Here is a 142635-nt window from a genome sequence, read left to right on the forward strand (position 1 = left end):
TGAAAGTATTTACTTATCTGTAAATGCTGCTTTGCATTACTTATAAACATTTTTTAAATAATTATATTTATTTCATTCTGAATGCCAGATGCATGATCTGAGTTTCCATTAAACAATGTGCTCAGTTTAGAAACCTGTGTGTAGATTTCCATGCTAGTATTTTTATTTATTTTTTTTGCCACCCTAGCCTTTTGATATTGCCGTGACATTTTATGCAAATGTTTGTGTTCCCCAGAGGATGAATTTTGACTTTTCATCATCAGGTTACTTTTGGTTTATGACCAAATACCTGCAAAAGTAATGACTTTCCCATGAGCCTTTGTGTTTACTGGCTGAACTCCCACCACCCCTCAGCTCTAAACTAAGATGGTGAACATGTTACACATTATTTCTGCTAAACAAGCCGCATTTTAGCATCGTCACTGTGAGTTTGGCGTGCTGGTGTTGGCATTTAGGTCAAAGCCTGTGGACACGATATAGGCCTGAAAAAGCAAAATGACACCAAATCAACGGTATAAAATGCTTTATTTATTTGTTGGAATGCGGAAGCAAAGTAGAAGTTTCTCATTCTTACACTACGATATTAAAAATAATTTAAATATATTACAAATCTTCAGCCTAAATTTGTGAGACCTAGTAGAGGACAGAAAGCTGGACAGTGGTCATCTATTTCAAATAAAACCAATTAAAAAAAATCATGTCTTTGAGCATTTTTAAGAACATTATCAAAAGGGTTTATGAGTGTGCCGTCTCTCTAGGTTTCTCCTTAATGCCGTTTGAACAGTCACTTTTACCTAAATGGCTCATTCTTCTGTGTAATTGTCTTAATGACCTCATGAGACATCCAGCATCATTAGCGTCATGTGCCGCTAACATTTGATTATTAAAATCAGAGAACATTTCGACAATCAGCAAAGTTTATATTTTATTCAGAAAAGGTGCCTCACTGTCACAGAAAGAGTTTGTTCTGTTGTTTGTTCTCTTGGAAACGTGCATTTTCTTTCACCTCTGCATTCTTAAGCATGCATGAGAGAGCAGGATCGTTGCCGCAGGGACTTAAATGTCTGATCTTTTGTGCTTTTTTAGCATTCAGTCTGGTCTGTAGTGTGTGTTTTTGTTTTTCAGAGGGAGATGTCTGAGCACACGTGGAGCTGTTGTCCTGGTTTCCACTTGGCGCTGCGTCGGCCGCCGTCTGTCCGTCTGTACGGCTGATTCCTTAAATCTGAAGTGGAGGACAAACAACAAACACACTGAGAAAAGACTGGTAATATCTGCCGGGGGGGGAAGGGCATTAGATTTTACTGGCACATTTATGTATGAGATAATCTGAGTCATGTCGTTGTCTTGGGAATCATTGAGATTCCCAAGACAACGTTTTAAGCTACAATTAGTTTGTGAAGAAAACTTTTATATAGACTACCTTTTAAAATGGATAATATAGCCAAAAGTATGTGGACACCCTTGTTGTGTCTTTTATTCAGTGCTGGAGGAAGTTTTCTTGCATTGAAAATGATACGTATCATCAGGAAAATGTATTTTAGATTATTATTACACTTAGTTCAAATAAAAGGAAAGCAGTAATGCCGGTCTGCACAGAGCTCAACCTCAACCCCATCCAACACCTTTAGGAGGAACTGGATTACTGGCTGTGAGCCAGACCTGATCACCAACATCACTGTTGGACCTCACTGATGCTCTTGTTGCTGAACGGGAGCAAATCCCTGCAGCAGTTTCAACATCTGGTGGAAAGGCTCCTCTAACTAATGCCCGTGGTTTTGGAAAGGCATACAGGTGTCCGTATACTTTTGGCCATGATTGTTTTCACCTGAGGATTTTACTTTCCTGGAACACGTTTGGTTCACAAATGTAGTTGGGCGTGACCAGCTAATGTCTGCATTTTCACTTACCAGAGACACCAGTTGAATGACACACTTTATTAGTTGGGTGGAGTTAAAGTGATTTTCACACAACAGCTTTGTTTGTTCATTTAAATGTATAAAACAACTTCAAAACCAAATAACGTCTGTAACATTTTCCCCATGTTTCTGTGTCTATGTGATTAACTGGGACAACATCTTTTGTAACTGGTCCAGCGTTGAGTGAGCCAGTGGCGGCTCTAGACCAATTTAATCGAGGGGGCCAGACGCTTTGTCAGAGGGGCCCATTCAATCCGGGACAAAAGAGACTAAGGCAATGTTCAAGCTTTCAAAATGTCTTGGTTAGTGTATATAATGTAATGTTTTAGTATGTTTCAGTAACAGGATCTTTTCAGTAACTCAGTTATAGTTTTATTAAATTACATTATACAAAAAAAAAACATTCCTGTTAACTTTAGCCAAGTTACATTACATTCTTTGTCATGATGTTAAAGTATAAGTATACCCAAAATTAAATACTTGATGGTAGGATGCATTATTAAATTGTTATGATAATAATTTACCCTTTAAGGAGGGGGAATTTCCAGCAACATCCAAAGGCTGTCCATGCAATGGAAACGTGGATTACAAGGACAAAATACTGTCTACAACGCCGCATTCAGTTTAATGTACATCTCGAGTCAATTAGATGTAACGTTGGGCGTGTTAAATAATAATCCGTGTGCTAGCTTGCTCTGCAAAAAATCCCGTTGATAAAACAATCCACGTTATATTTTTCATTTACTTTTTGTGAAGTCGAAAGTCCGCCTTCACCGTTGAACGAACGTGCGCTCCCGCGGCACGGGGAACTCTTTCTATCAGGGATAACTACCACGGCACGGCACCGGACAGTGGCGGTGTAGCGTCCTAAAGGATCCGACTAGTTGAGACACATTTGTTCCGCCTTTCGCATCGGCGCCGTATCGTCGCAAGGAAGATATATTACTATGATTATTGCAGACTTTTCGTTCAGAGGGGGGCCGTAGGGGGTCCAAGGTCTGTTACTGCCCTCTGTTGGCTCCAGCCCCACAAAGCCGCCACAGGAGTGAGCATGCTAAAGTGCTTGTTATGAAGAGTGTCTGCATTATAGAAAGGATCCCTACAAAGACCCTTTTTGGCCACTATATTGTTCTTGTCTAAACCACCAGACTCCCTCGGTAAAAACAGTAATTTTACCTTGTAGAATACTTGTCTACCGAGAGCAATGTAGAGACTGTCTCTGGTTAAACAAAAAGGATCTTACTCTTAAAAAAATGCATGGATCCTTTCTAAAATGACACTCTTAATAACAATCTGAGCCTGTCAGTGGCAAAAAACAAGCACTTTAGGGGGACGTACTTTGAAGGGTGCAATTGCCCGCTAGGATAACGTTGCAGCCCCGTCACTCGCTCTATACCACCGTCTTTACTAAGAACTCATTGTGTCTAAACACAACCAAACCTGAACTTTATCAGTGTCAAATCAGCAAAAGTTGCCGTTTAGTTTGAAGGACTTGTCGTTTTAAAATTAGTGAATCACATCCAGCTACTTTAATCACCTTTTTAAAAGCAGCGGACAGTTTAAATGAGCCGGAAAATGGTCTCTGGAGGAAACTCACAATGCACAAACACAGTAAACAACCTCCAAAATAATCTTTCAAGGGCAGAAAGTGTCTTTGAAATTAAAAGAAAACAACATCCATGCACTTTATTATTACGGTCTATAACAGGGAGGTCAAACATTTAAATCAGGTGTTTCATGTTCATGAATGCTTCAGCCTGTAATATGATGTTAACATGGTCAGCGAGCTTTATGAATAACTCCTATAATTGTTAGATCAGATATGAGATTTCCCCATAAAAGTTGAATACGTTGAAAGAGAGGAACAGCTGTTTGTTCAGTTCTCGGTTAGAAAATACAACATCAGAAGAGTCGAAGAGAAACACAGACCCACAGAGCGCCGAGGGATTTTAAGGAGTCACCTCGTCGCTGAAGACGGAGTCGCAGAAGAGACGAGAGGAGCGTTTGGCAGAACGAGCCGTGAAGGGCACGGACTTTAGAGCTGAAGACACCAGAGACACATCGGGGAGGGGAAGAGAGGAGGGACAAACGAGAGAGATAAGCCTTTTAAAGAAAGAAAAGGAGTGAAGAATTAAGAAGAAAAGTACAGAGCAAACAGGGTGAAATGTTTAGTAATGCAGAGAAATGAGGAAAAAAAAGAACACAGGTAATAAAATGCTTTCTTTTCAGGAGTAAGATGAGACGATTGATGTCATGCCTCTACACAGCCGGACGTCAGGATGTTGTTAGCCTAGCTTAGCATAAACACTGGAGGCAGAGGGAAACTGCTAGCCTGGCTCAGTCCAAAGTTTAACAATATGCTTGCTAGCACCTGTAAAGCTCACTGATTATGTTGTATTTTGATTGTTTAATCTTGTTCCTAAAGTTTTGTCGTCACAGCTAGGTTGCCAGGTTTGGTACCGTCATGCCCGACACCAAAACATATCTGGCAAGCTGAAGACGGATCCCAGATGATTCTATGGAAAAGCTCAGAGAAGCAGCTGTGTGGTTTACGTTAGCCCTCATCTTTAAAAAGCCTGTTCTCTAGTGAAAAATGACTGTTTGAAAACACATCAGAAACACATCAGAGAATCCTTCAATCTCCCCTTCGCGCTGCTTAAAGTAAGTTTTGGCCAAGTGTGGCCTCAGGGGACAGTCTAGAAAATGGCCTTTTTTATGCCAAAAATAGTTAATCTGCTTTCTGCATATTGCCAGTATAACAAAACATCATGTAAACTTCTGTATTGTTGCACTAAGCTTACTAAAAATGATTTTTAGCTTCCTCTATAGGCGTCTCAGACGAGTGTTTTTATAAACTGATATTCTCACATCTGGATTTTGGCAACTGGACTTTTAGAGAATAACGTTCAGAGAGGTTTTAGTTTGAAAATCATCCTTGGTGAGCTAAAACATTTAGAAAATCCCCGGGGGAAATTTCACCCTTGCTCCACGCAGTCAGTCCCGAATGGGGCGATGAAGCTGCTCTATAGTCGTATACGTATTCACATTTCCTCACTTTAACTAGTGCTAACTGTTCCACCGGTCTCCAGTGTCTACGCTAAGCTAGGCTAACCATGTCCTGACTCCACGCTGAACACAGACATTAGAGAGTTATCGACCTTCTCAGAAGAAATCAAAGTGCATGTTACCAAAATTTTGAACTTCACTTCAAGTCAGAAAACCAAATGAGGTGATCATTCTGTGGTCTAACAGACAGCACATCTGTCTCCGTGGTGTTGTGTACCTGTGATGATGTCCTCGATGGCTCCGTCCTTCCCCTCCCTCACCAGAGGAGACACCTGCCTCTTCTTCAGCTCGGCTATTAGATCCATCTGTGGCAGTTTGGACGTCACAGAAGCCTGAAACATCGAACGCGTCAGAGTTTGAATCAGACTTCCCTCTTGTCCCGCAGCCAACAACTGTGCTGTTGTTAAACAGGTACCTTTAAAACATAATTACAGCCTCTTGCATTGTATTTTGTGCGTTCTTCTAGTGAAGTCAGTTTATATTATTCACACGGCAACCTCTATCACGTCAGTGGGTAATAATTACATTCTACTCTGAGATCTGTGAATGCAGTGACATCTATGAAAGGAAGTCGAACAGGGCATGAAATACAAGCAGTCAGACGACAGACAGTTTTCTATCCAAATATAGTGCAACTTTTACCAGAATTTTTAGGAAATCTGCATCAGAAAATGAGAGTTTATGAAGTGTTTCTGTCATTTTATGTGGATATTAGTTGGTTTGTAGAGATAAACAGTGGGTTGAGCTGATTTTCCAATTAAATTCCAAGTAAATCATGACCGAAGAAGAGGGAGTAATCAGCTCCAAATGTAGAAAAACATGACGGAAATATGACATTTCTGTTCTGTTTCATGATGTGAGGAATGTAAGTCTCCTCGTCGTCATAAAAACAGGTGAATGCGAATTACCCGCACACACCCAGCTTAGCCAACATGTGATTAGCTTATTGTGATAATTTCTACAAACTCTCTTTTCACACTTACTGATCCCTCACTCAGTGTTTTTGTCCATACTGTTTTTATTTTGGGTAGGTAAGTGGTAGAGCAGCTCAGTCAGGTGAAGTTTTATGTTCCACTTTTCTTTGTTTTTGGATAGAAAATGGATCCTTTAAAAGAGTTTGAACACCCACAGGCCTTTGTCTTTATTGTTCCCTGCCTCCATTTGTACTTAAATTTAAGTGTATCAAACAACCTGGCCTTAAAAATACGTTTTATGTTAGAAACATGGGTTGTAAAACAGGCAAACTGTGAAACTATTACCCAAACTGTCTGCTGTAAACATCACCTTACTGTTTTATCTTAAATATTATAAATGTCAGTTTGTTTTCTTGAGTCTGTTTCTTGAGTTCCCAGATCTTAGTTAACCTGGTGAGCACAAACTTCTTATAACGGATAGAATTTGTGGACAAAACGTTCAAAATAAAGACCCAAGTTAAAATCCAGCAGGTGGTAGCTTTGGCGAGAATTAAAGCTTAAACTTATTTAGTTTTCCTGCCCAGCTTTACTCAGTAAGTCTACAAATACCTGTAGCTGCTATATTTTATTATACATTTTGTTACCTTGTTCCCCGTGACTTCAGGTTTAGGTGGCGTTGATGGGGCTTCACAGTTCAGGACGTGTTGTTTCTTCCTCTGCTCGTTCTCCTGCTCAGCTTGCTGTCAGAGAAAGTACTTTAATAGCATCTACATCTCTACATCTGAAGGTCAAATAATAATAAGCGTGGCATTAGCTGAAAGACTGATTGGGCTGTAAGTGTACAGTTAAAGCTGGATTTAGTTATCAGTGAAGCGGCTATCTGCGATGCCATGGATCAATAAAATGAGCGTTATCTGACCTTGTACGCTTTGATGAACCTGACAAAAACCGGGAAGAACACGGAGGGCGGCGTGGCTTTAGAGTTCTCTCCAAAGTACTCCACAGCGGAGTCATACGCATCCTGGAAGAGGGAAAAAACAGGCAAGACCCAAATAGCATCCATGTAAATATATATAAAGAAATATGTGCCGACTGTTTTCAAGACAGATTCAACATTAAAGGGTAACTTTGGTACTTTTTGGACCTTATTTTCCAATGTTTCTGCGATTAATTGAACATTTTTAAACATTTTTTTAAATGGGTCCCGTATTGACAGTGAAACAGGGCTGCAACGTAAACCGTGCACCCTTCAAAGTACTGACAGGCTCAGATTGTTGTTAGTGTCTGACAACATTATGGAAAGGATCCCTACAGAGAGAAACCTTTTTATTAAAGAGTAAGATCCTGTTGGTTTAACCAGAAACAGTCACTATATCGCTCTCATCAAGACCACCAGACTCTATTGATAAAAACAGCAATTTTACTTAGCAGATCCACGGTAGAGTTGCTGGTCTACCGCTGCCTCATGAGGTTAGTTTGTGTTATTGTTTGACCTGTTTTTTAAAAAAGGTTAATAATACCAAAGTTACATAATAATACAAACTAATATAACGATATAACAACTTTTCCTGGTTAAACAAAAAGGATCTTACTCTTTAAAAAACAAGTCTCTCTCGGTATGGATCCTTTCCACAATGTTGTCAGACACTTGTAAAAACACTCTGAGCCTGTCCAGATGGCAAAACCAAGCACTTTAGTGGTCGTGAGGATTATGTTTCAGCCCTGTTTCGCCAACTGCAGTGTGCTCACTCAATACTGGACCAATTTCTTTGCTCCAATCAGAAACATAGACACAAAAACATGAGAAAATACGTTTGAAAAATACCAAAGTTACCCTTTTAAGGTTTATTTTGGGGTAATTAAAGCTGACCTGGGCAGTTTTTCCATCAGCTGTAAGCGAGTGGAGCAGCTCGGTGTTGCTGCTGAGAAACGCCTGCAGCACAGGATTGTCTTTTTCGACAGAGAACTCCCTCCTGGTCACCTCCATGCCTCTCTCCAGAGCTCGCAGGTCCTGCAGGATGCTGTCAACAGAAACTACAAGACACAAACACGAGAGCGAGTTCAGTGTCATTTAAAAAGCAAGTTTGTGCTTGAATTTAGAAATCTTATCGCTGCTGTCTGTAACCTTGCTGAAGTCACACACCCACCATAGTTGACTTATAGTTTAAACAGCCATGTATTTTCCCCTTAGCAGTTTGTCCGGTCAGTGTTTGTCATATGCGCAACAACCACAGATCCCTCCAACAATGCTCATATAAATATGTTTGAAAAAGTCACGCTGGTAAAGTGACAGGTGTACAGTAATACTGCAAATGGATATACATTATGAGAAGAACAGGTTGTGGACAAGTCTGAACATACTACAGTGCGGTAGAAAATGTACAGTACCAGTAAGTATAGTGCAAGTAAAGCAGAAGTATAAGTGTTGTCTCTTCAGTTCTATTCAGTTTAAGTTATTGCAGTTGGGTTTTGGAAAGATTATAAACACATCACATATCATATATTTACGGACGACATCAGACTAAATTTTTTTTTTAAACCCAGTGAGCCTTTTGGATTTTCTAAACGCCCCCATGATTATGCAAAATATTGTTTCTCTCTTCTCTGCTGCCCGCTTCGAAATTTAGGTGTAATATTAGATCAAGCCGCATCATGTGACACCCACGTCAGGCAACTAACCAGATCTTTATTTTTACCAAATAAGAAATATCAGTAAATTGAGATCAGCTGAACTAGAGATGCTTGTACACGCATTTATTCTCATCACTTGTCACATGTCTGCCCTGGACCGTCTGCAGGTAATGCCACAAGGCTGCTAACTAGGGGGAATAGATCATCCCTATACTGATCCCTAACAGGTTTTAATTTTATCAACTTTTTGTCTTTATCTGTGCTTCTTTGTTAGTGTTGTTGTAAATGTGCTCACCCAACGCCGCCTTGTCCAGGAAGTGCAGCTCGGTGTAGAAGGCCTGGACGTCGCTGTATTTCTCCTGGACGATGCTGACGATGAAGTGCAGCAACGTCTGCTTGCGGTCTGTAGATTTGGTGTCTAACAGCTGGGGATAGCAAGCAGAAAACAATAATAAAAACAACAACAAAACATTCTTGGACATAAAAAATAAATAAAATACTAGTTAAGGACTCACCAAATCTAAACTCTGCAGGCGGAAGCCGTACGCTGCATCTCGTTTGCTGCTGTTCATGTAGTTTCCAAATGCTAAGATGATCTTTACATCAGAAACAAAGAGTTGGATTGTCAAGTTTACAAACAGTCCAAAGATGCCAAGTAACAAATAGTAGAACTGTTGTTTGTACATAGAAGAGCACAGCCCACATTTTTTCAAAAAGAACAAAACTTCCTACTTTCCTATCCCAAAATACTAACAAAAGGTTCCTTTCTAAAAGTATTTTCTACGTTGCTATAAAGGAGTGTAGTTCTTAAATCTTTAAAGAGCAATTAAACATAAAATGGACTTCAGTCTCATCTAAAAGACTTACCATGAAATGATAACGCGCCTGTCGTTACACTATAGTTATTTTTATGAAACATGTTTTCTTTCCTTACATGAGGAGAAATAACTGTTATTTAGATGTGATATGAACTCTCATGCTCACCACTGACTTTAAACACGGGTAAAATAATACTTTATTTTAAATGACTTGAAATTAAACGCAATTTTATCCCTCAGCTGACCTCCTAACTAATTTAGAGTTCAGATTCCTGTTAAAAGGGTTATTCAGCTTCAAGCCTGTGCAATTAACATCCAACTGTGCAGTTCTGCTCCACTAATGACTCCATATCCCACAGCACGGAGACATAATGTCAGAGGAAAAATCTTAAATTTAAGCCTTACTCAAACATCAGCCGGCACTCTATTGCACTTTATCCTTGGTACTGTTCTTACCTCAAGGATTTTCTTCAGCTTGCTCGAAGATTTGATCGACATCGAGGCAGCAATGAGGGCATTAAGTTGCTGTCAGAAAGAGTTGAACCCATTCAGATTATTATCAGAACCCAGACTTACATGTAGTTTGAAGCATATAACTGCAAAAATAGAGTCAGTTATGATGTTTTAAGGATGACGAGTAAATTAAGTATTGAGGTGTTACAATAATAATTTCCCTCCTAAAACAATCTTATCACAGGGCTACTTCCAGGAGGAGGTATACATCTCCTCTGCATAGTTTATAAGGGACTGGATGCCTCCTACCTCACTTCATCTCTAAAATACAGTTCAAGATAAATACTCCCATTAACCCCCCCCCCACACACACACACACACACACTTCCACCACCTCGTGAACTCACAGGCTGTATTAGCTGGACACTCTCGGGGAAATTGCCCATGAAGGTGAGAGTGCTGATCCGCTGGGGAAGCCGCGGGATCTTGCTGAAGCGCACCATGAAGCGGTCCTCCTCGCTGAGCTCGTCCAGGGGCCTGCCCTCACACTCGTAGTTGTGGATGAGCTTCATTTCATACTCTGTGGGGATGAAACGCTCCAGGAGCTCGAGAAAGTCCAGGCTCAGCGCTCTCTGGTTATACCTGTGGGGACGGCGGTGATTTTAACTGGAGGTATCTTGTGTGGAAGAATAAAGAAACAGTTTTATATCATTGGTACATACGTCTCTATTGCACAGCAGATGTCAGATGCAGCCATTCCCTCCTTGCGCAGGGTGATAGCCAGGTTTTTGGCCCTGTTGGGCTCCATTAGAGACACTTTACTGGGAGTCTTGTGGGCCAGTTTCATCTTGAGGGTCCCCAGCTCTACAGGAGTGGACTGGGCCTTGGTCTTGAACTGCTCCTCAAAAGCAGCCATGTTCAGCTCCTAAGAAAGGTCCGATGAGGAAATGGAGAGACATTTGCAGAGATGATGGATGTGGTTCATGGTTCGGGTGGTGCACTGAGAAAAAACCTTAGATAATAGACTTTTTTCACAGCAGACATTTTGGCTTGTCGCAGGTAGAAGTTGAAAGCAGAATGTGTTTCACCTTCACGGCAACAGCTTCTTCCCCCGAGCTGTCAGACTTTTGAACACTATGCTGCCGTCCACTGCATGAGCAACAATCACAGTACTTTGATGCTGCTAATATTTAAGTATACATATACGGTGTCAAATGCAAGATAAGGGTTGCACTATGCACTTTATAATGCTTCAGTCAGCTTAAACTGAACTGGAAATAATTGTTTTAGACCAGGGAGACATTTAAACACTAAATAAAGGATCAAATCATGGTTTTGGGTGTGTCGGGTTTTGGTTTCTAGTGTTTTCCTGTGTTTCCTTGTAGTTTTAGGGTTTCACTATTGTTTCTGGTCTTGTTTTACTACCTTTTATTTCATAACATTCTTCCTGGCATGTTTATTAGTTTTCCTTGTAGCCTATTAGGTGCGTTTGAGATGAGCTGCAGCTGACTGCAAGGCAGGTCAGACACGTTCTACCTGCGTGAGCTTACTGTGAGCTGAGATCAACGACTGATCTGATCAAAAGATGGTTCCAACTTTTCAGGTTTCTCTTGATTAGCTCATTAGTTGCACCTGAGTATGATTATGTTGTCAACACATCTTGTTTTGCCCATGGACTATGTCACTATTGTTTGTCACCTGCACAGCTAATTAAAACTCACTTAACTTAACTTACCTGCGCCAAGCTTGGCCCAAAACCCCCCCTCTGTTGTGTAGCTGGTAGCTAATTAAACTACTGTAGAACCGTAACTGTGTACCAATGTACTGCAAATTTACCTGCGTGACAGAAGTCAGTTTCATGTTTTTATTACAAGCAGGTTCTGAAGATGAAACAGATGCAGTATAAATATCTGCTATGGACCTATATTACATATACAATATATGAAGAAGAAACAGTTACTCAGACGTTCTCAAACTAATATTCAAATTAACAGAAAATATTTCTTCTGGAGACGTAAAATTGTTTATAAGGGACTCTATGCACCCTGAGTATGTTCCAGTGATTAGAAGAAAATGTAAATTTGTTCATTATAAGCCAAAATGGACAGATATTCAGAGTCCTGCTTATTGAAGAGATGTTTTGCAGTCCGTCTTTAGAAACATTCATAGTGTTTAGGGGATCTATAAAATGATGCGCTTCTTTATTATAACTGAACAGCCTGATTTTAGAAACGTTGCCTTTTTACCAAACATACATCTGTAAAGCCAATAAACAAACTCTTTGTCATGAAGACATAATAAATATTTAAATACATTTAGAGAATGACTCGACTGTGAGAAACAGAATGGATGTAGGAGAAGTTTAGTGCATTCAGTATGTGGTGGAAACAGGGACATCTAGAGGCAGACACTGGAAACACAAACTGGTCAAACCTCCAAGACTTGCTCGTCGTCCAGCTCGTTAAAGATGGTTCCTGCCACCTGGTTGGATTTTAGCGCCTGCCAGTTTAACAGCGGCATGCGGTACTTTGTTTGAATGGCCTTCTTTTTTTTACAGCCTGGAAGAAAGAATGAAAACAATGATATATCAACGTAGTCACCGTTTATACAAAACATTAATGATTTTGTTCTAATACAATCTAATGCAAAATCTCCTTGTCATTAGTCTTTAAAAAAATCTGTTTACACATCATGTAATAGTCACCTATTCTGCCTTCATGAACATGCTTTGTGTGTGTTGTTTTTTCCTTCACATGTAAAAAAGAAACTGTTAAATCTTCCTTTATGTAATTTTTTTCCTTAATGTTTTGGTGTCGGATACGTTTTAAAAGGAGAGTGGGAGGTGATGTTTAGGGTGGACCTCTAGAGTGCGACAGGTGAAGCGGTCGGACGTTTAGGGGGGACCTCCAGAGTGCGACAGGTGAAGCGGTCGGACGTTTAGGGGGGACCTCCAGAGTGCGACAGGTGAAGCGGTCGGACGTTTAGGGGGGACCTCCAGAGTGCGACAGGTGAAGCGGTCGGACGTTTAGGGGGGACCTCCAGAGTGCGACAGGTGAAGCGGTCGGACGTTTAGGGGGGACCTCCAGAGTGCGACAGGTGAAGCGGTCGGACGTTTAGGGGGGACCTCCAGAGTGCGACAGGTGAAGCGGTCGGACGTTTAGGGGGACCTCCAGAGTGCGACAGGTGAAGCGGTCGGACGTTTAGGGGGGACCTCCAGAGTGCGACAGGTGAAGCGGTCAAACGTTTAGGGGGGACCTCCAGAGTGCGACAGGTGAAGCGGTCGGACGTTTAGGGGGGACCTCCAGAGTGCGACAGGTGAAGCGGTCGGACGTTTAGGGGGGACCTCCAGAGTGCGACAGGTGAAGCGGTCGGACGTTTAGGGGGGACCTCCAGAGTGCGACAGGTGAAGCGGTCGGACGTTTAGGGGGGACCTCCAGAGTGCGACAGGTGAAGCGGTCAAACGTTTAGGGGGGACCTCCAGAGTGCGACAGGTGAAGCGGTCGGACGTTTAGGGGGGACCTCCAGAGTGCGACAGGTGAAGCGGTCGGACGTTTAGGGGGGACCTCCAGAGTGCGACAGGTGAAGCGGTCAAACGTTTAGGGGGGACCTCCAGAGTGCGACAAGTGAAGCGGTCGGACGTTTAGGGGGGACCTCCAGAGTGCGACAGGTGAAGCGGTCGGACGTTTAGGGGGGACCTCCAGAGTGCGACAGGTGAAGCGGTCGGACGTTTAGGGGGAACCTCCAGAGTGCGACAGGTGAAGCGGTCGGAAGTTTAGGGGGGGCCTCCAGAGTGCGACAGGTGAAGCGGTCGGAAGTTTAGGGGGGGCCTCCAGAGTGCGACAGGTGAAGCGGTCGGAAGTTTAGGGGGGGCCTCCAGAGTGCGACAGGTGAAGCGGTCGGACGTTTAGGGGGGACCTCCAGAGTGCGACAGGTGAAGCGGTCGGAAGTTTAGGGGGGGCCTCCAGAGTGCGACAAGTGAAGCGGTCGGACGTTTAGGCGGGAAATCTAGAGTGCGACAGGTCAATCGGTCGGACGTTTAGGGGGGGCCTCCAGAGTGCGACAGGTCAATCGGTCGGACGTTTAGGGGGGACCTCCAGAGTGCGACAGGTCAATCGGTCGGACTTTTAGGGGGGACCTCCAGAGTGCGACAGGTGAAGCGGTCGGACGTTTAGGGGGGACCTCCAGAGTGCGACAGGTGAAGCGGTCGGACGTTTAGGGGGGACCTCCAGAGTGCGACAGGTGAAGCGGTCGGACGTTTAGGGGGGACCTCCAGAGTGCGACAGGTGAAGCGGTCGGACTTTTAGGGGGGACCTCCAGAGTGCGACAGGTGAAGCGGTCGGACTTTTAGGGGGAACCTCCAGAGTGCGACAGGTGAAGCGGTCGGACGTTTAGGGGGAACCTCCAGAGTGCGACAGGTGAAGCGGTCGGAAGTTTAGGGGGGACCTCCAGAGTTCGACAGGTGAAGCGGTCGGACGTTTAGGGGGGACCTCCAGAGTTCGACAGGTGAAGCGGTCGGACGTTTAGGGGGGACCTCCAGAGTTCGACAGGTGAAGCGGTCGGACGTTTAGGGGGGACCTCCAGAGTTCGACAGGTGAAGCGGTCGGACGTTTAGGGGGGGCCTCTAGAGTGCGACAGGTGAAGCGGTCGGACGTTTAGGGGGGACCTCCAGAGTGCGACAGGTGAAGCGGTCGGACGTTTAGGGGGGACCTCCAGAGTGCGACAAGTGAAGCGGTCGGACGTTTAGGCGGGAAATCTAGAGTGCGACAGGTCAATCGGTCGGACGTTTAGGGGGGGCCTCCAGAGTGCGACAGGTGAAGCGGTCGGACGTTTAGGGGGGACCTCCAGAGTGCGACAGGTGAAGCGGTCGGACGTTTAGGGGGGACCTCCAGAGTGCGACAGGTGAAGCGGTCGGACGTTTAGGGGGGACCTCCAGAGTGCGACAGGTGAAGCGGTCGGACGTTTAGGGGGGACCTCCAGAGTGCGACAGGTGAAGCGGTCGGACGTTTAGGGGGGACCTCTAGAGTGCGACAGGTGAAGCGGTCGGACGTTTAGGGGGGACCTCCAGAGTGCGACAGGTGAAACGGTCGGACGTTTAGGGGGGACCTCTAGAGTGCGACAGATGAAGCAGTCGGACGTTTAGGGGGAAATCTATTATTTATTTATTCTATTTATCTCTAAATACACGTTGTTAAACTTTTTTGTTAATTTACATTTTTATTAAGTTTATACAGCTGCAGTTTGAGTGTTTATTGGGGTTATTTAGGTTTTGTTTAACTGAAGTAAGCAGGCCGCTGGCTGTAATCACCTCAGCAGGTATCAGATCCGCCCGTTATCTTATATTTTGCATAATGTACTTTTTCCATTGCTGTTTTGGTGTAAGGCGAATTGTTACAATCATTCCCTAATAAATACACTTTTTCATATTAACCCATTGATGAAAAGGCTAATATATCAATTTTTCAACATATTCTCATTAAATTAATCAATTTATGGTTATAGATATTTTTTCAATTCAATTTTATTTATTGTTCTAAGTTGTGATCAGTAGCAAACTTCCAAGAACCGTGGGTAAGATACGTGCATTTAGATTCTGCTCATCAGTTCCTAACTTTTTGCATATTTCAGTCACGCTCCCCATTGAACTGCAGACTTATGGACTTTACAGTTATACAAGTCCCCTCTCAAGGACAGGACTCCTTTCTCTTTAGCCATGAAGGGGAAGATGAGCGAGGAGGAAGAGGATGAAGATCACCAAGTGGTTGGAATCAGAACCGAGATAGGCCTACTATAAGAACCGGATTAAAATTAGTCAGACGCTGGAAAAAAGTCAACATGAATTTTTAGAAAATAAAATACCTGAAAGCTGTTTCCCCTGGTGGTCAAAAACGTTCATAACGTGACAGTTTCTAAATTAAAGTCACATAAAAGTGAGCCTGTAAAATGTCAATGCCTCATTAGCACTGACATGTTCCTGCTCTGATGTGGACTCACCTGAGCTCCCTTCAGTCCCGTCCCCTGATGGCTGGGTCGTACCACCTCCAGGAGGCAGCAGGGGCGGTGGAGCTGCTGGTGGAGGAGGAGGAGGAGGAACAGGGGGGGTTCTAGTTGAGCCTGGAGGTGGAGGAGGGGGAGGAGGTGGTGGAGGAAGAGCTTGCACTGTCGCCGCCTGCTGAGGACCCTCAGAGAGGTGAGGCTGAGGGTCTGAGGAGGGGGGAGGGGCCTTGTGGTCATTACCTGAATCTGCTTCTTTAACTGCCAGGGAAACAACGATACTGTTAGTTTTACATCTCGTCTCTGTACATTTATAAAACAAGACAAGTATTAATGTGATAATGCTTTAGGGGACCTTTATTTCCCAATAACTTCCTGATTAGTTCTTCGTTTCCTGAAGGAACTGCGTCTAAGAACTCACTTCGAACTCAAGTAAATATTTATTCATCATTCGCTGATTATTGGAAACTTTGTCCTTCATATTTGTTAAAAGACTCAAAGTTAGATGAAGTAAGTAAGTGTACAGTTTTGACTTTGACTTGAGCCAGATGACATAGTTCTTTGCAGGAAACTGAACTACTTTGAACTTTTCCCTGAGTGCACCACCTCTAAAGTGAACTGTGTTCAGTCTGAACCTTAACAAATAGACTGGGTCAGATTAAGTTGAATTAAACTCTTTGTCAGTAAATTCAATCTGTGGTTGGTGAGAATTTATAGACATTATGAGGCCACTTCATGAAAGTTAAGTTTGTCACCTTGAACCAATTTAATATATCCTTCGTATTATTATTATCACAAAATGTAGACACACTTTAGATCAGAGGTTCTTAACAATCTGCACTTTGAGACACATTTATTATTAAATCTGGTCCACAATTATTATTTCCAATTCAGATTTTTCCACAGTCTTTTATTTTAGAGCAATTATTTTCTAGCAAAGCTTGGCACTTGACACCAAAATGTCTTTTCTAATTTTTTCATGGAGTTTAAGGTGACGGCTTCCTGTCTCAAGTTGATTCTCTACAAAAATAAAATCTTAAACGTCATGACTCTTCCAGTGAGCTACATGAGAGAGGGAAGAGGAAAAGATAAGTTGCTCAGCTTCAGAGTGAATATTAGAGTTTTATTGTTAGAACTGCCTAACTTTATTATTATTATTAAATATTTACTACTACTAATAATTTGTATTTTTATTGCACCTTTCACAGGACGCTTTACACATAACAACAGAGACAGAACAACAAAAGGTAATTCAGTCTGGAGGTGTGACAATCTAACAGCTCTGACCTGTCTGTATCACGTGCTGGATGACGGGGACCACCTGAACCTCCAGGTGTCCAGAGGAGGAGCGCTCCATTCGGATCAGCCCCTGCTCCACCAGAGCCTGAACTTTGACCTCCAGCTCCCTCAGGGCCTGGGTGCATCGGTCCTTGTCTCTCTCTCGCTCTCTCTCCCGCTCACGTTCCAGCTCTCTCTCTCGTTCTCGCTGCTGCAGAAGAGTCACCTGGGAGCAGGACTCACGTAGACTCTCCTGCAATAGACACGCATATCGTCTTCAAATGTCACGCATAGAGGAAAACTACACTTTATTAAAACCTGGCTTTTATTCTTGGAGCTCTGGCCTCATCTGTTTACTAAAAGTCTGTCTCAAAACAATGCTCACATTCACGTATGTACATCAAAGCTTTTGCCTGCTGTAATAATTCTTCCTGTTTTTACTGGATGTTAAAACATAATTGTGTCAGCCCTGAGTAGTGTCTGCAGGTATTCTCTATTAGGCCGCAGACACCCCCCCCCCAACAACGTAAGGTAGGGCAGCCTGTAAGTAGCCTGAGATGCAAAAGACTGTGGTGGCAGGACAGTTGGAGGATCAGGTTTGGAGACTTTTGTAAGAAATTCAACCTGAAACACTGAAAGTAAGGCGGACATTACTGACGGACATGAAATTGCCCTTGGTCAATCAGACAGGTTGTAAACCAGCTGATAGTGTGATCAAATTAGCTATGACTTTATTTGTAGGTAAAGCTGGAAGTGAGATATGTTGCTAACGGCTGTGTGTGTGGTCAAAACTGAACCACAAGGTCAGAACCTGGGGGATCATCTTTTTTATGATATAATAGACACAACCGCTGGATGAAGCCATTAAAATAAAACCCCTCCCTTTAAGAAAATGAAATGTAAAGATGAAGGCCCAATCCCAGATACGTCCCCTCTAAGCCCTGAACCCTCACATACTTAACGGACGTCACTTGGTAAGTGATTGAGTGCAAGAGGCTGCAAGGAACGGGATAGCACTTTGCCACAAAATCAAAAAATTTTTGCAAGATTTGCAGGTTTACAAAGTGTAAAAAAAAAAAAAATCTCTGAAAACATTATTTTGTTTTTGAGTCTTCTTCAGAATTGCAACACACTTTTTTTCCCGATCATTTTTTCGGAGTTTAAAATTTGTCAGTGTTCTCCCAGTGCATTAGTTTGTTTTCCAGGTTTGAAACCTTGTAAATGGGGTTCTGAAAACTGGTGTGCGAATGTGTGAAAACAAGTTCTGACACTGCCCCTGCCTCCAGGCTTTATTTTTTCCTCCAGTTGCGAAGTTGCGGTGCAGCAGAACTCCCCAACACCTGTGAAAACTCTGATGTGTAAAACAGTATCAAGTAGCGCACACGTGATATTTGATCCTTGATACCATCGAGATAATAAAATCCTGTCTTTGTATAGTACTTACTGTAATCACATGCTTCATTTTCGCTCAGTCTGAATTTTAGAGCAGAGCTGCGTGACAACGCTGCCACAAATCATGTGAGTCGCAAGCTTGCAACTGTGTGGGCGTATCTCCACAAAGCTCTGAAAAAATAGTCTGAAATATGAGTGCAAATGTAATGTAAGAAAGTTTCGCCCTTTCGAACCTCAGTTTTCAGAGTTTCAGAACTTGTTTTCACACATTCGCACACCAGTTTTCAGAACCCCATTTAAAAGGTTTCAAACCTGGAAAACAAACTAATGCACTGGGAGAACACTGACAAATTTGAAACATCATAAAAAAAAAAGTGTTGCAATTCTGAAGAAGGAAAACTCAAGAACTTTTTCGATCTTGCAACACTTTTTTTTGTAAGATTTTGAGTGTTCAGACACTTCGTTTCAACCTTTCAGAACTTTATTTTCCGTTTTGAAACACGGCAGGATATTTATCCCGTACTATGTACCATCTTAACTCGAGGCAAAAAATAAATTCTAACAATTTTAACATCAGCGTTGGTTTCCATGCTTGTTTGTTTACTGTTCTTCTTCTTCTTCTTCTCTTTTAAGGCAGATTTGCCTTCCGCTTCCGGGCTTCCCATGGTAACCCCTGTGTTTCACGTCACTACGCTAGGAACTGTGGGAAATTCCCTCAGCTAAAGTCTGCAGAAATGCAGACTTATGAAAAGGGCTCAAAATGTCCGCGAGAGAGAGATCTCTCACGCACTTCACGTTTTGACAGTGGGACAGCCCAAAGCCCTCACGGACTTACCGGGAACGCGCCTCAACATCTGTGAGCCTGTGAGTCTGAGTGTGGACACTGGGATTGGGCCGAAGATGGCGTACTGTACCTTTAGGAGCTCCACTTCTTTTGTGGTCTGAATGAGCTGCTTCTCCAATTCTGAGATTTTCTCCATGGCCTCCCTCTCGCTCTCCTGAAGCTGGGTGCTCAGCTGACACAGAAGCACAACTTTCATTTATACTTTGTGATTATCTTCGTCTTTATCAGTGAGGGATTAAGTGAAAATACGCACTGTGAACATCTGCATGTATCTACCTGTGAGTTGTGCTCCTGCAGTTCCTCCATGTGTTCCAGCAGAGCGTTCTTGGTCTCCGCGTCCTCCAGCAGAGCGCCCACATCAAACACATTGTCCAGATAGGCCTGGATCTGCACCAGCAGTCTGTCGCTCTCTGTGAACTTCAACTTCTGCAAACGGAGGATATTTAAAAAATAATCGCTGTGATGCACAAGATGAATCTTGCATATTGTGCTCTTGATTCAACAGTGGATTCTTTAGGGTATAGTCAGTCTAAGCTGTACGATAAGGACAACAAGGGACTATATGTCAGTAGGGTCAAAGGTCAATCTTGCCTCAAGGTAGTCATCCAGCCCGTGATGAGTGAACTCATACTGGAGGAAGACTCTGAAGTTCATGTTTTCCACCGAGTGCACCACGATGTTGATGAACTGCATACAGGCCACCTGGTGGGCAGACAGAGTACGTTTCTTTTAGCTGCCGTTTGAAGACCTCGTCTACGAAGAGAAGTGTTTTCCCAAAGTGTGCAACTACAGGTGTGATTGTTGTGTTTGGTAAGGAAGATATGAGTCAGATCAGAGTGAGCTGAGCAGGATCCAGCAGTCGGTGCTTTTGATTAAGGAAAATAAACACTGAACTTGTTATTGTTGGATTCTCTAAAGGTTCTTTCTCCTTCCACGTAGAGCTGCAAAGATTAATCGATTAATTTGATGGACAGAAACTTAGTCGACAGCCCGTTTTGGAAAATCCATTTAGTGTTTTTGTAATAATATGAGAATAAGCTTCTTTTCATTGTCTTAACATTATTGCAAACCAAATATAGTTGGTTTTCAGTTGGTCGCACAAAAAAAAAGACAGCGGATGACGTCGCCTTGTGCTCTAGGAGCCTGCTATGCATTTTTCATTGTTTTCTTCTGTTTTATAGACCAGACTATTACGATTACAAAAATAACCTGTAGATGCATCGCTTCCTCCACGTCATTTGAGCAAACTAACTCTCTTTTGTAGCTTTAAGTTTACGCTGTATTTACTGTCTCATGATTGTTTTTGTTGACCTGACAGCTCGACTGCATTCAGTCATGTGTTTATAACATTAAATGCAAAACACAACAAGGACTCCACAGCTTTCCCCACAGACCACACGTGTGTTTACAGTTGTGATCTCGTGGGCTGAAGCAAAATTAGTTGAAGAAAACTGGGGAAAATGAAAAACTATTCAGCTGTATGCACTCACCCATTTTACATAACTGCACACAATCTGTTTAATTAATAGAGACATTTGTCAACAGCTCTAAGAGCTTTCTATTTCTATTATAGGACGGCATGATTGAAATTATTATATGTGAACATTTTTCACAGTAGCACTAATTATTTCCAGACAGCGATCAAACGTAGGTGTAAAATTTGTAAATATGCAACTAATCACATTATTTTACACAGTTTACATGGTTAAGAATTTATCTTGTGTAGCTCTATAACTAAAGAAAACTCCACAGACTCATCACTGTTGAGTTAACTGTTATTGCTTCCCCAAGGTATCGATCCCACTGATGCAGTATGCGTTAATACCTCTTACTAGTAGATCTCTTACTTTACTAACGTCAGTCGTTTTGAATAAAAGCGTTTGTAAAATTAGTAAATGTAAAAACTATCATCCTTTTTTCCCCACACGCCTGGTGCCAGTTTGGTCGGCGATGCGGGTGCGTTATGTTAATGTAGCCTGCAGCAGAGATGACCAGCAGGCTGCAGAGGTCTGGTGAACTCTACATTTCATTTTCACACTTTCACACTTTAACCCTGACCGACGAAGTGACATCACTTTAGGACATTTATCAGACTTCAGCTCCCTCTGGAGACACTATACTAATACTACTATGCAGCAGAACTCCCCAACACCTGTAAACACTCTGATGTGTAAAATACATAGTTGTCCTTAAGATTTTACTGCTGATTTATCAGCATCAGTATTGTCAGTATCAGATGACCAGGACCAGTATCAAGTGAAGCACACGTGATGTTTGATCCTTGATCCCATCGAGATATTAAAATCCTGTCTTTGCATAGTATTGCTCCACCTGTATTGGATGTTTGACTGAGAGATTGTTATTGTTTCAGCCTTCGCATATTCTGGACACACAGTCACACTTTACCATGAAGTCGATGTTGCTGTCTTCATTTTGGAAATACTCCATGAGCTTTTCAAATCGACTTCTCTCGCCACACACCTGAAACACGATAAAAAAAAGGAGTGAGAAAAATCATGAGATCACAGCAGGCAGCCGGCAGAGTGAAACTACGGATTATCAGGCTTTGTGATTCATTGCTGATGCGTTAAATCTGGGTGACGTCCTTTAAAAGAAGCTTCTGATGATAAATAAACTTGTATTTCTTTTTGCATCATGCTTTCTTCACACAGGGGGGCAGTGTGCTCACACAGAAACTATATTACAGCAATGCATCTATCTATCCATCTAGACTTTGTATTGTCCTGTTTCAGGTTCAGTCCAGTTCAGGGACAAACAGTAAATAATAACTAAAACCAGTGCTGCCTTCACATCCTGCAGGATCATTGCTATGTAACACACAGTCTACTGTGTTCTGCTTTCTGCAGGCAAACCGTTACATAAACAAGGCTTCAGTGTTTCCCCCGCACAGGGAAGAGAGCATGTTTGCGTGGTAGAAAAACTCAAATGATGATGCTAAATGTTGATTGTGCTTTTTAACTAACAGCTCAGCAGTTTTCTGGTCTCATCTGTTAGCAATATATGTCCATGTTTGCGGTCTTTTACTTTGCCTCCCCCCTTTTTGCCTGCTCATGTCTGCTTAATAATGCAGCAGCACGCCAACCTCACAGCCTGCACAACCCAAAACAATGCCCACGTTCTGCTACTGAGGGACACATAAGCCAGCTCCTGGCTCAGCGCCCGCCTGCCTCTACTTTACGGCCACGAGCAATCCACCGCTCTCTCCCTCTGGCACTCGCCCACACACATAGTGCCGTTGCTGCGGTACCAAAACAAGCAGCACTTACTGTGACACTCAAGTCAGCACTAATCAACCAGGTGAGGGGAGGGCCGAGGATTTAGTACCTACAAATAGTCAGTGTATTTTTATTTTATTTTTTACTTTACTGAGGCAACAAATCCCATTAAAAGCCAAAACTAAGGATGAATGTATCCACCAACAAGTGTTGGATTATAATGTGTGTTCTTCCTCTGTGCCATCGAGCTCCATTGTTGTCTAATTTTGTCCTATTTGAGTAACATTTGCTAAAAACTACAGAGAGCAGCTTTAAATGAAACTATATATTTGTGAGGTGTTTTTAAAGACTTGCAGCTGAAAGTCACAGGCACAGTAGGAAGGCCAGAAATATAAATGATAAAATAATACAAGCACAATATTGTGATGTCTTGTAGGGCAGGGAGAATATCAGTGTTTGTTGTTGTTTTCTTGGTCTGGTTTTGTGAATGGTTGTGGAGTGTATCGTTTTTTTATGATTTTAGGTTGTATCATGTAAATACCGTGTAGCTTCACTGAAGAAGTTTCAGAGAAACTAATAAATGAAATCGCAGACTTTTAATGTGTCTTAGCACAGGAATAGCACAGGAATTAACACCGCTGTCACATTAATTAGTGTTTTGGTGGTGGAGCTTCTTCAGCCGTTATTAATGTTCTTATTTACACCTGTGATTCACCGCCGATCAAAATATCTTCCATGAAAAATGCATATGTTCCCAAATTACATCTAAAATAATGAAATAGATGGATTAACAAAAATGTAAAAACTAATTGTGTTCATTTTTATTTAAATTATTCGTTTTTGTAAATCACTATCATGATGTGATAATATCATCACGATACAATAATATTTAAAGTTAATATTTTGTTTCTGTCTTATGTACTCGCCCTGGCTAAATCCACAATTTGAGAAAGATCCGACTAAAAATTACACACACTTAAATTCAAATAACAATGAGTGAAGTCAAACTGTCTTTAGTAAAAGACCATTAGAGCAGCCATTCAATCTAATTAAACTGTTAAGAAAGGTTTCTGAAATTGGATGGCGGCAGCTCTGGGCTATTGCAAGGAAATTAAAATAGTGGTCAAGATCCGAATCCAAAAGCAACTGTGGTCTAGCAGACAATGAAATCTCGCTGTAGCGCTTGTTGCAGGGCAGGTTTCTAACATCCTGGACCTTTACTAATAATAGACCCTCCTGGTTCAGGTTTAAGCTCCTTTCTGTCTGCGTTGTTGGAGCCACAAGAGGCGACCTGTTCGCAACAGTTGCTGCTTTCTCAGGCATAGATGAGAGAAGGCCGAGAGGTCGGAGGCAACGCAACAAGTGTTTCACATATTTACGCCTCTTCAGTCAGTTTAGTCTGGCGGTGGGGCAACTGGGCAGAGCAGCTGACGGGGGGTGGGAGGGGGGCAGGTGGGTCTGGGGTTCCCCTTAACCTGCTTTTAAATGCATTAAGGGGCCACTGGTATGCGGGTGCTGAAACATAAATATCTCCTCTATGTTAAGCACAAGACCAGTTTAAAATAATGTCTGTATGTGGGTTGAGTCATCCCTGCTGACGCTTGTAATATAGGTTGTGTTGGAGATTAACAGAGAACTTTAATCTTCCCTACAAGTGACAAGAAACGGAGGTTTTGCTCAAGGACGATTCTCGCTCTGCACTCCCGTGAGAGGCGAGGTGTTGCGCTACGACAACGGTGGAAAACCGAGTTGGAGAGAGGAGTTTGCAAGCAGCTCCTCTGCGTTCACAACAAACTCCTCTCCCTCGTTTCCACTGCCGTTTCCTGCAACAAGTCACCTCTCACGAGTTTTCAGAGCGAGACTTCAGTTTCGGTTTTACTCTGGGTCACTCGTGGGGATACTTTCCATGATGTTGGCAGGTTTTAGGTATAATAGCCTGAGCACTTTGTCATTTTGGCATCTACTGCACGGATTCAAACATGTTCTCCGCCTACGAGTCATTTCAGTGTGGAAAAAAGGCCCAGGTTTAAAAATACCGAAATTATCCTTTAAACAATACGTGTGTATTCTTGCAGCATAACCGGCTATAATCATTTCCAAGATGACAAACTATTTCAGTCAAATCTCTGACCAAGTGATCTTTCCTGATTAGATTAGTTTTAATCATCTGTCTTAAATCCATTAGTTTCCAATTTTAGACACTGAACTTGTTAGCAATTAGTTGCTTATTTCTACATCCAGCAATTACGGCGCAAAGTTATCATTTATTTGGTGTTTCTGACTCCAATATTCTCTCTCTTTAGCTCTGGTTCTGGTCTCAACCGACTCCTGAGGGAAATATCTGGCTCTCCGGCTGCTAAACGCTCCTCTACGTTCACCTGCTTCAGCTGCAGCCGACAATGTCACCATGAGATTAAACTAAAAAAACAAACAGTCAAGTTAAACAATGAGCTGAAACTCACTGTGCAGCTCTGTGAAGCTGCCAGGGAGCTGCAGATTCAGCTGGTAATTCTCTGCACGTTCATCAATACTTTTAACATTTTGTTCAGCTGCTTGTTTTTAGACATTTCCTGTTAACATTTTAGAACCAAAAATAGCTTCTTCAGAAAATCCAAATAAGTATAAGTGTTTTGGTATTGATGGAAAAACTTGGGTATCATCGTGGCAAAAATCCAAAGGGTGAGTTAACCTTCACTTAAACATCATGAACATCATCAACACCCTGATGGTGAGATCAGCAACCACCCAAACGCCTCCTCAGAACAGATGCAGATGCAGATAAACATGTCTGAACGTAGTTTAGAAGAAGTCTAAAGACCTCTTTGAAGTTGTCGAAGGCGGAGAGGATGATGTCATGGCCTCCTCTCACCAAACACACGGCCGCCAGCAGCTCCAGCACCAGCGCCTTGGTCCTGAGAAGCACAATGTTTACGTTTATTCTTTTATACGTGTTTTCTATCTGTCCATTAGATGTATTATGAGGGAAGTTTTAAAGTTCATGCTCCAAACCTCGGGTTTCTGTTGTTGAGGCTGAGCGTGATCTCGTTGACACAGCAGGGATGCTTCATCACCAGGTTGAATCCAGTCTGACAACACACATGAAAATTTTAATAAACTATAACAGGCTGCTTTAAAGGTCAAACAAAAAGTTTTATCTTTAAGCTTGACACAAGACTGGATGAAGCGTCTACAGAAAAGCTGACTAATCAGATTTAAAATAAACTTTATCCCTTCCTCTTGCTGTTATTTGACTGTTCCCGTCATTTAAAATTTAATTTAAGCCTTTTAGGTGTTTAATACTGGATTTAAAGTTAGATATGACAAATTATAAGACACTTACTTAAACCAATTCTAGTTATGAGATGAGTAAAGATTTAAAATTATAATAAGTGAGTCAAAATTTATTGTTCTCTTAATTATGATTTAGTATCTCTTGATTATGCTTTCATTTTGACAGAGTTAGATTTTTGCTTTGTTTTTCATAATCATGATTAAAAATTACAAATTCAGAATTTGTGTTACATAATTTTTACTCAAAGTCACATTTTTAACTAATAATTAAGACATAAATAATTCTTAATCAAAATTAGGAGACACTAAATCAAAATCCATAAAAACAATATTTTCCATATCTGACAAACATAAATGAATGAAATGCAATGACAAAACAAATATTTATGAGCTACACTATGACTTTGTGCTTTTACATACCTGATAGTTCATGATGGCACGTAAACACATGATGCACAGATGAACGTCATCCGTCTGGCTCACAGCTCGGGAGTTCCTCAGGGCTTTCCTGTTTTGGAGAGAGAGATGAAACGCTTCAGTTACAGCTTTGTCATCCCTACACCTGCACTAAAATATGCACAACATTAAACGCTTAGTAGATTTTGCACGTTATCTTTTTGTGTAGCAACTATGCGGCTCATACGTAATCCATAGATCAATCACTATTCCCCAGATTACAGCATATCACAGCAGTACACTGAAAAGTTTTAAATCAATGTAGATAAAACATGCACACAAACTGGAAACGCCCACTTCCTAAGGATAAGTTAGGGCACGTGTTGATCTACTTAAACATTTCTCACATTCACCTTTAAACAACACACGAGGCCAAGAAACCACGACAAGAATGCAGTCACTTCAGATCAGAACGCGTAGATGTCTGTGTGTGTTCACGTGCAGTCTGACATCTACACAATAGATGTTTCCACAGTGAACGTGCAGAAACGTCCATGAGTTCAGTGTTTGCTGTTAGTAAATTATTGTTTGACTGCTGTCAGTTCAGATATTAAAACCTCTAAAAATATGGCAATAACATGACGTGATGTGACAACAAAGGATCAACAAAAGTGTGTCAATATTGTCATATAAAATATAAATCTTACTTTTTTATAATTATAATTAAATATTTATAATATTTAATTATAATTGATTTAATTATTTAATGCACCACAGAGCGCCACAGGAAGTCATTCCTGCCATCAAACTCTATAACTCCTCCCTCCAAGTGTCACACGGACACTTAGTGAGTTTTAAACTGCACATTATTACCTGTTTGTGCAATAACACCTGCTTAATAACTTAATACTTTCTGCTGCTATTTATTCATTACTATTGTTCACCATAACAATTCCTTTAACTATGTAAATATTGTACATATCCACACTCCTTTATATTTTATTTTATATTTTTACTCTTACTTATTTATATTTCTTTATATACACCACTATCTTTATTTATATCCTTTTGTGCAGTGTGTGCAACTGTAACACAGAATTTTCCCTCAGGGATCAATAAAGTATTTCTGATTCTGAAATATTTTTAATATTTAATTATAATTGAATTAATTATTTAATTACTGTTATTAATTGGTGTTTCTTTTATGGCCTATTGTATGTACTTATAGTATTACAGTTTGTACACTATTATATTATATATACTATTATACTCTGATCTATATTGTTATTTTTCAGTATCTTCATATATTGAATTATATTTTTAAATTTACATTATATGAAAACAATGACTAAAAAGTGTGTTGATATTTTCAATATAAATAAATAGATAAAATAAATAAAGGTAATTATAATTTATTATTGTTATTTATTGGTGTGTATTATTTTATGACTATTCTATGTTTTTTATATATATACATACACACACACACACACATATATATACATATATACACACACATATATATATATATATATATTTAAACATTTTCAGTGTCTTGACATATTGTATTGTATTTTTATTTCATAATAGGGCAACAGGTTTAATATGCTTAGTTCACCATGGAAAATGAAATCTTATTCTCAATGTGACAAATAAAAATGTCTTTAAATTTTATTTTTTTTAACTTAAGACTGAAATAAAGATCAATTCAATTCAACCTACTTAAATAAAGGTTACAGGACATATATATATATATATATATATTATATGAGCCAGCACTTTGTTTGTTTGATCCAAGTGTATTTGGTTATCAACTGTTTGTTTGCACTCAATTTAATCTTAGCAGCAGCAAGGAAGCAGATATTTAACAGTCACACATGGATCTAATCTTCGCATGTCGTATTATTCTTTTATTAATAAAAAATTTATATCTTGATGGATCCGATCACTTTCTCACATCTCTCCCAAAGCACCCTTTATAACCTTTGCCTTATTAGCACATTATATCTGTACATGACACACATCTATATGTACAGTATGTGCAAACAAATAAATCTGCTGTCATTCTCAGCTGGCACATCACATGAAACCATCAAACACTCAGCAGTTTCATCTCTGACATCAGCCCACGCCGCCGCCGATTTAACGAAAGAGACACGCCACTTAAAGAATCCTGAATAGAATTCTACGGGGAAAGCCTGTCACACCAAATATGGCGATCATATGCACATATCCCACCTCTCCCGCCAAAATACTGCTTGAAAAGGTGCCAGATTTGCAATATGTGTTATAGAATAATAGGGGGGTTCCTATAAATATATATGGTAAATGCTGTCTGTATCCATAGTAATGAATTACATTTATATAGCGCCCACCTGGGTGATGCACGGCAGCCATTTAGCGCCAGAACGCTCACCACACATCAGTTTGAGGCAGAGAGGGAGGGAAACATTGAGCCATTTATTACGGGGGGTGATTAGATGGCCAGATGGTGAAAGCCAGGTTGGGAATTTTGATACCGGGGAACCCCCCACTCTTTGCGACAAGCGTGGTCTTTAATGACCACAATGAGTCAAGACTTCAGTTCAACGTCTCATGCGAAGGACGGCAGCTCTTACAGCAGAGTGTCCCCATCACTGCACTGGGGTCTTATTATTAGGACCAGAGGGGAGACTGCCCCCTACTGGCCCACCAACACCTCTTCCAACAGCAACTTAGTTTTCCCAGGAGGTCTCCCATCCAGGTACTGGCCAAGCGCAAACCTGCTGAGCTTAGGTCATCCAGCAGTAGCAGGGTTTACGTTGGTATGGCTGCTGGTTAGCATCAGTTAGCGTAGCATTTGTTCAATCGCTCCGGTGTGAGGAGCTCACTGCCTCACTGCACGGGCTTGTCGTGAAACCTTCTGCATGGGCTTTTTTCGTATCACCTCCGTCGAGTTTCCAAGCGAGCTGAGGCGATACTAAAATGTGACGTGAAGACACGGCAGACTGCTGACTGGTCAAGAGAGAATCGTCACTACTCACTGCATCATCATTGCGCGCGCAAGACAGAGGCCAGAAACAAAAAGATTTATATTTTACAGTTTTCATATGTTATTATTTCATCATCATGAGAAGTTTTGAGGTGAGAAATCAGCTGTGTAGATTTCAAATAATGTGCTTGAGGAGCTCCGCAAGTGGCCTGATCTCGTTACCAAGATGGCTGCCGAGTGGCGTGACTTGCCCGTATAAGGGCTGTGCCAACGCTCTCCATACCTTACTGTGAAGCCCTTGTTGGCCTTCGAGGCACTGTGAGAAGGCGAGTTGCTGGCACTTCTGCTCTGATTTTCCACCGCCTTGTCCGTAGTTTTGCATTTATCTGCGGGCAGCGTGCCATTGTCCAGAGTGTCCGCATCATACCTGCGAGTCACACAATCAAGAAGTTACTCAAACACAGCGGTAGCCTGTGGTGCTGTTCATGAGATAGTTTGATAAAGTGACGGGAAGTGGCTGCTGTGTGAAGGAGATAAGATGTCCATTGTTAAGACTCAACTGGTTCAGGAATGAGAAAGATTTTTGTTTTCAAGCTGATACCTACGTGACAGCACTATGGGCAAAGGACAGATAGTCCACGAGAACGTCTAAGCCTTGGTTCGCCTCGTTTAGAAACTCCTGAGCCCAGCTGCAAGGAGAAATAATGGGATTAACCACGTACGCTTCTCATACAAATCAATATGCAACTCACCAAGAATGTCACTTATTGTCAACCTATTTTTGGCATTGTGTTTATTTTATATTTGCATTTTTATCTACTTTGTACTACAACTCCTGCACAACAGTTTGATCTCATCTTAAAAAGGTATTTAAATTTAGTTCCACAGCTTTAAACAGTAACAAACACTAACATCTTAAGATTTCAAAATGACCCTTATTTACAAACTGAAGTGAGAACGTGTGCTTTCAGAGACACTTTTCTGTTACAACTTCAGTTTAAAATAATTGAAAAGGCAAAACTAATCCACAGGTTTAAGATAACACTCTAATTAATTGAATTCACATGCAGAAAAAACCCCCATTATAATTAAAATGCCCTTCAGAGTCTCGAATGCTTCAGTTAAACACTAGTTTAGTGAATATTATACACTGTACTGTCCAGTGATTATGTAGACGTTTGAGTTGTGTGTGATATAACCAGCTCCGTTCCTTCATCAATGGTTTGACAAAGGCTTTTTTCCCCTGGAGAGACTCACCCAATATAATTGGTCCTCAGGGAAATCTCCAACTCTCTCAGGATCTGAGTGGATTCCTGGACACGTCTCTTAAACTGATAAAACACGTGCAGGGAATTTAGAAAGCCAGTAAAATGCTTAATTACTCAGAAAATGTAAAAGACACCAGGGTACTGATTTGTAGCAAGGACTCAACAAGCATTCACATTAATTAGTGAAATACATCACATTCAAAAATATTATCTGATCTTCTGATTCTGAATCAGTCACATTCAGAAATGGATTAAATGAAGTGCAAATAAAAAAAAGTCTTGCCAAACCAAAATGTCAACATTGCTCATCATGTAAAGCTCAAATATTTACTGCTACACTTTTTTTAAATCTGCAAAGTGAAGCTAGAGTGACACAAGAGGGCAACTGAGTGGGAAAGTAGTGGAATAAGCCAAGTTAACAACATCTTGATTTATCTATTTATGCGTGTTTGTTGTTGTTTGCCTTTTGTTTTTTCAGTCATTATCATAAAACAATAATTCATGTCAATAAAACAAATCACAGTGTAAACGCAAACAACAAATAGTGACTGAGAAGGTTATATATGCCTATCCTATGTTCCTGGGAATTAAATCTATGCACCTCAAAGAAAAAGGAAATAAATAAATAAATATATATACACACAAACACACGTAAAAAACAAAGAACTTCATTATTCTCATTTGTACCCGTCGAAAAAAAATTCAATAAATAAAAAGCACATTTATAACCATTAAAAATATCATTAAAACTATTTTCTTGAACACCAAAAGAGAATTGCACATTTTTAATTTTACCCCTTCAATAGAAATACATCTTCTTTTACTCTCTTTGTTTGCTTTTTGAAAAGTAAACTTAAAGCTTTGATGTTTTGCTGTAATAGACAGCTCAGGAAAAGGAACAATGATCAAAAAGGTATACAGTTTTTTTTTAAAAACCCTTAAAAACATATTCATGGTGGTTTCAAATTCGTTTTCATCAGATGAGATCTGGCTACTAAAGTTGGATATTAAACAGTCCTTTACATCATTAACAGCGCAAGTAACTCCACAGGGAACCTTTAACATATCGCTCTAGTTGGCTGTCCATTTTGCAGCTACTGCAAAATATTATGTGGGGTTTCACATAGATTATATATTTATCTGGCATAATACTTAAATGTCAAAAAGTCAGTGCGTTTTGACGGTTACTTTGTGACAGAATTTGTCTCCAGTCTTTATCTAGCGAGCAGCTGTATGCCCTATCATCACTACAGCAGCCAAACAGACTACAGTAACTGTATCTGAACGTAATCTCTTGCAAATTGTTCTCTGCCACAAAAAGAATTTTATCAACTGCATTCTTAGGAAATACGGTGGTAAAAGGCCAAACAGAAACTCAACTTTAAACCGAGATGTGGGATGTGAGAGTGCTGAGCTTTACCTTTCGACTGACTCCTCCGTGATCCAGATAACTCTTCAGCTTCTCTAAATAAGCGGATGGTGGATTCTTCACTTGAAACCGCTCCTGAAGATGCACACACACACACACACACACACACACACACGCACACACCTCTAATTATATTTGATTGCTGTACTGCAGAGGGCAGAGCTCAGCCGGGGTTTCGCACAGGCAGTCTGATTACACAGCGTCTCTTATGCAAATGGGTTTAATGCTAACAAGTTTCCAGAAAAGCTTCTACTGTGATGCAGCACTTATATTCACACGCAGTCCAGCTGTGCCGGTCCCACTCACACACAGTTATTCAACACAGTACAGTATTTCATCAGCTCACAAGAATCACAGTGAAACTGTCTGGTTTACCATTAGAGGGGCGAGGCTCGGTCTGAAAATGACAGGTGTCCTCCTTCCTGCCTGTGGTTACTACAGTGACGTGCAATATTAATGAGCTTCCTTGTGTGTGTGTTTGTTTGTGAGGACTGGGGTGGTTTATTAGGTCTGGTATCCACATTGCATCAGTATGCATAGTGGCCTACACTGCTTATACTGTATGTCCACTGCCCATAAAACATTTATTGGCTTATTTTTGCATGATGATAGATGGATATGTAGGGTAGGAGCGCTACAAATAGATAGAAGTGAGGGCCGTGTTGTTGAAAAACATCAAAATCCGGATTGCAGACCCACCTGGTCACAGATCAGGTCCCACTTCTTCTCGTTGTCATACTGACTGAGGATCTTCACCTTGTCTGGAGGAAGGTTCATCGTGTTCTGAAAACAGAAAAGAAGACAATGCAAGGCAAGCCTCAAGACTTGAGTAAAGAAAGCTGCCTGCTTGTGGTCAGGAAGTGTGTAAAAGGGATATTCAGATGTACTGCAATATTTTCTATTATTAAAAGGAATAAAAAAGGTCTTTGGAAATACAGCCGAGATGCTGCTTCAGCCTTCAAGCCTCTGAGTGGGCGCGATAGTTTAGCACTGAGAGAACTGACCGTCAGTGTCTTGTTAAGGCCAGCTGTTATTAGCATCTAAACTGAATAGTGTGGATATTTGCAGGTATGTTTTCAGTTGTTTAATGTGGTTCAGTAAGCTAAATGACTAATAGGCTATCTGCAAACTGCCGTTAGCAGAGCGCGGTTTTCCTTCAGAGTTCAGGCCCTCTATCTTTGACAAACTGATCACAGTTAGTGTGCCTTCACAAATCTCAGCTCTTATCTGTACCTATGCAGCCAAACCTTTATTCTCATTATTATTTGTGGCAGGATTAGTTTCGTGTTAACGTAAACTCTCATGTTCTTCTCAAGCTAAACAGACCCAGTCCTAGAAACAACAAACACGGGGCCCCCTTTGACACTTCACCACTATGGAGCCTTCTTCAATAATGCATGGCAGCAATGCGAATGATTTCTTTGTCACTCGGACGGACATTTTCATCCTCTTTCTAGTCACTCGACCAGCACTGAGTCACTCTGTGAGTCAGAGGTCTTTGTTTGGGCCTTATGGGAGCGTCGCTGCTCATCAGTGGTGTTAATGTCTGTTGTCACAACACAATAACAAGCGTGTTGCTAATCATGCACCGGCTTCTCCTGAGCACAGATAAGGAACACTACAAAGTACAAATGTTGCTTCGTGTGCTTTTTCTCTAACTGTAAAGTCAGTATTTGTTTTGAAAAACCCAAGCTGATGCTGCACTTTGATAAGAAACCATGCAAGCAAACCGATCAGCCTTGAAACTCGAACTGATCAACAACAAGTTTGCTTGGGGATGAAACACAACAGAGTGTAAAATCTCCCTGCTGTCGGTGGTATTCTTAAAGTCCTGATGAAAGATCACACACGCCACATCCATACACCACATTTAACATCCGTTAATGCACCGGTGGTGTCCCATATAATAACCAGATTCCAGCACAGACAGCTGCACTAATTATAACCCCCTACACATATGAAACTGGGCTACAGGAGATGACACGCAGCCAGCTCTCTCCTCACTTTGCTCAAATGCTACATATCCTCTTCATATCTGATCAGTTTCTCCTATTTTGTCCGCCCTCACGCCTCCTGCTCTCCTGTTAGTTGCTGAAACTGTGCAACTTGAAGCGTCCATCACGAGGCCAGTAAGAATCATCAACACTGACTCAGTCTGCTGAGGAATGTCCAGCAGCGGTTACTTAGTGGCGATTTGCTGCGTGCTTTGCCTCCGGGCCTCAGAGCTCAGACATAAGCCCCGGCTGCACCACATAATGGCAGCAAAACGCCTCAATCTTTATAACATGTTTGGAGATGTACAGATACTCATTTTGTTCATTCCCGAGGTCAAAGCTGAGGCTGTTTGAAAACTAAAAGACATGGAAAGCTGTTGTGTGGACATTGTGTGCGTCACGCTGAAAAACAGGGGCACGGCAAATTCCAAATAGCACAGTAAATCAATGTTGTTGTGTGGCTGGATGTGAATCTGATAAATCAGCCCTGATGAATGGAGCTGGTGGGTCAATACATGCTGGTTTTATTTGGCCTGCTGGATCAGTATTAAACAATAAACTGAAAGAGAAAAACAACCCATGTTTACTCTGGTATCACCCACTTTGAACCCGGGAGAAGAGAAATCTCTCAGCAATTGCGTTTGGGTCCCATCACCAACACAAAGAAGATGATTGAGAAAAGTTTTAAATATAACTGTAAACAATAATGATGACTGTCAAGTTTATAATAATACAAAAATATAAAGCATATTTAAGGTGCATCAGAATCAAAACAATAGCACCTAACCTTTGTCTTGGACCGTCTGTCAAGTCTTCAGGGTTTAATCAACAATATAGATCAAGAATGATATATTTATATATTGCATCTATCGCTGTGACAAGAAACACTCACTATGTTTGATGAAAAACAGCGTCTCAGTCATAGTCTGTCCACCAGAGAGCATCCACAAGTTAATTTTTCAACTGAAAACTATGTGTCTTGGTCACAATCATAAAAGAAAGTTAAACTCCCAGTTATTGATATCATCATTGACCTTAAGACTCCAGCGCCAGTCAGGCGTAAATGTCTTGTTTTCGCTTCCTCTGCTTGCACTTTTAATCATCTCTTATCAGTCAGATAACAGAGATACAATCATGACATAATCTGTTGTGGACACGTCATAACGTGTTTCTCATGTTTAGTCACATTGAGTACATAACCTAACTGATCAGTATGTGTCATTTACGTAGTAAATCAGTTATCCTGATCCGATTCTATTAATTAAATCTGTCTTGTAGAGATGCGTGCTTGTGTGCTATTACCCCATACACACAACAACAGAAACTAGCACACTTGTACACATCACAGAAGCACAAACAGTAAGATTTAGTTGCAGTTTAAAAATCATCTGTCTCTTCATTAGTGACACTACAGCAATGCAGACATCTGACATGCTATTTTTTGAGTGTTAGCTGCTTGATTTGTGTTCAGGTTTGTCTTAAAAGCTCCATATTATGCCAATTCTCAGGTTCATACTTTTATTTTGGGTGTCTACTAGAAAATGTTTACATGCTTTAACGTTCAAAAATCACATTATTTTCCCAGTGCTTCAGCAAGACAAGACAAGGCCTCACTGATCACTGTACAAACGCACAACTTTATAACTTTTTTCACTGGTTTTGGTGAAACTGGATCATATTTTAGAGAAAATATATTTTCTGATGTTCTGTGGCTGCTGATAACAGCAGCTAAATGTAACAGTACCTAGTGGCTAAAGTAACTGCTAACAAGAAGTAAAGCTATCTATCCGTCAGATTCAGTTGAGTTGAGTTAGAGCAGCCGGAGGACATAAAGTGATAACCAAAAAATATCCAGCTCTAGCTAGATGGAACGACCGCTTGGTGTTGTGTAGGACGGTGGGCCTGAGAGTGGTGTAATCAGTATGTGTTCAGTTGGCGGGGACACTGAACACACATGTACTGAAAGTCTGAGCAGGAGAAAGAGAGAGAGGAGAGGAGTTTTTACACATATATTTAGGTTGAAAAAAACATGAAAAAGTGCATTTTGAATAATATGGGACTGATAACACTTTGTTTATCACTTAATCATTTCAGACATTTTGAGATTCTTCTGCAGTAAGTATTGTAAAATCAATAATAACACTTTGAAGCAGGCCGAATGTTTAGTAAAACTTACCTGCTTGTGCCAAAGCCTAAAAGGGAAAGAGTATTTGGCCTGACAGGAGGAAATAGTGCATTTGTTGGGATTAATTTGTGCTCTGATGATTATTTCCGACTTATCCAACAACATCAAAAGGACAGTTTCGCTACGTTTCTGTGCAAAGAGCCAGAATATTTAGTTTGCTAAGAGAAAAGGTAAGCTATTAATGTCAAAACACAGTGCTACCATTGTTGTGCATATTAGAACAACTGAACAAACAAAGCACTTGGCCAAGAGGAGTGCACGTCACCATCTAATCAGATTATCACCTCGTTCACTGTCGTATACTCTACTGTGTTGGGATCAGCAGGGAGTTATGTAAAAACCAAAAATTCTAATTTGAATGAGTTTCAGTTTCATCTCTAGCTTGCTGATGGCTGCGTATCCTTCGTGGATCATTTTAAACACACTGAGGCACGTTAAGTGTGAAAGCATGTGGCCGTTTTTGTCGCACTCAAAATTTCACTCTCTCCATGGCAACCTGCACAATTGCCTCAGTGTTTTCTGGACTTAAATCCCTCTAATGTTGCTGCAACTGTGCTGATCAAAGTGGCATTACAAAGTAAAATGAGTGACCTTCACACCTGCCATTAACATGTATGCTAAGTGACTGGACAGTCACCAGACAGGAGGTCAATTTCAACTAAACAACACAGATGTGATGCGGTTCTAATTCGTGTAAGAGCAACACTGGAAACAGTCGTGAATTCAAGAATATGAGGCTCAAACTGGCAGCCGGAAGGAAGCAAGACAATGTGTTGAATTCAGCAGACAGAAGTGGGACATTTTTGTCTCTGAATGATGCATGGTGATGCATTCCTGAATTCCCAAATGTGCTGACTATCCCAAAAAGATGGATCAATGGAATTATCATGCTCACAGAAACAAGCTGCGTTTGCAGCAGTGGCTGAATAATTACTGCTAAATCCTTTTTCTCCTTCCTTTCCCTCCTTTTCTCCTGACTTGTACATGGCTGTGTCTGTTCTTGATGTAATCTGATTCCACTGTATCACATGTAACCACATTAAAAACACGAGTTTCAGAATCAGTGCAGTTGTTTGACAGGAAATCATTTGGAGTAGTTGTCCACCTTGATTATGATTTCGCACCACTACTAAATGCGGGAATCTATATTTCAAAACAGCAAGATATTTAGGACTAGAGAGTGAGCAACACACTATTTGGACAAAAGTACTAAAACTATTTAGACACCTGGAACCCAGCACCCCATTCATCCAAATAAAGGTTTCTCACCAGGTGCATATGCAAAATGTTTTTCAGGCTTCTGCATTTTTGGGCCAATAGAGCCTGTGCTTTCATTCTCTGGCTTCTCTGTTTCAGTTTCAATTTTAAAACACTTTATCTGTCCCTGAGGGGCACTTTCAGAGAACCGTAGATTAGTACAATTTATATTTAAGGTACATTTATCACAGTCCAGTACGGTTCTCTGCACACATGGTATGAATTTTTTTTTTCTGATATGGCTATTTGGATTTTATAATTCTATCAGGCATCAAATTCTCATAAAACATTTCCAGGAGTTTGCGATGCTTATGTATAAATCTTTTTACAGCAGTTTATTTTTAATGATTGTGTCTTTCTGGTTTAGTATGTGTCACATGTTCTGTAGTTCTGACTGTGGCCCACTACAACAACCCAGGTCTGTTCCTAGAGGCTTGGGTCCCATCATGCTAAAAGGTGTTGGCTGGTTAGGGATCTGTGCGGGTCAGTCAAGTCAACACCAAACTAGGAAAAACATTTCTTTATGGACCTACGGACAGGGATGTCCACCAACTTTCAGCCATGAAGTGTAATATATTATAAGAGGAGCTGATGTTGAGGTGCAAAGAACAATCTTCGACAAAAATCAATGATAAAACTAGTTGCCAACTTAAAGGAGTCAAGTGAAAAGTAACAACATCAGGGATGGCAACACCTGCAAGACCTGAAACCTCCAAAGTGTAAAATCATTTCACTCATCAGCCAAAAATGTTGTGTACAGTAACATTTGCCAAGCAGACCTGGACATACCCCATCTTTCCTGGTATTAAAATGTGATCTGTTTCCAGATATGTTGCCCAGCTATTAAACGATCTCGTCTTGCCTTTGTGTCCTCTCCTGGTATTTTAAATGCGTTCTTGTTATCCACACTGAGATTGGATCTCTATCCTCTCAACCTGCATGTTTGGAGGACAGAGATCCAATGTAATTAGGGATTTGTTATTTGTTCACTCTTGTCCTCTTGCGAGCTGACGTGCAAGCTACTCTGTCACTAGATAAATAATATGCAGCTACACAGATGAAATAACTGTCTGTAGAAACCTGTTCGGTCCATGACAGGAGTTTCTGTTGCTACAATAAAAACGTTCATTAAAAGATGTATTTCTGAATGCCTAAAAATAATATCAAACTAAATTTAAAAGCTGAGGCACTGAGTCATTGTGCTATTCGTAATCTGAATGTCGACTTTTCGTTTAAATAGTCGAGAGATCATTCGACATAATAGTCGTCCTATGCTGATGTGTATGGCAGCCTGCAGTAGAACAAGAAATCCAAGACAGGTCACTCTGTACACAAGAGACAGAAATGTAATCCTGCCAAACAATGTCGAAAGAAATTAAATGTGTTTTAATGTCAGGTGTAAAAGTGTAAGTCAGGATGCAGCTCTACTATTCTGTTCATTTGGACAATGGTGACCATCAGTCTGACAACTTCTCCTGAAGTTTCTTTTTTCCATCTTTCTTCCTCTGTCTCAGTCTGTACACAGATCTATAGAGGCGCATTTACAATTCTACCCACTGCCGCATTCCCTGTTGGGAAATATGCAAAGTGTTATGTAAAACATTGAGGGAAAACACAGTGCTACACGTAAAACCTAGATGTGACTGAAACCTTTGAACACTGTCATTATCAGAGTCACTGTGTAGATTTCTGTTGCTTTGATATGGATTCTGTCAGTCTGAAAACACTGCAGACGGCACTGTAATATGCTCACAAAGAAACCCCCTGACCTATATCCTTATATCACATGCAAATGTGTAAATGTGGCTCTCTGCCATTATCCACACCTGTGAGGGACGTCTGACACTTTCTCTCCCTCTTGTCCCTTTGAGCCTCTGCAGAATCAGAGCAGTGACAGTTTGCAGCATCCCTGCAGCCGGCTGGTTTGTATGCAGACGGAGTATCTTCTCCACTTAGCACAGGACATTTGCTATGCAAACTCAGCAGAAGAAAGGAGGCGACTGGATGAGGAGTGTTGGTGGGAGAAATGATCTATATTTGGTGGGATATAATGGTGATGAAGCAAAAAGCTTGCTGTTAGCACCAACAGAATGCGTTCAGCGCAGGGTGGGGAGGAGAATCTATTTCAGCTGCAGCAGAGTTTGCACATGAAAGGCTGCATGTGGCTGCACATTCATACAAACACACACTACTGCACCTACACACACGCTCAGGAGGAAAAGCCTGCAGCAGTTGGCGCAAGACGTTAAGTCATTGCAGTGGTCATCCCACGACCTGACTACATCCTACAGACATGAATCCTTCCACTGCAATACAGATTGAATCTACTCTGTGTACAATATAGATATTGTGTATTGGTCGACCGATACGGGTTTTTCAATATTCCATTATTCCATGCAGAGTACAATCTGATTTACATGTTATCTTAGCCACTAACCTGTTTTTATAGATGAAAATTCTATTAATTAATGAAATAGAAAAAATATTATGCTGTAGATTTTAGAACTTGGGTATGGTGATTCCACTGTCTCATTCTCTGCATTATAACAGTATATATTGAACACATGATGGTTTTAGATTAGATTTGGTGTCATTCAGAATGGGAGGAACTTTTTCATCACCTTCCTAAAACTCAGAAGGGGGAGCGCCAACATGGTTCCACAGCAGCCATGTTGACAAGGCTGCCTGCAGATGTGTCCGCAGACATTTTATTTTTTTACATCAACCTTCCCCGTGGGTGCAGGTATCGGCCCCTGTGTCCAATTAATCTGTCTATCACTACTCTGTGAGTAAACCCTTCATGCAAAACAGTTCAAGTTATGAGACGAGATGTAACAAATGCAAAATTGTTTATGACTTATTCAATGTGGCCTCTTTGACTAATGACACAGTTTCACGTATAATGTGAACAGACAGGCTGTGTTTCAAACTAGAATTAGACATTTGGTCTGTGGCTGCTTTTCATGGTTCCCGTAGTTCTAATGACGGGAAATCTTAACACAATTAAATTTCACACAATGTTCTTCCAGCTGGTTTTCTCAGGTTGGAGTGGAAGAGCGTGACTGGCCTTAACAGAGCCCTGACCCTCAACACATGCTACACCTTCGGGATGAACTGGATCGCTGACTGTGAGCCAGTCCTGATCACCCAACATAAGTGTTGGACCTCGCACATGTTCTTGTGTCTGTTATAGCAGCAGATGACCGCCCATGGTTTTTGAATGAGATCTTCAACTACCACCTATGGGTGTCCACATACTTTTGGCCACAAAGTGTTATTCAGCTCTGGATGACAAACCCATGCAAATAAAGGATTAATCAAATGACTCAACAAATCTCTAAACTGCGCATGATGTGTCACTTTTCCAAGGTAGCGCTGAAGGTCTACTGTAAAGCAGACGTTTTTCTACGAATGGGCGCCTGTATCGTTTGTCTTGTGCATGAGTGATCCGACACACATTCCTACCAATGCTTGCACACTATTCCACTAATCTACAGGTGGCTGTAACAATATATGCAGCAATACACCAACAAAGTCAGGGAGGAAGAAGACTACAAGCAAGTAAACATAGATGCTAGATGTAAATTACTTCTAAAAAAAAAAAAAAGCATGTTTTGTGAGGAACAAAATTTATTCAGCAACACGTGTTTTGAGTAACAATGGCTGTTAACATGACTGTGACTGAGTACAATCATGTAGCGAATGGAAAGAGGTGTCACCCCACTTGGATTCGCACACAGGTCTAAACATGCAACCAAACAGTGAGCCGTGTGACGGAGTACTGTCTGCCATACCAACAGGTGGGTAGACTGCTCTGTCTCTTTGCTACAATGACTTGTTTGTTTACCAGAATGATCGTCTGGAGAGAAGTGCTGAATAAAACAGTGAGATGCGGATCAGTATGTTCAGTTCCTAATTGTGCATCATTTTAACACTGTAAACTGAGAACATGAACATCTCGGTCACGTCTTTGATACAGCTGCGGCGACTTTGTGGCTTTTAATGACCTGATATGAAGGATACGTTTTACAGTTACACACAAGAGCATTTCTCAGATTTCTCGGACTATTCAAAACAGTTTTTGCATGAAATTAAAGACAATTTCAATAAAATAAAAGCATTTTTCCAACCAATTTCATACCTGAAAGTGTGGCCTTACCTTACTGTCTATTTTTTAAGGGGAATTTTTGTTTTCCCTTCTTCCCAACAAGTGAATGTTTCGCACATGAAAGATAAGATGTAGGGAGATAAAAAAGTATGTAAGTCAGTGTGAAACATTTCTACAGTCCCTTCTCCAACATGCTGTTAAACTGCGATTCAATTCCCATCGCCTACATTTTTAAGTTGAATTGATTTGAACATAATCTTAAGAATCAAGTTTAATTAAAACCAGTACATCTGATTCTGCAGATTTACTGAGTTGTCCTCTAAATATCAAAGAAATCAGCTGTCAAGTTTCGGAGATATCTTTTTGACAGGGAAACAAACATTAGCTCGTCAGCAGAGATAATTAGAGGTTTGGTTCTGTCCTAACAGGAAGTGATTTATGCTCATTGATTGAACTTCCTCATGGAAGGGAGCAGCATCTATCAGGGCTTTAATTGATTACCATTCACCTTCAAGAGGGTAAGAGGGAGGCTGTTTTTCTATAAGTATGCTCACTGACAATAAGCCTCAGGTCTGTTTGTTAGTTCATGTTTCATGGCATCACAGATCAGCCTAACATGTCGTCACATTTCATCGTGCAGCTCAGACACTGTGACAATAATGCTCAGAGAAGAACGACAGAAGGAATGCAGTAAATCATACAGCAAGTCGCCCGGCTACATGTTGTACATAGCTGCGTTTTTCCATTTGTCTCTGCCTTGTTTTGTCACCACATAGGCATGAGCTCAGTTTGTCACTGACCATGTTGTAACATCTCAGTGAAGGAAGTAATGGAGAGACAATCGAGTTATGGTGGAGGAACGCTGGTTGTTGATGATTTTGTCACTGTGGCTTTGAGTCCGAGTTGTGGGGAAGACCATAATATTTTTTTTTTGGTTTGGTTATATATATTGGTTAATATATTTTATATTACAGAAATCTGAAGCCGTTTTCACAGCAAAAGTGTAATTTACAAAAAAAAAAAACAACACAAGTACAACCATAGTTCACTTAGGCCACTCAGCTAAAGAAAATACTATCTCCAGTTACATGACATGGTCAAAAGTATGTGGACAACTGGAAAGTACACCCATATGTGATTGGAAGTCATATACCAAAACACTGAGCATGAATCTGCTGCTATAACAGCCTCCACTGTTCTTTCAGACACAAGAGCATTACTGAGATTGGACATAATAAACTATCAAAGCAGCAGAAGTAAAAGATCAGATGCATATACGTAGGACTTTCTATGAGTGGGTGGTTGTTTCCTGCTAATGGTTTCACGCTACTCCACTGATCTACAGGTGGCAGTAACGCGGCAAGAAATGCAGCTAAAGCAGTGAAGAAAAGACTTCTTGCTAGTGAATTTGAATGCAAACAACGCAGGGTTCAAACTTTTGAAAACAATCAGACTTGTAATTGTTTTATGAGGAACGAAATGCATTGAATGTGTTTGTTAGATCTTAAGGATTCACCCACAATGTGCCTTGGTGAGTAACAATGACTGTAAACATAACTTTTGTTTACAGTAAAACTCCACAGAGCCCCTTTCAGCACACTACTCTACTGCACTTGTGTCAATATACAGAGCATTTAGTGCCTTTAACGTGTATCGACACTAAAATAGTCGCAAAGGATATGTAACAGTAATCGAAGGCAATGACAAACCATGTTGTCCTGCCAACAGTGGCGTCAGAAAAGACTCGTTTCTTTATTTTCTAGTTTAACTAAATTTGGAGGACCTGTCGTTGGGTGATCAGGTCTGGCTCACAGTTGGTGTTAAGGTCTATCTCGAAAGTGCTGGATGAGGTTCAGGTCAGGGATCTGTGCAGACTAGTGAATTTCTTCCACACAAAACTGGAAAAACATTTCCTTATGGATCTGCCTTTGAGCACGGAGGTTTTTTCATGTTGTTAGTAGGAAAGAGACAAACTCAAACTGTTGACACACAAGTTGGAAGCACACTATTGTCTCAAATATCACTGTATGCTGCGGCATTAGGGATTTCTCTAGTTTGGGACCAAAAAGTATGTCATCAGGGGTGTCCACATACTTTTGGCCATATAGAGCGTGAATCTTTGTAACATAATATTCTCTAAAAGGTAATCCAACTCTTAAAAAAAAGAGTGATTATTTATATACAGGATGCTCTAAGTTACATTTGAAGCTGTGAAAATGTAAAGTTTAGTTGCACCTTTTATTAACTTGTAAACAGATCTGCCCCCCCCCTCCCCCCGCCTCCCTTCCATCATCATTCATCCTCCAGCAGACCATGCAGTGAGCCTAATGCTGCAGTAAGCTCCAGTATAAAGGACCTCTTATGTATCTTTCTACAGTGGCATTGTGTACCTGGTACTGTGATAAGCTTGTCCTGAGGACGTGCACATTTCCAACATATTCCAAATTCTTTGCCTTGTGCATTTTGCTTCTGTGTAAAAGCTGACATGTGGCCTGACCTGCTGCAACTCACCAGCACTGCACTGAAGCGTTGCTCCAGCTCTTCTTCAGGTGGCATCGGGAGTTTTAGCCCCACAGTTCGTTTCTGGGAGCCTGTGGAGCCTGGAGGGGCAGACACCGTCCTGCTCTCCTTCCCCTGGGGTACCTCCATGCTTCCTGCTGCATTCCCCATGATTGGATATCTGATAGATCCAAGAAATACACATGCAAAAAAAAAAAAAAAAAAAAACTGCTCCGGGAAATCTGCCTCAGCTAAAAACAGTGCTAAAAAGGTCAGGAATTGAAAAAGTATTCTGTATCTAGTTATTCAAAGCTAAGTGAGAGGCTCTGTGAGGCACTGGCCTGTGACCTTTTGTTATTTCCATGACCCCAGTCTGTTCATGCTGAAGTAGCACTCATAACACGTCCATATTCTCAAACACAGCGAAAAGCAGCGGGATTAAATCCACCCCTGCCTCTCAATAAGATCCTGATGCACTATGAAACCCTAGAAAGAGGGAAGGGGATATCTTGAGAGTGCAAGGCAGAGTGACAGCTGAGCGAGTGAAAGAGAAAAGGGGAGGAGGAAAGAGTTCGGAGCCTGTAGCTCTGCACACAGGAGGAGGCTGCAGTAAGAAGAAAAAATTAAAACAAGAAGAATAACAAAAGAAAGGTTTCACTTCTGTGTTTCCCTCTGGACAGGTGAGGCGAAAACTCTGGAGGAAACTACTCCAAAAGCTGCAGTGCTCCCAGGTAATGAGACTTAGTTGGGCTTGCAGGTAGTCTATGGAAGCCCTCCATCTGCTGTTGGATTCTGGGAGTCTCTGGGCCTTTGATCTCCATTTCTAGAGGAAAGCGAGGAAAAGAGGGAAAGGCAGAGATCCAGCAGGCAGCCGCTCTGTCTATCCGAAAAGAGACAGAAGGCAGCAGAGGAATCAGCTCTAACAGCGCAGAGCACAGAGATCTGAGCTCTCTGGGTCCTAATGCCTCCATGTACGAGAAGGCACATATTCCTTCAGCCAGCTACAGAAATCTATAGCTGACAACTTTCTGACACAAACTGAGCAATATGTTCATATGCTAAACCAGGAATTAAAAAAGGTTAAATATGTTTCTATATTTTTCTTATTCTCAACAAATCCTATAAAATCACTAACACCAACGATCCAAAGCCATCTTCTGAGCACTAAATGGGTATTAAAACTGAAATAGTTCCCAATCAAATGCACTATTTCCTCCTGTTTGAGTAACATCTGTTTATTATCATTAAACTAGTTTGTCTGCTGCCTTGTTGTTTTAACATGACTTTATATTCTTATTATTTAGTTGAGTTGCAGAAGGCAACACGCTGAGACATTCCCATAGTTTCTTTTATACTTGCAAAGCTATTGATTATATTGTTTTGCTCTTTGACTTGGACGCTGCCTCCTGACAGGAAGTCGGATTGGCTGATCAGCTTCCTTGACACAAAGTAAGGTGGCATCAGTTCCTTTAGCAACCCACAGTTACCCACGACATTCCTCGCTGTGGAGATCTCCACAGACTTTACCATGTATCTTTGCAGAGCCACAATTCAAACCTTCTCTGTTTGCAAAGCTTTTCATAAATGTAGGATTGTTTTGTTTGTTTCATAAAATCTTAAGTTTTTTGTGACATTGTCAGAGATGTCTGAATTCAATCAATCAATGTTATTGTTTTAAACCTGTGCTTTTGCTAAGATAAGTCAAAATGTCTGCTGGGAAAAAGGCGTGTTTTGTATTATGTATGAAGTATTGTTTGGGCCTAATGATTTTATACGATAATGTGAAGTTATTCTTATATAGGTCAATAAACGTGGTGTCCCTGGGTTGCGTATAGGGCAATTCTTCAATTTGAATTTATCATTATCACTGTTATTTATTAACAGTCCTTACACAAAGTGCAGGACATGAGTTTTCATTCAAATACATCATGAAGTTGCTGTAAATGAAAGCTACAGTAGGTCCAGAGCTCAGAAATCCCTCTGTGATCAAAGCCTCATTTATAACAACATGTTGCATCATCAGAAACTCTCATTACCACCCTGCGTCCTAACAAACCACAGCTGTAACGTGGCTGCTAAAGAGGATCACTCGCTTAATCAGAATCATAAGTTGTGTAGCAGCGATGACGCAACTTTTTTTCTCAGAGAGGTCAGCAAGTTGTTGGTTACAGAGTGGCTGGAGTGTTACTGGAAGGTGGAAGCTGCTGTTAATAAATAATGAGTCACACTGATACCTGCACGTCAGGCCACGGGCCACAATGAAGCGTGGAGGAACTTTGTTCACGGGGTTTTGCTGCGAGTTCCAATTTGAATAAATGCGATGAGGTGATCTTTGATGTGAGGTTTCTAACAGGAAGTGAACATCATTCCTTATTCTGGGTTTTTTACTGGAGGTGTGTACAATTTGAAACTGGTTTCAAGTTAGCAAACTACCATAAGACAGGAAGGTGTTGGATGCAAAAAAACAAACAAAAAACATCTGCACACTTATCGCCATCACACCACATCAATTATGTCGATTCTGTCAGGAAGACTTTAACCAGAGGTCTTTATATTGTGTCACGCAGTCAGTTAGTTGGTTCACATACCTCGATTTGCAAAAAGTAAATGCTGGAAGAAAGGCTGAAGTTATTAGCCAGTTACTCAATCAACAGAAAACCAACTTTTTTGATAAGCGATTAACAATTTTATTTATTATAAATGTTCTAGCTTCTTAATTGTGAATCTTTGCTGCTTTTCTTTTTCCTCTTATGTGATACTGAACTGAATATATTTGTGCTTTGGAGTGTTTGCCCAACAAAAACAAGAGACTTGAAGACCTCACATTGGAAACTGTGATAAGCCATTTGTAATTAGACAGACTCCTTTACCATTTAGTCGAAAAAATAACTTGCAGATTAATGGATAAAGAAAATAAACTTTAGTCGCAGCCCTATCTAGAGAGCGTACTTGGCCTGATAACCCAGTTTCCACTTAATTCATTTGAATCACTGAACAAATCAGTGATGGTATTTATTCATGATAGCACTGTGTGGAAGTGAGCGTGTGTCCGTACAACATGCGTGCACTCTTTGTACTCTGTTGTCTCTAGGTCTTAAATGTAATTAATTAAAAAGGTATCTGGTAATAAAGATTACACTTTGCAGTGAAACCATACTGGATTACTGTTTGTCAAATTTATAGACTAGTCCACGGTGTCTCTGCATCAGGCTGACATCTAGTGTTCACAACATCACATTACAGCAGGAGCACTTTTTATTTATTATTTATTTATTTATTTATTTTTTTACTGCCACAACTGCTCATTTCATACCTCAGTCTCTTTGGGGGTTTTCATTTATTTTAAACTAGAGCTGAACTGTGGAGATGTGATGGACCCTGTAAGATCAGGGTGGACAAAATCCTTTAAATTATTTTGATATTTTATGATCATAAAGGTAAAACTAACCAGAGGTGTTTTATAGATGGGTTTCAGTGCTAAAAGCACAAGTCCTTTCACTGCATTTTCAGTATAAACACCTTTTGTTGACACATACCGATGTGAAACTCACACTTTCAAGCCTCAAAACAACTTCCGGTAGACAGACATGGTTCCAGCACAGAGAAATGAGAAAATAAAAGTAGCTTTTCTTTTCCCACTTCTCTATATTGTGCTTAACTTAGCATTATTATTGGTTTACTGTTTATGTGCATGTTACCTACGTAAACTTTGATGATAGCAAGGTTAGTGTGTCTGTGTGTGTGTGCGTGCGTTTGAAATGCACTTGAGTCTTTAAGTTATTAAATGCATCAAAGTTTAATCTTACCAAACAAATGAATAGAGACAATAATAACAATAAACTTTTGTAGAGCACTTATTAAAAACTACTACTTCACAGGGACTTAAAAGACAAGATATCAATAAAAGTCAATGAGAAACAAAATATGACATAATGTACAGATAAAGGGTTAAGCAGGAAATTCAGACAAACAGGATAGCAGCTCAGATAAACTCAGATAACGCTTTCCTGCAAGAAATTCATTTTCAGGAGGGATTTAAAAGAAGACACCGACTTCGACAACCTGATTTCCTCATGCAGGTCATTCCAGAGCTTCAGGACCTGATGAAAATTCAATTCAAATTTTATTTATATAGCGCCAAATCACAACAACAGTTATCTCACAGCGCTTTTCATAAAAGAGCAGGTCTAGACCGTACTCTATGATGCTATTTACAGAAGCCCAACAGTTCCCACCAAGAGCAGCACTAGGAGACGGAGGCAAGGAAAAACTTCTTTTTAAAAGGCCAAAAACAGCTTTAACAGTAATCAATAAGATCTCTAAACTCAGTGTGATGTGGGCCTACTTCCTAGTTTGGACTAATAAACCGGCAGCTAAGATCTGCACAATCTGTAAACGGTTCAGTTTTTTGATTTCGACATGAGACCAGGCTGTTGCAATAATGCAGGCAAGAGGAGATAAAGGCACGTATAACCGTTTCTACATCTCTGGCATTTAAGATAAATCTTATCTTAGAAATATGTCAAGGGTGGTAGAAGCACCTTGTATTGTTTTGAAGAAAATAATTATAAGAAACTTGTAATAATGATCTCTGGCCACGGTCTATTTAGTACCAAGTGATACAAAAGTGTGGGGGGAAAAAAAGTCTAGTTTTTGTTTCCGTGTCAGGGTTTGGTTAAAAATAAAGTCAGGTTTGGGTTGAGGTTAAGATTTAAATCCAGTTCAGAGAAATTACAACAATATAGCAAATATTCATAGGCCACTCTCTTATACACTGACTTTACAGACAATAGATTCAAACCCTGGCCAAACAAAAATAATATCCAAAAATATATACAGTATATACAGAGACTGAGAACACTCCTCAGAGACACACTTTCCTGAAAAAGCCAAATCTGAAACACAACCTGCAATCAAAAGGTTTGAATTTGACAGCAAAAAATTCCCCTCAACATCATGAAAGCATTTAATAGGATTCCAGTTCCTTGAAATAAAAATAAGGTGCTGCTGTTTTTATGGGTGCAAATAAGGTTGTGGTGAGCGTTACGAAAGTACGTGACTGACCATCTGCCTTTTTGTCACTTGACAGCTGAAATAACAAATCTGGAATTGACAAACAAAGTGTGACCAAATACTGTCTTTGTGACCGTTTTTGGCCGTAATGCCAACGTGACAAATTATGACTAGAGCTGGGTATCAAACCTTAAGACTTCTTGCGTAACACATGAAATGTGGCAACAGCAATGTGTATTTAAAACTCATGACTGCAACTAAGCTCGGGACAAATGGGTTACAAGTGAATAATAAAGAAACATCACATAAAAATTAGTTTAAAATATAGCGGATGTAGTATTTACACTGGTACTGAAACAATTCAACTGACCGACAGCCCCAATGATTATATGCATATCTTTGCAACTCATTGTTATTTTTCAGTCCACTGCTAACTATACACACCATTTACTGTAGGGATACATGGATACAAACAACGCAAAGCGGACAGCAATTTATAGTGCATTCCACAAAATATTATTTGGTTCCTGAAAACTGAAATTTGGTGGCAGGCACTGCGTCATTGCTGGAGTATGTTGGAGAGTAAGCTGAAGAGTTGGAGATGAAGCTCGCTCTCTGTGGCACCAGCTTGAGCCCATGAGAGCAGCTTGAATCATGGAGGAGCCTCAGTACGTCGTTGCGGAAGCGCACGCCTACCAGGGCGTACAAGATAGGGTTGAGGCAGCAGCGGGTGTACGCCAAAGTGCAGGTGATGTACTCCAACAGGAGACCGCAGAACTGCCCAGCCATTTTCCATGACAGCACCACGGTGTACGGCAGCTGGAATACCAGAAAAACCAGCACCAGAGCCACCATCAGCTTCAACGTACGCTGACGATGCCACTGCTTCCCCCGCCGATTTGTGTGCCCTCCCCACAACACGTGAGCAATGCAAGAGTAGCATGTCACCATAATGAAGAGGGACAGGCAGAAGACAGCAATGATTGCTCCATTGGTAGCCATTTTGACACTTCCGCTGTTAAGCATGCCGCAGTATCCCTCACTCACCCCGGAGAAGAGGATTTCAGGCAGGCTTAGGAGCACCGCAACAACCCACACCCCTACAGCAGCTACTTTCCCGCCTGTTAATATCTGATCGCGTAGCCTGAGCATCTGCTGGGCTCGTGCCACCACCATGTAGCGGTCAATGCTGATGCAGGCCAGCAGCATAAGCCCACTGTAAGTGTTGATGGCGTAGCATGCACGCGTGGCCTTGCAGAGGGGAACGGTGAGGATCCAACCCAGGTGAGTGTCGACGGCTTGTAATGGGAGCGTGAGGAGCAGGAGAAGGTCAGCCAGCGCCAGGTGGAACAGAAAGACGTCGGTCATGGAGCGAAGCCGGAGGCAGCGGTAGAGAACAAAGGTGGCAATCACCAAGCAGTTTCCCACCACGCCCAGCAGGAAGATCAGGCAGAACACACAAGTCTGGAAAATTTTGATAGTGAGCTCCTGTTCACCTGCATCACACCAGCCAGACTGTTCGTAATCGTATGTGGTGTTACTCATATTCATGTACGAGTCATTGAAGTAGTAATAGCCATCATCATAGTCCTGGCTGATGGGGTCCATTGCTGGTGGGGACAAAAACAAGAACAGTAAGCAATTTATCTTGCAATAGGAAGGGTGACATTTATAAAACTCTCCCATGACTAAAATCTATACCCATCTCCGCAACTTCTCCGCAATGTCATGAAATTTGCTGTTACTTTTAAAGATGTACAGACATTAAAAGAAGAGTGGCGGAAGTGAAAATGAGTGAGCGTTCTCTTTACAAGGCAGCTGTTAAAACTGTATGAACATTTTACAATTATAGAACAATGTTTGAAACTTTTTGACTCCTCCTCTCCTCAGACGAATCTTAGCGTTGGTGATCAAAGGATTAACAGGATGAATAGTAACACCTTTTCGCGCCACATTCAGGTCAAGACTTTGGTTAATGACCAAATATTTGCAAAACGAATGATGTTCTTATAACTGTGTTTGGTGCTAAATATCATTAAGTTACCATTGTCATTGTGAACATGTTAGCATTTAGCTCAAAGTACAGCCTCAGGAGCATTAGTCTTGTTTACAGACGCACACACACTGCTACAGACGGATGGATTAGCATCTTTTTTGCATTTCGAATCTGGGAGGATGTGTGAACGATGTAAAAAAAAATAAAAAATGTTTTTACAGCTGAGGAAATGTTTCAGTCACAATATAATTATTCTCCAATCATGTCATTTCTGAACTGCCACTTCAGAAAACTTTAAGATGTGAGTAGCAGCTGTCATTTAGTCATTACTTTAACTTTCTAGTACATTTACAAAAGGAATCACCAGTCTACATACTCCAAAGAGACAGAAATGTACAACTGAAGACTTAAACTTATTTGTTACTTTTTAGTTATTGAAAGTAGTAGTTTGGGCCTAAGAGCAGCCTAGACTGCACAATAAAAACCTTCTGTAGCTTTTCTGCAATGAAAAGTATGAGTCATTCTGGGCTTCTGTAAAATTCCAGAGAGACCAAGTTGCGTGAGGACTAGCTTTTGTTCAAAAATAGTGTTCTCAAAGACCCCGGCCTGGGTTGATTTTTGAGCAGAATACTGTACTTCATGTCACGATATCAGGAAATACTAACTCCTTCACAATCAGGCTGAAAGTGAGAGAGAGCAGCAATGTTCCTCTGTTTGAGTAAGCGGCTGTGATATTTTAGTCATTTTGCACCAGCTTGCGTGACACTGGCATCAGGTCGTTGGCACAGGGGAAATCGTGGGTAGCTTGAAGGTCTACAGATCAGTCAGTGTCGCGTGCTAACAGCCTTTATAGGCAGTTCCAACAAGCACCTTTTATCATTTGATCTCTGTAACTGCTGAGGCCACTCACAATATTAAATTGAGCTATTTTTGTGTGTATGTCTTTTCTTTCAATCTTCTTTGATGGTGGACACAGACATGAAGGATTTTACCTTAAAAAGGTAAGAGAAAACAATTTTGTGGACAGTCTTGTGAACAGAGCGGCATTATCCGAGTGGTTTATCTGATGTCATTTTCTTTTAGTCAGGAAGTTTATTTCTTTTGACCAGGAAACAAACCTAACTGGTTATCAAAAGCTGTAAACCTCACATTTGTGAGGCTAAATTAAATTAAATTTGTAATTTTCTACTTTATGACAACAATAATGAACGGAGCAATAACTTAGTTTGCAGTTAAATGTAGACTCGGACAAAAATGTTTTTTTAGTTGTAACTTCACCTAAATATAAGTTGAAAAGCATGAACACAAATTATATATAAAATATTAATTGGTATATTGTTCAGGTAGCTGAAGGGGACAGGAAATGTCTCCTTGCAGAGAAAATAAATTTGAGTCATGGGAGGGTTGTTTCCTAACGAGCTGCAAACTGCCGAAGATTTGTGATTCACATTATGATTTAAAAACTGCTCTATTGACAAATCTCTTCAAGTATATAAACGCTCAGAACAAGGCTATATTTCTGCTGTGCAATTTCAAGTACTAATAATAAAAACCCTTAGAATCATAGTCCTCAACGATGCACCTTTTCGGCGATGGGGGTGGTGATGGTGCAGTGGATAAGATGAGCGGCTTTGGTGTGAGAGACCCGGGTTCAGCTCCCCTGTGACCCATCCACCCATGTGTCCCTGAGCAAGACACTTAACCCCTAGTTCCTCCAGAGGCGTGTGACCTCTGACATATGTAGCAATTGTAAGTCGCTTTTGGATAAAAGCGTCAGCTAAATGCATTAAATGCAAATACCTTTTTACACTTGGGGACGGGGTGTCTGTATTGCAGCTGCCGTTTATGTAACATACAATGTGATACCACCTCCTAAGAAATAATATGACAACACTATTGATTACGCAAATATAGTATTTCATACCATAGATGATAAAAACTAAGCTTAGATGACAACAGTTTAGAGTTTACTGTAAATCCAACTTGCTCCAAAGATCAATAAATGAGCGCCATTATTTCTTAGTCCACTATTATTTACAATAGCATAAATCCTATGTATTTACATTTTCATTATTATTATTATTATTATTATTATGCAGATGACAGTATGTTGTGTGTACACTTTTACTCATGCTCTGACTGAGTCAAGGTCAAGGTCTTTGATGCTTTCCAGATATCATCTCTCGTCATAGACAGTATATAAAAAGGGTAGACGACACGAAAAGTGAAGCCAAAACATCTTGATACATAAAAATTACTTGACAACCTAACCCTTGGCATTATCACGTATTTTATAAATATTTTATCTCTATTGATGATTTTTTTGAACAAATTTTTATTTGCAAATGCGTAATGGCCGGTACAAATACTACAAATGCTTCGTACACACACACACACACACACACCATAAACATTTGCATCAAAATCTCTAAACAAGGACGGGTTGTTTTTTTCTTGTTGCCGTTTCAATGTTGGTTGTCTAATTGGCTGTCAAAGTTTTTGCTAAATTTTAAGGATTGCAAACATGTTCTTTGTAATCAGGTCATTTTAATGAGATCTAATCTAGTTTATGAATTGATTTTAAAATTTTTAAACAGCATGAGCTTGACTGTGAATATTGTCTATAGTGCATATCTAGCAACTTTCCTTACTTACTTACTGTTTGCTTTAACAACAGACTACTGCAAATTATTTGACAATATCAGGAAATCTGAGCTCTTTTACAATCAGGTTGAAAGTGAGATCATCCCTTGCAACCACATAACTGCTGCCTACTCAGTTTGAGTAGGCAGCAGTTATATATTTTAGTCACTTTTCACATCTGTGGAAGACGATGCTGTCAAGTTGTTGGCATGTGGGGTCTTGTGAGCAGCGGTAAGATTAACAGTCACATGTCAATATCATTTCTCCTTTCCACATGCTGTGGAAAATCCTGTATATTAAGCACTAAGCTGCGCCCAGTAACCAAGCGCAGGCTGAGTGTGTGATGTTCCCTGCCAGTAAATAGTTGGTTCATGTTACTTTCTCATCTCTTAATCTTAATACTTAATATACAATGTTGTTAAAAATAGTTAAATACATTTTTTTTTTTACAATAAATACAAGGCTTCAAATAACCCCGTGATTGGCATCAATATCCATCTAGATGGATCTGTATAGACAGACATGCATACATATATACACATTTTGCTTAAACATTTCTATACTTCCTCTATAATTGTACTAAATTTACTGGCCAAGCTAGAAACAGTCAATCTTCTTAAAAATTTAAATTTCTATTTCAAAACTCAAATGTTCTTACCTGTAATGTTTGGGGTGCTAATCATGTCCTAAGTCCTCCTCCTTTGTGTGTGGCAGATTTGAGATGCAGGCACTCTTAAGAACAAGCCTGCGGGCTAAACCTTAACCACCTCCAGCCAATGAAACCATCTGTGTTTTGCTGACCTTGCCATACCCCTGAGTTGGTTGTTTTTGTCACCAGGACACACTGAAGGATGTGAGAATGAAACTTTGTTGATGCCTGTGTAGAGCTGTCATACCTCTGAGACTGGCTGTGGGTTAATTTTTTTTTATGATCTACCTTTTGTATTAAATCAATAAAAGTTTACACTGAATCCTGACCTGCAAAATGTTGTCACTGCAACCATAATGCATATCTACATCACTAACTGCACGTATACATTTAAGGTTTTTTAATCCACGTGTTAATACTTTTCATTGGACGACATTTTCCCTTTAGACATCCCCCCCCCCCCCGTGGATAAAATCCAAAATATGTCCTAATAAGAGGAGACAAAAATGCACAGAATTTGCTCACAACATCAAGCTGTAGGTTCAACTGACAGACAAACGAGTGCATAAACACATCTGGGTGTGCCTGTTGGCAGGTACCAAAAACCACTTCACAACCTTTGCTTGACTTCTTTTGAGGTTATATGATCGTTTGACAAGTCATCTAGCCATGGAAAGGTCTAACTGATCAAGTCAACCTCTGGAGCATCACTTGTCAAACTTCCCTACAGGGGGAACTTGATTAAGCAATTTATTGTTTAGTGTCTGATGTCAAAAAATGGCACAGCTTCCCCAAGTCCAAGGTGGCGTCTTCAAATGTCTTGTTTTATCACACCTAAAGTCCAACACCTAATGGTATTCAATTTGCAATTACACAAAACTGGGATAACCAGAAAATCAACAAAATAGTTGCCCTTTAATTTTCTTCTGATGAACTAATTGTTTGAACTTACACATACAATTTCATTATGTCAGTATAACTTTTAAATCCCTCTGAGAAATGAGTGTCTACACAGTTTGTTTGTTTTGCAGTACAGTGCATGATACAGGAAACCAGGCTTCTTTAGATCAGAGTTGATATGAGGAACTTTTTAAAGCTAATCTCTAATGTTATCTGGTGTTATGGTTGTTCAACTATAGGTGTGAAACCTATCTAGCATGGCCTTACAAATAAAAATGGAGATGATTTCTAGATGGAAGAAATGACCTCTGGTCTTTTCATATAACTCAGTGGTGAGTATTTGTAGCCGTCTTAAGTAAATAATCTAATTAAACACGGCATGCATTGGTGTAAAAGTAGTGGCACTCTGTGGAATTGAGTTTTTTTGGAGTTTAGAATTAACTTTAACTTAATATAAGATATCTGGAGATTGTCAAAAGCATACAGTAACCTGGAGAAAGCCGGGTTTGCAGAAGTCAAGCTGATGATCATATATGGTCATTTTATTGTATGATCGTTTGTGTTTGTGCATTGTGGAGGCCAGTCTATGGACAGGCATTGCAAACTAGCTTTAAGTTATAACTTCCAGTCGAGATGCAGCCGACATCCATGTTTGTCCAGACTACTGTAATATATGTAGTGAATACTTTGTTTGGAAGGAGGGGGGAAAAAAAGTGTTTTATTTGGATAAATGGAAGTTCTTATTCAGTATATCGATGGCACGCTCCAATACGCTGTTTGCATCAATTCAGAAGTTCCAGAGTTTGGGAGTGAAAGGTAGATGATAGATGAGATGGAGCCCATACTGTGCTAGTTATTGTTTTCTCATTTTGTTCTCTCAGTCAACACATGTGAGAAATCTGCAATCACCCAAATTCTTAAAACTACAGCTATAAACCTATTTTGAATCAATAGTGTCCAACCAGCTGGGAAATATTGTCACAATCTCTCCTTCTGTTCCTGAGTAAAACATGTCATCACTTCATCGTTGTACCCCATTAAACATCGGTGTGCATTAAGTCTTACGTTCAAAAATGTGGGTTTTTTGAGGTCACCAACAAATTCTATGTCCAAGTGGACATAAATTTGAACAAAAATCCTTCTAGTCGTTCTTGATATTGCGTTCACGAAAATGGGACAGATGTGAGGTCACAGTGACCTTTGACCTCTGTATACCCAATTCTAAAATCACTTCATCCTCGAGTCCAAGTGGACACTGGTGCCAAACCTGAAGAAATTCCCTCAAGTGGTTCTTGAGATATCGCATTCAAGAGAATGGGACAGACAAAGTCACCTGCAATCCAAAAACATAATGCATAAAAACTGTGTATAGCAAACAAATATTAAATGATAAATAATACAAGATAGTATCATCATCATTATTGGGTGGTGATGGCGCATCGATAAGTTGCTTGCCTTTTGGTGTGAGAGACCCGGGCAAGACACAACCCCTTGAGCTGGAGCTAATCCCAGCTGACACTGAGCGAGAGGTGTGGTCAAACAGAGCTGACACATCAAGCCAAAACAACCCTTCATGCTCACTTTCACGCCTGCAGGTCTATTAAGAGTTGCTGATTAAGCTAACCTACATGCCTTTGAACTGTGGCAGAAAACCCACGCAGGCACAGGGAGAACATGCAAACTCCACAGTTCGAACCCAGGACCTCCTGAGGGCACAACGATGACCACTGCACCACAGTGCCACCCTGTTGCGTTTGACTGTAGCAAAAGCGCCGGACAGTGCAATATCCTTAATTATTATTTTTTCCTGCTTCGAGTCTGTGCATGTGTGCAGGGCGGTAAAAAGCGTGGGTTTGAATTAGCCCTAAGGCCTATAAACCCAGCTGCGATGGCTCACACTGCAAACATATAGTCTGATGACTGCAGAGATGCTAATGACGATGAGCACCAAACCACAATCTTTGTTTCAGGCGTTGGCACCAGACCATGTGAAAAATGTACAATAGGTCGAGAATTGTTTTTGCTTCTGGGAACGCTTGAGCATTTCACGGCTGGGTGGAGATGTTGACAATCCTTGATCCACGTGTGGCTTTTCTTAACCCCTGATTTCTACCCTCCTTGCTTGTTTGTTGCTTGTGTGGTTCTCGTTAACTGATGTGAAACTGGTGACCTACTATTCAACCTGTGCACACAACATTCAGGTTGATTAGTGATTGGCTCGTTGGCAGGATGGTTACTTTTTTCTAAAAATGATTCACCTCCCACTCACATTGAGCTTTTATTATTTTACACTATTTACACTACTTTGAAAATAAAACCACAACTTGTAATGCATTTGATTTGCAAATTGCTCCTCTAAGCTTTATATAAAAACAATATAATGCACTACATTTTCTTTACTTGTGTTGACATTAAGATCTTTAGCCATGCCTAATAAGAATAATAAAGGGTTTCTGTGTTGTATAAAATGTTTTTTTCCCCACAGGACAACAAATAATTTATTGAGGTTTTATAAATGACTAATATGCCATTAATAAGAACAACTGAAAATTCCAGGATAAAACACAAAAAAGCATCAAAGTTTCAGAGCTCGAACTAGCAAAATTAATCTTATCTTTTATACACGTGTGAAAACACATTTAAAAACTGAAAGCCGTTACCTAAATACTATTTAGTTATAGTTTATTCAGTTGTTAATGCCATCTTCTCGTTAGCCTTTTTGTGTAATTCTGTCAATATTAACCTGTTTCCTTATACAGAATAAGTTGCAGAATATTTGATATTGCATTATCACATTACGTAGGACAATTAAAAGGTTTGGCCTATAAAAGAGAAAAATTTCTGAAAGCCTAAAGCCTGTTCAATTGTCAGTGCAAAGAAATACTTTCAGTATATTTCACTAGAAAAAGAAAAGCTAGATCAAGAGAATTTGGAGGCATTTTTGCTTGAAAAATAATTAAAGCGATTGAATTAATGATCAAATATAATAACCAATAACTGCTTCAGGTCTAACTGAAAAAGGTACATAATAAAACATATGTTGTTTTTAATTAACCTGTGCAGAGATGAGTATACTACTCTGAATTCCTCGGCTCTAAAGTACAACACAGAATCTACTTATCTAATTCTGCTTTTAAAGTATTTATTGACACCCGAGAAAATTTCGGGCTTGCTCACGTACTACACTCAAAGCTATCAGACCACTTCGGTCATCAGGAGGTGGTTTTCTATCCGTACCGAGTGTAAGATTCAGATTTAGTGAAGGTGCTTTTAGTTCTTGTCACAACATATTCAAAAGCAGACTGAAAACCTCTCTCTTTTCTCATGTCCACAATCAGTCACTCTCTTTGTGTTTGTTTGTGAGATGGATGCTGGTTCGTCAATTTCTCATTATTTTGTTGTTCTTTTGTATTTCCTTGTGTTTTATTTATTGTATATTCCTCTGTAAATGTTACTTATTGCTTTATTTATGAATTGAGCAATAAACACATTAGGTACACCTGTACAATCTAATAAAACCAATACAACAGTTCTGCCATAAAGTTTACTTTTAAGATGCCTATAATCTTCTTTTTTGACAACATCAAAGAGTTGTTGATGTAATTATTTGTTAAAATATTTTAAGAATTTATGGCAAACCTAAATGGCTTTGCCATTCAAAAAATTCCCATAGCAATTCTCTTCCAAATTTCAATAGAGTATAAGCTCTAATATTTATGAAGGGTTACATTTTAATTTGCTACAAATATTTCTACAGATAGTTTAAATTTGCATCATGTGCCATGCGTTTTATATCATACTTTTGCCGTTTCACCCTCTGTTTTGTTGTTATGCAACTTTAAAATAGCAGGTTTAACCGGCAGGTTTAACTCTTTGGGGTTATTTAACACTGTAATGTACAGCTAAATACAGAAAAAGAAACCATTAACGTTGTTTAAATAAAGCAAAGTGTGAGGCTCAAAAAAAGTAAGTAGTGTTTAATTATGAATGTATGTCTTTCATATAGAGAAATATAAAAATAACTGTGGCGCAGTCTGCTGATGGAAATTTGAAAAACTAAAAAAAAGTCAAGGCTCATGTTTAGATCATTTTAGCTGAAACAGTTATAAATACAATTATTTTCAAATTATGTTTTATTTTATTCTGCAATTTAAAGAAATCCCCAAACTTTCTTTCAGGTGCAGTTTTCCGTCACGACACCTGGCACCTCTTTCAGCATTAAGTGTGGCAACTGAAACACCATAGAGTAAGACACGCAGGTTTTACACGCTGCATCTTCGTTAGAAAGCAACTTTGCAGCGAGTTTCACCATGTTACTGTATGTCTGTGTAATTCTAAAAAAAAGAGAAGCTGAAATGTGTGAAGAGGGGGGGGAGGGAAGGTGGGTGAAAAAATGGTTTCAGATCAAGTGGAGTGGCCAACAACAATATTTAGAACAAAATGAACAATGACCAGCTGTGTATTTTAACCACTGGAGGGCGAATTAAAACCAGTTTCAGTGATCATTTCAGCACCAGCACAAGTCAAACATTGATATCATTGTTGTGGGCTTGCAGGTCGTCAACACATAATATCAATTAACAACTCAAAATGTGTTGAAATGCAGAACTGCTCTGCACTTATACTGAGCTGGTGGATGCAACACCGCAAACCTGTCAAGCCTAGATAAAACGGCTGAGCGGCAGACAGCGGCCTTAGTTTGGAGAAGTACTTTGAGGAAGTTAATTCAACCATCTGTATTATGAAAGTCTGAAACGCTTAGTAATTGTTAGGACAGGGTATCATCAGAAATTTGTAATACGACAAATTTCAGTACTGATAAAAAAAAAAAAAAAAAAAAAAAAAGAGAACTTTGCCTGAATAAGTCTTAAATTGGCTTTTTTTTTTCTTAAAAAAAAAAGGAGGTAAATTATGAATTTGATCAGACATTTATTGGCGACTTTCTGAAATTGACAGGTTTGACATTTCAGTGCTACGGACATATTTCAGTCAGCACCAATCAAGAACTGATGCTCCATACCAACCCTAGCAATTTGAGTTTTAATAATATTATAAAACGGAGCTGTGATATGAACAACAATTTATATTCAGTCATATTTTATATTTCAGTCACACTGTATTTTCCTATTTCCTCCAGTTTCAATGCTTACAGTCCATTTAAAAGGTTTCCTTTTCAGTATGGCACATTTACATTTGCAGAGGAGTAGTCTGTAGTATTTCATTTGATGTGTGGGCATGTTATGGGTAGTTTGATGTGCTATATTGTTGTTTTTGTATAATCACCTGTGTGTTATGAGTCATTCTGTCCACAGGACTGTCAGCGCTCCTGTGGTCTCTCTCTAACAAGACCAGTGGAGGAAATGTTTTTCTAAAAAAAAGGTGTTAAATGATAAAAAGAAATCTGATTGTAACTTGAAATGTGATTATTGGATTCAGTTACATTTGAAGATGCATGGTGAAAGTACATCAATATACACTGATTAATAAAGCGTACTATATTTGAAGGAAAACCTCATACAAAAACGGTGTTTGTCCTGATTTCTTAAACAATGGGTCATAAAATACAAATTATTTCACAGCTCCAAGAAACAAAGTCAATGTACAGTTTTAAACGTCACAATCTTAGAAATGCTAAACTGAAAGCCAAATGCAGAACTCATGGCACTCTTATATTTCAGTTTCTTAAATCTGCACCATGTCTGCACATATTATCCTACAATCTACTAGATCTCGTTCATACATTAAACAGCAGGCAGTGTAGTAGACAGCATCATGGCTGTGACATTATGTGGTAACTACACATCCTTTATTTGCCTTTTCTGAATCCCAAAAATGTCCCTGAACGTCTTTCAACATGCAGAAAAACCCCCTAAAGCCAGTACAGTTTCCTGTCTCCACGAGCTGAGGAGTAGACAGAAGCCATTATAAAAAGCTCTGACATCCTGCACATTTAAAACCACAAAGCACAGGAAGTTGTTGTTTTTTTTAAATGTAGTAGTTGTTGTGTTAGAGGCAAAGGCACCCTTCTGTATTTTTAACTTTTTACATCACATCTGTGCCAATTTAAACATTTCGCGCAAAACCCAGAAAGCTTGCTGGTTGTTTCAGAGAGCATTGTGTGTCTGAATCATTATTGCTGCCACACGCACCTTTGCAAACATGTTAAGAGCTTTCTGTCAGCCAACTGATATGCTGCATATCTTTCATGCCGCACCACCATCCCTGCTGCTAAATGAAAGAGGAAATCCCTTAAGTGCGTTTTCACCGACTATCTGAGGAAGAACAGGAAACAGGGCCGTGTTGCCGGCTTTTCCCCGCAAACGTCATGACCATCTGTGACGGCCCCTCTGCAGGGTTCATATGCTTTCTGTCTCCAGGGCTGCAGACCTGATTCGCACATCTGGGCCCAGTGTGCCCCATGCATATATGCCAGAGCGGCAGTAAGTCTTGGTTGTATTTGGTTTCTTGTCTTTGTTTTTACAGCACAACATCCATACAGCACATTTTCACCCATCCACTCCCAACACTACTGACTTTACAGATACTCCCTACTCATTGGTTAATTAGTTTACCCGTGTGTCTCCTGTTTTTGTTACACTCCAAGATCTGGGCTGTGACACACCCCACTCCAATTAGGAGATATGTCACTGTTGTATCCTGTGTTTATCTCAGTAGACCCGCAGGAGTACGTGAGGACATACTAGCACTTCCCCTCATTTACTCCTTACAGATGAAATCATCTGAAACCTGCAGTTCTTTCTCTCACTTTCTAACTGCTCTACTGTGGTTCTTAGCCCCAAACCCAATAGTTCCTTCTGAAGACACTTTAAAACACAATATGTATAGTTTAAAAAAAAAAACTAAGATAAGTTAAAACAGCATGCTTGGTAGACACGTGAACCAAAACATCTGATAATACATCACTACGTCACATGATTGCAAAAGAGACACTCAAGAAACATGTGGATAATTAATTAAACTTGTATTAATCAGTATTTTTATAGAAGCAATTGGAAAAAAATAAGTGAAAGGTTTCACTTGTAGTGATTAAACCACAGACTCACCAGTTCACCTCAAAGGTTTATAGCGTCTTTAACCTCATTAGACAGGTTACAGTAATTAGAGATTATAAGGTAACAATATTTTGCTTTGAGTTCCAGAGAAATGGCATTTAATGATGACTGAAAAGTATTCCCGTGATACAGTAACACAAACTAATGAGTGGTCATTTAAAAAAAAAAAAAAAGGGCCTAAAAGTAAAATTTTATTTCACATAACACGTCCGTTTGTATTTATTCCTCCTCTCTTCTCTTCTCTTACTTCAAAACTTCACAAGGCACCTTTAATTCATGATCAGATCGTTATCTCCCTTCATTCGCTGTTCTTCCTCTCACCGGAACATGACACACTCAGACATGCATGTTCAAATACACTCAGCAGTGCTTAGACAAAGAGGGCTGGGCTTCGTCTGTAACCTACTCAGCTGCTCAGGTCACTGACCGGCCTCAAGGGTTACTGCTGATCCCCTCGTCGCTCTCCACCATGATCCTGTACCTGCTCTTCGCTTTTCTTACGCTCGGTATGTATCTCATTTCACACAAACACACATTTCACACACACATGTGTCCATAATCTTTCCTGTGTGTGGGACTGATGAAGGAAAAAGGTGGAGGGCATTTTATTTGTAGTGTCAGCAAACAAAAAGGCTGACCCTGACTGAGTCTTTTAAAAAGTGCTGGAATTGTTCATGTGATGTTAAATAGCTTTGTTGAATCTGCGCAGGTGTTGCGGGATCACAAGCAGCCAACATGACAGAGGTACAGCTGAGCAAAGCTGAGGGGAACCAAACATTCAGCGAGCCCTCCGCTGGCAACAGTAAGACGTCTTGTTTTTCCATTTCCTATGTAAGATTAGCAACTAATGATTCATTTCTTTCACTGTCAATTAATCTGCCGATTGTTTTCTCAGTTAATGATCTATCTATCTTACTATATCATATTTGACTAAGAAAAGCAATTTAAGATGCTGTGACAAAAGAGCATTTGGACTTTTTGCTTAAAAAACACAAACAATTAACAAAATTATTTCGTTTTAGTTCACCAAAGAGGGAGACTATTGCTCAAAATTTCTGCCTGCAGGTACAATGAAATTCAGCAACACGACATCCAGTTTGGACAAAGACACGATGAACGAACTGCAGAACAACCAAACATCTACTCTTATCACAGAGGATGACGGTGAGTTAAATTCTACTTATTCTGCATGAGGGAAGGAAACTCTCGACCTTGTCAGTGCTTTTAAATTTCCTTTACGTCACTGCTTCCAGCTGAAACACCGTAAGACTGTGTGGTAAACTATCAACAATACAGTTTCACTTTTAAGCAAGAAAGTCGAATAACCAAAACATGCACTACGGAGTAGATTCAAAGAACCTGTACATTGAATAAAGCAGCATTTGACAGGAAATCTATCCTCCATTATACAAAGCAAGACACTCTGAATAATGTAACAATATAATCTTGGGTGTTGTTTGATGTGCGTGTGTGGGTGTCCCTGTTAGTTCATGTATGTTAAAAGTATTTATTTTCCTTCCTTTGCAGAGAATTTTCAGGAGCAGGAAACTGAGTTCCCAGGCAGACAATGCAAACAGGACTTATTGGTAGAATACAGTCACGGACTTTGTGGGGCAGTTTTTCACATGGCAATGCTGTCAATCACCGAAAACTGGTGTGTAATGGAAAATATCATCAGGTAAGGCAGCTACATAATTAAGTCAGTTTGTTATTTTCATATTTCTAAAAACCCCATTTAAAAAAAATATTATTATTTGTTTTCTATATCTCTACTTTTGATTTTAAGGTCATGCTTTCAAACATTTTGTAAGTACAATTTTAAAATAGGGCTACACATGTTTATATTAAGTGCTTATTATTATCATTATTATAACAACTAGTCGTAGTATTAATAGTAGTACTGTTAGTATTGAGAAATTAGTAATTACCTGTGACACATCTTATTTAAAAAAAAAAGAGACATCTCCTGTTTGTTTTCTCTGTTTTAAAATGTGTCATAACTAAAACAGCTACAGCTGGTAGTAATTTCTATCCTGATTCAAGTCGACAAAACAAAAGACCAAAACATTTTCAGTATTATAAAGAAATAAATTGGTTTCTCTCTTAAAACAAAAAAAGGGAACATAGAAATGGGAACCCAGAGACAAGCTGTGGTATCATAATAAATCAATATATTAATCACTTGTCAGTGCCTTCATTTATGTTTAACTGTACAAATAAGAAATATTCATTACTTTTGATTGAAGGTTAAAGAGTGAATCATTTGTACCACCTGGACCAGACTGCGGCCAAGAAAAATTCGCTAGGGCGATTAATCAAATTTATTTTCAATTATGACTTTGAAACAAGATAAAAAGATTATTGTGCCATTTTCAGGTTAGCAATAAAACTCTTGTTTTTTTTCTTTTGTTGCAAATCCAGCGCGCCCCTTTCCTTTACAGCGATGCACGTTCTCCCCTCCCTATAAACCCCAAACTCACTCAGATCCAGGCAGGCCAGTGCACATTACAATCATATTAAAGTTAAGCTTAATTAACTTAGACTTAATCAGCATTGTGCCAACTCATTTGGCTTGAATGTAACATATTCATTTATATGTAAAAGTCCCGCACTCTGACTTCAATTACCATAGAAGCTTCGAGGTATTCTGGTCAGGCCTATAAATCCTGTTGAATAATCGTGATCCCAGTGGTGCCATTATCTAGCAGCCCTTGTTAACGTTCACCATGTGTAATAGGTCATCTAAATAAAGTGTAAAATAGCCTGCTGTGTCATCCCCCCCCTATTGTTGTTAAAAGACATGACGACATTTCAGACTTATTTACATCCGCTATCAACATGTGCTTCTCCTTACCCACACAGGATATACAAAGAGCCACCTTCATGTAAATGGGCCAGCAGGGTCATGTTCAGTGCAACAATCAGTCGATCAACAGAAAATGAGTTGGCAATTATTTTAATTTTTCAAGCAAAAAATGACGAACGTTCCTTGGTTTTATTCCTCATTATGTGAGGATGTGTCTTATTTTCTTTGTCATATAAAGTAAAATAAATAGCTTGGGGTTTGGACTCTTGGTCTGACAAAACTAAAACTTTGGAGGCCACTTAGGGCATTTTACAATATGTTTATAAAATGATGGGTCACTGAATCAAGAAAATAATGTTTAAAAAGGAAGTCACATAACTGCTTTCTGTATTTGTTTTTACAAATAGGCCCTAAATAAAAGATTTCACAACCCTGAAAGTGTGAATCTCTAACCTCTCTGTGTTAATCCAATCCAGATTTGATGAGTCAAGGTAACATTACTGTGGTTTTCTTGTGGTCTTGGTGTGAAAAAAGTAGTGTAATCTCACTTTTTTTTTTTTTTTTTTTTAGCATTTTCACAAATGTAAAAGTGAGTTCCAGACAGAATTAAGGCATTTATCTCAATTTGTCCAATACTCTTTCATGACAGTAAGGAGGTGCAAAACGTCGTTCACACAAATGTTGTGGAGTAAAAAGTATAATTTTTGCCTCTGAACTGTGGTGGAGCAGAAGTATAAAGTAGCAGAAAATGTTCACCCAAAGTACAACTAGCAGACAACAGCACAAGCTTATTAAATCACACAGTCATACACGTTTTCCAAAGCCCAGCTAAGGACTTTGTCCCATGTTAAGGACAACTAAACTGACAAAAATCAGACCAGAGACTCCCATTTAGTAAGATTTTCTCCACCCATCTGATACGATTTTTGCTTTTAGATGTTTATTTGGGCTAAAAAAAAACTTTGAGAACCACTGGTCTCTAACTAACAGACAGCAGCTTCAGTGAGCAGGTAGACAAGATGCAGTACAAATAAAACCTCTATAACAGCAACACACCAGGAGCGACGGCGGGACATTTAAATATCAGGAAAGACAGGAAACAGACAGAAGTTGTATTTGACTCACGTTATTTGACATCAGAGGCCATTTTTCTTTTCTGTCATGGAGGCGAGCTGGTCAACATCCATGTAATACAAATTAGTATCCCGCTGCTTGAACACCTAGCGAACTTTGCAGGTGTTTCATCAAACTTAATGCTTCTAACTTTCTATTATTTGCAGTGGGGCTAAAGTAGGACTGCTTGCTTCACAAATCTTCTTCCAGTGTCCGTTTACAGTTTCACAGTGGCATGACAGAGACGCATGTGGCTGTTTCAGATAATCTTTTAAATCAACTTCACCTGGCTTTTCTTCCTTCACTGATTGCCTCGACTGTAACATGCAGTACCCCTGTTGACCACACAGACTAGCGCTCACAAGCTGCTACAACACAGGGGGGCGCTGTTTCACTCATTCGAGGAAATTCATTAATCATAATAATAACAATAGCTTTTCCTTTAGCACTTTTTAAAACAAAATCGTAATAAAAAAATTCAAACAGATACAAAAAAATATATAATAATGGTGATAATATTAAAATATTAATTATAATAGAGAAAAAAAATAAGAAAATCTTCTAAAGCCAGTCTAAATAAGTATGATCTAAAATCTGAGCGTTTCAATAACCTTCAGATGGTCTGTGAATGGAATCCAAATTTTTGGGCCATATATATAAAGCTGATCCTTGAATCTTTGACTGAGTTTAACAAAACAAGACATGTTTTAAGAAATAAACATATTCATCTTTCTGTTTGGTATGGGTTTGTATAAACTTAAAAGCACATGTACTCCTTCTTGCTCACTGAAAGTGTCCATGGTGGCCTCAAGTTTCCACATCACACTAGTTGTGATGTCGCAAAATCATAAAACTTTCCTCCTTCCACCTTATGGGGGGACTTAAGGGGTCCAGGCTTGTTGCCACAGGGCCACTGCCCGCATGGTGAAAAGAAACCATTGTTGACTGGTCGGAGACAGGATGTGAACATCGCTGTTTCTCAGACACTTTGTACACGCAGCCATAACCTGAACCCTGCAACCCTACAACAACATCACACTACGTCTAAGGGTCATTTTAAAAACACATATGTTCTATATATATATAGATAATATAGATATTTAAAAATCCACAGCTGAAAATAGTTCCCAACAAATACACGTTTCCTCCTATTGTAGTAAAATTTACTTTGCTAAGTTGTCTTAGGAAATTACTCAGCCTTTTAACAAATGAAGTGAATATTTGCGATCTATTTTTAAGGATTTCCTCAGTAGGAACCAATAGGCTTGAGACTGAGAGCTGCAGCTGTAGTCTCAAGTAGGAGAAGTATCATTTAAGCAATGGTACGCTGTAAATAGTGATGTAAAAAGTACGTGTAAAGGTCCATAATTATTGTGAGAGGCACCAGGAAATATCCATCATCAAGCACCCTGAGTTTGTGCCTCTCCCGCTGCAGAGTAAAAACTTATTTTCAAACAGGAAATAGTTTGACCACAAAGGTCTCAGTTTTAGGTAGGTGCCACATTTTTCAAGTGCTTCTTGGTCCAACTGAAGAGTTTTCATTTCAAAAGTGATGTATCCAGTTTCACAAAAACATATTATGAAAATAAGTCTTCATTTTAAAATATAATGTAAACTATCTCCTCTTTGTTAAAGAAGTCTCTTAAAACTCAGCTTTAAAATTTATTTATACATACAGTCCCATGAAGTTTTGATTCTGGGACCAGGTTCATATTTGGTCCCTGGTGATTTACACGACTACTTTCACACCAAATTTGGCTAAAATATCAGACAAAACCCAAAACACAGCAACATTAAAATTTCCAAAACACAGGAAAGATTTAAAAAATGTCTACCACAACTTCCCAGAGCCACAAGGTGACCTCTTCACATTGCTTGTTTTGTCTAATCAATTCAACCAAAACCTAAAGATATTCGATTTGCCATGTTATAAAACAGAGACAAGCTGCAGATCTTTCACAGCATATTAGCTGGACCAGATAAAGTTTAGCTATTAATTGTTGTAAAGTCGTAAAACAATGATGTATCATGTGTTCATCATTCATACACTGGGTCTCTACCTTTCACAGACCATACAACAACATGACGCTATGCTTGGAGATGTTGTCTGGTGTGTTCGGCTGCTATTACCCAAACCCCAGCATTCAAGACTTCTTCATCGACATCCACACTCAGTACTTCCAGAACTGTTCTTGGGAGGAGCCTCTGCTTGTGGATGCTCCTCAGAATGTGGTGATCGCCCTCACTCTCATCCCTGTGAGCCTCCTCCCCTTACTGATTTATCTGATGGTTTGGAGAATCAATGTCCAAAAATGAGTCGTGTTAGACAGGCATTTTATTTATGAGAATATGCCCCAGAAACTGCTGTAAAAATATATATATGAAATATTTAATAATCCAGTTTACTGGGAAATTTAAAGGTGAGTAAGTTATGAAGTTATGAAATGAGGACAGCAACCATGTCTGTAAACAGTGTTTTACTTTTATATGTTTTCTATATGTGTTACATTGTGTATTAAAGGAATAGTTTTGGATATTTTAGGAAAGATGCTTATTCACTTTCTGGCAGAGAGTTAGATGAGAACATTGATTCCACGCTCACGCTGTGGGTTAGCTTAGCACAAAGACTGGAAAGAGAGGGGAAACAGATGGCTGACTCTGTTGGAAGGAAACAAAATGTGCCTATCAGCACCTCTACAGCTCAATCATTAACATATATCAACAGTATATATATTTACAACAACATATCTTAAACAAACTTTATTTTTACACTTTGGATTGTGGATTTAGTTACCTCCATGCAGAGCCCCTGTTTCCCCTGACTGTAGCTTCATGTTTAAATGACAGATAGGAGAGTGGTGTCAATCTCGCCATTTAACTCTAAGTAATACACTATATACTATGAATACATCCAGTGCAGATATATGACAGCGACATATTTTTTCTTGTGTAGGCTGCAGATAAACAGTGTAGCAATCTTATGAAGAGGAAAGAAATTGGAGAAGTTACATAAGCCTTAAGATGTGATCTTATTTAATGTTTGGTGTCACATTCTTTGACCCACAGAAATCAATAGATACTCGGTACACTGCATGACCGAAAGGATGTGGACACTCTAACATGACCCTAATGTGATCGATTGACAGTCTCGACTCTCCTGAGAAGTCTTTCCTCCAGATTTTGCTGTTAATCCAACAATCAGCAAGTTGGTTTTCCAGTTCCTCCTAAAGGTGTAGGATGGAGTTAAGGTCAGAGCCCTGTGCAGACCAATATCCTAAAACTTTCTGGCTTTATATTTACTGTACAAAGGCACACATTTGGCAAACCTCAGTGAAACACCTGTATATGTAAATGTATGATATTGTGAATTTTCAGTAAATAAAGTTTGAATTATTTTGTGTGTATAGTGTTGATTTTACAATGTACAGTATGTGACGCTGATACAGCACGTTTGGTAAGCTGATACTAACTACACAGCACTAAAATCAGTATAGAAGAGACTTTAATGCTGAAAATGTTTTGAAATCTCTTTTTAGTTTTGTACATTTACTCTTTTAAATATCTTATCCACAAATGTGTGTATCAGCCTGATTTGGTACATGTATAATTGCATAGATTCTTTCCAGACAAATTCAGTATTTTCACACATACAACACCAGACGTGTAGAGCATTTGCAAAGCGAAACTAAACCATGCAAAGCTGCAAGCAGCTGCACACATGGTGAGTTACAAGTGCATACAAAAAAACCCAAAACAAAATGCATTATGGAATGTGTTTTCCTGAGATGACAGTGTGACATTTCTAAGAAACGGATGGTGTCGTTCTTGGTATTACTGTGTGTCTAAGTATATGTGTGCCATCTTTGTAAGGACCAACTTGAGTTTCAGATTTTGAGAGTGAGAAAATGACATGTTTGTCAGTCCTCACTTCCTCGAAGGGATGTTTGGTATGAGTTTGGGGGTTAAGACTTGGTTTCAAGGTTAAGGTTAGAGTTTGGTTTAGGTTAGAGGTTAGCGATTACTCTACATCAAAGAGAGTCCTCACAGGTATAGAATTTAAAGGATAATCAGCTGTGATAAAAGCCCTGTATTGTTGTTGGTTCATGATCCTGAAGATAAGAAGAGGATGGATCATTAACACATAGTCTCGCTAACACCATCTCTGTGTGTCCTCTGTATGCACTGCTATAAGTTGTAAACACACACACACACACACACATGGCAGGTCAATTCAAAGTTAAACCATGATTTCCTTTTTCACACCTGCACCACCCAATGCCCTCCAGTATCTAGTTGACCACGTGTTTTTTTCCTGTGTGTGCCAGGACAAAGCTTTACAGTGAGTACAATGATGCACAGCTGAAAGCTCAACGGAAAGTTTAAATTTTTCCATTTTTGTGTGCTTTTTTATGGGAAATGTAGGCCAATAATTACCAGATAAGGGCAACATAAAAAAAAAACTGATCACACATGGTACATTTGATGTTGATATCTAACACACAGAGGACACACAGCTCAGTGTATTTTAGAGAAAAAGGGGCCAAAGTAGCCATGAACTATTACATTAGTTGACACTTGGTTTAAAACTACAGTATGTGTGTTTCACAGAAAGGAGACAAAGGCTGTTAAGCTAATGCTGGTCTGCATTTCCTTTCTCACACATATCAGTTGCTGCATGTTTGTTTAGAGCAGATTCTTGCAGTTTCTCAGGGGAGATTCTCCCAGCAAAGAAAGAGCATTGTCTTTCTTATCTTTCAGCCTCTGTTGCACAGACTGTTGTTACTAGATGTCCTGCTGATAGCAGCATATTTGACGTTTTACTGCATCATCAAAACACCATCAAATGCAATAAACATTCAGGAAGGGGCTTTTAGATGAATAAAATGAAAACCACTAGTGCTCATGGGAATTTATTTTCACCCCTGAAGTTAAATATGTGTCAAATGAGATTCTTAAGATATGCATACACTGCATGGCCAAACTTTACATCCAAATGTGGTATTTAAACATTTAATCCCAAAACCATGGGCATTAATCTGCTACTATAACAGCCTCCACTCTGGTTTCAGTGGCCCCACCAGATGTGGAGTGAAACACAAACTGTTGGAAACACTATTGGCTGTTGGGCCCCTCGAAACGAAGCAGTGTCTTCATGTGACCCACGCTGTATATGTGTGATACGTGACCAGTTCAACCAATGAATGTTTTTTTATTTTTGTTTAATTTGGATAGTTTTATTTGAGACCTTTAAAGATGAAAAACAAATCACAATGACGAGAAGAAACATGTTTTTTTTTCCTACTTTACTATCATTGTTACACAGTTTCACTTCATTGGAACTAACAGACCTAAAAACAGCCCTGGACAAAGTACACACAAGTAAATGGAGAGGTGGCGTATCCACATACTCAGGCTAGGTGTCGCTTTAAAGCAGCAGCAGCATACTGTATTGTGCAAAAAGGACACATTGCCACCTACTGGTTCAAATTAGGCAAAAGAAAATGATTGCTGATTCAATAAATGAATCATTTGTTTGTCACTTTTTATTCTTAAATGTATCAAAACATTTAAACTCAAAGAAAACAAAGAAATCATTAATTTTATAAATCATTAATTTTATAAGTACAAAACTCAGTGAATTGTTTAAAAGCCAAACAATGACATGCAGCTGGACCCTCAGTGTATTGTTGAGTGAGAGATAAGGTAAAATCAAACAGACCTGGCCATTATTTAGAGTATCTCCACCTATTAGAAGTAAAGGAACAAAGGGTGAGAAGGCTATAAATGAGCTGTAGCTTCACAAAGACTGTTCACAAAGTCACTTCTGCTGCTTCTATCAGACGTCACTCAGGACAGGACATACTGTGTATGTTACAGACATCAGTCTGGCAGTGACATTAACTCAGGTAAGTTAATTTAAACTGATATCGTTTCTATCTGTGCTGTAAATGCAGTGGTGGAGGAAGTATTTGGATCTCTTTCTTAAGCATAGTAGCAATAAGCTACTCATCAAGCAATCGCATCAGATTAGCCCCTGAGTGGTACACTTGCCCACTGCACTGGATCATTATTTGTAATGAATCAAGGTTTACTTCAACAATGCATCATATATTTTAAGCTGGTCATGTGAGTGGAAAACACACACTGTATGAACTGTATGTAAATCTTCAAATTATCTTGATCTAGTAACTAATAAAGCTGTTACATAAATGTAAGAGAGTATAAGGACAATACTTCCTAATAGTACCTAATTGTACTTAAGTACAGCTAATGTGTTTAGTTACGTTCCACCACTGGTTGTATTGTTAGGCTTTATGCAATGGATTACATTAAATAGGATTATTATTATTGTAATATCACAGTGCACCATTAACATGTCAGCTGCATTTTAATGTTGTAGCTCATAAATACATTTTTAGTGTTTCTACCACTGTGTAAATATAAATCAGAACTATGTGTATATAGTGTAAAGATAAATCAAACAGCAGCATAGACAGAGCTAAAGCCACACTCTGATGAGACATAACAGGAAAACCACAGAAACACCTTTTCGTACCTTTAAAAGACGGGGGTTTTCAAATCTGTCTATGTTTTAATGTCTGTCAGAAGATGTGTGGGTTGATTTAGAACAAGTACGGCATTTATGTTTTCTGATGTGTCTTTATAGTTCAGATGAACAAAACCTCCACAACTCTGATCCAAATGTTACTTTGACACAATGCATCCTTTTTTTGTTGCTCTGCGTCTCTAAAGGCTCTGATACTGTGCAGGTAAAATGGTCAGTCATCAGTGGCTGCCCTGGATTAATAATCCAACCTCCGGCTCAATCTCAGTGACGTCAGACAAGCAGGAACAGGAAATATGTACGTATACCAACCACAGGCAACACTATACTTACTACTTAGCATTATAAGCAGTTTATAAACATTTAATACATTAATTAATTTGACAACTATAACTCTTGTAAGTGGAATGCGGCTGTGTAAACATATAATGAATTATAATATATATAAGTATAATATAAAATATGTCTTCATACATTATGGTGTGTTATAAACCACTTTTACAATGTTTGTATAATGTCTATAAATGCTAAATAAAGTAAAGTGTAAACAATTACCCTTTGAAATTTGGATTTAAACTAACTTGCGCATACTTATGACAGCTCTCAGCAACACTTTCCATCTTATATTAGTACTTTTGACCAATAATTGAATCCCTTAAGAAAAAATTTAATGTACAGTAAAATTGTTCAATTTGTTTTTACATTTATTTGTTTCTACAAATAACTGTCTGTATCTTGAACAAACTTTGCACATCACTGAACAATAATCAAGAATAATTCAATCTGCATTGGAAACAAGTAAAGATTTTACTGCACTGGCAGATTTTATTCATTTGTTTTAAATAAATAAGACTTTAAAATCTCAATTACACACAACATTGACTTGATAAGAAGATTGTAGTGTAAAAACAGATAACCAATCTATGTATGTGATAGAACTTTTCAGCAAGAGATTAACTCAGCACATTGGTAATATACAGTAAATTATACTCCGAATACTACCACCACTACTACCAATAATAATATTAATAATAATAAATGTCTTTTTTTTAGCTTCAGATTGCCTTGGCACCAGTAAAAAAGTGACCTGTCTCCAAATCTGTCCAGTGGCCGGTCTCTCAACGCTCTGCTTGTTGCTGCTTGTGACCTGTGTAGCACTTTCAGTCTTGTGTAAGTACAAATTATTTATGAGTGACCATAAAACAGAAGTTTAAGAAGTTGATGGCAATTGGTCAAAGATGAAATGCTGAAATAGTTCAACATTTTGGGATGTAGGCGCTTTCTTTTCGAGAGTGAAAGGAGAAGTTTGATATCCTTCTCATGTCTGTGCAATAAGTAGAGAGCGGGAGTCAGGACGTGGTTAGCCTAGCTTAGCATTAAGACTGAAAGAAGAGGGAACCATACACCTAAAACACCTTTAACACCTGGCATTTATATTTTTGGGCCACTTGGGGGCAGCGTAAACAAGTCACGAACATATCAGTGACACCCTTTTAGATGAATACAGTAAACAGTTGCTTCGTGTTCACCCTCTTTGATCTCTGTTTTGGTCTCTACCGACTCCTGAGGGAAATATCTGGCTCTTTAGCTCACCAGCTTCAACCAAAACAGTGAAGTTGTTCAAGGCTGAAGTTGTTCTCTAAAGGATCATTAATTAACATGTTATATCTCATTTGTTTATTGTGTGCATAGAGAGAAATACAAAAACAAGAGTTTGTTATTTTGGGCTAGGCTACACGCTAAACTATTTCTTAGTGTCTCAAGACGATGACAACCAGAGACATGAGAGTGGTGTCCTTGTCATCTAACTCTTGCCAAAGCAAAGATAGAATATTTTTCTAAATTTTGAGGTGTTGCTAGATGCATATTTTAGCTTTGGACAAAGCCAGGCTAGCTGTTTCCCCGGTTTCCAGCCTTCATGCTAAGCTAGGCTAACCATGTCCTGACTCCAGTGATATTAATCTTCTCATCTCACTCTCAGAAAGAAAGCAAATCTCATATTTCCTTCAATTTCCTGGTATTCCTCTAACTGCAATGTGTTTTTTTTTTAAGTTATCTGTGCTGGAGTTACATTCAGAAGCATGCTGTGTTCTCCTTTGTTTCAACAAAAGTAATGAATCTTTGTCTTTAACTTTCAGATAACAATGAGTCAGACAGATGGAAAAGTCTCCGCTTTGACTACCAGAACATCAGTGACAGCTACCTCACTCTTTCTAAACCGAACACCGGCCAGAAAGGAGACAATGAAATCTTGAAGGAGCACAGCGCCCGGCTGCCTGAACAGGCCGAACTTTTCAACAGGCCTTCAGCCGAACTGATGTCTGTGAATCTGGCTTTGAGCTTGGAAAACACAGAGTTAATGGAGAAAATTGTGAATCTAACTTCTACAAACTTACAACTCACACAAGAGCATGAGCGGTTGGCCCAGTACACATCTGAGCAGGAAGAAAAAAAACTGAACATGTCTCAGACTATCAAATATCTGGTTGACTCCAACGCTCAGCGAGAGGAGGAGAAGCGACGACTCTCTGAGACGAACAGCCTTCTGAGGGATGAGCTGTTTCAAGCGGTCGAAAAGAATCGAGAACTTCAGGAAATAAACGACAAGTTTCAGGGAGAAATTAAAAATCTGAGTGAGAAGATCAGAGCTCTGCTGAACGATGGCCGCGAGAAGGCGTCAAAACACAACCTGCAGCTCCAGGAGAGAGTGACAGAGCTTCAAGAGCAAAACCGGAACCTGAGCGCCATGTTGATGAACGGGAGGAAGAAAGCAGCAGCGTGTGAGGAAAGCAGGAGAAACGAAATGGGCCGAACAGTGGCGGACATGCATTCAATGAAGGAGGCCTACACATCCCTAGACCTCTACTGCCCCGTGGTTAGTCACCAGACGAAAGGTACATATGCAGTTTCCCCCCAGTGTTCTTGAGCAAATGCATGCACCCCAGAAATAGCCTATATAGTTTCATTTTGTTTTTAAAGGAGGACATAGTGAATTTGTTGGGGACTATTTTATTTTGATTAATACACATTTGATGCTCTAGTATTTAAGACAGCAGGATGGTGTGTGTGGTATTGAGTCAAAATAAACTATTTTTACTTTTCTTTTTTCACAGAACGTATTTGCAAAAAGTGTCCCGACAGCTGGAAACAGTTTGAGGCCAAGTGCTACTACTTCTCCTCTCGCAGGCTCCCCTGGAGCTCCAGCAGAGCCTGGTGCCAGACACAAGGGGGCGACCTGCTCATCATTAACAGTGAGCCAGAACAGGTAGGAGGACAAAAAGAAGACAACATGCAGCAATTGTAGGACACTCAAAGGTTTCCAGGCAGCATATAATTTGAATCATCTTTCTCTTTTTAGAACTTTACTTTTGAAAGAGGCCAGGCTCTGGAGTCGAGCGGCAGCAGGCTGTGGATCGGTATGACAGACGCAGAGGAGGAGGGTGAATGGTTCTGGGTGGACGGCAACTCAGTCGCTTCAGATGTACAGTAAGTCAAAGTACAAGGACATTGTGATAATACTTACAGCAGAGATGCTTCTCATGCTTCTCAACAGTAAAGTTTGACACTACAAGGTTTTGTGTCTACCATTAAAGAAATATAAAGTAGGCCTAAGACACTTTTTAAAAAATTACTGTCTGTCACTGTCGCCAATCACCAACAAGCTCAAGAAGTTTCTTTATATCGAATCTTTCTATGCATTTTTATGTGGTTACTGCAGAGAATAAATGTGTCGCTGAAATGGCATGAAATTCACTGTCTATCCAATATGTTTATTTTTACTTTCCACTATAGAAGTGAACATTAGTTTTTAGATTAGTACATTGCAAAAACAAAAAAAGTTTGCTAAATTTATTTATCTTTAGATCTGACACTATAAGAACTCGACTTGTTAATTTTGTTTTCATTCAGATAACTTTCTTCTTTAAAAATAATTGAAAGTTTGAATTGCACAAACTAAGAATGATAGATCTCAGACTGTAACTCAGAATTACTGTTTTTAACTTGCTTACACTCTCATTTCATTTAGTTATGTCCCAAAACTATTACCAGTATCACGACACGCTGTTAAGAAAATAACTAAATTAACTAAATGCTAAATTTACATAAGACACTTGTGTTTCTGCACACATTTTCCAGTAAAAAGCAAGAGAAGAACATCACTTAGTGCCGTAATCATTTATACCTTCTGCATGATTAATGTATCAATCGCAATTTACAAAACAACGTCGAATAATAATGAATTAGTTTGACATTTGTGTTAAAGATATTTTAAGTATGTGAAGCTATGCTTGTTGTCATAGAAGCCAGGACCTCTCACACGAGAATCATACCCCTAGACCAACGAGCCAATCTCTTACAGCAGTCACTGGGTCTGACGCTAGAATACCTCCTCAAGTATCTGCTTGGTTGGGGAGTTGTCATTATTGATATTGTCGTTTTTTATCTACCAATGTTTCAAAACATTGAGTCCAAATCAAATGAGTGCTCTTAAAACCTGAGTTCATTGTTCCAAGGGGACTTATTGGTTATATAACTGTACTGCATTGTCTGCATTGTGCAACAAGAAGTGATTTCTCAATCTGTCCCGTGAACTTTCTAAGCCTTATAAGCCTCAAGGAGACACATCTCTCACTATTCTCTTCCACACTGACAACACAGCTTAGTACTGTACTGTTTCTGTGGTAAACAGAGACAGACAGAGGAAGAAACTGACGAGCTTTAAGAAAGCAAAAAATTAGATGCGACCAGCATTGCTCTGGAGTCCTCTGAGAGCGACCACATGGATCTTGGCCAGAACCTAAGTGGTATGGGTAGCAACTATGATGCCAAGAATGTGGGCACACAGGCCATCAACCAATAATTTAAGGCCTTGTACCTCACAAGCTCAAGAGACAGCTAAGGAGCTGTAAAAGTTTGCAGACAACATATTACACAAGGCAGAAGAAAAGAAAGAGCTCTGTGACATAGCACTTTGGAAGCAATGTATAGATATGAAATCGTTCATTGAGTTGACCATTACAGTAATTATTGTACCCCCCTAACCTGTGTGTTGATGTTTTTAAGATCCCTCTATTGTTATTATTGTTGTTTTGGGCCTTAAACTGCAGTTTCTTCTGTTATTTTAATAGTTTTACAAACTCTAAGATGATTTCTGCACCAAAGAGAATAGATCTGTGACTTGCTTTAATAACACTGAATGAAATAAGACACCGTGAGGATTATGTAACACAGCAGCTCCCACTCTTTCTCCAGGTTTTGGCTGAGCAGACCAGGAATGGTGACTGAGCCTGATGACTGGAAGCTGGATGACCCTCTAGGAGAGGACTGTGGACACATAGACACCAGTGAAACTGCACTCAAGTCCTGGATGGATGGGTCCTGTAAGACACCTTATAGATGGATCTGTGAAAAGAATGTTTAGATCATCCAAGAACATTTTTTATTTCTCATTTCATATTATAAATATAGCAGAAATACAGTCATTTAAAGTTATACTTGTATGTATGTAGTCAATTATAGGACTATATCCGTGATTTATTAAATTGCTGTATTGTAATGTATTAAAGTCTGAGTTATAACAGGGTGATAGTGGACATGTTTTCTTTCTAAATAAAACAGTATTTAGTCTTCAGATGCCATTGTTTCATTGCAGGGAATAAAGACAGTAACTGCCAAGCATTTGTTTCTTTTCTTACTTTTTTATTTTAAATTTTCAACTATAAATGTGGATAGATATAACAGACTGCATTGTCTTTCTTCAAGTGACAATACACAACATAAAGTTGCAGCTTTCATTTTGAAATACAGGAAATAAGGTAGCTCAGTTACATTTTCTGTGTGCATGTCCAGTTAAAGGATGAGGCTGCATGGTTTTCATTACTATAAACATATGCAGACAACAGACCAAAACGCACTGTGTGTGTCTCTCTGTACTTTCCAACTTTCCTACCCTGTCACTCAGCTTCAAGTGCATTGGTTCCTACTGCAGATGTAAATCTTTAACACGACTGAGAGTTAAAGTTAATGTCAGCACGCTCAATGCTAACATGCTAATATTAAGCTGGTACAATATTTACCATGTTCACCATTTAAATTTAGCATGATAGCATGCCAACATTGGCCGATTAGCACTGAATACAAAGTACAGCTGAGGCTGAGGGCAGTGTCATTAGTTTAGCTGGTCATAAACCAGCAAGATGAAACGTTAAAAGGTACAATGTGTAATTCCTGACCACATGTTCCATACAGGAAAAAGTGGTATCACAACAAAGGATGGGCTGAAGCTAGCTGATTAGCATGCTCATTTCAGTAGATATCTCCTACACAATACATTGACGTTTGTGATACAACAACAGAATTGTCACTTCTTTACATTCTGTTGATAATGTTAGTAAATATTTTGAATCTGGCCATATTTTACGCATTGTACCTTTAAGGGATTTTTACAATACATCATGAGACTGCCATGAATATCTGAACCAAATTTCATGTCAATGAAAGCAGTACTTAGCTGTCAAGACATTTCACTCAAAACCTCAAATGTCATACTCATAGGAGAAAAGTCAATGGATCACCAAAGTCATTAGGATTCATTGTCTGGGATCCATGATTGTTTGTATAAAATTTGGTGCTAAACTATCTTGTTGATATTTTACTGGAGAAGAGAAAACTTTGACCTGCTGATGGTGCTAGAGGAAAAGTCGGGAGATCAAAATAATTAGGGATTACCATAATAAATCCTACGTTAAAATCCATCCAACAGTTGCAGAGACATGTCACTCAAAACCAAAAATGTCATCCACATGGTTTACCAAAAACAGTTCTTAGGAGTGAATGAATGTCTGTACAAATGAATGGCATCTCACTAGTGAGATCTTTCAGTCCAGGACAGACAAACATCATCATCCCTAAAGCAATGGCGCCATAAAATTCAAGTTATTATTATGTTAATGAACTCTAATCTGATGTGAGGAGTCAGTCACTACTCCTGCTTGGGTTTTCTCCTCCTGCACAGTTTAAAGCAAAGAAATCGTATTGATCCCACTACAATGGCTGTAATCATCAGCAGGACTGCTAACAAAAAGCATACAACATCCACACAATAATAAGCATACCAGGGCATCTTGTAAGACTCAGTGCGTAAATGTGACGCTCCTTTGTTCCTCATAACAAACTCAATCCAGTAAACGGCCGTGTCTAGAGGATGCATTGGTTTATCCCGATGGATAGCTGAGAGACGCTTCATGTTATTTCTATAGGAAGGATTATGAAGAACTTCTTGTATTGCTTCCAGAAAGTTCTGGCGAGTGAGTTTGGTCGCTTGCACCACCTTAGCCGCTCCACGAGCCTCCATTCTCAAAACATTCTCAAACTGGTCAAACAGAAGGGGTATGCCTACAATCGGCACTCCATGGTAGATGGACTCATAGATCCCATTAGTACCACCATGGGCCACAAAGGCTTTAATCTTTGGGTGGCCCAGGAGGTCGTTCTGGGGCATCCATTTTACCAGTAGGGTGTTGTTGCCCAAATTGTCGGGGGGCTCACCTACATGCCTCCATATGACCTTTTGAGGAATTTGCGCAAAGGCAGCAGCGATTTCAGAAGTGATTTCTTTAGGTAGGCCTTTGACCAGTGTACCAAGGGACATCAAGATGAATCCATGCTCTCCTGAACTTTGGACAAACTCCTCCAGCTCTGATGATAAAGGCTTAGAGGGCTTACACTGAAAACCTCCAATATAGACGATGTTTGGCATGGTGGGTCTTGGGAATTCAAAAGCAAAGTCCACCCTCATGAGCCAGATGTCTGCTCCTTGTAGAAGGTGATAGAAATTCACATCTGGACCAAAATATTTGTCTACCATTCTATCATAGTGAGGACATACTATAAACTTGTCAATGCATGTGTTGAGGACATAGTGCAACATGTTCTTGACCCTTTCCACAAAGGTCATCTTATCCGACGCAGCATATCCTGAAGTTGGAACATAGGATGATGGAGATGGAGCTACCACAAAATGCCCTTCTCCGCTGGTGATCCACCTCACGTTAAAAACAGTTGGCAGCCTAAGTTCATGAGCCACTAGAACTCCCACTGGCAATCCCGGATCCAGAAGAACCACGTCAAACTGAGTGTCACGAATGCTCTGCATGAGAGTCTTGTTCTCAAACATTTCTACCCCCAGCTGGCTGGCCTGTTGGTGAATTTTTGACAGCGTACTGAGCATTTCCCAGTAGAAGTTTGCAAAGGCGATAGGAGACCCCCCCCCTTTCTGAATCGCCAGCATCTTGGCAAGGAAGCTCACAAAGAAGTCTTGCTCCTCTATGACGATGGCTTCTGGTAGGGTGATAGTGATGGAGCGGTAATGTGGTGCGTTTTCTTTGATGTACCAGCTAGTGGCTGTGCGGACCACAGTGACCTCATGGCCCTTGTCGTGGAGGCTCTGGATCAGCAGGTTCATGTTGACCCAATGGCTGCCATCCACGGGGAACACCAGAATCTTTCCACCCTGGACAGTGGGACTTGTCAGGAGGGACACACTCACCACCAGAAGCAGAAGTGGAATTCCTGGGATTCTCCCCATGGATTAACTCTGAGCAAAATAAAACAACAAAGTTTAATGTGAGCAATTGCACATTTTTCAGTAATAACCTATCATGATGAGTCCTTATCTCATGCTTAATGTGTTTATTCTCTTGACTGACAAAAGTATCCAACAAGTTGGGAATTGCAAACCATCAAACAAACACAAACACTTACATGGACCCATGAGTGTAGCCATAATACTACCGAGGGCACTGAGGTCATGACAACTATAGTTGTTGGGGAATTTCACAAATCACAAATTGCTTCAAGTGGCTTTATAATATACAACACCCTCTATCCTTACACCCTTGGTTCGGATACTGCAGCAAGCTGTAATTATAGTTTTAGTTTGGATACTGCAGTATTCCAAACCATTTCAAGACTAGTAAAACAACATACTCTCCTTTTCAGAAGTTGAGTTAGCTGCTTGACCGGTTGCACTTGCAATTAGAGAAATCAAGATTGTTGCACACAGGCCCTGCGAAGGACTGGCGACTTGTCCAGGGTGTATCCCGCCTTTCGCCCATTAAGCTGGGACTGGCTCCAGCCCCCCCCAACTCTCTACGTAGGATAAGCAGGTGATGATGGATGGATGGATGGATTCTTGCACACAGACCATGAGGAGTTTATAAAATAATCCCAGAGACTGTTTAAGGGCAGAGACACGCCACTTAAAGAATCCTAAATAGATTTTTATGGGGACAGCCTGTATAGCCAAAGATGGCGGTTATAAGCACATATCCCAGCTCTTCTGCAAGAAAGCCAATCTTATGCTTTTTAACAGTCGAACCTGGGAAAATATTAAGCAAATGGTGTAGTTCCATTGACTTAAGTGCACAGTTGAGGTTTGTGAGAGTTTCAAATGTTGGCAGCATGGAGCAGGTACGTTAGAAGATCAGATGCACTACATGTCCACCAAAACGCTGCGGCAGATTTGACATGCAGTACTTGCAACATGAGAGAAAATATAACACACCTTCTATAAACGTATATGGCTTATGCTGACTGTAAACATAACATCAGTTAGCATAGCATTTGTTCAAGTGCTTCGGAGCTCATGGAGTCATGTCACCGGCACTCTGGAAAGAGCCGTAAATAAACCTTGCACATGCTTAGTAGAAATATAACCTGTGGGGAAAAACGCTTTTTAAACCTTTTGGGGGCAAAGTCATCAAATTTTTTTTGCGCTTGACCAATTAAAGTGCAGATATAGCTCTCTCCCCATTCATTTGGATAGGGGCCTGACCTGGTTAGGAAAAATAACTGACCAGAAGCGTTAACAAGATGGCTGTCGAGTGGCAGGACTTCGTAATACTTAAACTACTGTACCTAACAATATATACAAGTAGAGCTGAAACAATTAGCTGATTAGTTGATTGATAGAAAATTAATAAATGGTAATAAATTAATGGTAACTATTTTCATACTTGTTTGGACATTTTTCACGGAAAAACTCTAGCTTTCCAAATGTGAGGATTCATTCATGGTGATAATTTATTTATTTTTTATAAACTTTTATAACCAAACAATCAATCAAATGGATTACTTGAGAAAATAATCATCAGATTGATCTGTAATTAAAATAATCATTCTTTGCAGTCCTTTATAAAATAAAGAAGTTCAAAATAAGCTCCACCTCAACCAACTCCAACAGTAAAATGCTGCTTTTACGTTAAGAAATAATAACAGTCAAAGTGGACATTTTCATCTTCATCAGTCCTTTTGATAATAAAAGTACATTTTCCTGATTTTACTTACATGCTTTGCGTAAGCGACACTAAAGGACCTGAGTACTTCCACCACTGTTCTTATTCTTAATTCCAAAAAGATGTTGTTCTGGGTTTTTGTCCATTGGAAACCGTTACCAGATGGTTTTAGCTGCAAACTGTAAACTTGTGACAAGGATTTACAAATGCAACCACAGGGAAATTACTACATGGACACCCAGAGTGCCTGAAAAGTTGGTTTAACAGATCAAAGTCAAGTGGAACACATGAAGGGACTAATGCCTGGTCTCTAATCTCATCATCCTCATACAGCAGGGACCTGCTAACAGGCTAAACACACATAGCAGAGTCTCTATTCATAACGTGCTGAAGTAACTTGCCCTCAAGTGACCAGTTTCCTGTCTGCATGTCCACGCACTCTTGGCAACATATCACAGATGAAAACTGATTTGTTTGGAGTTCTGCACAAGTTGGTGTCAGGAAAATACAGAACCTTCGAGTACTGCTCTGAAGGCAGAAAAAAAAAAATGTTGTAACCTACCTTAAATCACCGAAACAGTGGAGAAATGTTCTTTAAGCCTTCTCTGGACAAGTGAAGCCGAGCCTGTGAATGGACAACAATCTGAACCCGATTATTGCATTACATAAGGAAGTGAGGGGCATGGGGGGAGGGGGATTTATGTCTGTAGTTTGAAGGGGAGGAGAGGAAAGGTTTTCCCACAGAGCCCACCCTCTCTCTGTGCTAAATACACAGTCAGGGAGCAGAGCAGCACCACCACACCACCTCCTTACCTCCCCGTCCCAACACACAAAGTGCAGCAACACAATATTAAAAAAAAAATTTTCTTGTGGAGACACTCTCGCCTGGTGTGACATAAAATATGGAGCAGGAAAGGCAAGTTCCAAGACCCTGCTTTTTTTTGTTCAAGGTGTTGGTATTTCTGGCCCCTTGCACACCAGCAGAAAACACAAGTGACATTTTAGCGCCCTATAAAGTTGATAGTGCTTAGCGTGTTAGCAAGCAGTTGGTAATTTACACATCCAGCAGACACTGAGCAACATCAACATTGATTTTGAGTTGAGTTTCTGTCGATCTGGTAAATGTAAATCATTGCTCTTTAGCGGCCATGTCAGTAATGTCAGTTATGCAAAGTTTGCTAACAGTAGCCACCATGAACTCATTTGGTCATACCAGGTCCAAGTAAGACTGTAGCATGTGCATGACTTTAACTTCTCAAATGCAAGTGTCAAAAAAGACACAGCTGCTAGCATAGACAACAAGTTCAGCAACATCTGTAATTCATTATCCATGTTGGATTAACCATTCACCATTAAGCCATAGTGAAGGCTGATGTTGTTTGTTTTCTTCTGGAAAAGGGTCACATGATAGGGGCATGAGTTGAGGTTGTAAGTAAATTCGGTTCTACCCCCCCCCGTGGCTCTTTGGGCATTTAGGTGATTCTCACAAGGTATTTCATATAGTTTTAAACAGTTTATCAGGACTACAGCCAACCATCAGACTGGGCCTCACCATCAGTGGGGTTATCCACTGAGTGTGAAACTTGGTTAAATCACATCAAATCCCACAAAGAGACAGAAACAATGCGTCTCTCCCTCAGTACTTTCTGACTTCCCTATTCTGTCTGTGAATTTCCTGAAACAGCTGGTCACTGAACTTTTGAGCAAACATTCCTCACACAGTAAATAGCTAACTTGTTGGAGACTATTTTAAGCACTTGATTAATCCACATTTTGAGCTTTACTAAGATACAACGGCGTCTTGGGGGCAGCGCAAACAAGTAATGAACAAAACAAGGTACAAGGTCCAAGGTAGATTTCTTGTTTTACAACAGAGGATTGTATAAACAGAAGACAAATCATCACCTTTTAAATGAATATGTTGAACTTGTTAGCAACATTATAATTCTTTTAGAGTCATGTTTCTGTGCACAAGATGAATTTAAGTCACTCTCTTTTAGCTCTGTAACAACCCCAGAGGGAAATATCTGGTTCTTTAGCCTCTAACTGTGTCTGTCTGCTGAGCAGGTTTTGTATGTTGGCTTTTAGAGACTTTTCAATGAAAACAGCTGCATCCATGTCTCATAACTAGGGGGTTGTGCTTGGTGTTAAAAACCAGCGTGTAACAGTAGCTTGGTAGATTGGAGTCATAAAGTCAGTAAACTGATCTGAATACAGTCCATATCTACAGTTTGCTACAACTGGTCATTCCAGACCACATAGCTGCAAGAGTAAGTGAGGAATGAGCAGTGCTGGGCAGTATAGCATTAATTATTAACCTATGTAACAGTAATTTCATTTCTTTTATCAGCAATGAGTAGAATAAGTGATTATAATTAGAAATTCAGTAAATAAATAATTAATGCCTAATCTAGTCCTTCTGAATTAAGGGCATGCCTGCTAAACCACAATGTCTTCTTTGTAAAGAGTAATTTGATCACAGTTTTCAAGTAGCCTAACTTGTCCAACAAGGATGCTGTGTTGCATTGCTTCTGAATTCAAAGTGTTGCGTGTAAGAGGAAGCGCAAAAGTGGGACAGTCACTGCTAATTCAGTGAATTTCTTTCCTCCAAGAAACAAAAGTGAAACTCACGTTGAAGCTGCTTCTGCTTTCACGCACAGGGCATGTCTTAACGAAAAGGGAACCGCTCTCACTGAATTCATGCTTCTCTGAGAGTCCGTGTGAATTCGTGACAGCTGGATTAATTTCACCACCTGCACTGTCATTTATCAAAATGGCACATTTCTACTCTCTGGCTGTCCTGGCCTTCGCTGGAGGCTGGTGCCTGTGTGCAGCTGATGTCGGGGATTTCGCTCCATGCCTGCAGGTCTTCTATAAGTCTTGGCCCCCTAAAGGACTGACGGGGACCCCGATCTGCCAACGGTATTACAACCAGTACCGATTTGCCACATTGTACAGTCGACCTCGCCGCTCCCCGTGGTTCTCAGCCTATTTGTACACAGTTCCAGCAGGAAAGAGACCCACTTCATCTTGGAAGTTTGAGCCACAGGTGAGAATATTAAAATATTATGTTGTTTGATTCATAGATTTGAAACGGATTTATATTAGTGTGAGAATCCCAGAAAATGAGTATTAAAGAAGGTGAAAGTTGGGCTGTTTAGAGTGAGCGAGATTGATTGACTGATCAGAATCTGTGAAGCCATTTATTTAACTATCTGGTTTATTCAGATGTGTTTTTATTCATTTCACAACTTATTTTACTTTGTCTTAACTGCTCTAAAACAGTATGTCTGCACTGAAACAAGACATTATTCTTCCCCTCTACCTCCTTAGCCACAGCCAGAAATGTGTTTTCAGGAAATAGCAAGTAAATGAGGAAATGAAGCCCAGCAAAGAAGAACTGTCTCAGCATGATATATCTTGTTTGTGTGTTCGTGGTCTCTCAGCTCTCATGGTGCAAAGAATACTGTATTGATAGATCTGAGAACGCGTTGGCTAATCTGTAGCCAGTGTTGGGGTAGTCACTCAAAAAAAGTAAAATATTACACATTACTAGTTACTTTTTTTAAAGTAAAGCCTTTTTTTAGGAGATTACTCACTGCTGAAAGTAACTAGTTACACTAATAGTTACATTACTTTTGGATTACTGCACAACATCACCTGTGATGCACAGTAACTGCCAAATAACAAGTTACACCTCATATATGCTCAGATCAACACAAATCCTTATTATAATGAGAACATAGCATGATCTCTTTTTTTATGCTCTTTAATATTACAAAGCTGACAACAAAGTTGTGAACATCAGCCCAACATTTATCAAGAGAAGAACAAGGTGACAGTACAGCACTATAATGCTTCAAACTTTAATTGGACATTTCATTGGAAACATTTATTTTTTAAATAATGAATTTCATTACAATACATCATAACTCAAAATAGGCTGTCCTTCCAACCGGTGCAAATATTATTTGTTGAAAATAATGTCAATAAAAAACTGGCCCCCATCACAATATCAGATGATGGTGAGACTTCAAAGGAAAAACAGACCAAACCCACAAAACAAACTTACTGTAGCTCACCAGCCGAACTATGGCTTTAAAGTAGATTTTTCCCTCTTACTGGACATGCTTATCAAAGAAGTGGTTATAAATTGTTTGTCAGACAACCTGTTCCCCATTGCAGTCAGCACAAGACTGCCCAGACTAAAGAGCCTTCCTTAACTAAGTAGCTTCCATTGAGGAAACCAAGGTCATATCTTCAGTATCATTTCTGTGAATATATTTTAATCACTTCTTGAAAATTACACATGGCAGGTTTCTTACTTTTTATAATCACAGCAAATTTTTTTAGACAAAAAAACCTAATAGAGACATGAATGAAATTAGAATAAAACAGGAATTTAGTATTTTCTTCACTATGATTATATTCCTGACAGTGCTTTGAAGGTTTTGAAAACAAAGTCAGTTAATTTTTTTATTTTTTTTTATTTTGATGCCTAGTTAAAAATTTGTTAAGTTGCTCTAGGGCACTGTTTTTTCAGCTAATGACCCGAAAGAGAAATCTGGTGTCTCCCTGGGACCCAAATTTACGAAAATACATCTACATTTACAAACTATGGATAAAAGGGCAAAACAAACCATGTGTATAAAATTAATTTATGAATCGTTTTATTCGGGTATGTTAGAGTTGTATGTTGTGACAGACTGAATCAACACATCTTGAAGGATTCTTCTTTGCAAAGAAAAAAATGTTTGGACTTTCCCAGATACAGCGTGGAGATACCTGTCCAATTTATTCATTTTAAAACCAAATCTTCATTACTGAGCACTTCTCCACGTATCACATATTATTGCCGATACAATAAAAATGGGCCTGCGACCCATTTTGGGTCCCGACCCTTAAGTTTGGGAAACATGGCTCTAGGGTAATTAGGACTCCTGACCTTGACACTGTTTAGCCATGCTAGCGGTGTAGCTCAAGGATGGCACGGCCGGTCCACCACTTTGTCCAAGACTGACAGATGTTGACAACTGTTGGATGGATTGCCATGAAATTTGTCCAGATATTCATGGTCCTCAGAGGAAAAGACAGCAATTGTCATGCTGACTTTAGCATTTACCTTAAAGCACCGGCCTAAATATAGAGAGCTGTAGACTTTAGGGGTTTCCACATAATTTGCAAAATGCCTTCTTCCTCTGAACACACAGAAACATAAGGGCTGTATGACGTGTCGTCAACTTTAAAACTGCATCACTTTTCCCTTACGCCCTCCACTTAACAGTTAGCCTACCCAGGAGCTGATGGCAACATGATCCCCTTCCCTCCGGGCCCTCTGGACCAGAACGTGGTGGACAGCCAGGCGGTGGAGCTGGACTACATTAATTCCACTTATTCTCGTGGCCACCTGAACCCCAGCCTTCACCACCAGAGCCATGAGGACCGCGCCGCCACCTTCACCCTCACTAATGTGGTCCCTCAGAAGGCCGGCTCCAATGACGGGCCCTGGGAATTCCTGGAGCAGACTGTCAACAAAACCTTAGCGGCCTACTGTCTGGGAGAGGCTCACACCGTGACCGGGATCATCCCTTACCAGAGCGACGATCACTGGCTCAAGAATCATCGCGTGGCTGTGCCTGAGTACATGTGGTCCGCCTACTGCTGCCCAAACTACAACCACAGTCTTCCAGAAAATCTGAGGGCTGCATTTCCCACATACGCTGCCATTGGTCGCAATGACCGCAACAGCACTGAGGATATTGTGCCTGTTGATAAGACAGCTAAGAAACAGTTCCGGGGATATGACGTCAGACAAATGCCACTGGAAACACTTGAGATGTATCTGAAGGACAGGTTCAATACGGTTGTCAGTGTTTTTTATGAGCAGTGCTCTGGATCAGACTGATCCTGCACAGATGGAGACACAAATACACACAGATATACTTTATTTGTATCTTTGAAAACTCATACAAATGAGTCATATGATCTCCCACCGCTAAGGTTTGGTTAGGGTTAGATGCAAAAACTACTTGGTAAAGATTGTGTTAACATAGTTAAAAGAAAACAACACTGACTTCAAAGGACTGTAGTTGTTTCTCTAAAAGAAATTTAGGAAAAATGCAGAAAGTAAAAGAATCACCTAATGTCTTCATCTTTTATTTAATTGACCTTTAATGAACTGACAAAACTGCTGCAAGATTTTTTACTGGTGTGCTGCCTTTTTTCTGTATTTGTGCATGTGAACAGTGGACAGCTCTTTGCTCTTTCCAGCTTTACTCCTGACAGAAAACAGGCGTACTTGTCCTGTCACATAAATAAGCTTATTTATTTTCTTGCAAAGAGTTAAATGAGAAGATTGATGCTCTTTTTCATATCTGTCTGTTAAATATAAAGGCGGAGCCAGCAGAAGGTTAGCTTAGCTTAGCATAAAGACTGGAAACTAGCAGCTAGCCTGGCTCTGTCCAAATGTCAAAAGAAAACAATCTACCTACAAACATCTGAAAAGCTCACTGATTAATATGTCTTATCTTGTTTGTTTAAAAAATGTACTTACTAAATAACTGAATTGATGATGCTAGTGTAGACACTGGTTTAAGTATATAAACAGAATACTCAGGATACTGGATATATGTTGTACTTTTGACCACTAGGTGGTGACATTTACATGCCAACTTCTGTTGTAGCTGGAGGGAAGTTTCATCTTTTGGTAAGTAATATAAAGAAACACCAGACCTCATTTTCTTGGAAATCAATTTGTCTTTTATCTTATTATTTACTAAATAATGTCAATGATTGATGTCATTTTGTTTTATAATCTATTTGTATCATGTTAATTTCTGTAAGGCGCTGCTGGTGGAGGCTTTCTGAACATGTATCTTATAAGTAGAAATTATATTTGTGCTTTAAATCAAGAACAAAATATAAGCTGATAAATTGCAAAGACTCATGACTTTTTTGCAGACGGTACAGTAGCACAGGTGTCCAAAGCGCTAAACATAATATGCAACACTACACACTGGTCGGAAATGAAAGCACTCTTTGCTGTGCTCATGGATTCCTACAGCCAGACAGTTCTTGCTAACGTTATGGTCAAAGGGCATGGAGAACATTATAGCCATTGTCTCTGTAGCACAGTTGTTTTGCCTCTCTAACGCTTTGGCGCTGAACCTGGTGAGGTTGCACACCTTTGTTTTCATTGGGTGGGCTGTAGCAGTTGCCAAGCCCCAAGAAAACTCTTTTTTGTGAGGCAAAACAATAAAGAAAAGAAGCAAAATAAAGGCTAAACTACATAATGAATGGGTCCACTTTATTTTAATGTGCACTCTTTTTTACAACATACTCAACAATGTAATCTTGTCTTCTAAGTCTTGCACTTACTTTGGGTCATCTAGGCAGGAGTTATTGGTGATGTTGGTGATCTCAATGGTGACATTTATTTAGCTCTTGATGATAGCTTCTTCTGCTGATTCACTCATGTTGTTGCTCATAAAGGCTGCGACAGCACGGGAGGTGTGTTACAATGCAGTTTCATATATACTGTATATACTGCTGTTAATAGCAGTGCTTCATCCTTCTCCATCACAATTCACTAAATTTACCTCCAATACAGCACAGGACACCTGCTTACCTGTTGGGATCACAGGTGTGTTGGTCATCATTTTACTGCAAAGTGAGTTATGTTTTATGCTATGTCTACTGACGAGATGTAAAACTTTTAATTTTGTTACCTGCTGTTACTGCAAACATCTGTGATCATGTGTGATGATATAAATTAAAGATGATTAAAAAAGGGACATCCATGATTTTATCATTTAAAGCACCAATACGTGACATGAATGACTAAATTGCACGTAGGTTTTCAGGAATATCTGCGTCGACTGTGTTCTTACAATTGATTGCACACCAGTGCATTCGTTTATTCTCACAGCATTACAGACTCATCTGCCCATAATAGTCCTACCCTCATCAGACATGCAGGCCCTGAAGTCCACCATGCCTCCCTTGTACCTCAAGCCTGAGTTGTTGGCATCAGACGCACAAAGTGGGTAAAATCCTTTCCCTTGCACGTGAGGTCGTACAGCTTCTTTTTGATGCCTTGTATCTTTTCAAAAATGCCCACCACCATCTTGTTCTTGTAGAAGTTATAGTCAAACGGCACTGAGAACATAGCTATCAGCTCATTGCAGTGGCTGACGCACACACAAATAAACAAACCACCTGATGACGGAGCCAGTTTCCATGAACCTCCTGGAGGATAGAAGAGGGTAGATGCAGTCATGAGTGGTGCAAGAAGTACTTTCAGTATTTTACAAATATTCAATTACAAGTAAAAGTCCTGCATTTAAAATTCTACTTGTAGTGGTCTTGGAAGCGGCTGACTTATCTTTAGTGTCAAAATAAAAATAGAAAAAAATGTCCATTCTACTGAGAAATAATTTTACACATTATGAGATTTTAATTTTGATGCACTAATAGGGAGCATTTTACTGCTGCAGCTGCTCGAGACGGAGCAAACTACTTTATATATACTGTTACATAGTTTAGTCCAGTGGTTCCCAACCTGAACAAATCTGTTTTTCCGTCATGAATTTCTTTTCCCTTTGTCCTGTTCTTGTGTTGGATCATTTTAAATATTTGGGCCTGAAACATTTATTTAAATAAAACCATCTTTAAAATATTTAGAGGTGTCTCTTTGGCGGGAACAAGTCTTAGCCATGTGAAACATGATTAGGGAACCCAAAGCTGCTTTTTTGTAAATAGTCACGAGCCAAAAAGGTTGGAAAACACTGGACTAGACTGACTGTATGTGAAGCAGATGAAACAAGTTCCAGCTGCAACAGTAAATGCACAAACACACTGATACAATATAATAACAATAATATAATTATTATTGTTTTAAAATAATATAACATAACTCACATGGGCATATTTTATTCCAACGATACTTCTGTGAGTTTACTAGGATTTTAATTGTTTTAACAAATTCTAAGTGCTTCTTCCACCACTGCAGACACAGACTTATTCTCAGTGCATGCATTTTGTTTGACTGTAGGAGGAAAGGAGGAGACACTTCACCGAGGGATGATATGTTTAATGAACTCTGGTATATGGTCATTGTTCCTGTGTATTGTTTGCTGTCCCAGGACTATGCTGCATGTCACTGCAACAGACCTCACGCACTTTATGACTATTTAAAATGTGTTTTACTTTGTGTCGCCAAACAAGGGAGGAAACTCAATTACACAATTTGACTCAAATATAAACAGCTTGAACAAAGGTAGCATATGGACATGCAGTATGCGCAGTGTTCAGTGGGATACAAAATAAATTTAATTTCAGTCTACAGATCTTCACCAAACCTCCTGTTTCTGTCGAGAGTTTTAATTGCAGTCGGTCCAGATTCATTAAGTCCAGCTAATTAAACGAGTTTATTTCCAGCTCTGTCACAGTTAGACAGAATGGAAACACCCAAATTATCGTGCTTTTCTGTTTTCTAACTGCTTATGCTCTGTGCGAGGAGACAGCGACTCCCTGTAGTGCTATTTTATTAAATATGCAAATCAGTGAGAACCCATCCGCATACTAGAAACGTGTGCTGGTGGCCTTCTTAAGGGAAGGAAGACCACACGCATACAGTACATTTCTTATTTATTCAAACAAACAGCTTTTGCCTTCATCAGGTACCAGCAGCAGTCACTTACTCCTCCATCGTTTGCACATTGTTTTTTTTTTTTTTTTTGCACATTTCTGTCCTTGTTGTCTCTGTCTCGCCTCATGATGTATTTCTACTTGAGTTGTCATATCTAAACGCTGCTTGGTACTATACTATTTTGCATAAATTTGCGCAAATGTTATTCTCTCTTTTGATTATTGCAATAGCACTTACCAACTGACCTACCTCTCTGAAGGCCCCTCACCTTGCACAAATTGTATGTAGACGCTCTACTGCATTTTGTATTTTTGTACCTATGCATTTAATGTGTAATTTTATATTGTACTGCATGATTGTGCTATATCTTGGCCAGGTTGCCGTTCAATGAGAATCTGTTGTTAATCTTAAACCTGGTTGAATACAGGTGAAATAAAAAAATTTAAAAAAAGTTAGAAACCACCAAATAGACACAAGACACCCTGTAGAATAATTACAGCATCCAGAAGTCACGTCATCATCGCTGTCACCTGTGTTGTTACCTTTCTTTAATTTTTACTACATTAGCACCATCTTGTGGTCAAATCCAAACAGGCAGGAAAAGAAAGACATTTTCACTCCACTACAGTCATGGGGATATATTGTACTTTTATTTGTCTTTTTTGGTTAGTCCTACTTTACAAATTTGGATTATCTGACACACAAAACACATGAAAATGTACAAATGCAGCTGCTGTTGGATAAAAGTGGGAAGGTGTCACTTTGGGCTCTGGGTAATTGTGATTGCATTTCTCACTATTTTCAGAATTATTACAAACCAAACAATCAGTTCATTAATTGAGAAAATAATTAGCAGATTAATCCAGAAGGAAAATAATCATGAGCTGCAGTCCTATTGAAAACAGTTTAAAATTAGCTCCAGCTCAACAACTTCAGCACTAAAATCCTGCTTTTACATGAATGCATGATGATGACTTTTACTTTTTACATTTTCAATGCAGAGTATTTTTACAGTGTGGTGTTGAGGGTAAAGGAAGCATTATTTACAAAAATGAACATGTGGCTGAATATTTGCGTTGAACACAAACAGAAAATCTGGGTTTCAGAACACAAACGTGCAGTTTTGGTTACAAGATTTAAGATTTTCTGGAACACAGCCACCCTTTCTGTTGTCTGCTCTTCAAACTTATTTCAACAGTAAGAAAGCGAGGCCAAAAAACTCCACACATTGCTTTTAAAAACCTGAACCCACTGTTGTCACTTAATTAAGAGCTAGAGATGTTTCTTTGTGAGCTATTTGACTTTGATCATCTTGTTCTGATGTACTAGAAACCAGTGGTGGAATGTAACTAGGTACATTTACTAAAATAATGCATTTTGATGTAATTGAGAATTTCCACTTCACGCTACTTTATTCTACTGCAATACATTTCAGGGGGAAATATTGATTTTTTTTTTTTTACATACAAAAAACACAGGATATGCTTATATGATATGATGAAGTACTATACTATCTACCCAGAAGTATACAAAGTACCTACAATTATGTCCACATGGACAAACTAAAGCTTTAAAATGTTCTAAAATGTATTCATTAGTGATAAAAAAACAAATTATGTAATACTCTATAATATTATAACAGCCATTCTTTATAATGAGTAATTTTACTGTTGATACTTTAAGTACATTTTTCTGATAATACTTCTGTACTTTTACTAAAATAACACTGTGAATTCAGGACTTCAACTTAGACAATGGTATCTGAGTACTTCTTCCACCGTTGCTAGAAACTGAATCAATTGTCTTTTCCCCTGATGCTTTAGATTTGACCACAAGAAGGGCCTGAAATGGTAAAAATCAATAAACAGGCAGGTGACACAGGTGATGGCTCGATTACTGGATGATCTGATGATTATTGTATGCTTTGTACATGTCAACTGAAAATACATAAAGTGGATTTTTAGACATTACTTTTGTTTGTCCCTGATGGAGCTGAATACCTGAATAAAGAAGAAGTCAATACAAAGAAAAGAATAAGTCCTTCAAGCTGATTCAAAAGGAGGCAAATGATGGAAGAAGTATACAGAGCTTTTACTTAAGTAGCAATACCACAAATACTACCTTTCTGTTTCCTGTCAGTGTTTCACTTTTACATTTGATGTTTCTGGATTGATATTACTGCTGAATTAAAGCATTTTACTGATTTAGGTGTTGAAGGTTAAGCTCATTTTAACTACTTTATATCCTAAAGCAATACACCACATTCAATAAGATCATCACATGTTTTTAGAGTCGCTGTCCTGAGACATCTCTAAAGCGTAAACTTTTCATGAGCTCAGAGAAACAGCCCGTTTTCAGCTTTGTCATTATGCATTTTCCAGCTGGTCTAAGAGAGGTTTAAATAGATTATTTAGCTTAAGAAGTAGGCCCATAAAGGAACTCTTTATCAGAAACATGCACAATAGGACGTAATGAACCAGTAAAAATCAGATAAAAGTTAGGCAGTTATACTTCAAGAAGATATAAAACAACATAAAAAGACACATTCCACCACTGCAGGTCACATATATGTTTTTGTTCTCCACAATCATCCTTTTGATACATCCTTAATCGCAGAGTGAAAATACCTCAGTTGGTTGGTTGAAAAAGAATTTGTCCAAGGCAACTCGACCAAACTCTGAATCTATCTGATGGCCTTTGGTAATAATTAAATTCCACACAGACGCCAACAAAAGAGCACAGTTTCTGCTTAAAAAGCATAAAGAGAGAGAGAGAGAGAGATGGCATCTTTTTATGAATCAGTGCAACATTTAATTATTAGTCTGCCTGTGTCTGTCAGTGCTATTAGGGTTATTTTGGAACTTTTACAACATCATAAAAGCAACAATTCAGGCTATAAAACATTGTAATGGAGCTTTATTAGGCAGCCAATAGTAGGAGAAAGATAGTTAAAAGCTATAACAGTCAGTTTTTGATTTATTTATTTGTAACAATTTAAGTGTGTAAAACACCTTTTTCAATGTGGTCTTTGGTGTAAAACAGCATAGGCCTATATAAAACATAAGAAATAGTATGAAGTAGGTATACATACGTTTACTACAAACTACTGTGTGAAAGTTTAGTTGCGATTACCACATATTCATGGAAGTGCAATACTCCAAAAAAATAGAAAAACAGTTTCTTTTCTTAATAGACAACAATATGAACAAAAAAGAAATCTCTGCTAAAAACTTTGTAAAGAAAAAACAAAAACATACAAACAAACAAACAATATATATTAAAAATAATATACCAGTAGTACCAAATACAAAAAAGTATGAAATAACGTGACACAGCAGAGACAAAGATACATTTGAAATTGAAAAATAGGTTAAATGAACAGCGCTTTTGCAAGTTTTAGCTAATTAACTACAAATCATGTACATTTTGAATTATTTCTGACCACATTTAAAAACAAGTTGTACAGTCAGATCGTTTGGATGTATTTGTTACCATTCACAAAAAACTATGCAGACTTGATGTGATAGATTACATCTGGTCCAAAAAAACAAACACAGCATGCATGTTTACAAAATGGTTAACTGTGAGACTTCTTTACCCTGTCACCGACTCTCAGCCCCAAGCCCACTGGTTCCTACTGAGGATCTCTAAAACAACCCTCACAAATATATAGTTTAATTTTCGGCTCAGTAATTTCCTAAAACAGCTAGTCCCTGTGCTATTTATTAAACATTTCTCATACTAGAGGAAACAGTACATTTGTTAGGGACTATTTTCAGCGGTGGATGAATCCACATGTTGTGCTTTAGTGAGTGTTTGGGGCAGCAGGATCTGGGACTGAGTCTAAATAAACTACAGTGTGTGTGTGTGTTAAAGGTGATGAAGGAACATGGTCCCCAGTGCAACAGTGATGTGTTTTTAGCCACGTTAGCAAATTGGCTATAGAGAAGGCAATGTTGACCCACCACTCTGGTCACATGACGATGTGTCATAATAACTTTTGTGATCTCCTCACTTCAATGCGTCATAACTGACGCTTTCAGACAGCGTGACAAAGCATAATTATTTTACGCTAAAGGCACCCTTGAGCGTCCATGAGAAACGCCACCATTTCACCCAGCAGCACAAAGGAGGCTAACCCTACCTGCTAGCTAGTGCACAGCTGTAGGGTTAGCCGGTCGACGTGCATAAAGTCAGTGACTTTGGTTTAGGTACTAACATTTCTGATGGTTGTGGTTAGGGTAGGGGGCTTCGGGGTTCTGTCAACACCTTTAACACAAACGTAGCTAGCTAGCTAGCTAGTACTTCCGGTCTGTACAAAACGCCCCAGAGAGTCTCATAGAGACGAAGCTGAAGGGTACCTTTGGCGTCAAATAACTACGTTTTGTCACTTCTTCTGAAAGCGTTGGTATTGGACGCCCTGAGATGAGAATGGTCACAGCAGGTTGACATTCTCGGTTCGAAGTAAAATGTCTAATTTATCCAATACTTTGAGCAAATGCCTGCAAAAATAATGACTTTTGCATCAGGCTCTGCTGTATTTTACGTCCTTTTTGTTTAGTGCTTATTAGCACTTTTTAGCATGCTAACACGCTGATCAGCATATCCCTGTGAATCACGTTAGCGTACTGACAATATCAACTACATCAACAGCCTGACTATACAGCCTGATACACAAAACGACGTGTTAGTAGGATACATTCATTGTTGTTTTGTGACTTTTTATTAAGAAAAAAATAGAAAATGGTAACGAGCAGCACCAACAGTTCATGTCCTCAGGTCACTTCTGAGGGAACATGGAGCCATCGGTGACGGATGACAGCCCTGTCTTCTCTTCTATCCATCCATTGTAATTGGTCACTCGGGTGTAAACGCCGGGCCGAAACTCCTTTGCGCAGCCATCGCCCCAGCTGATCACTCCAAACTGGAAGAGCCTGTTGTCGACCTCGCACACCAGAGGCCCTCCCGAGTCTCCCTGTGGGAAAGAGCCGAGCAGACATTAAATGAAATCAACAAACCGATCCCTGCAAGCAAATCCTGATCGAGTTTGAACTTGTCCTGAATACCTCACAGGCATCCTGGCTCCAATCAGGACGACCTGCACAAAACATGTTGTCGGTGATCATGTTCCCATAATAGTCCTCATGTCGACACACATCGTCAGCCAGAAGGTTCACCTCAGCCTCTCTGAGGTACTGAGACTTATACCACAAACCTGAAAGAAGAAAAGCTGTTAAAACCAGAAAAATACTGTACAGCTTGTTATGGTTTGTAAAATCTGATTGTTCCAGTTAACTGTAGATTCAGATTTGACTTTCATTATTAAGTTCTTCTCGGCCTTTGGGAACTACTGTATGTAAATAATTAATTTAAGCTTAAAGGGTCCAAATACTATCTTTTTGGAGCTTTCATCCGCATCTCATGGTCTTCACCAGGCTCAGGTGTCATATGGGAGAGAAATCATATTTGGCTTCAGATGTGAATGACTGCCATGATCTTTGTTCAGCAAATAGAGCTGAAGAAGACGGTGATGTGAGGCTGAAAGCTCGGAGAAGCTTGTAAGTGGATCTTTGATGGTAGATTTTCTTTAGAACACATAAGATAAGATTAATGAAATGTCATGTTTTAAACAGCTTTGTTCCAACATCCTTTAATTGCTTCGCGTTTGAGCTTTATTCTTCCTTTCCTTCCTGTTTTCCCTCATCTTTCTCCCTTTCTTTTCACCCTTCCTTCTTTCAGTACCTCTTTTCTCCCATCCTTCTTTTATCTGTCATGTTAAATTTCCTTTCTCATTCTGTCCTTCCTTTTCTTAATTTATAAATTTTAGCTTTTCTGTCTTGTTTCCATCTTTCTTCTCTTTTCTTTTCACTCATTTTATTTATTCCCTTCTCTCTTTATCAGCAAATCAATTAAAGTGCGAATACACCTTTTTCCTACTTGTGATATTTTTGATATTTGTTTATCTGTTTTAGTAAAACTTCAACTGCAGGATTTACTTTATATTGTCTAAAGTATTTGGACATGCCGGTCCACCTTCATACATGAACACCCCTGCACATATACAGTACTTTAATGTACTTTGGGTTCCTTAGTTCCCTTTTCATGGAAACAAGAAGACATATTTTAGACAAAATTGTGCTTCCAACTTGGTATAATGACATGAAGCCTGTTATAAATCACATGTGGTTGTAATGGTTGGGTGTCCACCTACTTTTTGCCAAATATCAGCTTAGACAAAAGGATTGAGAGGACTTTACTCACCGTGTTTCTCCTTTCCATATCCAGCGATCTCACATGTGACACCAGGCAGGAGGCTCTGCTGAGGCGGCGGCAGGCAGACAGTCTTCACAGAGCTGCTCTCCTCTGCACACTTCCCGTGTTTGGCCCTCAGCTTCAGCAGGGCTGCAAAACAAAACAATTATTAAGGAATTACTGCTTTGATTAGGCTACATTACATCCCCAGTACTGAAGCACCTAAAGACATGTTCATACCTATGTCATTGTTGAAGTTCCCCTCACTGTTGTCATACCCTGCATGGATGATGACTTCTTCCACCCTGAATGTTTGCTCCACAGCTGGGTCGCTCTCATTCAGAGCATTTTTCCCCAGGGTGACGGAGAAGCGGTGCTGTTGGGTGCGGGAGCTGAAACACAAAGTCACAAGAAAAGTCCAATCAACCTGCTTTTCCTCCGCATCTGCTGTGTCTACAGTAAGTGATCTCACTTCCTACCCTTCAGGGAAGCAGTGGGCAGCTGTGAGGACCCAGCAGGCTGAGATCAGACTCCCCCCGCAGCGGAAAACCTTCTCCTTGGATTTGCTGCGCCAAAATATGGCAGCAACCCACGGGTGGGATTCCACAGTGGCAACTGTTCCACCCACAATCTTCATCTGCTTTCTTCTGGTGCGCTGGCCACATGTCAGCTCTGCAGCTGGGGGATGACAACAAGTACAAAACAATCGAGGGGAAAAAAATATGAAAAGTGGCACAGGCGAAGCGTTTTAACGTGGATTAGGGGGGACTCTGGTTTCGATTTTAAAGGAAGACTGTAAAAGGAGAATGAACTTACATGAATTAAATCTACAACGTGGAATACGACAATACTCCCACACCAGCCGCCGGTTTTTCTGAACATAGCACCACGGACGCCGTCTGTTGTGAAGGTCTCTGTGGGGAAAACCCATTAGCAGACTGTAGCTATAATTTCTTTTGGAAAAAGGCACGAAATCCCTCCGTCTGTCGTCAAGGTTTCTGTGGGAAAAACGCATCAAATCCATCAAAGTTTACAAAGTGATGGGTAGATTTAAAGGCCTTGCATTGTTTGGCATTTACTAATGAATATAATGTTATGGAGAAATACTAAATATATGAAACCACATTTTCAGAGGCAGTACTGTGCAAAGGTTTTAGACAGGGGTGATAAAATGCTGTAAATTCATAAAAAAAACCAAACATAAATTCCATAATTGGCTGAAACACAATAACTTACAGAAACAACTGTATAGGAGAAATATAAGTGGCTGAAGAACAGCCAAACTCAGCTGTCTCATCTTCCTGTAAATTATTCTGCGTGTAATGTCAAGTCAAATTCCTTGTGTTCACACACTTGGCCAGTAAAGCTTATTCTGATTCTTCTTGTCTGATGCTAAAATGTTTTGCTTTGCATCTTTGTTTTTACTGATTTTGTTGAACTGGTAAGCTAGTATACACTGGCAATAAAGTTGAATCTAATCACATTCATCTGAGACACTTTTTTGTCCAAAGTGACATGCAAGTTTCCCCCACATTCACCACAAACTTCACGCTATGTTACCTGAGCTACAGCCGCCCACACAGTTATTGTTTCATTTCAAATCCATTGAAGTAAAAAGCCACAGCATAACTGTCTGAATATTTTCAGGCTGTATTTAAAGATTTGGAGTTATGGCAGCCTACCTGCAGAAGTTGTGCCTTCCTGCATTGACATTTGAAGACAAGAGCAGCTTCCTGGTGACTAAATCCCAGTCCTCACATGTTCGTCCACTCTCTGATTTAGACACTTTGCCTCTGTACAGTCCAACACTATTGTAGCAGTCACCACGTTTTCCTAAAGGAACAGCAGCATATTTTGATTAAAAATGTGATAAAGATAAATCCAATATGGTTTGCAGTTAAACCTGTTACTTATTTCACAGTTGTGCCCATTAAAACCATCAGCACAAAAACAAAACATGTGTGTACCAGCAGTAAATGATGTGACAGAGGTGCCTCCATTAAGGCGGAACACACCTGTTTACCACATGAAATGACAGATGTCATGCTCATTACAGCCTGATGTTAATGCACTGTGTCAGAGAGCCTTCAGAGTTTCTCACCTGAACTTTCCGAAGAGGACGAAGAGGAGGAGGAAGAGAGAACAGAAAGTGTCAGCCGTCGTCTTTCTCTCAGTGAGCCCTAAAAGCACAAAACGTCTGAGAAATTCTCATGAAAATAAATACAACATTTCAGCACAAGTAAGATAAAAATGTCCTTACTGCTTCAGGTGCTGCCAGGGCTGCCAGAGCGCAGATCAAAACACCAAAGCTTTTCATCGTTATCATGTCGACTCTCTGCACAGGTTGAGATCCAAACAGCGTGCAGGGTGCTTGCAGAGAGGTGTTTGAGAACCTCCTCAGGGTTTGTCCTGTTTTGTTTGCTGCGTGCAGCGAGGAGGGGGAGTGGTGATGGGCTGAGGAGCTCGTCGACAGGCTGGCCCTCTTGATTTGGCGTGAGGAAATAGCTGTTTGCGAGGTGAGTGGATGAGTAAGCCTTGTTAATCCACGTTATTAAATTCCCAGCTATAACTGTAACTGTGGTGTCAGATGGACATGCAGCTGTTTATATGGTGAATTTAACAGAATCTGGATCAAAATGAATCCTGATGAAGAATAAAACAATACAGTTAATGACTGTCTGGACATCTTTAACCTGCAGTATGTTTGTTCCACACCCTGAGACACCTCAGAAAGTCTCACCAGCAGCACCACAATTCATCAGTTGTGTAACTGATACTACATGACCACATGAAGAAGAAATGGTTTCAGTCCTTAATGGGTGTGCCTTTGACGGCATATCACGAGGTCTCTGTAATATGTTTTTGTAGGATTGTTTGAAACTGTGGACTTGGCATTGGCATTTGGAAATGAAAACACGTTTGTGATTGAGAGGAAAAGCAGACCCCGTGCTGTGGGAAATCTGAATTTGGCTAATGAAGATGAAGCATTTGATGTTCTAATTGTATGTGAATATTATGTTTTATATCTAATACCTACAGTCTTAACAGTTACTAACAGAGTTGTTTGAGTGCATCCAAGAAAGCCTGAGACAGTTTGTTTATTGTATCACTGTGACAATACTGACGTAACAGAGTTGGGAAATGGGAAGAGCATATTTGGGCGCCAGATGTCCCATTGATTTTCCCCTTAGATTTTTTTACATGACTCACAGCTGGAGCTCTTCAACAGCTCGGATTATCCTGAAACTCTCCAGGTTAAATCGTGGAAAAACGTGTTCCTTTGATAAAAACTTGCTCTGTTTTTGTTGGCCCAGCTCAAGCTGTTATTGAGCGTGAGTGAAGGTGTTTGGATAGCTGAGCCATTCATGCCACTGTAGTTTAGTCTGATCAGATGTAGATGTAAGATGTCAGACAATAGCATTAACTAGTAACTATATGAAAGACTGGTAGATAAGCAGGGATGATGGCTGTACTGCTGAGCGGTCCATGGCAACTCAGATGAAGTTGTGGGGCCAGCCACTCAAAGCAGGTGGATGTATTTAGGGTCCCCGTGGCCACTAGAGGGCCCCCAAGAGCTTGAATGCTTAAAATGTTTTTTGTTTTGTGTGTGTGTGTGTGTGTGTGTGTGTGTGTGTTAGAGTTTGTCAATTTTAATAATTCAAGAACCAACATTATGTTAAGGAGCTGGCTATCCAATACTACTGGTCTAATCAATGCTACATCTGTCAGAGCTGGTGTTCATGTGCACTGTTACACATTACGTTACAGTCCTCTCCTCTGCATCAATGGAAAAGCAGCATATATAAATGTATATAAATATATATATTTTAGTCTTGAGCCATTTTTGTTATCTTGTTACAGGGTCCTCTGTTCATTTTATGCCATTATATGAGTAGGCTATGTGTTTAATATTGTCTTTGCTTCACATTTGCATTTTTCTTTTATATAAGGAGGAAACTTCACTGGGGGATGTACTGTTATTGTAGTTACTTGATTTTGTAGTTATCAATTGTTCTGCACGTTGCACGGTTCAGATTTTTTAAACCAAAAGCAATTAAAGTGACTAACGTGTTGAGAGTCAATGCATTATTTATTTTGTTACTTTTCAGTACACTGCGTTTAGTAGGCTATGCCACTAAGCACCAGTGTTGGGAGTAACGCTTTACAAAAGTTACGCAATAACAGATTTAGATACTTTTTTTTTTGCAAACTACAGGGGAGCTCGGCTCCTCTTAACAAGACGGTAGCTCCAATGATGGATCATGTGTAAATATACTTCGATAGGCTATGTGTTTGTGCTTTAAGGAATTGCTTTCATGATCAGAGAGGCTGCAGTCAGCTCATCCTGACCGATCCTGTCGGAGTGTCGGGAGATTCAAATTATTAACGACGTTATGCTGCTGTACCTCGTGCGTAAATGCGCACAGGATCTTTCTTAATGGGGAGACGATTCATCCCCGGCTATTAACCAGAAGGTTATGACAAATACCCACCCGATCCGCAGAAATAACTGCACATCACTACATCTTACTATAAGAACAATGCGTCCATTAAACAGCAGTGAAAGTAACTCAAAATGCAAAAGTAGCGTAAAGCATTACACTTCAGAGACAGTAATATTAAACATGCGGGGCTGACATTTATGTGATGTAAACAACACAGCCACAACTACAACCGTTCTCACTCCCTCACTCCTCACATATGGACGCACGATCAAGACCCATCAGGTTGAAACTCACTGGATCCCTTTAGTGTCATAGCTCAACATAGTGGGGGAAGCGCTGTAGCGTCAGTTTTTGAAGGTAGGTATGCGGTATTTAACAGAAAACACTGAGTAAGGTGGTGGATGGAGGGCCAGAACCCCAACTTGAAGACCAGAGTTCGTGTCCCCTGTGAAACAAACAGTCAACATTAAGCTCCGTGTCCAAACAATTCATCTGACGATAACAGTTACGTTCAATAGTGCGCACGGTAGAGTATGCAGAAACAAAAACAATGACAGTTGAAGATCACAGTGCAATTTAATTTCACATAATACATTTGAACTTAAATTTTAACCAAACAAAATGATAATCAATGACATCAATCTGAAGTGTACAGGAAGTAAAGGGTCTGATGAATTCACTGGATGTTATTGATGCTCTATGAACATCAGAGCTTATTTCTCCTGACTGTACCTGAAGTATCATGATGGTTTCCATCCACTGTCCTCATTTGGAAGAATCTGAAAATTAACTACATATGATGATGATGATGATGATGATGATGAGGATGGGATGAAGATCTGACTGTTTCACTCTTCATACATGAATCTGAATCAATGTTGGATATGTGCACGAGGGCCGTTTTATCCAATGAACAAAGTGAATGAAAGTAAATATGTACATTAGGATCCCGGAAGTCTTCAAGTTTGGATCCTGCTTGGCTGATGCAACCTTTAAGGGCCGTCGGAAATATTAAACCTCTTAAGGAAAGATAGAAACATGATGAAGACAGTTTTTGTTTATAGTATGTAACTTTATTAACATAATTTAAAGTTAAAATTTTCCATTATTCTCTAGGCCCTATGTTTGTTTGTTTTTTAACGTTTCTTTTTTTTTTTTCTCTCTTTCTTTTGCTTTGGGGTATTACATTTAATTAAATTATCTGTCATTCATTGACTCAGTTCAAATTGATTGTATTTAATTGTGGAGCTGGATTGCTTTAATTTAATTTTTCCTCATGGAAAGCCATTTGTAATAGAATCATTAATAATTATTACCATTATTTCGATGTTTCTGTTGAAAGGCAAACTGCATGTGTGTTTTTATGTTCTTTTGGTGTTTTGTTTTTACGTTTCTTGTGGTGGTTGCTGTCAATATCATGTGCTTTGTTTGTTGTTGTTGTTTGAAGTGTTGGCTGATAGGCTACATATTAAAATTAAAACAAAAACATATAAACATTACACTTGGCCTACACTTTTCTCGTCTTTGTTTCACCGCTGCAGCACAAAACATCACCATATTGTTATTTTCACAAACACAACTACTGCATACAGATTTTGGCACTGGTAGCTGGAGTTTCCGAGCAGTTCCTGAACGCAGCAGGAGCGCAGAGCGGCTGTCACCGGTGGATGAGGGAGACCATCGTCCTTTACAGCGACTCAGTATTAACACGGATCCACGCAGGCAGGAGGTGGTTTGTGACACAAAATGGGAAACGCAGACACCAAACTTCACTTCAGGAAAGCGGTGATTCAGCTCACAACCAAAACACAGGTCGGTTTTTTTTACGTTTAAACACTAAAAATACAGAAACGCACGTTGAGCGCGTCGGTTTGTGGTTTAATTTCAGCCTGTGGAGATAAAGTTGGAGTGCCAGATGGTAGCCTGAACTAAAGCCCTGATGACACAAACTGGAGAGAAAAAAACAGGGAAAACTCATCAATCGGTTGATATTGATGACGTCCAGACAAAACACAAACATATCTCCTGAAATATTGATATTATTTTTTAATATTTGTGCTGTTTAAGATACTGCAAACGCTCATTTTGGCCTTTTGAGTATTTGAATCCTTTCCCGTTTCTTATTTGTTTAGTGAAATGATCCTTAACTAGCTTGAACATGTGACTTGACAGCTTTGAATTTAATTAGTTTTGCAGCAGAGATGTGTTTCCCTGGCAGGTGCATTTAAGGTGGAACTAACTAGATACCATTCATTTGAATGTTGGCGCTGCTATCCAACCTGTTTAAGTTTTGTCTGCAGATTATAGCTGCAGCAATTAGTCCATTATTAGTGAGTCTTGAGTCTTTCCACAGACGAATAATCTGTTGAGTCCTTTTAAAAAATACTTTTGTTTCAAAGAAAACTTGAATATTTTTTCGTTTTTAGACAAAACCAGACATTTAAAGACATCATATTGTGATTTTGCTTTTTGCTAGACAAATCATAAGTCAATTAGTGGAGAAAACAACTGCCAGATTAATTGTTAATGATCAGTTGTGTCATAAATGTGTGAAGCTTTTCTTGTCTTACATTAAAGTAAACTGAATATATTATAGACTGTTGGTGAGACAGAATTTAAAAGAAAATTTAAAGATCTTTATTTTCTTATGCTTTTTACACCAAATAATTAATCAAGAAAATAATCAGAAGATGAACTGAACAATAATAATAATACTAGTTAGCTGCAGAACTTACAGTATTCAAACTGTTTACTGGAGCACTAAAGAACTACAAAAACACACAGCTGAAAGCTGCAGAATCTATTAATAACCATCTTCAAGTAAAAGTCCTGCATTCACAATCCTACTTAGGTAAATGTACAGAACATCAGCTAATTGTTCTGTAGTATCAAAAGTAAAAGTACTCATGTGGTAAAATATTTCCTGTGGCTGATAAATCACTGACATTAGGAGATTATTAAATCTGATGCATCGATGTTAGAACAGCGTTTTACTGTTGTAGCTGCTCAGGGCAGAAGTACTTTTCGCTACTTTAGTAAGCTAGTTTAGTCCAGTGGTTCCCAACCTAGGGCTCGAGCCCCTCCAAAGGGTCACCATTAAAATGTGAGTGGTTGTGAGAGAGGAAACAAGGATAAACAATGTTCTGATACACAAATCTGATTATTTGATTTCTTTGAGCCTACAACTTTTCGGAAATTTGACAAGGGGCCTCAACTACACACTGATTTTATGTAACGTATCACAAGCCCAAAAGGTTGAGAATCACTGGTTTAATGTAATAAATGTATTTGATATGTTATTAATTTCAAATCGTAACTACAGCTGTCGGATAAATGTAGTGTAAAAATACAACATTTCCCTCTGAAATGTTGTTGAGAAGTAACATGAATTGGAAATACTCAAGTAAAATACAAGTAGTTCAAGATTGTAGTTGAGTAAATTTACTTACCACTGAGGATTAACCCACTAACATAAACACAACAAAAGAAATAATGGGACAAAATGAAATTAGATAAAATATAGAGTGTCATACTTTAAGGTAAATTAAGAAAATTTTAAAATAACATAACACAGGTGTGCTGTGAGGATGTAGAATGTAATTTTACTTTCTGTTTTCATTTGACTTTATTTAGCAGCTGTGTAATGAATAATACATTCACTAGTGGGAGCAGAAATCCAACTGCTCTCCTCATTCGGAGGTCAGAGCTCAGGGATGTTTCTCCTGTCTGGGATCATGTTACACACATATAGACATACAGAGTGGTGTGTTGGTGTGTCTCCTCTCCTGCAGCCTGTAGAAGCCACAGACGATGTCTTCTGGGATCAGTTCTGGTCCGACTCCTCCACCACCGTCCAGGATGTTTTCGCTCTGGTGCCGGCGGCAGAGATCAGAGCTGTCAGAGAGGAGTCTCCGTCCAACCTGGCAACCCTCTGCTACAAGGTAACCTGCAGTTTTGAGGAGGGGTTACTCTACAGGATGTCATGTTTTCAGATGGTAGTTGCTACAGGCAGCGAGGGTTCAAATGTGTTGCCATCCTGGAGACAGTCAGAGTCAAAGGAATGCTGCTGTTTGTTGTTCCCACACTTTGGTGTTTGTAAAGGTCAAAGGTTATTTAAGTAAAGCAGATGTTTTTTGAAGGTCTGGCTAAAAATAAGAATGTTCAGCTGAAGAGACAAACATGTTGAACATTAAAACATGCTTGACTGTGGCTCAGGAGGTAGAGCGGGTTGCCCGGCTGCATGTCAAAGTGTCCTTGGGCAAGATACTGAACCCACAAGTGCCCCTGGTGGCTGTTCCACCAGTAGGTGAATGTGTGTGAATGGTGCAGATGTAGTGTAAAAGCGCTTTGAGTGCTTTGTGGTCGAAAAGACTAGAAAAGCGCTATACAAATACAGAGCATTTAACATACGCTGCAAAGTGTGTCCGTGGCACCGAGTACCAAACGCTATCAAGTGACAGATCAGAGACTAAATCATCTTTACATTTGCTCATCTATCCAAAGCAACTTACAATTGCTATTTATGTCAGAGGTCGCACGCCTCTGGAGCAACTAGGGGCTTAAGTGACTTTCTCAGGTACACATTGGTGGATGTATCACAGTGGGGAATTGAACCATGGTTTCTCACAAGAAAGGCATGCGTCTTATCCACTGCACCATCACCACCCCATCTTTACATATTGTTTGATCAATTGGTTCTTTATTTAGTCCAAAATGTTGCCACACTCAGACTTTTATATTTGGCCAAAGGTCTTGCAGTTCTTGCTTGATTAACATTTGACTTTGAGTCTTAACTCTAAAATGTCAAACGATACACAGACGGAGTATTTTAGGGAATACTTTTAGACCATTTGGGGAAATATGCTCATTCACTTTTTTGCATAAAACTAGTCTTGTCGTCAACATGAAGTTACCTGCCCGAGGTTTCTACTGAGTCGAACTTGCGACCTCGGGTATGGGAAGCGGACGCCCTAACAAGGAGGGTAAAACCCACGGGCGCTGCGGTTTGTCGCTAGTTCTTCTCTTAAGGTGTCGGGGAGTGAGGTTTACTCACTGGCTAGCCTAGCTGGCTACCGTTACACAGGCAACCACAACATGTGGTTTTTACACATTTGTTTCAGATTAATCAAACGAGATGTAAAGTGTGAATTAGTGATACTTTAGAGATACTGGAAGGCAGATTGTAATGTAATATTATCTTCTCATCTAACTCAAACAGAAAGGAAATGAGCATGTTTCAACTCTGAAGCTAAATGATGCAAAATATTCAAATCCATGTTTCTAACAGCTGCATATTTTAAATGTCTTGCACATCATTTTAAACAGATTTCCCAAAATTCAGCCTGTTATGTTTGGTATTGTTGGAATCTTTATGATCTCCTGCTGTCTCTGAAACTAAAAAGTTAGACTTGAATTGCGGGTTTTGGAGATACAGGAGATGATTTCTATGGGACAATAACAGCTGAAGACCTGACTAAAGACTAAAAACTCTGGAATTAAAAGCATAAATGTATAGAAACCTGACTTTAAAGCGTCACCACCGTGTTAAAGTCTTCTACATGTGGTTTTCTCAGGCAGTGGAGAGGTTGGTCCAGGCTGCAGACTCCGGCTGCTCCTCAGAGAAACAGCGCCAGATTGTCCTGAACTGCACCCGCCTGCTCACCCGCATCCTGCCGTACATCTTCGAGGACGCCGACTGGAGAGGCTTCTTCTGGTCCACCGTGCCCGGAGCCGGCAGATCGGGGGTACGACTCAGTCAGTCACAGGAAGTAGTGGAGAGAGGCCAGGTCTTTCCCCAGAAACTCTGCAGAGGTCTTATATAACGTTTGCACTTGTTTGTTGTGTCATGTCCTGTTTGACACTCAGTCTGCCTCCCTCGGCTCAGAGAACACGAAGAGTGTGAAGCTACGGCACAGTGAAGGAGCAGTGGATGTTCTGTTCATCAATGATTTCGCATTGAAGCTTGTCATAGAGTATCAGACGCCGTTATCCACGTCTGTTCTGCGAGTTGCTTGTAATAGGAAAGGAATGCATGGAGGAAGTAATAATCTCGTGGTTAATTACAAACCAACCAGCCTCTCTGAGTGTGTTCCCATGTTATATTAGTTGTATTGATTGTAAGACCTGAAAGCTTTGTTTCTCTTCAATTTATTTCTACCCCAGTCTGTTATAATTATTCTAAATTGTTGTTTTGATTCACAGGCCGTAATTTCCTGACAGTAACTGGCAAAGCCTGTGTCAGTATAATGTGAAAACAGCAGATAATTACATGTTGACATAATAAAAATAGAAGAGAAAATCCTATATTTTTTACTTTTTAAAGGAACAGTTCACCCAGCTTTTCCCCAAGTTATGAAATAGTAAAGCCAGTCTGGGGATTATCTTGAGTAACTATGCTATTTGCTAGACAAACAAGTCTACAGCCATGCTAACATGCTGACATGTTTAGCAGGTATAATGTTTACCGTGTTCAACTTCTATGTTTAGCATATTAGCTTGCTAACGTTCACTAATTAGCACTAATCACAAAGTATAGCTGACATTTTCACTGCTTAATCACCAAAAGGAGCAGTTTTTGACCACTGGTAGCACAATGGAGCTATGTTTTATGAGTAGCTCCATTAAGGTTTGAATCTTATACTTGCATATCACGCAGGTGATGTGGATTCCCTGCCGACGGTTTTATGCTATATGCTATTACACTGATCAATAGTGGGTGGCAGTAGGTGGCCCAGGAATGTAGGGAAAGGCAGGGAAGTAAAAGAATGTGACTTAGTAAACAATTCTGTTTTATGAGGAAGGAAATACTTCTGGCACTTTTGTTACACCTCTAGGATTCATGCAGTGTTTTGCAGGGTGTAACACAACGTAAACATTACTTCTGTTGTACAAGAACATTTAACTGGCAGAAATATCATCAGTGAAGATATTTGCAAAACCTAAAAAACAAGATTTAAGTCAACTGACATGGAAAACAAGCTTTATTTTGCTTCTTTGGTTGTATTTATTGGTGGAGATTAAAACAAAAAGGAAATCAAGAAACGATTTCTTAGAGGCAGATGAATAAAACCTCTGCTTCCTGAGACAAGCTACAGTACCACGTGTTGTGTTGGAAGCATCAGACTGATCAAACAGTTTGTAGAGTCGAATCTGTCAGCAGCCTTTCAGCTCTCCAGACATCAGAGGATCTTTGGCCCTTGGAGACTCCCAGTTATAATAATCTACACTGGTTAGGAGCGATGTTGTTGTCTGATTCAGGATCTGGACTGCAAGATGAGACTGTTGCTGCTGCTGTTGATGCAGTTGAGGTCACTGTCCAAAATTAACCCCCCTCTCCTCCTCCCTCCTCCACCTCTTGAAGGCTGCTGGTTCTCTGGTTACCTGGTCGGCAGGGGACCCAAGGTCCAAACACTGCCCATATTGTATCCCTCCCTCCTCCCGGCCAGTGGTTGAATTAGGAAGGGATTGAATGTCCCTTAATTAAAGTGTGGGACTGAGGGAAAATGCAGAGCTGTCGCAGTTGGAACAGGCTAATGGGTTGTTTGTAGATGTGTGAATTTGGTTGGTTGTTCTGCAGTGAAATACTGTTACTGATTTTTGTGGCGCTGTTAAAGTGAATTTTATTATGTTTTTAAAAATAGTGTGACATTTTGGAAAATACACTAATTCAGTTAACTTAGCAAGGCTGAAATCAAGGGGCAAACAGCTAGCCTGGCTAACAAAATCACTTTCCCAGAACCTCAAAAATTACAACAACATGTTAAATCTGAATTGTTTAATTGGTACAAAAATAGAAATGTAAAAATGATAATTTGTGGTTTTATGTGTGTGATTATTTCTTGGCTGGGTGCTGTGGTGACTTCCAGGTGTCCACAGAAACAACAAGATTTTGTGTGTTTACCTGGTGTTAACATGTTGTGTTTGTTGCATGGATGGCTGCTGCAGTTGCATGTGCTCTATCCTTCCTTCTGTTTCCCTCCTTTTGTTTTTGCCTGCTTTATGATTCACTTATCAAGTTTCCTTCCTCTTATTTATTTATATATTTTTTTTACCTATCAACTAATTAAAAAGCATACAAATCATCATCCATTTTTGTAGCTGCTCTGGAGCTTTTGATCATATCACATGATCTTCATCAGTTCATGGAGTTTGCTATTTTTAAGCCAGAATGGACAATTCTGGCTTAAATCTACAATTTCGGGCCTGTAGTGTCAAAACCACAAACGTGACGTGTCTTATAACTCGTCTCTTTATCGTCCAGGGTTTAGACAAAGATGCCGATGATGATGATGAAGCACGGCCGCTGGCTGAATCCCTGCTGCTGGCCATCGCCGACCTGCTCTTCTGTCCACATTTCACTGCTCAGAGCCACAAGAAGAACGGCCCGGTGAGTCCACTGCCCCTCTACATTACACTGCGATTCAGGCATTCAGCTGTGGCCTCATTATCCCACAGTGCAGCTGGAGACAAACACCTGCCAATATTCAGTATTTAATTAAGGAGACTTACCAAAAAATGGCTTTGGGCTTATTCATTAATGACATTTCTGCAGCACATCTGCTGTTGCTTAAAGGACTAGTCAACATTTTCTGACATTTGCTTATTTGCTTTTTTTCCGAGAGTGAGACGAGAAGATCGACATCAATCCCGTGTCTGTGCATTAAATACAGAGCTGCCTGGATGTGATTAGCCTAGTTTAGCAAGAGGACTCTATTCAAAGTGAAAAAAAGTAGCAACACCTTTTAAAGCTCACTAATAATGTTGTAGCTTGTTTGTTTTTTAACCTCACCGTGAAGTTTTCAGGTTTTTGTGCCTAAAATATAGTCATATGCCAGTAGAATAAAGGTTATAATCTACAAAACTGAAAACCCTCAAAGGAATTTATTCCAGTTTTAACAGGTGATCTGTGTTGTAATTAACTGCTCTAACAACAAACTGACTCCACTTTATTTTCCTAAATCTCCTTTAAATCCTCATGTTTTGATCGTATTCAGAGCGGCCAATCAGGGACCTCTAAAGACTAACCAGTCTGTGTACATGCGGTCGATAGAGTGGCTACTCCAGATCTCTTGCAAACTTGGTACTACATACATTTCCTGGCTGATGTTCTACTTTTATAGCATCGTGCATTTAAGCTTATTTAAATCATAAGCTAGCAGATCATTCCTGCTGGATTTAGTTAGCAGTTCTACATCAATGTGATCAAAGGCTGTATCATCTGATTTTAGACCAGTGTTTAGAAACTGAATAACATTCTCGCAGTCTTACCTTTGTCTGTCCGAGGGGGCGACTGCCAACTGTAAATAAACCCAAACACCTCTGATTTCACTGTCAGAGTAAATGTGTTCACTCCGCCCCACCATGCCGGTATCCGTTCAAAACATAGTCGGACTTGCCACCAGCAAAATTGCTCAAAGAAATTGCCCCGTGTATCATCAGCTTTAGTGGCTCTTGAGAACGCAACACATAAACCATCCACCAAATTCATCTGTAGATGCTATAAAGAGGAACTGCGTGTGTGGGTACGCTATCGTTCGTCAAGAAAAAGTTCAAAACAAGAGATATTCTGTAAATTATATGGTTTTAGAGATGTTAGTGGGAGTACTTTCTAACTTTGGAAAAAGTTAGTAAGCCTAGCTGTTCCCACCTGTCCTCCGATCTTTATGCTAAGCTAGGCAGCCTGACGTGAGATCATCTGATCAATCTTCTCATCTTTGTCTCACAAAAAAGTTTTTTGAGTGACATCCTCAGAGTCTTGGCACATACTGTTAGAAGAAAAACAGAGCCTGCTTCGACTTGGTGTTTGCTTTGTTTTTAGCCCTTAAGGTACAACAGTGTCAATACGTTGTTGCTCATGAAAAGTCCCTGTTTTTTTAGCCCCGTGGCAGCACCAGTTAGCTCTGTTATCTCCTTCACACAACCTTCTCAGGCAGTAGCTCAAGTTAATGAGTTACTCCACATGAGAAAGAGAGAGGCAGGAGTGGCCGTGTTTGTTAACTGGGCTGAGAAGACGCTTCTTAACCGAGCTGAGCAAACATCTGGAGAGGTCCTAACCCCTCCGTGATCAGACCGCTCCTCACACCTCACAGCCCCCCCGAGGAAATGTTAAAGTCAGTGGAGCGACTGAGTGAAATTGTTCGGCAGAAGGTGGAAAATGACCTGCGGCGGTCGTTTGTTCCCACCTGCCGCTGTGACCTGTGAAGCATGCACGAACACACAGAAACACATTATTGGGCGGTGACATTTCTGAGCATCATGAATGCCTTGGATTTGAGCTTCCCAAGAAAACATATAGTCTTACCGTCAGCGGTACAGTCATGCAGCAAGTGTTGGTTTTATTTGCCAAGTAAGGGAGTTATTTGTCTCTGAAATATCCGCTTTATTATGTCTCTTTGATAACATTTATGACTAAGCAGGAATCAAAGTTAAAGTTTGGGGGAAACATCCTCATGGAAGGACGGAAGCTAATCTGCTTCATCAAGACTGTGTGGGTGTTTGGTCACATTTGATGGCTTGACAGCGTAAGCAAACAACACCACAACTGTCATCACATTTTGATTTTACTCTTGATTGGGTTACGAAAATGCCTGACATCACCCACTTCAAACTCGTAAAGAAACCAAGAACAAAAACCAAAAAAACATCTCTGCATTTAACTGCAACTGAATTTAAATGTGATTAGGGCCGGTTTTATAACACCTTTTTATTTCTTCAAACTCCTAAAATCACTCAAATGAAACAGTTTTTCCAAAATATCTGCCGGCTTGTTGCAAGTACACTTTGCTAATCAGGGAAGTCACAGGCCGAATTCACCAAATCGCTGCTTCCTGGGTTTGTTTGAACTCCAGTGAACTTAAGTGTGGCACGGCATGGCATGCTGCCCTTTGCTGTCAGTTTACTTATGAAAAAAACAACAGTAGCACCTAGTCAGATCTATTCATAAAACTGTAGTTATCTGTGCTGAGGTGTCGCATACAGATATTGTCAGCAGAGTACTCAGCTTAGTCCACTTGCTGAATCACAGCAGAAGTAGGTGAGAACATAGTCGCACTGTTCTCTTTAGACCTTTAGCTGTAGATGTAGCAGTGGGTAAATATTAACGCAACTGAAGAATGCTCTACAGAATAAATACGTGTCTCTCTAGTCGCTGTATGAGCAGTACTTTAAATATATTAAATATCACATTAAATAAAGCCATTAATGGCTGATAACATGCAGAATAATCACTTTTTCAGTACACAGTTCAGCTTATAATACTCTTTTGTATGTTTTGTTAGTTAGAGCATGGTGGGAACATTTTATTTGACAGTTTTTCTCCTTTTTAAGTCAATTTATTAACTATTTTGACTACAAACAGAAAGGGCGTTCAATGGTTTTTATGCTATAGAAAAGGCCTAATTTCACATTTCATCATCTTTAATTACACTAAGGCTGTGACTTATGACAGTTTGTTCATTGATAACTCCTTTAAATGTCCAAAAATGTTATATTTATAATTACAGTATATCAGACAAAATCAGCAAATGCTCAAATTTGAAAGGCTTGAATTAGACTATGTTTGACGTTTTTGCTCATAGAACGACTCAAACAGATGTGCTGGTGGTTGAGCGCCTAATTGTAGTCTAAAATCAAAAACTGCTGTGCACTGACTGAAAATAACGAACGCAAGATTTGACTTCTTCTTCTTAATGGCAAATAGTAACCATTATTGCTCTCTTTTGAATGCAATTGTTGCTTTCCAAAATATCTGCCGGCTTCTTTGCTCACTTCACTTCAATTCAATTTAATTAAAAGTACATAAAATGAACGTACTTCCACTGTTACAATCACAATCGCTGCAGTGTAGTCCACCGCGTTTTGCCATACTTCTCAGTGTGAACGCACATATGAACTCAAAATAGCAAGTGTAAAAATGGAAGAGCGTGAATTGAGACACTCTGTTAAAATGACTTAAATGATTATTTAGTTAACATAATTACACATCGGTCCAAATGAGAGTGAACCACAAACACTAGTTTTTGATGCACTTGCCACCGACAACAACCATTTGTCATCTACATGATGATTTTTTAAGTTGTTTCTCTGCAGGATACAACTGAGGACATGCGATCCATAGACAGCTGTGAGTACATCTGGGAGGCCGGGGTGGGCTTCGCACAGTCGCCTCCTCTAAACTACATCCATGACCTCAACAGGTAAAAGACTGCAGCATCAGAGAATGTGGACTAGTTATCTCACGATCAAACAGAACAGATGACCAGATCATGTTGCTGCTTTACCAGTTCAACAAAATAACTGGATGAGCCTGGAAAAATAGTTATTGCATTACTTTTTCATATATCTGGCTGCCAAACATTTGTAGGAGTGTCCTGTTTAACATTAACTAAGAGGACATGAACACATTTCAACTCTGCATAGTTTGATGTTTATTTGCATTGACAGCACTACTGCAACTTGGTGGATTTAAATGGCCATAACTCTACAGTAAAAGTACAGTACAAACTCTAATAGTGTCAACATAATGACTCCAGGAATACATTATTCCTGTAATTAACATGTAAGTAACAGGAAATGTCCGTCCAGAAAGACCAAAGATACGTTTAAATATGTTTTGAGGTAGTTTGGAACTGACACATTTGCATAATCGAACTGTAAAATGTCCCATTCAGTTTGTATCTTGGACACAATTCAAATAATTCAGTATCAGTTGGTTTTATACTATAAACTCTGTGTGATTTCTAGTAACTTCTTTGTAATCTTGATCCACCCATGTGTATGTCTTTGTTCAGGACCGAGCTGCTGAAGTTGCTCCTCACCTGTTTCTCTGAAGCCATGTACCTTCCTCCGTCATCTGAAAGAAACCTCAATCCCTGGGTCTCCTTCTTCTGCTCCACAGAAAACAGGTAACACAACCACATACAGGTGCACAGGAGTGCTGGTCATCTGTATTTGTAATCCACTAAAAAATGAAAAATTATCTTTACCGCAGCTGTCTTTATAGAGACCAGAGACTCTGAAAGATGACATTGTGTTTGTGCATCTTTACTACAAAGAGGACCGTGCTTTATTGTTTTGTATTTGACTGGCGTTCAGAGTTTTTAACTGTAAATATAAATATTACCCAAAAAGCCCTGAGTATTGTCTGCAGGTTTTCCTTTCAGGCTTCAGCATCTGGACAGTAAGAGAAACATGTTCAGAGGGATTTTAATAATAATAATAAATCAACCTGAAACAATAAAAGTGAGAAATAGGATTGTGAAAAGCCTCCAGTGGAAATTGCAAATGCATCACCCTCTGCTATGCGTTAACCTACATGTGGAGCTGCTCATACGGCCCCTCTGAAGAGCCCTTCACTGGTACTCTGAACATGGAAAACTCTGATAGCCCACCGCGCTTGACTCCTCAGTACAGATTTACAGCGCTGACTGACCTCGACCTGTCTTTCACCCAGACATGCCCTGCCTCTCTTCACCTCCCTGCTCAACGTGGTGTGTGCCTACGACCCTGTGGGGTACGGCATCCCGTACAACCACCTGCTGTTCTCTGACTACCGGGAGCAGCTGGTGGAGCAGGCCGTCCAGATCCTTATCGTCACCCTGGAGCATGAGGCTGGGTCGGCCGCCAGCGCCGCCCTCCAAGCCCTGGACGCCTCTGCATCCACCTCAGCAGAGGAGGAGCAGGAGGTAAGAGGCAGATGGATCAATCAGTGACTTTGTTCTTTTTAATTAAACACTGATGCATAATTTAAAGCCGTCGTGTGGTGTCTTTTTTTTTTTTTTTTTTTTTCAGCCATCTGGACCTGATAACCTCTTTGTGAATTATCTCTCCAGAATACACAGAGAAGAGGTACTGTGACACGGAGCTAACCTTTTAGCATTAAAAAGGACGACACTGTTGGATGTTAAAGGGTGTTTTCTCTTTGCTTTATCAGGACTTAGGCTTCATCCTGAAAGGTCTGTCACGGCTGCTCAACAATCCTCTGGTCCAGACTTATCTGCCTCGTTCCACCAAGAAGATCCAGTTCCACCAGGAGCTGCTGATCCTCTTCTGGAAATTCTGTGACTTCAACAAGGTGTGGAGCTCAATTTATATTTTATTTTAATATAGCTAGTGCAAGCTGCAGTTAGTACAGTACTGCAGTTAGTTTATTTTACCATGCTAGCGGTGTGGCTCTATGGATTGCAGTGTCGGTCAGTCCACCACCAATTTACTAATCTACTACAACAGCTTTTACTAGTTAAGAAAGTTCTTTGTTATTTTTCAGGAAAAAATTACATCTCCCAACAAAATGTACCCATGCAGCAGCACAGGTTTCATCCAAATGCTGTCTCTCTTGTAATGTTTCCACCTTTTTATCTGTTGAATGAAAAACTAGATACACCATTCAGTCGACTCACTCGCCTCTTTAAGTGATCCGTTACATTTAACCTGCAGTGGGCTTATGGGAAATGGGGTTTGTTAAAAGCCAACAGAAATATTGAATAAATATCACATATATTATGTCATTTTGAGCATGCTGATGTTAGCATTTAGCTAAATGCACAGCTGTACCTAAGTAGAGCCTCACAGAGCTGCTAGCATGGCTGAAGTCACTCACTCGCCACTCCCTTTTTATAAAAGACACTCGGTATTTTAATATAAAGTGAGCAGTAAATTGAGATTGTGAGCGCAGCATTGTGGGATTGTTAGCAGAGAGTAGTGTAGACGGCATGGACTACTCTCTTGTTCCATTATAGGACTCTATACCATGAATATTTCTCAGTCAGAATTCAAACACTCAAATAAAATGGCAGATGGTAAATAAAGTGCATTATACTGTATTATAAATACGGAGTAATTTGAGTCACAGCTTTGTTTCAAAATTAAGTACGTTAGGAATCTGAAAACTCAAACAAATGCTCATGTAGTTCTTTATGTGAATGCAAAATGTAACAGAAGTGTTGAAGTTGTGTTTGTGTGTTTTAGAAATTCCTGTTCTTTGTGCTGAAGAGCAGCGACGTGTTGGACATGCTGGTTCCCATCCTCTTCAACCTGAACGATGCCAGAGCAGATCAATGTGAGTCATCCTCTGTCTCTGCCTCGATTTCCATCCATCCATCGTCAACGGCTTGTCCTGCGTACAGGGTCGCGGGGGGCCGGAGCCTATCCCAGCTGACATCAGACGAAAGGCGGGGTCCACCCTGGACAGGTCGCAAGTCCAACTCACACTCACACCTGAGGACAATTTTAGGGTCACTGATGAACCTAGTCCGCATGTCTTTGGACGGTGGGAGGAATCCGGAGCACCCGGGGAGAACATGCAAACCCTACACAGAAAGGCCGGGGCAACCAGGGTTTGAACCCGCGACCTTGCTGTGAGGCGACAGTGCTAACCACTGCACCACCGTGCCGCCCCCTGCCTTGATTTATTAAATATAATACAGTTTGTGTGTGCGTATACTGTAGATGAGTGTCAACTTGCACAGATCACTTTTAAAAACCTCTCGTTCTTTTGTTTGTGTGCACCTGCAGCTCGTGTCGGCCTCATGCACATCGGCGTGTTCATCCTCCTGCTGCTGAGTGGAGAGAGAAACTTCGGTGTTCGTCTGAACAAGCCCTACACTCTCCGGGTCCCGATGGACATTCCCGTTTTCACAGGAACCCACGCTGACCTGCTCGTTGTGGTAAGAGAGTAGGTGATGTTACGGCTGTATGTATTTCCCTGTGCTGTGTCCATGTTTTCTGTCTTTCAGTTCTGTTCTGGGAGTGCTCCAGCTAATTACCGAATAAGGTCCACCTGGCCTTGGAAGGCGGGCTTTAAAAGCTGCTGTGCAAGTGTCAGGAGGGGACCCTTCTTGATTTGGGACTGCTAGCTTTGCTGCCTCCCAGCTGGGGCATTTTTGTGTTGTGTTTTTGGTGTTCTTAATTTATTGTCTAGTTATGTTAATAAATTCCCTTGATTTGGTTGTTTTAAAGGTGCTTATTTGTGTTGAGTTTGGGTCAGTGTTGGGATGTTGTTCGTCCCATGTTGCCACCAAAGGGTGGGACGTAACAGCGATGAAACACAAGAAAGCTCTCAATAAAAGTATTTGAACAATTTCAAAGATTTATGACAGATTTGATCCAGCCACATTTATAGTTCATCACTTTATTTATACCTACTTTAAAGATCTATGAGGATTGCCAAGAAATGTTGATGGAAATACAATAATTTTGTTGATCTTCTTACTTTTCATTTTTGCTGTATTAATAGCTTCAAATTTCCTGCTAGTACATTTCAATGAAGTACTGGGACATGTGACTGAAATTTCTAAAACTTTCCCATTTAAAGTTTTGAGGGTCCAAGGTTTGAGGGTGCCCTATGTTTTCAAATTTTGAGCTTCTTATCTTTCCATGTTTCCGTCTTTGTTCAGGTTTGTGATGACCAAATATTTTATAGTCTTTATTAAAAAGCCGATTTAAAAAGTATGAGTGGAATTTGGATGTTTGATATTTCCAGGCAGTATTTTCCCTGTGTAGTATTTTCTGAAATTCTGTGAATGAACACACAACAGCAGAGAACTCTAAATATTAAATGTACTTGTTCATGTTTAGATCTTCCACAAAATCATCACCAATGGACACCAGCGCCTCCAGCCTCTGTTTGACTGCCTGCTAACAATTATAGTGAACAGTGAGTATCACAGATGAAATGGCGCTCCCTTGTGGCTAAATGGGAGAACTGCAGAGTATTTTAGGGCCTCCCTGGGATTCTGTGCCTTCATTTCTGCTGTGACATTTTGACTTTTTGTGCTTTAACAGTTTCCCCTTATCTGAAGAGCCTGTCCATGGTGGCGGCCAACAAGTTGCTCCACCTCCTGGAGGCCTTCTCCACACCCTGGTTCCTCTTCTCCTTCCACCAGAACCACCACCTTGTCTTCTTCCTTCTGGAGGTCTTCAACAACATCATCCAGTATCAGTTTGATGGTGAGAACATATATGTGAACTCAAGTCAACAGATCCGTTATGGTTCCAGCCGCTACCAACAATTAATCTCCCTCACAGGTAACTCCAACCTTGTGTACGCCATCATCCGAAAGCGTAACGTTTTCCACCAGTTGGCCAACCTGCCGTCTGACAAAGCGTCTATTCAGAAGGCCCTGCAGAAGAAGAAAAAGTCTGGGATTTCCAGGACCAACTCTACAGAGGCAGAGTTCATGGAGGGCACCAGACCTGCTGTACCTGCTGAGCCTGGCACGCTCAAAGCCAGCTTAGAGGCCACTCCAGGTATGAAGTTAGATTTCTCTATCACTGAAAGTTTAATGATGATCATCTGACGGTCATTTTACTTCAGACTTCAGTCAATAAATGATTGCTGCAAAGAGCCGCCTGTTGCAGCAGAACGTGGTGAGAATGAACCAAAACAGCAAAGCAATGAGCTTAAAAGACACTAAATCACTCTGTAGATCTTAGAGGAACCTCAGAGAGAAGATGCAGCCTTTTCAGAGCCACCTTTCAAGGTTTTTGATTGTTATTCCAGTCATTCTTTTCCCCCCTGCAATTTAAAAGAAGATGTTCTTGCGCCCTTTAGGAATTGATAAGATAACAGAGAAGACCCAGGTGGGCGAGGACGGCACCTTGATTGCTGTACCACATTCAGACTCTACACAGACGACTGCTGATAACAGTGCTGTAGCTGGAGCCAGCGACACAGAGTCCAACTCAGAGAGAGACCACGAGGTACACAAGGCTTCACAGCAGCGATGATTTTTTTTAGGGGGGGGGGGTTGTTTTTTCTTTGTGCACTTAAAGTCACTCGCATGTTTTTATTCTGTTGTCAGGCGGACCACACAGAGTCAGAAGCAGCGAGGTGCGCTGATCCAGAATGGGTCAGTACAAGTCTTTTCCGCTGTGTTTTTTGTTTGTTTTGTTTTGCTGTTTCTGTGATGACTTGTAGCTCATGTGTCCTCCTCTTATCGTGCCACTTTTCTCAGGTGTTGTCATGGAAGGTGAAACTTCCTCTGCAGACCATTATGCGGCTGTTGCAAGTGCTGGTCCCTCAGGTGGAGAAGATTTGCATCGACAAGTAAGAAATAACGCATAAACATTTTGTGTGATAAAAGTGGTTGAAGAAGTATGAAGTATTATTAACATAATTTAAGTACTGATGGTGCAGTAAATGTTCCCTGTTTTTGAATTAATATTAGATAGATAGATCATTTTAGTTATTTATAACTAAAACCCTTATTACTGCAGAGCTGAAGGAAGACTTCAGAGACTGAAGAGACTTTGTTGTCTGACCAGTAGTTTGTGCAGAAGATGTGAAGTGTTGAGTGTTTGAGCAGTTTGTGCAACATCCATGCAACAATATTAAAATTACTTCTGCATTAATGTGTATGTTTCATTTGACTGCTGTAAGTTTGTGCTAATTTAACTACTTTATATACATGTAATCATGTAATCTACAGCAATTTATATTTTAATAGTTTAGGTTTCAATATTTTATTTAGATTAAGAAGTAGGATAATTTTCACAACCCTTAAAGGAAACACTATCAGAAAAACAAAGTCAGAATCACCACTTTTGGATGTTTTTTACTGGGAAGTAAAGGTATGAAAAATTTGTAATCTAAAAAGTAACTAGTTATTTAGTTATTAAAGCTGTCAGACATGTAGTGGTGTAAAAGCTACAATATTTGTATCTGAGATGTGGTAGAGTAGAAGTATAAAGTAGCATAAAATGGAAATACTCAAGTAAAGTACAAGTACCTTGAATTTGCATTTGTTACATTCCACCACTGCTTGTTTGCTTTGCCTGCTCACTCATGGTGGCTCTTGCTGCAACCAGCAGTTATTTTCATTATTGATTCATCTTTTTAATATAATGGATTATTTTTTTGTCTATAAATTGTCAGACAATAGTCCATGTACACGGTTCACATGTCTTGTTTTGTCCACACTGTCAAAAACCCAAAGATATTCAGTTTAAAAATTAAATAGTTTATTTAATATGAAAAAGCTAAACCAAAACAGTAAAGCTGCAGTGAGCTGAATGAGATGTTAAATATCATTCTCTGCAGCAGCATCACAATGAGTGATCACTCAGTCATTTGATCCATTGTTACTACAGAAATATTTATTAGTGCAGCTTTAATCGATCAGATATGTTGCATCAAGATGAGATCAGTGTTGTTGTCGTCCTCAGGGGTTTGACAGACGAGTCAGAAATCCTTAAGTTCCTTCAGCACGGCACGCTCGTCGGCCTCCTGCCCGTCCCTCATCCCATCCTCATCAGGAAGTACCAAGCCAACGCCGGCACGACCATGTGGTTCCGCACCTACATGTGGGGAGTCATCTACTTACGGTAAACAAACTGAACATGAGCTCTGTGTGTTACCCGTTCATTTTGGATTGCAAGATAAAAGCCAACGAAGCAGACTGATGGATTTATTTCAAACTGGTCTGACAAGTCACATGTGTTTTGAGCTTTTGGCGTCAAAGATTCATTTTAACAAGGGCTTGTTTTTCTTCTCTTGCTGCCGCAGCAACGTGGATCCTCCAATCTGGTACGACACGGACATACGGCTCTTTGAAATCCAGAGGATCTAGAGCAGCTGTTCTCTTCACAACCTCACCAACAAACAAGATCTGCGGTGTTTCCCCTTCCTCGCGTCTGAACTGTGACCAGAGGAACATTTTCACATTGTTTTGGTGTTTATTTAAAGAAAAAACAAGCAGTGAAAATCTTGTTCTGAATTCTTCCCGACAGCTTTCAGGGTTTAGACAAAAGAGGAAATGTCTACATGTGTCAAAACATGGATTATGAGCGGCTGCAGTAAAAACAATGCCAAATGGTAATTCAATTTAAATTATTAAATAGTAATTTATTCATTTTGCCAAAAAAATTTAATTGGTGACAATTAGTGAGATTAAGTGACATGAGCACATGACTTAGTGATGTATTTGACTTTTTTGAGCAGTTTTCTGTTTGTTCTTTAAACCCTTTGCCATAAATGAACTACTACTACTGTCGGCTCACTCTAGACTAAAGGATTCTGCTGTACTGAAGCCTTTCACATTGTGCTGAAAGGAAACTCAACATGGGATTTCTTTTCTGTCATTTCCAGACAGAAACCGCAAAGGAACCTCTTGTGAATATGATGTTATATATCCTGCCAGAATTAAAAACTGATGAGATCGGTTTGAGCTCAGAGGAAGTTATTTCATTTCATACATTTTCCTGAAACACACTGTTTTCCCAAAAGTATGTGGACGCCTGAACGCCACACCCAAATGTGTTGGATGAGGGTCAGGTTTCTGTGCAGGACAGATGTTTGAGTCCAAGGGAAACAAAAACTTGCATTTGGTAGGTAAAAGAACTGAAACCTTTGATTTTCCTTTTAGATTAATGTTGCTCATCAGTCTGCTCTCACAATATACTATTGAAAGTATTACTAATTTAAGAATCGAAGAAAGTTAAGGCGGTAATTTCAACTATTTAAGAGACCCCCTTAAGGACCTCTAGGTCACGTGAAGACATAAGAGCCAGATCCATTTGCTAATGAAGATCATGAGATGTGGCTGAAAGCACCAAAGAAAACTAATTTGTACCCTTTGAATTACGTGTTTTGTTACACTGACCCTGGGTCAGGGTCATAAATTACTGAGGCATTTTTATTAATTTTATGGGATGTTTATTTGCTAGTTGTAATTTACCACCTTAAGCTATTCATGGAGTTGTTGTATTTTTTCCAGCTCAACTGAAGAAAATCTGGTTGGTTGAAGGGCGGCTGCCATGTCTGCAGAACATATTGACATTTTACAATTTTTGGATTCCAATTTCCGTCGTCCACTAAAGTTCTTTCACACCACTGTCTTTGTGCATGTCGCTGGCAGCACACTGTTGTCAAATATTACTGTTGGCTGTTAAAATTTCCTTTAATTGGGACTAAAAATAATTTATAAATGATTGTGTTTTTAAACCAAATATGTCATGTGGTCACATTGTCATGTTGGACCACCACTGCTCGTCATGCAGAGATGAGCAGCTCTATTAAAGCGCCCACGGAGTGCATCCTGTAAAAAACGCTGAGCGGCTGACCCAGGTTTACCAGAATAAACCAAGCAGAGAAGCCAAAAAACTCTTTCCCGATGCCGTTTTCAAACTGGGGGTGGATTCCAAACGCAGGGATGATCCACAGCTGCAAGAAGAAGGAACATAAATATATTTAATAAATGCAGAAGCAACAAAGTAATGTAATTTTTCTTTTAAATCGGCTGATAAGCACACATTACCATGACGTTAGAAAGGACGAGGAAAGCACAGATTTCTTGTATCGCTCTTTTAGTCCAGGATGTTTTCTCATCAACAGCATTTGACTTGTCCAGCATTGAAATATCCACGTTCCTCTCCTCGGCAACCTTTTTCTTAAACTGTGGGGAAATTTGTCATTTGAACAAAACCTTTTTAATGACTGACTTGTTCAAGTTTACAAAACACGTGTCACATGACATGCAGGTACAGCGTGTTTACCTTGAATATGCTGCTCAGCTGCTTCTCTTTCTTCTTGAGCTTCGGGTGCCTGTGAAGGCCCTCGATGATGAAGATGTTCTGGAGGATGAGCTCCAGCAGGCTGAGGAGGGAGTAGGAAAGGTCGAGGTCCCCCAGAGTCCCGCGCCTCTCCAAGGCCAGGGCAGCCACTATGGAGAAGTAGGACAGAGCGAGCTGGCCCAGAGCTGCTGCGACCAGGAGGCTCACATCCAGGCTACGAGTGGGGTTGTGTCCCGCTTCGTTGGCTCTCCTCTCCAGCCTGTATACCACCATCCCAGCCAGGGAGCAGAGAGACATGATGGGCATGACGGCTAAATGGTAGCCGTAAAATATGAGGAAGGCGGTGAGGCGAAGCTGCCGCCGGCTCACCCAAACCTGGTACAGAACAAAGACTGACACTCCTGCTCCGAGGACCAGGGCGCCAAACACGAGGCCATATATGACCCCCCCTTTGTAGACAACACTAAGGGTCAGCTTCTGAGTAACGTGGTGGTGATCTGAACTCATCCTGCGGCCCACGTTCTTCCACATCACATAGATCATGCAGCCCGCCATCAGGTAGAACTCCATGTTGAAGGGATGAAGGATTTCGTAGCCTTTCCTGAAGCCGAGGCAGACTGCAGTCGCATTGCACTGGCAGAAGGTCGTATTGGCAAATCCTGAGGCAGACATGGAGGAATATACTTAGGAAAATATAGGGTTCAAGGCAGGGATGTTCATCCTCATTTACTACCTGCTAAATCAGAGATGTCTGCTTCAGTTGAGTTTGTGTTGCTGGCATCAAGCATGTCTTGTTTTTCTAACTCGATCTCCTCGTGGATGGTATCCTCCGTCACAGCGTTGAGCCAGAGCAGCAGGTCGGTTGCCAGGATCACCATGAGGCCAGACCTGCATCAGAAACAGCATGCAAAAATAAACATTCAAATAAGAATGTAAAGCACCACTAGACCGTTAACCAGTAGAAAATGTATAATACATACGTCTAAAAAGTCAGTAAATTATATAGACTGATGCACCTGGTGATTAACTTGTGTTTATGAATGCAGTCTTTGGAGTGAGACCACAGTAAATAAGCCTGGAAAAGAAAAATAAGCAGTCATTCAGTAAGAAAATGTATTACTTAAGTATTTAGGACAGAACAGTAAGAATTTAAATATTCATTTATTAGGATGTTTTTGTGCATAATGCACCCTCTAGTACTACAAAAAAAAAGATTGAAATGAAGACATGTAAATATTGAGTCAAAGGTAATTTTTTGAATTTTTGGTTTGCATGCAGTAAAAAACAGAAACATTGATCTTACATCTGATAAATCCTTTAAGCCTTTATTACAACTTGTCTACCAGCCCTTACAATATAACTAATATGGACTAACACTAACTAATAGCTTTAATAATTTAAGGTTCCCTTAAAGGTCCAGTGTGTAACATTTCTGAGGATCTATCGACAGAAATGCAATATAAGATCCATAACAATGTTTTCAGTGGTGTGTAAAGACCTTACATAATGAGCCATTATGTTTTTATTACCTTAGAATAAGGCCATTCCTTGGACGTCGCCATGTTGCATCGTCATGTTTCTACAGTGGCTGAAAACGGACAAACCTTTTGTGCTGTGTCAGCCACCGTAGCTGTCCTACGCTCTTACAAAGGGTAGGGGGCAGTGGTAGACTGAACAGTTGGTTGCGATTCACAACCCTCACCACTAGATGCCACTAAATCTTACACACTGAACCTTTAATCCTTATAATTGTTTTAGGAATTTGAGGCATTGAATTGAACAACTTGTTAGATTTAGGAACATTAGGTCAAGTGAGTCAATTCCTTTGACGGATGAAAACTATAAGACGCAGACTTAGAAAACTCAGGGAAAGCTTGTCAGTGGACCTATGAGTTTAGATCATATTGTTGCACAGATGAGTTTAGTTTAAGGGGTGATTATATAGGTCATGAACCCCCCCCTCATGAATAAGTGTTGTACTCAGGTTCTGTAAAGATATCAGTTTTAACTAGAACTCTGTAATCTTCTACATTTGGGATGTTGATATGTTATAACTGAGATGGTTCAACGTGAAGTTGGCTAAGGATAAAAATATGTTACTGGGTTTCCACATACATGTAACGACAGCTTTAAAACCAATCTGAGTGTTTTTCCACTATTTGTTTCTAAATGTGTGTTTTATTGTTAGTTTTCAATAATTGAGCTTAAATACATAGCATAACATTTCATAAAAACATACTACTCCATATTGTCAGGTGTGGTATTTTACTCCTTTGTTACATGGTGTCAGTTAAATAATTTAAAAATAAAACTGAATTTTGTAATTAAAAAAAAAGTAAATGCATTTCAAATTTATCCCAATTTTAAGTAATAAAAAGGATCTTAAAAAATCTAGATTTTAATATTTCATCCACAACAAGATGTTACACACCTTTGATTTTCACTGCAAAACTGAGATCCTGTGTCTGTTTCTACCTCTTGACCTTACTTATGGTTATGGTTTGGTATTAAAAGGTTCAAGTAACTTTTTTTCTACCATTATGTTTCTTAAAATCATTCTTCTTTCTGGTTTTTGCCATTGTTTGTGGCCTCTTACCTGCAGTGCGAGAAAAGGAGCCTCCATGAATGGAGAGAGCACTTCAGCCGCCGGCTGACACTCCATTATACTGACCAAGTACCCAATTCTGCAGATATACAGCAGCAGACTGAATACAGCGAAAAGTATGAGGACCACTGCAGATCAGGAGAGAAAAGAAAAATTTCATTACTCTATCCAAAACAAATCTCTTATATCCCGTCATTATGGTGATACTCATGTACTTACAGGTGGTGGTGACCCCCCCAGCGTGGTGGTCTTTATGTGGGCAGATTCCAGGCTGTTTCCTGGCCCACAGCAGGTACCACAGCATCCAAACCAAACTGACCCCCATCAGCAGCAGCATGAACACATGGGGCTCCTGGTGCTTCAGGCCCTCTGGGTTGAAAGCCTCTCCGGCCACCAGGGCCGCTCCCAGCAGCACCACATTCAGACCCAGCAGACCAGACATCAGATGATTCCCACTGGGAACAAAAACAAGTCCGGGGTCCATCTCTGGGTCCTGGATCTGAACGTCTAAGCAATTAACTGCTTCATCGCAGGGGGAGTTACAAGAGGAATCCAGCTCTACGGCCCCATGTTCTAAATCCATGTTCAGGTTTATAGTCCTTCTTCACACTAAACACTGTTTAGTATTAGTACTTCTTCTTTTTATCTTTTCCATTCAGTCCGCAGGGTCTCAGAACACACGGGAAATCTAAAAGTTCATGTTGAGACAAGCAGCTGTAAGGTGCTAGTAATCCTCTTCATCTGCCCTCCCACGCTGCTGAGGGAGTGGTCATGATCCAGTAGGCTACATTAATAACGACACAGTTCACGAGTAAAGCAACAGGTATCGTGTTTACTTTTCATGTTGACATTTTATTATCCCCTGCTGAGCCACTCGAACAAAGTTTGCTTCAGGGCCCTAAATGACCTTTACAGAATATTTGTCGTTTTCCAGCCTCTAGTTTAAATCTTAAAGTCAGTGACTTTACTTTGAAAGGGTTTATCAGCAGGGCTCTGTGCCATGTAGAGTCACTGGTTGTGTACCGTCTACACCAGGAACTGACTTCTAACCTCCCTCTTATCATCGCAGTGCCTCAAGTAGCAACTAATAGCTCAAAGAAAACTGATAACCTGCTGCAACTGAAAGCATAGTTTCAGTCATAAATGTAGGATCACACAGGTTTTGCATGTTTAAGTGTACTTTTCATCACAGCTTTGCCTTTTATAAACCATGTTGCTTTGTTTCAGGGTGCCATTTGTTTCCATTCATTTCTATATTGTATAAAATTTAACTGAGTCGTGTAATACATGCCAGTGGTCAAAGTTGTATTATTTTTTTTATAATTAATGCAGTGCAGACATTTAAAGGAGACCTATTATGCTTTTCCATATTTAATGACTTTTCTACAATGTTACAGTGCTGGATGTTCATGTTAAACATTGTCAAAGCTTCAATAATGAGATTAAAGTATTTATAAGTAATCCCTGTCAGCCAAAACCTCAGATTTCCTCCTGTTCTGAACGCTCTGTTTTGAACTGCTTTTTCTACCAAGGGCTCCGTTCTATGACATCCGGAGCTACACGGAGCCCGCTCAGCAACAACAACAGCGTGGGGTGAGTTCAATTTAAAAATGTTTTGCACCGATTTGCAACGTTTTCGGATTGAACGACGTTGAATGTTTCCTTGCAACGTTGTGCAACAGTCCGCAACGGTCTTCGAGGTAGCCTATGTTTTCTACCGTTTGGTGGGCGCGTCGCAGGTGTTACCCAATCAGCTGCGATAAATTTGTAAACGCAAAGACGTAAAAAAGGCAGGAAAATGCAGGGGTGTTCGAGGCACCACCGTTTCCGTTGAAAAAACCCCAAACGTTTTGCTATATTTTGTCGAACTCGCCCGTGGTAACATGCTTCAGGTCTTGGCCAATCAGAAGACAGTGGGTTCTGAGAGGAGGCTTTGTGCTACGTTCCAGGCAACTGGGAATTTCCGACCTCCAACTAGAAAAAGTGCCACGGAACGCCACCTGACGTCAAAAATATGTACGAATGATGTCACACAACAATGGCAGCTCCCACAGAAGCACGCATTGTAAATGGTAAACCGTAAACTAACGGGTAACAAGTAGGCCTAACGCATATTTATCACTTGTTTTTAATAAAATGTCCATCCTTTTAATTAACACCAAGTGCACTGCTGAGGGTTTAACTGTGCGTCAACTTGCCAAAGAAACATTAGCTTGTCATGATCTGTCATGTTTATTGTATACATTTGGCATCATGCACCAACATGCGCCTGAAACGCTTTGAGGTCGGAAGTCGTATATTTTAACTTGGGACTTTCCCAGTTACGACCGGTCTGGAACGCAGCATTAAAGAGACAGGAGCATCTACAGCTTGTTTCAGACAGAGGCTGAAATGAAGGCTTTCCCAAAGAGACCGTATAAGACAGAAAATGATTTTTTTTGAATTATAAATCATGTAAAGCTGCCATACAGGAGTCACAGAACTACAAAATAGGACTGGAAAAGCAGCATGATAGGTCGCCTTTAAAATCAATTTGGATATTTGAATTGCACTAATTTACAATGTGACACTGACAGAAATGTATGCAAGCAAACTTTCAAGAGTCAAGAGCTAAATGATTTAACAAAGGAAAACAGTCTATATCGATACCACAGCAGGTTAGCAAGAATATTTTGTTTTGGCCTTGTTGGGTCAGACGTGCGACCAGGCTGCGACCAGGCTGGGCCAGTTAAAACTTCACCAGCTTTATAAACTTTGTCAAAAAATACTCCATTAGCTTTCTATTATAGTCAATAAATTTGCAATCAAAAAATTCTGTGGAAACGGTCAAGAGAAAAGAGTTTATTCCAAAACAGGACACATAAACCCATACAACATCCCTGCAGGTCGGAGGATGAAGTCCATCCTATGGTCTGCAGACAGTCTTATATATATATCTCTTCTGGGCTGGTTTACCCCCTCCTTTCCTCCTGATGAACTTCTTTTCCTCTGTTGTTGTGGTGTTTTTACCAATTAACACTGTTCCCCAGCTGTCATTTATTACTGTATTGTTGACTTTTTACATCTTTATACTAGTGGATAAGAAGTTCATCATTTACATTTCAACTTCAGTCTCACCGTGTTTTTTAAACGTTACGCATGCTTAATTTGACACACAATTATATTTTTTAAACAATTAATATAAGAATAACATAAGTAAAGTAGCATTTTTCATTAATGCTTGGTTTCTTACAGCAATCTTGATGTTATGCTGGCTGCTTTCTGCTTTCTGCTTATTATCTCTCTGTCGTGTTTTTATCGAGCATCTGATGGTTTTTTGGTCATCCTCTGTCGCTTTTTTGCAAAACAAGAATTCCTTCAGCAAGTTCACTCAAAGCTCACACAGGTCATAAGCAAATTCACCCAAAGCTCACAATCAAACCCCTTAATCAGTAATTAAGCATGTAGTCTTAATATTAGCAGATTAACACATCAGCTGTTCCTCATGTAATCACAACAGTAGATAACAGCAGAACAAAGCATGCACTGTCACAGTGTCGGCACATCTTGCACACCTGCAGCCTCTCCTATGGTCATAATCTACAGTAGATGACAGTTGGACAAGGCGAACCACCTGCAGCCTCTTCCTGCAGTCATTCCTCCCACTCAAGGATCTAACCACAGTGAGCTTGTTTCTGTGTCCATGACTACAGTTCACTACTTATAAGTAAAAACCGAAGCACATCTAGGTAAAAAGAAAATGATTAAGAATCATTAATGATTAATACTAGTAAAATCATTAAAAATTATGATATAAGAATGGTAACTTATTGATTAAAGTAACTGATTAAAGATAATAAAACTGATTAAAATGATCAACAATGAGTATTAATATTGATTAAGGATAATCACTGATGACTGTTTCTTGACTGATGTCTAACTTTTTGTCTGCAGTGCTCCCCCTCTCTGTGTCCTAGGCATGCCCTCTGCTGATCATGCTATTTTAACCAAAAACCTGACTTTGTGGAATAAGCTGGTGTCTCTTGTGCTGCGTGCTATAGACAGGACATTCTTACTGTATTGATGTATGTTTTGTAACACAGTTTTCATTAATTCTGCTTCTACATTTTCCTTTTCTGGTGTTTTTGATGATGCCTTGCTGTGCTCACTCTGCTCCCAGAGCACACGTGCCTGCTTACACGCACACACATGTGCTACTGCCTCTGGGCAGTTAGACACAGAGAGGAACAAACACACTCAGAGTCTCAACACTGCGATCTTAACTTTACACTATAAAATAACCAATGCAGACCACCTTTGCTCTAGCAATTAATGATAACAATTTGGGCTGTAATGTTCTAAAATAATTCTCAACAACCTAAAGATGAGGGAAAATCATCTTTCTGTGCGTTTATGCATGGCTGCAGCTCACTCATTCCCCTGATCTGCAGCAAGGTGGAGGCACAATCAATCAGTGATTGTTTGACAATATAGTAGAGAGTGACTTTGCATATCAAACATGCTTGACGTGATTGTCTAGGCCTAGCAGATTTTACAGTTTTTCTCAATTGTTCACACATTACTTGAGGCACAAAGACAAACCCCCTGAACCAGGGGGAGCCTTCCTCCTTGACACTCAGGCTGCGGTTGAAAAGTAAAAAAAAAAAAGTCCTTTCCAAACCACTTTTCCTGGACCTCGATGGAAAACATCATGAGGTCAAGGAAAGATGTCAAGGAGAATTTATAAGGACTTAGGAAAAGGCAACGGCGGGGCTGAGAGAATCTGACTGCTCTTAATTATGGCTACGTAATTATGACGGCAGCAGGTGTTACTGACGTGACCTGCCGTGGTGAAACTACAATGTTCCGACAAAAAGTGCATCTTTGACACTGCGCCCTGTGAGTTCTTGAAAAATAGTAATTTATTACCAAAGTTGCAAAAAGGCACAGTCAACAAAAAAGGTAAATGGTTATCACATTGAGAATGCTTGCTCACACTCACCCTCCTGCCCCCCAATATTTATCAGCTTGATCATTGCCTTTATTAAGGAAAGTGTTTCAGCATCTGTGAATGACATCAAATAATCGATGATATTGCAGAAGGCTGGCAATACAATCACCAAAAATAACTAATGCAAACTGAACATATAACGTTACCCTACACATTTCAACATTATCCTCACTTTGATCATTTCACACTAGTGACATAGCTCGCATATAGTTTCATGGCATAAGAGAGTAAAGGCTTAATAGCCAATGGTAATTTACATAGTGATCAACATCCTTTATCTGTCATGGTTGATGATTTTACAACACTTTATGGCATATTTCAACAGCCCAAAACATAAAAGAAAGAAAACAAACCAAAAGAAACAAGTAAATTGTGAGTGTATTGCAAGGAATTTGCAAAATGTCGTCAATGGATTTTATCTTGAGTTTGAGAACGATGCATTGCTTTAAATGTTGCTGCAATAAGGAATTGTGGGACGGCATTATCTTTCCTTTCGTAAAGGATGGTCAGGTGTACCCTATGATAAAGCATAAAAGAAAGGAAGCATTTAGGTTCCTTTACTTTACTTTTAGAGGACTCGACCAGCTCTTATCATGGCTGCCATTTCAATACTTACAGGTCACTTCACTCAGTTAGAAACCGTCCTAAGCAAAAAAGACTTTTCGACCGCAGCCTCAGACTGCACTTTGATTGTCCGATGAACAAATGTGCAACATGTGTTGCCTTGTAGACTTCCAAGTGAGGAGTGGATAGCATGAAATTTAAGATTAGCATTTTGAATGGCAGTGTGCTCCAGGTGAAGATTGTGCCAAATGTAGAGAATAGTATGAAGCGTTTTGGGGTTAACAACAGCAGTCTGAGTGTAAAGCAGCACATGTTCTTGCGTTTTAGCAGAACTGGTTCAGGATGTTTGTACATGAGTGACACATTGTGCTAATTGTGTCTCAAGTACAGAAAAATATAGTACTATGTAGGCCTGCTGCTGATATTTTCCAAAACAAGACAAAATGTCTAAAACAAAGCAGTATGGTTTACAAAAGGCAAATCTGTGACGTAAAGTTCACTTGCAGCAGGTTATCAGCTTTGACTGAAGTATCTGCTGCTACTTGAGGCACTGCAATGATAAGCGTGAGGTTATAAGTCAGTTCCTGGTGTAGACGGTACACAACAGTGACACATCGTGGCACAGAGCCCTGCAGATAAACCTTTCAAAGTAAAGTCGCTGACTAAGATTTGAAACTGCAGGCTGCAGATCAAGAAAGATTCAGTAAAGGTCATTCGGGGATCAACATGAAAAGTAAATATAATGCCCATTGCTTTACCTGTGAAAAAATGTGTCGTTCTTAATGTCACCTACCGGATCATGACCACACCTACAGGTGTGTGGGAGAGCAGATCAAGAGGATTACTAGCACCTTTCATAGTCACACGTTCACATGACGAACTGTATTTCAACTTAAGTGTATTGTGAAACCCTGCGGACTGAATGGAAAAGAGAAATTAAAGGGTGAAATAAATTAAAGAGTATTTTTAGAAGGATTAAAAAGGTGAACATGGACTTCCTGTTGTTCCCCTTGCAATGAAACAGTTAATAGCTCAGATGATCAGATCCAGGAGCCAGAGATCCGGTGCTTGTTTGAGTTTCCAGTGGATGCTGGTGGGAGTGTGGGCGGACAGGCTTCCAACCCAGAAGGCCTGGTTTAGATGCTGATGTACCTGCTGTGGTCCAGCCCGGCATCCGCCCCCCTAAAGACCATGACGTATGTAATATGTATCATAATTATGACAAGATATATGGGGTGGATGTGGCTCAGGAGGTAGAGAGCTGGTTGCCCGTTTTTTTCGGAAGGTTGGCGGTTCAATCCCCAGCTCCTCCAGGCTGCATGTCGAAGTGTCCTTGGGCAAGATCCCCTGGTGGCTGTTCCAACATTCCTGGTCAAGTAAAAGACTGTACAAAATTATTAGAAGGAGAAGCGGGTCATAACTGGGGAATTTTTATGTAACTTTCTATTTGCCAAAGGATGAGTAGTAAAAAACTTTTTGAGGGGAGACGAGAGGGGTATTCAACAACATCATAACTAAAAGTCAAAATAGGTCAATTCTCTTAAAATGACATAGCTACAACTGTTCCCCAAGCGACATGTAAGAGGTTAGAGGTTAGAAAGTCCAGTCCAGTAACAGGCGTAATGTAACATTACGTAAGTCACGTCACATTAAAGGTAAGGTTTAACATTGTTGTTTGGATTACAGTAGCCTAAGTCCCGTGTCTTAATTCACCTGAAATAATTAACCTACGAAACGTTATTTAACTTAAAACTTTTAAGATGTCAACTTTGACTTTCTTTGTCAGGGGGCCTGAACCTCGGGCTCCTGAGTGAAAGTCCTGAGTTTACTTGGCATCCATCCACCCCAACACCTTGTTATGTGGAGTTTCTCGTTCTTTGTTAAGTAAAAACGGACTTCCTTCTTTGCTTCCTTTCTATTACTACTCATTTTATTCCATTTGTACCATCTGCATCTATCCTCTGTTCTTTTCTGTTGTACTTTATTATATATCCTGTTGAGCACCGATGCCTCCGGTACCGGGGGCAGCACACGGTCATCAAAACCGCTGACTTACTTTTGCCGTTTGCGCCGTTTTAAGTCCAAAAATCAGCTGATTTGTTGCTTCGAGTATCAGCGGGCGCCAACTTGATTATTGTGCAATACCTGGGAGCTGTGCCTGCCTTCTCTTTTCCTTTTTCTGCAGAGGAGGAGAAGTGCCGCTTTCAAACACACGGCCTATTTCGCCATTTGGTGGCCGACCCGTGGCAGCTACATAGACATCCAGAGTCACTCCGTTCTCAAGCTACAGGCCTATAAAGCATGGGTGTGCTTTTGGTGACAGACAATGTTGATGAATATTCACAGTTTTTATCAATATTTCAATGTTATGTTATTTGGAACGTGGTTACATGGACATAAAAAGTGTTTTAAAGATAACTCCCAATAAAAGTCAACATTTCAACAGTAAACATATGGACATTCCTCTGGTATATTTTGAAAATGTTGTATGATAACTTTTGTATTTTATTATTATTGCATTCCAGAAGATATTCAGTTGAATTATAAATTATTAATTGCATTAAAATATAGCTTTTTTTTACCAGGCCAGGATGAAAATATCCTATTTTTTCTTTATTGCAACTCCATTTAGTCTGTAATGGTAAAATAAATATGTCAATTTACAATGGATTTATATTCATTATCTTCTGTCCTTTCAAAGTAGACCAGAATTAGGCTATGCATCTAGGCCAAATGGTTGAGGAGTTATTCATGATTCATTTTTTCCTTTTTTTCTGGAAATAGGTGGCCGTTTCCAACAGGATACTCTGTTGTTCTGTACAACACTCTACTGTATTCTATTTTATTACTATTCAGCTTACTCAGTTTGTACTATGTCTATCTATCCTCTGTTCTTGTACTTTCCTCAAATCTATTCTATATTCTATTCTGTTCTGTAAAACACTAAACTCTTTTCTATTCTATTCTATTCTGTTTTTCTATTCTATATTCAGGTTATATAGTTTGTGATATCTGCATATATCCTCTGTTTTAGTCTGTTGTGCTATATCTTTTTCTATTCTTTTCTATTCTGTTATTAAAAGTGGGCGGGTCTTGTCGTCGTAGCCCCGCCCCTGCCTGACAACCAGCACGCCTCTTGTTTGTGTCTTAGCAGCCAATCCGTCAGCCGCTCGGTGCCTCTACACGCCGCGTCCCGGACTAAAAAGTGGCCCAAAGAACGAGGCAAACCCTCCAGATCCTCCATGGAACCGCTCCCAGAGTGAGCCGGGGGGCGCCGCCATGAACGACCGGTACCACCGGGCGGCCCGGGACGGCTACCTGGACGTGCTGAAGGAGGCCACACGGAAGGAGCTGAACGCACCGGATGAGGATGGGATGACACCGACCTTATGGGCCGCTTACCACGGCAACCTGGAGGCGCTCCGGCTCATCGTGGGGAGAGGGTGAGTCCGCAGACCAGGGAACAAAATCTGACACTTGTTTTAAGAAGAAGGCTTTGAAAAGGAAACTTCAGTCATATCGAGTTGTTGATTTCTGCAAATAAAAGTTGTTTATGTATAATTTTACAAGCAGAAGATAGTTATGTTCCCACCTTGCTGTTATAGTTATTTAATGTGAAATTTCTTATCACTAAGGGAAACTCTTTAGATTCCTCCAGCTTCACAAAAATAAATATTAGTATGCATGGACAGCCTATAAAACAGCTTGAATATAATTCCAGATATCTAATCAGTGCAGCTGGAGATGGAGGGATATACATTTTAACAGCCTAATTACAGAGAAAGGTCACTTGCAGCAGGATGCTCAAACACAAACATAAACACACACCTCCACTCTCTCTAAAAGGAGTAGAAAGAGTGTGTGCTTGTGCATCTGAAGCATGATAACTTTATATTTAATCTTTCAGATGTGTGGGCTAATCCATTACATAGCAGGTCAGAGCGCAGCTACAGGTATAATCTGATTCAGTCACAATACAGAAGCCATTTTTATACCGATCAATTACTGAAAGGGCACAAAGTCTACACAGAAACCAATTGTTAGCTCACAAGCAGCAGATGAACGATTGTTGTATTCTCTGAGAGCCTCATGTACACTCGTACAGAGAGCTTTTATGTATGTATATAAGAGAAAACTGAGATCATTATAAAAGGGTTTAGGAGTAAGTTTATATTCTGGTGAGATAAAATGTAGGTAATGTATCAGAGAAGTCTTTTGTTAAGGTTTTTAAGAAGCAGACAAAGCAGCCTTTTGTGCAGTTTAATATTTACTGCCTGTTCTGTACGGCAGCAGATTAACAAGAGGGCAGACTGCTGTATGTCATGCTGCTGGTGGCAGGTTCATAAGGCGAGCAGTAAAGTGGAGGTCAGCTTGATGCTGCGGAGTGTCTGCAGACACAGGAAAGGTCACAGTGATGGATAGGGCGTCTTCTTCCTTCAACGGTCCCCGGAGGATGCAGTGCAGAGCGGATATGAAGCAAAGAAAAACGACTAAAGATGAGCTGCAGATCAAAGTTCACAGCAAAAGGTACATTAACAGTAGCTTTTAGTTAAATGTCACAGAAAAGGTTGACCTTTTTCTGTTTTATAAGGTAGTTTTTTTTGAGTAACGTTTCTAATTTTTTTTTTTTTACATTTTAATTATTATTACTGCAAATATTTTCTTACAAAACCTTTAATTTATTTAACAGAAAAAGCCAAACTCAAGTAGTTGAAGGAGCAGTCATGTAAGAAACTTTGTCAAAATAAAATAAAGTGTAAATACTTTAAAGATTTTGATTAAATTGGTAAATGTCTGATTATGTAATAAGTAAACGTACCAACTTGAGGTACTTGCATGTTCGGATTACCAACTGTCCCAGAGACACATAACACAGGACACATATGACAAATACAGTTGAACACAGAAACCAACAAGTGCTTCAAGTAGACCGGTTATTAAATTCAGATATAAATTCATCACTTATGAATATATCAAAGCAATTGTGTGAGTGATAAAAATAATTTTAAAAAAGGTTTTCTGTTACCCTGTAACGCCTTACTGAGGGGATTGAATTATTTGATTGAATTTGTAGGACAAAAACACAACATCAGCTGTCCTTCATGACCTAATATGAATGCCCTGTCTTGTAGAGGGGACATATGAAAAATGATGGCTAAAGCCCCCAGGAACTTGGCCTCAAATCTGAAGTATTTATGTTTAACGTGAAATATTTATGACTAAATAAGCAGCAAAGTTTAACTTACATTAGAAGTTACAGTTTAACACCCCAAAAACTCAGCGAATCTGCTTCATCAGGACTGTGTGGGTGTGCTGTCAGTCAGATTTGATTGACAGCAACCAAACAACCTACCAACTTCAAACCACGGAGAAGAGCACGGAGGGAGAAAAAAAGACATTGGCAGAAAATAGTGTTTATATCAGACCCATTACTAAGAGTAAGGTGCTGACTGAGAAGTTATTATTTCAGGTAATGTTATGCTCACATGGTCCATAATCCTAAATATCTCTAACTTGGACGGTGATGTGGGGCTCAACAAGTCCAGTTTGTATTTTGAGTTTTCTATACTCTCTGTTCTATACAGTGCTTCGAGGTGTGAGACATAAGTCTCTGAGTCAAAGCTGCAGATGGTCAAGTTACTATTTGAGGTAGTAGTTAGGTGTTACTACATTAACTTTCTTGCCCGTGCCTTTAGAAGATGATCTGCTTAATTGCCCTTTCAGCTGACGTAGAAAGATATAAGGGATAAATATGACACTCTATAGTATAGTATAAAAATAAACCTAATATTAAATGTGATATTTATACACCTTGCCAGGGTGCAGACAGGAACTGAAATCAGGGTTATGAAGGTAGTGACCCTGTGGTGTGTGGTAACAGTGTCTCTGGGTGTCGGCAAAAAAAAAGAGCCTTGGTGTGGGATAAATAATGCAAAGTCATGTTTAACCTGCAGCGTTTCAATTATTGATCAGGGCCACGTCCCGGTTCTGTGGGTGGAGAGATGACGGGAACGGGAGGGAAGTCAATTTAGTTTGATACAAACACAGTCCGTCTTTGAATGCAAACTGTACTGTGCACTTGTGTTTTAGTGAACTATAATCAATTCCAGAGTCCAGAGTGCGTTGGTGTTGTCTGCCCTGTTGCTTGCACAGCATAATATTTACTGATATCACTGTCATATTTCTATGATGTGTATCCAATGCTCACTATCATGCTCGAGTGAAATTATTTTTTTTCAATTAAATGATAGTCGTTATCCTACATTTAGATTGTAAACGGTCAGAAAATAGTGAAGAATGTCCAAAGTGACAGTTTGGTTGTCTTCCCTGATCAACAGGCTAAAACTCAGAGATATTCAACTTACAATAAAATAAATCAGAGACGCAGCAAATCCTCACATTTGAGAAGCTGCAACCAGATAGGCACCAGAGATGTAGCAAACATGTTTGGCATTTTTGTTTGATGAATTACTGAACGATTAATTGAGTATCACACTCATTGTTGGTTAAATTTGTATCCATGATCTAATGAATTCAACAACTAAAGAGTCATTTGATCAGCGCTAGCGTTGTAGCCCTTTTTTGCTGCTGCTGAGTGCAGGACACTCGCTCAATACTGGACCAGTTTCAAAAAGTGTTGCCCCCATTAGTCACGTAGAAAATACCGAAGTTACCCGTTATGTCTGGTCCATGCCAGATCTCTGTAAGAAAACATCTGTTTGGTGCAGATGATAGAATTAGAAACCTCTACAGAAAAATTAAGTTAAGTGATCAATGTAGACAGGTTCAAGAAAATGTCTTGCACCATCTAGACTCTTCCATTGTTTCATATGCAAAGTAAAGCTTTTCTCTTATTGAATCTTGAGGGAGAGCGACAGTAGAAGTTTATCTTCTACAGGTTTGCTCTTTTATTACAGCTGTTAAAGTCTGTTCTGAGAAAATGTACACTCGCTGCACACTATGCTGTTGATGTAGTGAAACTGGACATTATGTTATGTGTACAAAGTAATTGTTACTGAAATGGCTGAAATAGGAATGTCAGAGAGAATATAGATGGTGATACGCCGTTCAGTCTATGTACTGCAAAGTGTTACAACTACAGATTTTAAGAAAAAGATTATGATCCCAAATTTAGGTTTAAGTAGTTAAGTTAGTTTAATAATGGTGCCTTCCACGCCTTATGAAAACAACAACATTTGTATGTACTCAGTTATATGATGTTGTCAGCTGCAGGGCAGTGCAGACTTGTCAGGGCAATCTGTACATGAGGGTTTACCAACCTGTTAAAGGTTAAAGTGTCTGTAAATTGATTTTAATAGCATGCTGAAATCAATGGGAACCAATGGCTGCCTGGACGGTAAGAAATACACATTTATAAATGAAATGTTTATAAAAATGGAAATACTATACTACTCTATCACCAAAAGGTCCTTCCACAAAAAGTTGCCACAAAGTCAGAAGCACATTATTGTTTAAAATATCACTGTATTGCTTCAGCATTCCCATAACTTGAGGATAAATCAGTGCACATGTGAAGAGGGCTGTTCTGACCGAATGGTGTGCGTGATGTAAATTGGCCTAAACCTCCAGAACACTAGTATGGTTCATTAAGAATGTGAATCCAGAAATGGTGAGATCCAACATGGCTTCTTGATTTGTCTCCCAGAGGTGACCCGGACAAGTGTGACATCTGGGGCAACACGCCGCTTCACCTGGCAGCTGCCAACGGCCACCACAACTGCCTGTCCTTCCTGGTGGCTTTCGGTGCCAACGTGTGGTGTCTGGACAATGACTACCACACACCGCTGGACATGGCGGCCACTAAGGGACACATGGACTGTGTTCGCTACCTGGACGCCATCGCCGCCAAGCAGATCACCCTCAACCCAAAGCTGGTCGGCAAACTCAAGGATCGGGCATTCCGTGCCGCGGAGCGCCGGATCAAAGACTGCGCAAAGCTCCAGAGGAAGCACCGTGAACGTATGGAGAGGAGGTTCATGAAGGAGTCGGCGGCTTTAGACAACTTGGATGCTATTAGCTTTTCTAGCTACACCAGTGGCAGCACTCTGAGGAGCAAGTTCAACACTGTCACCTCCAACATGCCATACTCGCAGGTGGTTGCTCTTTGACTTTGTGTTAAAATGTAGCTGATAAATAGATCCCGCCCCACTTTCGGGTTAGTTTCTGTTGTTAATCTGCTTATTCCTGCGAGGACAGCTGTGTGGGCAACTAGGCAATCCCCAAAATATTTGACCACACAGACTGCAATGCAGGGCGGCGCAGTGGTGCAGTGGAGTTTGCATGTTCTCCCCGTGTCCAAAGACATTCGGCATAGGTTAATTGGTGACCCTAAATTGTCCTTGGGTGTGAGTGTGAGCGTGACTGGTTGTTTGTCTATGTGCGGCCCAGTGTCAGCTGGGATTGGCTCCAGCCCCCCGTGACCCTGTACGCAGGATAAGCGGTTGACAATGGATGGAGACTGCAATGCAATATCTTTGTTGAAATATTGAGCTTCACATTTTTCTGTGTTGTACAGTAGTAGATACTATTTAAGAATATGAATCATGAAACTGAGACAGAGCTAAAACTAAAAGGGGAGAAGGCTCTATACAGTAATTGTCTGTACTTTCCTCTCAGGCCACCCTGCATTCCACAGCCAAGGGCAAGCCCAAGATACAGAAGAAGCTGGAGAAGAAGAAGCAGGTTGATGGATCATTCAAGATCTACGAGGACGGGAGGAAAAGTGTGCGCTCGTTGTCTGGCCTGCAGCTTGGCAATGACGTCATGTTCCTCAAACAGGGCACATACGCCAACCCCAAGGAGCGGTCACGCCTCAACATACGTGACATGTTCCCGCGTGACAACAACGATGACGACGCTGACAACATCTCCCGTTCCATGAGCGACCCAGGCCTTCATGAGGCTGCGTATTCGGAGATCAGCGCAGACTCCGGACGTGATTCCCTGTTTACCCGACCTGGGCTTGGCACCATGGTGTTCAGGAGGAACTATATGAGTGGAGGCATGTTTGGTATCGGTGCACGGGATGAAGGGAGTGTAGCAGGGAGTGAACCTTTGGGCCGAGCACCTAATGTTCGTTTACGAGGACAACTGCCTCGACGCTCGCCCAGCTTTGATGAGGACAGTATTGGCAGCGCCTTGAGCCTGCAAGAGAGAAACATTCAGGAGGTGCCCTGGGTGGAGACTGACGTTGGGTTGGATCAGGACTTAGACCCAGAGAACAGTCCTCTGGAGACCTTCCTGGCCTCTCAAAGCCTCAGTGAGTTCATGCAGATCTTCAGGAGAGAGAAGATCGACCTGCAGGCTCTGCTACTCTGTTCAGATGAGGACCTCACCAGCATTCATATCCCTCTGGGCCCCAGGAAGAAACTTCTGGATGCCTGCAAGAGACGTCTGGACACCCTAGATGAGCCAGAGGCCATTGAAGACACTGAGCTTTGAAGGTCAGTAATGAGTGAAGGAGTACTCTCCTTTCCTACCTGATATACCTTTGTTGTTGCACATAAACTACTGTACTGCGTGAGAATATTGTGTAGAAGACATTCACTGCGAATGGTAGCCAGCACAGAGAACATGTGAGAACAGTAATAGGCGTGGATGGCATTTGTTAAT

General features: G+C 40.0%; 10 protein-coding genes across 18 annotated transcripts in view; 5 read left to right on the forward strand and 5 right to left on the reverse strand.

Moving 5' to 3' along the window:
• Nucleotides 1-506: 506 nt before the first annotated feature.
• Nucleotides 507-67449, reverse strand: fmnl1b (formin-like 1b). Of its 2 annotated transcripts, XM_038735745.1 has the most exons (27): nt 66143-67449; nt 43950-44118; nt 32594-32677; nt 31886-31969; nt 30455-30528; nt 29803-29886; nt 29481-29624; nt 26251-26338; nt 25549-25625; nt 25358-25451; nt 21710-21784; nt 19895-20005; nt 19580-19729; nt 19374-19475; nt 17077-17320; nt 15790-16050; nt 12232-12356; nt 10521-10723; nt 10206-10440; nt 9802-9870; nt 9043-9123; nt 8823-8952; nt 7767-7930; nt 6816-6917; nt 6541-6636; nt 5200-5314; nt 507-1222 (listed from the first exon to the last, which is right to left on the reverse strand). In XM_038735745.1, exons 2-27 carry the CDS (start codon nt 44106-44108, stop codon nt 1122-1124), a joined length of 3252 nt encoding a protein of 1083 aa, XP_038591673.1. In that variant the 5' UTR covers nt 44109-44118; nt 66143-67449; the 3' UTR covers nt 507-1121. The 2 variants fall into 2 exon arrangements, with proteins under 2 accessions (XP_038591673.1, XP_038591672.1); XM_038735744.1 differs by lacking the exon at nt 66143-67449 and having other exon boundaries at nt 43950-44828.
• ccr10 (chemokine (C-C motif) receptor 10) lies at nt 47715-54422 on the reverse strand. Its single transcript, XM_038735746.1, has 2 exons — nt 54248-54422; nt 47715-50560 (listed from the first exon to the last, which is right to left on the reverse strand). The coding sequence occupies exons 1-2, from the start codon at nt 54270-54272 to the stop codon at nt 49467-49469; spliced, it is 1119 nt and encodes a 372-aa protein (XP_038591674.1). The 5' UTR covers nt 54273-54422; the 3' UTR covers nt 47715-49466.
• Nucleotides 62543-69534, forward strand: LOC119915946. The gene is made up of 6 exons (XM_038735747.1): nt 62543-62717; nt 62921-63013; nt 63277-63375; nt 63739-63889; nt 68200-68386; nt 69197-69534. The coding sequence occupies exons 1-6, from the start codon at nt 62558-62560 to the stop codon at nt 69224-69226; spliced, it is 720 nt and encodes a 239-aa protein (XP_038591675.1). The 5' UTR covers nt 62543-62557; the 3' UTR covers nt 69227-69534.
• A 3308-nt stretch (nt 69535-72842) lies between these two features.
• LOC119915488 (CD209 antigen-like protein B) lies at nt 72843-78327 on the forward strand. Its single transcript, XM_038735027.1, has 6 exons — nt 72843-72993; nt 73749-73865; nt 74834-75589; nt 75809-75960; nt 76054-76181; nt 77949-78327. The coding sequence occupies exons 1-6, from the start codon at nt 72906-72908 to the stop codon at nt 78115-78117; spliced, it is 1410 nt and encodes a 469-aa protein (XP_038590955.1). The 5' UTR covers nt 72843-72905; the 3' UTR covers nt 78118-78327.
• A 47-nt stretch (nt 78328-78374) lies between these two features.
• On the reverse strand, nt 78375-83710 carry LOC119915487 (UDP-glucuronosyltransferase 1-2-like). The gene is made up of 2 exons (XM_038735026.1): nt 83553-83710; nt 78375-81291 (listed from the first exon to the last, which is right to left on the reverse strand). The coding sequence occupies exon 2, from the start codon at nt 81280-81282 to the stop codon at nt 79678-79680; it is 1605 nt and encodes a 534-aa protein (XP_038590954.1). The 5' UTR covers nt 81283-81291; nt 83553-83710; the 3' UTR covers nt 78375-79677.
• Nucleotides 83711-84466: 756 nt separating this feature from the next.
• On the forward strand, nt 84467-90783 carry LOC119915490 (endonuclease domain-containing 1 protein-like). Of its 4 annotated transcripts, none has more exons than XM_038735028.1 (3): nt 84467-84841; nt 85651-86039; nt 88275-90783. In XM_038735028.1, the coding sequence occupies exons 1-3, from the start codon at nt 84814-84816 to the stop codon at nt 88893-88895; spliced, it is 1038 nt and encodes a 345-aa protein (XP_038590956.1). In that variant the 5' UTR covers nt 84467-84813; the 3' UTR covers nt 88896-90783. The 4 variants fall into 4 exon arrangements, with proteins under 4 accessions (XP_038590956.1, XP_038590957.1, XP_038590959.1 ...); XM_038735029.1 differs by having other exon boundaries at nt 84467-84827; XM_038735031.1 differs by lacking the exon at nt 84467-84841 and adding an exon at nt 84881-85260.
• A 4754-nt stretch (nt 90784-95537) lies between these two features.
• plaub (plasminogen activator, urokinase b) lies at nt 95538-101312 on the reverse strand. 2 transcript variants are annotated; one of them, XM_038734923.1, is made up of 9 exons: nt 101152-101312; nt 100993-101071; nt 100574-100724; nt 99708-99805; nt 99371-99569; nt 99132-99283; nt 98901-99041; nt 97706-97854; nt 95538-97614 (listed from the first exon to the last, which is right to left on the reverse strand). In XM_038734923.1, the coding sequence occupies exons 1-9, from the start codon at nt 101215-101217 to the stop codon at nt 97420-97422; spliced, it is 1230 nt and encodes a 409-aa protein (XP_038590851.1). In that variant the 5' UTR covers nt 101218-101312; the 3' UTR covers nt 95538-97419. The 2 variants fall into 2 exon arrangements, with proteins under 2 accessions (XP_038590851.1, XP_038590850.1); XM_038734922.1 differs by having other exon boundaries at nt 99708-99889.
• A 3698-nt stretch (nt 101313-105010) lies between these two features.
• Nucleotides 105011-123493, forward strand: hid1b (HID1 domain containing b). The gene is made up of 19 exons (XM_038736049.1): nt 105011-105148; nt 107128-107277; nt 108910-109080; nt 111597-111722; nt 115424-115530; nt 116125-116238; nt 116787-117018; nt 117125-117181; nt 117267-117407; nt 118301-118391; nt 118847-118998; nt 119909-119987; nt 120116-120280; nt 120359-120580; nt 120885-121033; nt 121135-121182; nt 121288-121379; nt 122498-122656; nt 122838-123493. The coding sequence occupies exons 1-19, from the start codon at nt 105083-105085 to the stop codon at nt 122899-122901; spliced, it is 2385 nt and encodes a 794-aa protein (XP_038591977.1). The 5' UTR covers nt 105011-105082; the 3' UTR covers nt 122902-123493.
• Nucleotides 122989-128226, reverse strand: LOC119916148 (proton channel OTOP3-like). The gene is made up of 7 exons (XM_038736050.1): nt 127668-128226; nt 127440-127576; nt 125860-125918; nt 125577-125731; nt 124826-125502; nt 124588-124725; nt 122989-124493 (listed from the first exon to the last, which is right to left on the reverse strand). The coding sequence occupies exons 1-7, from the start codon at nt 128029-128031 to the stop codon at nt 124323-124325; spliced, it is 1701 nt and encodes a 566-aa protein (XP_038591978.1). The 5' UTR covers nt 128032-128226; the 3' UTR covers nt 122989-124322.
• A 7919-nt stretch (nt 128227-136145) lies between these two features.
• The window catches only part of LOC119916137 (Usher syndrome type-1G protein homolog), a 7443-nt gene continuing 953 nt past the window's right edge, over nt 136146-142635 (forward strand). Inside the window, exons 1-4 of one of the 4 annotated variants that reach the window (XM_038736035.1) lie at nt 136307-136445; nt 137293-137529; nt 140669-141116; nt 141640-142466. In XM_038736035.1, the coding sequence (XP_038591963.1) occupies nt 137417-137529; nt 140669-141116; nt 141640-142464 (1386 nt within the window). In that variant the 5' untranslated portion in view covers nt 136307-136445; nt 137293-137416 and the 3' untranslated portion in view covers nt 142465-142466. Of the gene's footprint in view, nt 136446-137292; nt 137530-140668; nt 141117-141639; nt 142467-142635 lie in introns of all 4 variants that reach the window. The other 3 variants (XM_038736034.1, XM_038736036.1, XM_038736033.1) reach the window with 3 other exon arrangements.

This window comes from Micropterus salmoides, unplaced genomic scaffold, assembly GCF_014851395.1.
Source record: "Micropterus salmoides isolate LMB-PRFRI ecotype aquatic unplaced genomic scaffold, ASM1485139v1 Ms_hic_scaffold_21, whole genome shotgun sequence".
In the NCBI taxonomy this organism is placed as follows: Eukaryota; Metazoa; Chordata; class Actinopteri; order Centrarchiformes; family Centrarchidae; genus Micropterus; species Micropterus salmoides.

Coding starts and splice junctions, on each gene's coding strand:
- hid1b (XM_038736049.1), top strand. CDS start 105,083: ATGGGAAACGCAGACACCAAACTTCACTTCAGGAAAGCGGTGATTCAG. Junction 107,278..108,909: donor TGGCAACCCTCTGCTACAAG/GTAACCTGCAGT, acceptor TGGTTTTCTCAG/GCAGTGGAGAGGTTGGTCCA. Junction 109,081..111,596: donor CCGGAGCCGGCAGATCGGGG/GTACGACTCAGT, acceptor TTTATCGTCCAG/GGTTTAGACAAAGATGCCGA.
- plaub (XM_038734922.1), bottom strand. CDS start 101,217: ATGATAACGATGAAAAGCTTTGGTGTTTTGATCTGCGCTCTGGCAGCC. Junction 99,042..99,131: donor GAACTTCAACAATGACATAG/GTATGAACATGT, acceptor TTTGTTTTGCAG/CCCTGCTGAAGCTGAGGGCC. Junction 97,615..97,705: donor GGAGCCAGGATGCCTGTGAG/GTATTCAGGACA, acceptor TCTTTCCCACAG/GGAGACTCGGGAGGGCCTCT.
- LOC119915490 (XM_038735028.1), top strand. CDS start 84,814: ATGAACAAAACAAGGTACAAGGTCCAAG. Junction 84,842..85,650: donor AACAAGGTACAAGGTCCAAG/GTAGATTTCTTG, acceptor TTTCACGCACAG/GGCATGTCTTAACGAAAAGG. Junction 86,040..88,274: donor CTTGGAAGTTTGAGCCACAG/GTGAGAATATTA, acceptor TCCACTTAACAG/TTAGCCTACCCAGGAGCTGA.
- LOC119915946 (XM_038735747.1), top strand. CDS start 62,558: ATGTTCAAATACACTCAGCAGTGCTTAGACAAAGAGGGCTGGGCTTCG. Junction 63,376..63,738: donor TCTTATCACAGAGGATGACG/GTGAGTTAAATT, acceptor CTTCCTTTGCAG/AGAATTTTCAGGAGCAGGAA. Junction 68,387..69,196: donor TCGCCCTCACTCTCATCCCT/GTGAGCCTCCTC, acceptor TTTGACCCACAG/AAATCAATAGATACTCGGTA.
- LOC119915488 (XM_038735027.1), top strand. CDS start 72,906: ATGGTCAGTCATCAGTGGCTGCCCTGGATTAATAATCCAACCTCCGGC. Junction 73,866..74,833: donor TGTAGCACTTTCAGTCTTGT/GTAAGTACAAAT, acceptor TTTAACTTTCAG/ATAACAATGAGTCAGACAGA. Junction 75,961..76,053: donor TTAACAGTGAGCCAGAACAG/GTAGGAGGACAA, acceptor TTCTCTTTTTAG/AACTTTACTTTTGAAAGAGG.
- LOC119916148 (XM_038736050.1), bottom strand. CDS start 128,031: ATGGATTTAGAACATGGGGCCGTAGAGCTGGATTCCTCTTGTAACTCC. Junction 125,503..125,576: donor AGACATCTCTGATTTAGCAG/GTAGTAAATGAG, acceptor TGTCTGCCTCAG/GATTTGCCAATACGACCTTC. Junction 124,726..124,825: donor AGCTGAGCAGCATATTCAAG/GTAAACACGCTG, acceptor ATTTCCCCACAG/TTTAAGAAAAAGGTTGCCGA.
- ccr10 (XM_038735746.1), bottom strand. CDS start 54,272: ATGATTAGCACCCCAAACATTACAG. Junction 50,561..54,247: donor TAGCACCCCAAACATTACAG/GTAAGAACATTT, acceptor TGTCCCCACCAG/CAATGGACCCCATCAGCCAG.
- LOC119915487 (XM_038735026.1), bottom strand. CDS start 81,282: ATGGGGAGAATCCCAGGAATTCCACTTCTGCTTCTGGTGGTGAGTGTG.
- fmnl1b (XM_038735745.1), bottom strand. CDS start 44,108: ATGGGGAATGCAGCAGGAAGCATGGAGGTACCCCAGGGGAAGGAGAGC. Junction 29,887..30,454: donor CTGAGGACCAATTATATTGG/GTGAGTCTCTCC, acceptor TTCTCCTTGCAG/CTGGGCTCAGGAGTTTCTAA. Junction 25,452..25,548: donor CTCAACAACAGAAACCCGAG/GTTTGGAGCATG, acceptor TGTGCTTCTCAG/GACCAAGGCGCTGGTGCTGG.